At 40.0% G+C, this 124,802-nt stretch overlaps 2 protein-coding genes across 3 annotated transcripts; one reads left to right on the top strand and one right to left on the bottom strand.

Moving 5' to 3' along the window:
- Positions 1–37,526: 37,526 nt before the first annotated feature.
- LOC129350418 (uncharacterized) lies at positions 37,527–104,190 on the bottom strand. Of its 2 annotated transcripts, XR_008603811.1 has the most exons (4): positions 103,661–104,190; positions 102,771–102,859; positions 41,899–42,116; positions 37,527–37,666 (listed from the first exon to the last, which is right to left on the bottom strand). XR_008603811.1 is itself a non-coding variant. In XM_055016897.1 (2 exons), exon 1 carries the CDS (start codon positions 48,877–48,879, stop codon positions 43,012–43,014), a length of 5,868 nt encoding a protein of 1,955 aa, XP_054872872.1. In that variant the 5' UTR covers positions 48,880–50,352; the 3' UTR covers positions 37,527–37,666; positions 41,899–43,011. The 2 variants fall into 2 exon arrangements, 1 of the variants encoding a protein (XP_054872872.1); XM_055016897.1 differs by lacking the exons at positions 102,771–102,859; positions 103,661–104,190 and having other exon boundaries at positions 41,899–50,352.
- LOC111573441 (alpha-1A adrenergic receptor-like) lies at positions 83,478–93,918 on the top strand. Its single transcript, XM_023277605.3, has 2 exons — positions 83,478–84,788; positions 92,687–93,918. Exons 1-2 carry the CDS (start codon positions 83,825–83,827, stop codon positions 93,238–93,240), a joined length of 1,518 nt encoding a protein of 505 aa, XP_023133373.1. The 5' UTR covers positions 83,478–83,824; the 3' UTR covers positions 93,241–93,918.
- Positions 104,191–124,802: the final 20,612 nt, after the last annotated feature.

The following is a 124,802-nucleotide window of genomic DNA, read 5'->3' on the forward strand; positions in this document are numbered from 1 at the left end:
ACAACAAGTAAGCCTGCAGTCTGAGAGCGAAGAGTTCTGCTAGGATAATATGGTACTATCAGGTCTTTAAGATATGATGGAGATTGGTTGTTAAGAGCTTTATATGTCAGAAGAAGGATTTTCAATTATATTCTAGATTTAACAGGAAGCCAATGAAGAGAAACCAGTATAGGAGAAATATGATCTCTCTTGCTAACTCCTGTCAGTACTCTGCCTGCAGCATTTTGGATCAGCTGTAGATGTTTCAGAGAGCTTTTGGGACAACCTGATCATAAGGAATTACAGTAGTCAAGCTTAAAAGTAACAAATGCATGGACTAGTTCTTCTGCATCACTCTGAGACAGGATGTTCCTGATTTTCACAATATTTCTCAGGTGGAAAAAGGAAGTCCTACAGATTTGTTTTATGTGTGAGTTAAAGGACATGTCCTGGTCAAAGATAATGCCGAGGTTCCTCACAGTACTACTGGAGGCCAATGTAATGCCATCCAGAGTAACTATATGCTTTGAAAGCAATTGTCTAAGATGTTTGGGGCCAAATACAATGACTTCAGTCTTGTCTGAATTTAGTAGTAAGAAATTATAGGTCATCCAGGTCTTTATGTCCTCAAGACAATCTTGCAGTCTGTCTAGCTGATTAGTTTCATCTGGCTTCATAGATAAATACAATTCAGTGTCACCAGTTTAACAATGGAAATTAATGCAGTGCTTCTTAATAATATTGCCTAAGGGAGGCATGTATAATGTGAACAATATTGGTCCTAAGACAGAACCCTGAGGAACTCCATGATTAACCCTAGTATGCTCAGAAGAGTCATTGTTGACATGCACAAACTGGAACCTGTCTGATAAGTAGGATTTAAAACAGTCCAGTGGTGTCCCTTTAATGCCAATACAATGTTCTAGTCGCTGTAATAAAAGTTTGTGGTCGATTGTATCGAATGCTGCACTAAGGTCCAACAAAATAAGTATAGAGACCAGTCCATTATCTGACGCTATGAGAAGGTCATTAGTAACTTTCACCAGAGCTGTTTCTGTGCTATGATGCACTCTGAAGCCTGACTGAAACTCTTCAAACAAGCTATTCCTTTGCAAAAGTTCACATAATTGATTTGCAAGTGGTCTTTCCAGAATTTTAGAGAGAAATGGGAGGTTGGAAATTGGTCTATAGTTGGCTAAAACACCTGGATCTAGAGTGGGCTTTTTAAGTAAAGGTTTGATTACAGCAACCTTAAAAGCCTGTGGTACATAATAAAAAATAAAGAAACTATAGAAAGAGCAACAGAGAGGAAAAAAATTGTGGTAATGAAATTAAATATAACTCAAAATAGAGAGAAATTTACAGCTAGAAAGGAATATATAAAGACAGTAGTGCAACAATGATAATTGCTATAAACACAGTTGTGCAAATGACAATCCATGATGCAGTGCAAAAAGCAGAGAATGCTGTTCATGGTGCAAAAAATACTGTGCATGTTCATTGGAATACTGTCTGTTGTACAGGTGTGTAGGAATGGCTCAGGCTGTTTATCAGGGTGATGGCAGTGGGGAAGAAGCTGTTTTTGTGTCTGGTGGGGAGGGGGGAAACAATTTATGTCCGGGGTTTCTGATGATGTTCCCTGCCCTCTTCCTGGTTCTAGCAGAATACAGTTCCTGTTCAATATTAACATAATTTGAATTTCCCTCGGTATTAATAAAGTATCTATCTGTCTATCTATCTATCAATCAAAGTTAGCATTATAGAACCAGTCGCTGTCCAAAACAGACGCAGAAAACAACAGTCCAGTCAGTAGATGCAAGACAGAGAAAAAGAGCTTCTGCTACATTTGTCCAGCCGGTTTTCAATCATTCCGACAAGACTAACAGGAGTAACACCCACTCAGTGAGCTCTGACTGAGTCACTGGTAAAGACAGAGGGTGGGCTAATTTATTAGATCTGTTCAATTCAGACATATGGATAGAAGGCCGCTGCAAATACCTGTCCAAGGCATATATCAACCTGTAAGTTAACAAGTCTACCACTTGTGTGGGAGGTTTGGAAAGAACTACAAGACGCAAAGACACAATTTACAGCCACGACTTGTCAGAGGTTATAGAGGCTCAATTGAAAAGGTATATAAACACAAAGTGATGTTTTTGAAGGTTTTTTTTGAGTAAATGTTAGGATATATGACATCTCGCTATGATTTAAAATGCCTTTCAAACGCTGTCACTGTTTAATGTTATGTCACGTCTCACATCAGAGCCAGTGCTCCTGCTGTGCTGCAGTCAAGGTCACAGAAGGAATGTGTACTTGGACCAGTTTACCTACTCGAGCCATTTCAGGAATTTTTACACACAACACACACACACACATACACATTTCTTCTGACTCCGGCTGTCCAGTCTACAGAGTACATCATCCATCTTCAGCCACTGATCCCTGTTTATTGGATTCATATAGGGAACCTAAACAAAGACGGGAAGGAAACGCACTATCTGCATCAGGAAACACAGCCGGGAGCTGGAGAGAGGGCGCTGGAGAGAGGGCGCAGAGTCAACAAAAAAACTCACCTGAGGGCAGATGTTACATTCCAGCAATCAAAGGACTTTCCCTCGTTTAGTCTAGATGTAAAGACATTTATTTTATTTCCCACAAGCGTGTGATGTCTTTCTTCAAGTTTTTATTACTAGCTGGGTCTTAATTTTCCAAAAAATTTTACAGATTAGTTCTTTTAGAGGGTATTTTGGAGACGCAGCTTTACAATGCGGAGTCAAGAAAAACAGGCAGTCAGATGGTCTGGCATGATAAAATGCTGTTACATAAGTTGCTTTTTTGCAAGTGAAAGAAATGCACAGATCCAAAATGCCTATTACAATGATTAATTTTGTCATAAAACTGAACATTTACGGTGGGATTATAAATGCAACATTTATCTTCTTGAGCAGTAAAACTTTGGGTCTTGACCTTTGAAACAGAAGTTGTCAAAACAAGTCAGTCTGTCCTCGAGCTTTCAATTATAGAATAGAATAGAATAGAATAGAATAGAATAGAATAGAATAGAATAGAATAGAATAGAATAGAATAGAATAGAATAGAATAGAATAGAATAGAATAATTTATTGTCATTGTATAGTCTAAGGCAAAATTAAGCAACAATGCTGTCAGTGCATTCACAAAATCAGACAGCATTAAAAAAAAGTACTTAAAAAGTACTGTGGGAGATGTGCAAATATAAAATCTAAAAATCTAGTAGAAAGTCGTATGTAAAAGTGTATTTATGAACACGGTGATATAGCTTATTCTTGTAAAGATAGCTTATTTGGTGTATGGTGAACTATAAAAACATTAGTGTAACTGATGTTGCCCATTGCTGAACATACACAAAAAGTAATGGTTTAAAGTTGTGCAAAAATGACAAACAAGGTGCAATTGTGTGCAAACATATGTAAAAATGTGTAGGTTGAGTAAATAAATACAAGGTGCATAAAGTAGTAGGCGCAAAGATGTAAATATTTCCAGATTATGCAAATTTAACAATGATTTAATGATGTGAAATGCTAGTGGACCAGACAGTTAGGGTGAGTGTTTGGGGGACTTCAGTTCTCTTCTGGCTCTGGGGTAGAAGCTGTGTTTTGTCTGTGTTGTCTGTGATTTGATGGACCTGAAGCGTCTACCAAAGGCCAGTGGGTCGTACAGATGGTGTCCACATCCCATGATCTTCATAAGATGGACTTTCCCCAGTTGTTATGTGAATGTAAATGTTAAAGAATGGAATTTTCCATGTTGGCGATGTGGACATAGAAATGGACTGTAATGGAAATGTTGAACATCTACATTCCCATGACAACTGAGTAGACTCCATCTGCTCATATCATATGATGACTTTAATTGGACTTTGATCTTGTTGTTGTAAATTCTGTAGATAAAACAGTTAATATGTACATATGTTTCAGTAGTGGGGTTCTCTTAAGAAACAGCGACGCTTCCCTTTACATTCAGTGTTTCTCACTAATAATGCATTCTGTGTGAACTGGATGCTTGACAAACACCATCAATGCATTTCTCTCCTCTTAAACAAGTTAAAGCAGGTTTTTGAAACCTGCATTATTTACATTTATTGTTACTTTTTATGCGGTCTTGCTACTGCTGGAATATTTCTGTTTCTTGGTGTGTTACTGTCACCTGTCAATCAGTGGAAATACTGTGAAACTTTTGACAGGAATGTGCATTTTGTTATATTGTGCGTTTACATCTTCATGCAAACAAACCAAATATGGACCCAGTCATTGAGACTTTGCTCGACGGTGTTACTGATGGTCAGAAACTCCTCCACACACACACACACACACACACACACACACACACACACACACACACACACACACACACACACACACACACACACACACACACACACACACACACACACACACACACACACACACACACACACACATACACACACACAACACTGGCCAGCTGTTGGTGCGGTGTGCTCCACTGGGCTTTGCTTCTGTATTCACAGTGGCCCTGCATAACAAATTAATCTGTCCTGTATGAAAAAGACATTTTTAGCAAACTACTTTATATGGTTATGTGTTCTGTTTACATTAAAAATAGCATGTAAACGCTATTTCAAAATTTGCAGCTACATCTCTGTATCTCTGTACGAGACTTAAAAGAGTTCTGAGATATATTAGTGATACAGAATGATTTAAAACTTGCCTTCCAGCCAAGTGTAATCGCTACTTTGGTGAGGCTTTCCAACAAACCATCTTTGCACAGTGGGTCTCTTTCTTTCTCTCTCTGTCTGTCCTGCTTTCTGCTTCATGAGCTTCTAGTAAAGTCTATCAGACTGGACCAGACGTGAATGACCAACCAGTGAAATTACTCCCAGGTTACGTAATTGACCTCTTGTCTCCGTTGCATTGTGCTGCACCCTGTAGACAGGTTAAAAACATGGAGCCACTTTTTTGTCAGCATGCTGCAATCTCCTTGGAGACACTGTAGCTGCAACTGTGCAGCTCACTTGGCCCTGAGTTTGGTGGGACTGCCCAACTTTCTCACAGATGCCTCTGGCATTTCAATGAGGCAAAGAAAAATGCTTCCACTTATGGCACCCTGGCAGCTCAAACTGATTTTCTTGTTAAGAAAGGAAGCTGAGAGTTCTTTTTTTAAATGGCATAAATGGATATAATATTCTAGAATTGCATGATATTAAACAGAGAGAAAATCACTCCATAGTACAATTTAAATTATGTATCCCCATCATGTGCAGCATCCAGATTTACTCCACCATCTCTGCTTATAGCCTCAGATATTAAAAAGTCATTACAAGAAAGGAGATTTGGACAAATTGCAGGCTGTTCCCCTCAACAACAATTTAATTTATCTTACAAGCACGAAATCCTGGGAGATATGCACATCTTGTGCTCACAATTCTTTACATCTGTCAAAGCTACACTTTGTTCTGTTTTTTCCCTCCTCCTTCCCCAAACACGACTGCCAATAAGAGCAAAGAGAATGATGAGATGATGTTGTACGAGTGTCTATTGTATTGCCGTTTATTTTGGCTGAGGTCTATTTATTCAGGGGAGAAGTGTTTGTACTGAGAGGCTGCAGTAATTTTGGTCTGTAGCTTTCATCAACCGGATCTATAAACATGGACCTCATGGTTATATGCTGTGTTTCTGCTCAGAACATTTTTACTAAACTAAAGGTGGCTTTCAAGAAAACAATCACAAAGCGTTCTGATGCATAACATATTGTGAAAAATACCCTGTTTATCTTGAAATATCTCGCTATTGTGTTGTTGTCAGGTTTGTTACCAGAAGAATTGTCACATAAGGGTAATTACATATCATTTCATCAAGTGGTCCCCACCTGACCCTCTCAGATTTTTCTAAATTTTTACATACTTATAGAACATTATATATGATGGAAAATCCAAAATTGCAAGGCTTAATTGTAAAGAGTTCCAAAGTTATGACCATTTGAAGTAGGTAGGGGGTACCCTAAAATTGCGACCAAAATTAAGACTTGAAATTTTCGGCTATTTTCAGGCTTCTATAACTTCTGAACAAAAAGAGCTCGAGGTCTGAAATTTTCAGGATCATTTCAAAGGAATCCATAGTCCTAAGAAATGTGAAAATATTTACTTAAAATCTATAATTGCATGTTACAGAGAATGAAAATTGAGATTTTATCCATCACAAACTTCTAAAATGCTACTTTTGGCCACCTGTTACACAAAAACTAATCATCCTATTCATTAGAAATTTTATGTGCTGTATCTTGGCCACCTAGGGAATGGATCTCTGTAAAATAAAGGTCCTATGTTATGTATGATATATGAACAGCTAAAAATCCAAAACATCTGTCCGACCTTCGGATTCAAAGGTCAATATCAGCATGTGGGATAGGTAGTATCACAAAATAAAAGACACCATGTGAAAGTACAGGAATTGCCCTAAATTTTGACACCAAGCACAACTTGCTTCTATAAATCCTTCTATGTTAAATGTTCAAATTAAATATGCACGTTTTCACCCCATATTTTAGCGATATATAACAGAAAATTTAGTGATTTTCAAGTGTTCAAATGTATGTATTGCAGAGTGAAGAAGATATTATTAAGTACCAACAAATTTATACATCAACTGTTAGAGTGAATGACCTTGTGTCAGAAGAAACTGTGGCAGATTTGTTGCAGCATGATTTGCATCCTGGCCAGTATGTTGCAGCTGTTTTTGATAATTACTGGTACTTGGGAAATGTTGTGGAAGTGTCAACTGAGCAGGCAGATGTGTTCCTAGACTTCATGAAACCGAAAGGCCCTGCCAGATCATTTTCTTGGCCCAAAAGGAAGGACCAGTGTTGGGTGCCAACAGACCATATCCTTACTCAAATTGCAGACTTGACGACAGCAACGGGTCGTCAGTATAAACTTAGCCAGGATGCAGAAAAGAAGGTTTCTGAACTGTTTAAAAAATTTCTGAAATAACATAACTGAACCAACTTCGCAAATTATTCTTGAAAATTTGTAAGTACTTAATAATATCTTCTTTATTCTGCAATACATACATTTGAACACTTGAAAATCACTAAATTTTGTTTTATATATGGCTAAAATATGGGGTGAAAACATGCATATTTAATTTGAACATTTAACATAGAAGGATTTATAGAAGCAAGTTGTGCTTGGTGTCAAAATTTAGGGCAATTCCTGTAATTTCACATGGTGTCTTTTATTTTGTGATACTACCTATCCCACATGCTGATATTGACCTTTGAATCCAAAGGTCAGACAGATATTTTGGATTTTTAGCTGTTCATATCTCATACATAACATAACATAGGACCTTTATTTTACAGAGATCCAGTCCCTAGGTGGCCAAGATACAGCACATAAAATTTCTAATGGGATTATTAGTTTTTGTGTAACAGGTGGCCAAAAGTAGCATTTTAGAAGTTCGCGATGTATAAAAAATTTCAACTTTGTCATTCTCTGTAACATGCAATTATAAATTTTAAGTAAATATTTTCACATTTCTTAGGACTATGGATTCCTATAAAATGATCCTGAAAATTTCAGACCTCTAGTTCTTTTTGTTCAGAAGTTATAGAAGCCTGAAAATAGCCGAAAATTTCAAGTCTTAATTTTGGTGGCAATTTTAGGGTACCCCCTACCTACTTCAAATGGTCATAACTTTGGAACTCTTTACAATTAAGCCTTGCAATTTTGGATTTTTCCATCATATATAATGTTCTATAAGTATGTAAAAATTTAGAAAAATCTGAGAGGGTCAGGTGGGAAATTTTCTTAAAAACTGTTGATTTCATATGGAATGACCCATAAAACAAGAAAAAGAGGTGGCATATTTGTGGTAGTACCAGTATCAGTAAGCAAAAATGGTCATCTGATTCATAAATCATTCAACCCTTTATCTTAAATGTATTATTAGATGAGGTAAAGCTGATTTTAATGTTTGAAACATATGAAATATCATATACTGTATGAACTTATTGTAAATTGATTACTACTCATCAATTAAAGCAGATAGAATAGCTTAAGCTGTTTAGATGCAGCAAAAAATATTTCAAAAATATATTTATCTGTCACTATAAACAGTCAATAAAAGCTTAAAAAAAAAAAGTATTAAATTATCCCTCTTCATCTGGAAGCACCCCATGTATGTAACACATGGCTCTGGAAACCTTAATGTGAAGCAAGTCTGAGTCTGAGTCAAACTCAATCAGCTTGTGCACAAACATTTAAATACACAACAAAATCATCATTTTAGCTCATCAGGAGATAAACAGAGCTGGAGAACACATTACTCAGAAGGGGACTGAAGGGAACGTCCATGATATTGATGCCCTGCGTTTGACATTCTGTTTTTTGTTTTTTATCACTGAGGGCTTCAAAGCCCTAAAATTTGTTGTGTAATCAAAGCAGTGGGAAACTCAGCTCATAAATTAGACTCCACATGTCACATTGACTGTTTTGTAGCCAATCAATTCTCATTTTCATATACTAAAAAAAACCTTTTATTCATTCCAAAAACATTAAAAAGGAAAGACAATTAAAATAAAATTAGATGCATAAAATTGGTACAGTCATATGAAATGTGTTAGTAATTACACACTGGATTTCTCTTCCTGGGAGCTTGGGGAGCTCTTTCAAACAGCATTTAAACTACAGGTAGACAGATAATATGGGGAATCTCAACATATTAGCTCACTGAAAATATACAATATGAGTATTGACAATGTCCGCCAGTAAAACAATGCTAAATGGCAGTCCCAAAGATACGTTTGAAAGGCCACAGGACACAAAGTAATTTTTCAGACAAAACACTGGATGCACATCAAACTAACAAGACTTTAAGAAAATGAATGTAGGAAATCCTATTCAAAAATTAGATTAAAACAGTTTATCAACCTACATTTTATATGCTTAAATGTTGATCATTATCATTCTTAAAAAAAAACAAAAAAAAAACAGATAGGCTCAAATGTTGACCATCCTGTAAAGGTTTCATCCTAAATTACTCTCTGCGATAACACTGTTTATGACAAATACTTCTGAAAGAATGAGCATATTTGTAAACATATTACCTTAGACAGATTTCATTCTGTCAGATCCCATTTTCTCTAACATATATCTTGACAGTGCACCATACAATTTCCTTTTTCAGTGGGTGTGGGTCCAGTTGGAGGTCAGTCAACAGGCAAACTGCTTCTCTGCCTTTAAACTAGAACTAGAAAATTTACAGTTCTACAAACACCAACCAATAACCTGAACCATTACCATTTGTTAGTTAGGTGTACTAACTTGCTATGTAGCTAAAAAAAAAAAAAAGAAAATGAAAATAAAAAATGTAAAGTTAAACTGCTTCTTCCAGGACTCTTTGGACAGGCCATGGGCAGAAGACTGAACAGTCAATCCTGCAATTAATGGACAAACCAGCCTATAACCTGAGTCACAGCCACCAAGATGCTGATCTACAGAGTGTTTACAATTTATTGTTTTCTCCTCTGGGCCGGCAGGTCTGTTAAACATTTTGGCGTGATATCAAGTTGCAGCATGATACTGGCATCTAAGTCTCCCATAAAACCCCAAAGTCCTTAGTTCAGCTGTCGCACGTCACACTCCTCCTGCTCCTCCTGTTTCCTATTTTCCTCTGCACTGACCAATGAAGGTGAAAAAAATCTTTTAAAAAGTTAGCCAATCAGCTGTTTTCGCACATTTATTCTGCAAAAGCACAACTTTGTAAAAACAAATCCCACATTTCCCTCATTTCACTGTCGATAAAGCCACAAACGTCACCATGAGTGATGCCAGTACAAGTACATGGAAGAACATGCAGCAAGAATGGTCTCTAATGTTTTCTGTGCTGCATTTACTTTCTCAGAGTACACTCACATTTCACTCTGGGAAATGACAAAATGTAAAAATGTTCAACATATTTTTCATGCTGACAAGCTTTCATTTTTAAAGCAGATACAGTCTGACTGTGATAAGGTAATGCTGCAAATCTGTGGCCCTCTTGCTGTCGGGGCACCATGAGGCTGGATATGACTGATGATTCTGTGAGGCGCCTGGGCCTGGGAGCAGCTCTCTGGGTGAAAGACATAAACATGTGAGAACACAACACAAATGCTTGTCTGCACTATTTCCTGTAATGACAGTAATTAAAACAGCGAGAAGATAGCAGCTCTGCTCCCAAATGGCAGCACATTTTAATGTCCATTGTGTGCGAGCTTGTGTGTACTTGTGTGTGCTAACTAATGCACCGATTAAAGTAATAGCTCTGAGGTGTTAAAAGCTTCGGGGTGCAGAGTGAGGACTGTCAGACAAATGGACAGCAGCGGACAAATTTGAAATACAAAATAGTTTCTTTCACACAGTCAAGCTCTGCCACAAAAAAAAAAAGAAAAATCAAGTGAAACACGCAGCATTTTAATGTTTTAAATTTTCAGTGTTATGTGCTTCCCTGTGTGGCGAGTTAACACAGTGCTCAGCTAACTTGTTCTGTGGACATTTTGTCATTATTGGTATTTGTTTGAACTCACAGATTAAACAATAAAAGGAAATTGATATAATTGGGTCCATTGATTCGCTCCAGTCGGGCTCAGTCTCCTTGTGATGAGTGGGCCTTCAGTTATGAGGAAAGTGAAAACAGCACACCTCATTAAATAGCAGTTGCTCCCAGTGGAAGTCTCCTTTCTTGACTTCCTTTGTTGTCTGTGTATGCAGTTTTACTTACATATAAAACTACCGTTCAAAAGTTTGGGGTCACTTAGGAATGTCCTTATTTTTAAAAGAAAAGCTCTTTTTTTTTTTTTTTTTTTTTAAATAATTTTTATTTTTAACATTTTTGAGTTGAACATGTATGGGAGGATTACCTTTACAAAAATATGGTTTCCACACACTTACATATTATTTCCACACATTTACATATTGTTTCTTTACTGAAAGTCCAACCTTATGGGGCTTCACATACTCGGTCCACTTTGACCAGATAGTGTAAAACTCCTAAGTCCTGAGGGTAAAAGAAAGTTTTTCCATGGTATAGATTTCTTGAATTGTGTTAATCCAGTCTTCAATTGTCGGTGGGTCCTGTTTTAACCATTTCCTTGTTACACCTTTTTTACTTGATAATATCCAGAGCAACCTTTGATCCTTCTTTCTCCAATCTATTATTTTCACATTACCCAAATACACATTTTCAAAGTTACAGGGTATTTTACTGCCAAATACGTAATTAATATGCTCACATACCTGTGTCCAATAAAGTGTTATCACTTAACAATCCCAAAAAATGTGGAAATGGTTAGCCCCTGAGGACCCACAGGATCTCCAGCAGAGATCACCACAACCCTGATGTCTCTTTTGAATAGGTGTAGTAAAAAATCTGGTTAGATTCTTCCAACAAAACTCTCGCCAATTGTTAGAACCCGTAGTGACCCATTGCAGTCTACATAAGTTCGCCCAACTTTCATTTGAAATTTCCATATTCCCTTCTATTTCCCATCTTCTCTTAATGTAGTCCGTACTGGCCTGTTTACCTTGTTGAATGGCTTTATATACTTGAGATATTATTTTCTTTTGAGGAAATGTTTTAATTAATGTTAGAAAAGTCTGTAAGAACCCCAAGTTACTTTCATCCCATGATGTTTTGATATTATGATCAAAATAATGTCTAACCTGTAAGTATCTTTAGAAATCACCTCGGCCTAATCCATATTTGTTTTGTAGAAATTCAAAACTCATGAACGCCCCCTTGTGGACAAAAGAGTAATAGCTAGTAAGTCCCTTTGAGACCCAACTTTAAAATCTTTTGTCAAGGGCATTTGGCTTGAAGTCAGAGTCGTACGCACACCACCTGGGGATTCAGAACAGATTTTCCAAGCTACAAATTTGCATAACTCTATTCCACGAATTTAAGAGAGATTCATACTTAGGGTCATTGGTAAAGTTGGTATTAGTTTGCAGTTTTTTGTCAACTAATAATGCCATAATTGGTATGTCCTTTGTAACAGTCCCTTCAACATCTTTCCATCCTGCCGAATAGGTGGGCGAACACAAACAGATTAAAGGTCTAATTTGTGCCGCATAGTAACATTCCCAAAGGCAGGGAAGGCCTAGCCCCCCTTTCTCTTTTATTAATTGCATTGTCTGATATTTTATCCTTGCTCTTTTATTTTGCCAAATATATTTTGCCAGTAGTCTGTCCCACTCATCAAAATGTTTTGAACTATCTGAATTGGAAGACATCAAAAGAGGTGAAGGAAATGAGGGAGGATAGTCATTCTAATTGAATCCACCCGAGAATGTAGACCCAAAAGAGGGACATTATTCTATCTTGTAAATCTGATCTTATTTTTGAAATTAGAGGCCCATAATTGGCCTGAAACATTTCAGATGGATCCTTTGTCAGTACAGTTCCCAAATATTTAATGCTATTGGCATCCCATTTCCATTTGTATGCACTTTTAATTTTTGTAGGTGGATTGTAATTAAGCTTTAATACCTGAGTTTTGGAAATATTGATCTTATAGCCTGAAAAAGAGCCATATTCATCCAACATTTTCATTAATTTGGGAAGCGACTGAGTGGGGTCCGTTAGACTGACCAGAAAAATGCTCTGGGCAGGTGCTATAGCGACCAACTTCATCATCCCACCAGGTATACGAATGGCTTGCCTGCCCCGGACCATCACAGCACCAGTGGAGTCCATCGGTGCTTTGGTGGCAGCCTGATGGCACCTCTGCAAAGCTTCAATAACTGGACTAGGTGCCTGTGAGACACAAGGCAAGTCAAAAAAGAGAGGGGCCAAATGCACCAAAAAGTTCTCTGTAACATCGGCGAATCACGTTCATCCCCAAGATCCCAGGGATAGGGGACACGGCACCAGGGGGTCTTTAACTACAAGGAGTCCACAGCGGGGCATCACCTTGCCACAAAGTTCCACGTCAAGGTCCAAATAGCCGATATATGGAATCGCTAGGCTGTTAGCTGCTCGCTGCTGTAGCCAGTGACAAGAGCGAAGGCGATCATGGCCCCAAGCTGCAAACTGTGCCAGGAAGAAGCTCTTGGTGACTGTGGACACCATGGACCCGGTGTCCACCAAGCATGAAACCGTGACTCCTCTGATGGAGACGTTGATGGTTGGACAAGGAGCAACTATTCTTTTTTTTTTTTTTTTTTGTCTGCATTTGTTCTCATTGTTTAACTCCACAAAAGGGGAGTCAACATTATATGAGATTGATGCATATTTTAGTCTTGCAGCCAAATATTTTAATATTTAGTGCATGTGTGTGACCATCACCGGCCCTCCCTGAAAGCTAAGCAGATATTCTTTATTAGAATTCCCTATTATGAGCCAGGGAGGGCAGTGCTACACCTCAGTGATGTGTGGGGGAAACAAAGACTGGACAGGACGAACAGGACGAACAGGATGAACAGGGATAGAAAATAACAGGCGTTGCTATTGCAATTAAAGATTGTAAAGTGGTGTGTTATGCCCAACTACTAACTGCCCATCAATAAAAAAATAAATAAATAAAAATTTGAAAAAAGAAAAGAAAACCAAACCAACACAAAAGAAAAAGAGATTCAATAATAAATGAACAAATGGTACTGAGCACCATAATTGTGGGTGTCTTGATAGTATAGAATAGAATAGAATAGGCCAGAAAAGGATACTAGTGCGAGAGAGAATGAGTTTAGGGTAGAGACTGGAGAAATTCTCAGCACATTCTGGCGGGACCCATCAATCGCTGAAATGGGACTCGGCAGTAGCTGGCGAGACCTGATCAAATATGCAAGTGTGAAGAACCCCGAAGCCCAGAACAGCAGTCACGGCAAGGCAGGGCCAAGTCAACAGGGCATCCCTCCCCCCGGGCCGTAGGAGCCACAGGGCGGCACCCCCAGAGAGCCTCCGGGGCCACCGTGAACGACGCGAACCCGGAGAACAAGAGGGAGCAGCTACTGACACCCCCTGCGCGCCCAGACCGACCCAGGTGGCCCGGGGCACGAGGACCCACCCGCCACCCAAACCCTAACCCCGCCCACCCCAGTCCCCACCAAACCCCCCACCCCACCACCCGACCCGCCCACCCCCACCCCCTCTCCCTCCCCCGAGGGGGCCAACGGCCCCACACAGCCAGGAAGCCAGACACAGGGGCCGAGCGGCCCACCGAAGGGATGGCAACCAGCCCATCACAAGGCAGGCCACCACCGGGAGCCGGCCAGAGGAAATCGGAGCCGGGACCCGATGTGAGTCCAGAGGGTAAAAATGGACAGTGTGGTGGGGCCCGGCGACGCCGACAGGGAGGCACCCCGCATACCCCCCGCACCAGGCCCCAGGTGAGCGCAGTACACCCAGGGCCCCCACACCCCGCAATGCGCCCTGACAACCCACCAGGACAGAGCCACCACATGCCATCAGCCCGCAGTACAGCCACAGTGCCCACCAGGACGGCCAATCCAGCCCCCGCAGCCCACCAAGAGCCATCGCACCTGCCCTGACCAGTCGGGCACGCAGGAGAACCCCCCCCGACCACAGCCCCCAGGTCCCTGGGACCCCCCAGCCACAGCAACACGGATGATGGTCCACCCCCGCCACACCATAGCTATAAGGGGGCCGGGTCCCACCAGTGAGGCCAAGGAGCAACTATTCAACCGCTGCACCTTCCTTTGAGCCTAAAGACTCCTCAACTGAGCTGTGGCTCGGCAACTCAGCGGTGATATCGCAGACCAGCCCCCCGTCTGCAACATCATCTTTCGCCGATTTACAATCAGGTCCTTTCAAAACTCCCCAAAAGAGCTACTCAGCAGAATGACTCGTGAAGTGGCTCATGCTAATGACCATTAGCATATGAGGGCTCGGTGAAACTCGCATTTCAACGACCCCCATTGTCACTCCCTGGCTCCCAGTGACCATTGTTGAGGAACCAGACGGGTCTTGGCAATGGTCGTCGGAATATGAATAGCACTGACCACACCTCACAGAGGTTATAAGCTGAGGCAACATCAACCACCACCGGAACTGAAGAAGCCTCTTGGATGAGAGGTGAAACGTCTTCAAGGAACTTTCTTAAAGTTCAGTTGGATTGATTTAAACAACTTTGGATAACCATGACCTGGATGAATGACAAACTACACAGACATCAAACAAACAAAAAATTCTAATTCTATTCTAGTTTTTAAAAAGATTTTACATTTTAGAGTTATTTTTTTTACAGATTTTCCCTGTTTTGTTCATATGACATCTACAAGTATTAATTTACATGTTGGCTGTAACAAAAAACAAACAAACAAGCAAAAATAGGCCCAAACTGTACATAATGTCCAGATCAAAGATCTTTTATCAGGTGTTGCCATACAATTGCAGTCTTTATGTATTTAAATCAGCAAAAATGATAATTATTTTACATATATTTAATGTTATTTTCACTGCTTTCACAGTTTTTGAACATTACAGCATCCCACCATTTTGTAATATCTTTTTTTTGCCAACTTTGCTACCAGGTTTTCAGCTTTTTCTCTCAGGATTTGTTTTACAGTGTAGCTTTCTAGATTTATAGAAGCAGGACAAAGGAAGTTGAGGGAACTGTAAATAAAACCTGTAACAAACGAGCTTCCCTATCTTGCTACTTTAACAATAAGTTCATAAAATAAGCTTCTTTGTTACTGTGCTGATATTTACATCAAAACAATGTTCTAACATCATATTGGAAAAAACAGTATCTGTTATCACATGCATCCCCTATCCCATGAAAAAAACATACATAACTGTCTGGTTTAACAATGGTCAACATTTTGACAGCAGAATATCATTTAAAACAAATAGTTTATGGAATACCAAGAAGTTGACCCAAGCAATCCATTCAATCCATCTTCTGTGATTTATTATTTTAGTTTGTCCTTTCCACTTTCTTCCCACAAAGCCATTCACAAACCTGACAGGAAAAGTAACATTTTCATCAGTAGTAGCACATTTTTGCCACAGAAACTTTTCGTCTTTACTACACTTTTATGCACCAAAAATCTCTGTGACTTAATGGTGAAAGGAGCTATCAGGGTGAAGTTTGCACCACTGAAGATCATCCACTCATAAAACACAAACACACACTTGGTGGTTACAGCATGTGTAAAGCATCACTCACACTGTAATGAAGTACTGGGAAAAGGAAAGGATGTTTCTTGTAATGTTTACAGAAGCAAAAAATTCTTGTTTCAGTTCGTTTTCCTTTGAATTATTTGGTAAAAAAGATGCAGCTGAAAAAACCAATGAGTATTTCTCAATCAGTCACAAACAGCTCTGACCCATCGAGGCAAAAATTCCACGGACCTCTGAAAGTGTCCTGTGGTATCAGGCACCAAAACATTAGCAGCAGATCCTCTAAACCAGGGGTGTTAAACATTTTTGTCATTTTGTGTTTTGCTTTATTCATTGTTTTGTGTATCGTTTTTGTTGTTTTGTTTCATATTTTTGTCATTTTTTTTTCTCATTTGTGTTGTTTGTCCATTTTTTGGGTCTTTATAATTTTTTTCATCTTTTTTTTTGCTTTGTTTAATGTAGTTTCCCTCATGTTTTGCCATTTTGGTTCTCGCTTCAATCATTATGTGTATTTGTTATATTTCGTCTTGTTTTTTGCCTTTTTTAAAGTAAAATACTGTATTGTTCAGTTCCAGGTACCTGCAACTAAATGTTTTGTTCCTTTGTAGATACTGTGATCTGGAAGTTGTAACATATAAATGATAAACTGAGGCATAATGTTGTTGAAATTGAATTTGCTTTTCTAAACAAATTTCAGTTTGTTCATAATGTATTGTAAAAAAAAAAAAAAAAAAAAAGGTTCCTTAAAAGTGAACATTTTCAGAATGTACTTATTTGCACTAAAACAAAGGTTGTGGTTATTTATAAGTTATTATGTTTTTATGATTTTACTGGTCCAGCACACTTGAGATCAAATTGGGCTGTATGTGGCCCCTGAACTAAAATGAATTTGACACCCCTGCTCTAAACCATGGAAGGTGTGAGATGAGGCCTCCATGGACTGGGCTTGTGTTTCAGTTATAACCCAGTGCTCAGTGTTTAATATACGATCTGGGAATTTGGAATCAACTCTTTGTCATGTTCCTCAAACCGTTTCTTTAACAATATTTGAAGTGTGGTGGGACGCATTAGTCTGCGGGAATGTCTTGAAGGAATATATGCGATCTGCAGTTATGTTTAGGTTGGTGGTATGTGTCAAAATAGCATCTGCATGAATACCAGAACTCGAGGTTTTCCAGCAGAGCATTGCCAAAACCATCATAATGTCTCTGCTGATTCACTTTCTTCCTGTAGAGAATCCTGCCAACATCTTCCACAGGTAATCGACACACACCTCTCTGTCCAGCATCTCTGTTTAAAGCTTCTCTATGGGACAGACCACGTGAGGCAGCTTTCCCTCACCATTAGCGTCACTGGGCCCTGGACACCCACAAGCCTGTCACCAGTTCACCGGTCCAAACCGCTGCACACTGTAAACCCCTCACAACACCTTGACAAGGGTTGTTGCAACAAGATAGTCAATGTTACTCACTTAACCTGTCAGTGGTTTTAATATTGTGGCTGATTAGTGTATATCATAGCTATTGCTCTCATGAACAGCTGCTGGTGCTTCTGCATTGAGAACAGCAGTGATGAAGAGAAAAGTAAAAGTGCAGCTGCAGCTTCTCAAAAGCAGAAACTGACACACTTGAGATAAAATGCACAATATGCGCCTCTACTCAACAGTACCTCGATGATTCTCTTTACATCACATGCATTCTTTCTTAGCAGGCTGAATGTATTTTTATACTTAGATCTGTTATGTTAACAGACGATCATTTGTCAATTTTAATTTGTGTCTTTTTTCATTATTAGCTTCAGTCAATAACTTGTGCATCATCCACGACCCTGATGGGTTTATGTGGGGTCAGACTTGTAAGAAAAATGAGAAAAGAAGAAAATGTTTTTGTGAGTGGAATTTCCCTTTCACTTACACACATAGATTTCTTCGAGTTTACTCATTATATTATGGATGATCTACAACTGACAAATTTCGCTGCCTGCATGCCAAGTTAAACATAGCCTCTGGTGGTCTTGGATGACCCCCCACTCTCAGCAACCCAAGGAAACTAAAACTTGCATCCTCCTATCATGAGAGCACCCTTCAACCCACTGAGGTTATTGCTTTTAGTGCACTTTTTTTCTAACATGGGAAGCCTTTGATAGTTTGTTTTACAACTTTGAACTGCTTTGTCCTTTCAATTTCTATAGGAAACAAAATAAGATACTGAACTGTTGACATTACAAACACTGTTTATCTAAAAGGGACATTTGGTTATTTGATGCACAGCAAAGCTAATTTCAACATATTCATTCTCTTACTAGAGTCTATTTCACCCTCCAACTTCAACTAGTTGGGAAAACTGCATCACTCTGCAAGAAAATGACAGGATGTTGGTAATACTATCAGCGAATGACTAAAGAGAACAAATACATCCCCTGGGGAACTGCACCTCAGGAAATATGTAAGATTAGGAAACAGGTAATAGTCCTCGCCGCATGTTCACACTTCAGCAACAAGGCACACAGACTCATGTGAAGCCTTAAAGAATAGAGAATGATTCGTGAAAATTAAAGTGACTTATTCTTATAATAACTGAGTGAAGTGGAAGTTGATACTGCTGGGAGACTAAAAGCACAGGTTGGATTGAAGGATGCTGAAATAATTGTACTAGTCTTCTACTAATTAGTGCTTTATTGAAACTGTGCTCTCAGTGAAGTGAGATTAATAAACAAAACAGGATATCTAAACAGGCTGAGGTTGGTGAAAGGGGTTGAAGGCTGTGCTAAAGAATTTCCAGCAATCATTCCTCAAAAACAAAAGTGCAGATAACGTTTAATTACTACACTCACAGCAAACAGATGAACAATTTTCGTGTCCCAGTACCATTAATCACAACAAACAATGAAGGGAGTTCAACTGAGGTGAACAGCTACAATACAACCAAATGAATAAAAGCAACAAAACTATACACAAGATTAAATGACACCAACCGCAAAAAGCAGAGCTGCATGTAAAACAGTCTTGAACTATAGTAAAACAGCTCAAATACTACAACAAAAATTCAATAGAATAAATCAACAAGGAGTAAAACAATAAACTAATGCAAAGCAGCAGCAGAATGGAACCTGTCGACAAAAGCTGGTTTTCTCATCCGCATGCGTAATACACAAAGGTTGTCTGGGACCTTCTCTCCACTATGGTTTGGTTGTTTTTCACAGGCAGGAAGACTCTGAATCACCAGCTCATGAGCTAAAGTCAACAAAGCAGTTGTCTGGCAAGAGGAGCCGAACAAAGCTACATATCATTTCAGGACAAAAGACACAAGCTCAGCTACCACAAAACATGGTAGCAGCAAGAGAGGGATTATAAATGTCGGCAGGTGCTTTAAAAACTCCTGATCTGATTGGCCATGCTGGAGGGAGATACTACTCAACACATACATGTGTATTTTTAAAGCAAGGTTTATAATTTTCCATTCAGATAAAAGGCTCCATTCACATCAAAATGCACAAACACAATTGATGCACTGTCAAGAACTTTATAAACAAACAGGTACTGATGCAACCCTGACACTGAAGCCAAACTGGAAAGTCGGAAACTAAGCTATAAACAATGGTTAATCAAGGAAGGAGGAATCATATGTGTTGACTGATTCTGAAGACACTGTCCCTCAATATAGTGACACAATAATTGTACATTTATCAGTAAACATCTAAAGGGTTGTGTTAGCAAGATTAGCACTGGCACTATTTTGGAATGGCACACATTGACTTTCACAAGCCATAACTCTTGACAAATCTGCTACAAATTCTCAAAAAGGTCCACTTGTAATGACCAAAAACTTTATTTGTGTGTGCACAAAAGGCCAAAATGCATAGAAAAAGCTAAATAAAAAATACTAGTACACATATGGAGAAGAAGTGTTCTCAAGGGTTCCTTGTTACAAGCAAAAGGATATACTGATGAATTACTGACACCCCTTACAAGACAAACAAGTATTAGTATTTGGACCTACTCAAATTAAGCTTCATTTTCACTACAGTCAGAAATGACAGGAAAGAGCAAATGTTTCCTGTAATTTACCATTACTTATTTGATATTATAGTATATTATAGGATATATTATATGTATATTTCAGTATATTACAAAATACTGTCTTAAACAATGCTCATAATCATCATCTTTGGCACACTGAAGTAGAGTCTTTGATCATCTCTATGGTTTCTTTAACTGAGCTAACAAATTGTACAGAGATATCCTTTTGAAAAAATATGCCTATACATATATAGACTAATGCATTAAATCTAATTTCCTGTAACTATGGATTTTGTGCAGGGTGTTGTACTGTCAGTTTTGCTCTACCTTAAACTTTTGTCTTTATATTAGGAATACAACTTTTTCTTCTCCTATTTGTGTTGATATTGTTTGTTTATTCCTCATGTTGATGATCTCATTTCAAATGATGTCTGTGCAGATTCTCAGCCATCCAGCTCATGACAATCTCAGGTTTATTTTGACTAATGCACTTAGGATTATTCATAAGATATTTATTATAAATGCACAGTAGTCTAAAGTAGAGTTAGCAATTACATAATGTTATCTGAATATATGATAAGCATTTAGGTTTGTTTTTGACCTTAAAAACAAAAGTTTTTTCCACCAGGTCTTAAAAGCCAAATTAAATTACATCTGTTGCTCGTTCTGTTGCTGAGTTAAATCGTTTAAAATAAAAAGGCCAAAACATCTTGACTATCCATTTGCAGATTAAAAAAAAATCATGACATTATCTATTAGACATTTGTGTGAAAGTTTGTTATAATTAGCACCATTATATCCTGAATTGTCACCAAAATCTGGTTTCATGTGGTCATCGTCACCTTTGACCACCAAAATGTAATTAGTTCATCACTGAATGTTTGTCAAATATTTGAAGAAATTCCTTCAAGGTGTTTAAGAGCTCTCGCTTTCAAGAGAGACAGGCAACCTTATACTATACATTATACCTCTGGCCATTATAATGCCACTGGGGCAGATTTATAACAAATAAAAAAACACCAAATACATTTAATGAAATATTATTTCAATCAAATAACGTGTTCTATAAACATGAGAGAAGACTATTAATTAATGTACCTGGGAAGTCACAAAGACCTTGATACTGATCACTTACTCGCGTGCATTTTCTTCCACCATTTTTTCTTTTTCTAGTCACTACAGAGTTATTCAGCTTTTAATGCTTTTTGTTTAGTCACTCACAGCTAGACGTTAAGGTTTATAATCTGGTTTAACCTTTAGATGCGTAAGTGAGTCAAAAATTACCCATTGAGGTCATTTTCTTGTAATATTTTGTAATGAAATGTTTTTATCATTTTATTTTCCAGCTATTCCTCAAAAAAACATTTTTTGATATCATTCCATTTAAATTTTTAAGTTGCCTTTTATGCTTTTAAAGAAATGTAATATTTGTTTTACTACCCCAAGCTCTTTATCACTGATAATATCATACAAGAGGTGCACAAACTTGGAGAGACAGAGTAGCAACATTTCAAACAAAAGAGTAGAAAAATGTCAACAAAATGGATGTCGACATTCTTCTATTGCTGTTCTTTGTAATATTCTTTTTTTTCACTTATCAAAACGTTAACAAGAAAAGCACTCAGAGAGCTCAGTACTCCGCTAAGGTTGCTCAGTTGTATGATGTCTGACGGATGAGTCCCGATAAGTCGGCAGTGGTGGATTTGTAGTACACTGCTAAAATCTAATCATTTGGTCCTTGTGTTATTTCTGACCTTCCCTGAAAACTTCATCCAAATCTGTTTTTCTGCTTTTAGTAATGTTGCGAATGGACAGACAGACAGACCAACGCTTATCGTCACATAACCCCACCGCATTCCTTGGCGGAGTAAAAATCTGTCACAGAGTGAAAAATACACATATTTCAAACATGAAATCATTCTTGTGTGGACAAAAATATAATACAAACAATAATACAAATTATTATTCTTAACCCAAATGACGAAAAATGGCATAGAAACACATTGAGTCTTATATGAGTCATTTTTGACGGACTAATGGAAGCGTGTAGGGTCCAATCACTCATGTATCTAAGGGTTAATGTAGAAAAAAAGGGCTTGAGACACTAAGTGTTTAAAAGAACAACCTTTTCTACCCTTAACTAAGATGTATTTCATCAATAATTAAAAAAAAAAAAAAAAAGCTGCATCTGAATGTAATAGAGCAAAAACACTGCATCTTAACATAATAGGTAAAGCACTAGTTGTGGCTCTAAGAACATCATCTCTAGGAGACAGGGATGGCATTTTTCCAAAACTTTCAAACACATGACACAGTAATAATGAGCTGATGGACCTTGTCCGGGAAGTGCGGATGAGTCCCGGAGGAGCTGTGGGTGAAATGAAACAACCACTGAGCTCCCATGTCAATAGATCCATCTCCATGACAACAGTCCAACTCCTTACATGCATGTAGACAGTAGGACATGGTTGAAACCGCCAGAAAACGCTTGCAAGTGGAGCATTTGGAGTTATTTTTTCAAACAAAATAAATTGTATACCTATGCACTAATTCAGTAAGGTAAGTAAAAAGCATCTTCATGTTGTTATATTCCTGTAGGAACCCTCCATACTTCTGCAAATGAATAGTATTCTAGCATGCCAGTGTGGTCTGTTTATATAAATGGTTGCTATGGATCGTGGCAGCCATACAAGAGGGCAGAGACAAATTAACTGAGACAGCTGTGGAAAAAATTTTGTTCACTGATTGCCAAATTCTGGAGGCACATTCTTGCTCAGTATACTTGGGGAGATAACCTCCAAATATAAACCTCTCTTGGGGGTGAGCACATGTTACATATGCACGTACAGTCATCATCCCCTCCTTTTGTTGTGCCACATGACAACCACAACACAAGAACATGCTGCAGCAGGATGAGTAAACGTCTGTTTATAACTGTGCGATTGTGGCAATTTGTTTCAAGGATTACGAGCTGCATTCTAGCATTGCAGGCGAGAAATAAATAGACCAAATTCTTTGTCTGTTAGGAATGTACATTGCTGAGGCAACAACTTCCTGATCAGTGATATTTTGACAAAGAACATTTATTAAAAAAAATACCCAAACCACTAATACACAACAATCTCTTCTGCTCTGTTAGCAAACAAACCAGACAGAGACGTATTTATTCTGAAAGTTTCAATATTGCACACTTGCAGAAGATAAGACAAATGCAAATAATTACCCTGTACTGATCATTTAACTACAGAAATGGTGAAAATTACCATGATAAATGATAGTGACAAGCTTCACTGGGCATAATGGGGAAAATAAATACTGTATGCCAAGTGATAAGAAAAGAAATTAAAGACAAATTAAAGTGGAATGACTGAATTGGACACATAAGGTGGAAAAAAGAAATGTAAGCGCTTATTTGTACTGAGACTGGAAAGAATGAGAAGATCTCATAGAATTTCATCGCCTGCTAAGGTTTCTCTTGATATTCGGTCACCACTGTGCAAACTATTGTGTTTGTTCGCCATGTGAGCTTCTGTATTTGTTTCCTGCCAAAACAGTGTGCAACCCCTTTCAACCTCTAAACTGAAAAAGAACCACTTTATTGGACAAGTGTATTTACATACACCAAGGGACTGATTCCCTGCAAGCACTTCTCACTATTACAAGCAGCATCTGGCCCGTCTTTGGCACCTGAGAACCGGATTGAAGGCCAAACCTCTATCCAAGGATGATGCCTGCTGACTCAACAGTGTTCAAAGCTAATTTAAGAGACCTCCCAGCTATAAGTCACAGAGCTGCCTTTGGACAGCAAGCTTTTAAAAATAAGTGTTTTCTCACTGCTACTGATTTCCAGCCACACAGATATCAAATGTCTGCTCACAGTTCGTTCACAGCACTGAAAATTAGCATTTGGCAAGTCGCCCTGTCACTCTTGTTAATCCACCTTCAATCAAAGCCCTTATGAAAACTGTTGCTTATTTTGAGTAACTCTGACACAGACTCCAGAGTGACATTTTCTGGATAAATTTCAAATGTTATTTTCTTATGCTTGCAATGTCTCGCAATTAAAATCTCCCCAAACGCTAGTGTAAAGCCGTGAAAGTAAAGTATAAGAGATGTGGACAAATACAATGGGCTACAAAGCTTAAAGTGCATGGTTAGAGAGCGCTAAAGGGAAAATATTCAGCAAGTCAGTCCCAAGATAGCCAGTGATTTATTACTCTCTCATTGGAAGGTATGTAAATCAAGCTCTACTGAATTTGGTTTGAGTAGCTTCATCATGTTAAGCTCTATGAACAGACGTGTTAAGATAGATTGCATCAACAGTGGAGTCCTACAGTACCGACTCCATAGCTGCATACATAATTACAGGGATAGTTCTGTTCAATTTGTTCGTCACAGGAGAGAACAGCGACATAGCGGGCTGCCGTTACACCTCAAACTAATGAAATTTAGCTGCAGAGAAACTGTTTGAATCCATCAGAAAACCAGCTGCAGATCCTGCAGTCGCATGTTTTGCAACTCAGTAGAAGGGCTGGCTCTGCAATTACAAAACCTTGGTAAGCTTGACCAAAAAAAGGATGCCTGTCATCATAAGATGCAGCACTGATGTGAAACATTTCCTCAAAGACTCTCAAGAAGTCAGAGTTCGAATTCAAAGTGGTAGCAGCTTGAAACACAAAGCTGTTAACACGAGTTACCATATTTAAGAATCTTTATGGGAGAGTGGGGTCTAATGTGAATTCCATCTCAGCTTTATGGAGGTTCTTATTGTCTCCTCTGGGCAATAAACTGTGAGAAAATGTTTTGGTTTTTTTTTTGTTTTTTTTTTAAAATACAAAGCACTTAAAGAAGTTATTTGCTATTTGCTGTGTCATTCATATTTACTGTTGTGAATCCAAGCAGTTATCATTAAATCCTGTGGTCTTTCATGGCAGGTTCACTGTGAGTTCTGCTGCAACTGCTGATGAAGAACAAATTGTACTGCATGTTCCAAAACAAATCAGTTTTCCTTCCCGTCTGTTGCAACTCAGATCTGGTGGCTCAGTGTTGTGTTCTCTATAGGCAGACTGTTTACACACGCTGCATGTTGCTCTGCTTTAAAGGCCCACATTAATCACTCTTTATGTTCATTCGAGGCCTTGGGTGACCTTACAATACTGGGCTACATGAGGAGAGTGCAGAAATGATAATAAAAAAAAGCCTCCTGCTGTATGTTGTCCTGATTTCACACAGCTAATGTTGATGCTTAGAGGGTAATTCCAGATAGGAGTCAGATACAGTCAACTCTGTGTCCTAGTTTACCTTGGACACCAAATGACACAAAAAGAAGCTTAAAATCTCTGCTGTTTTGCCACCTTTGTTGTTTGGTCTTCAGTCATGAGCGACATGCTGATGACTGATAGTGGTTTGGTGCTACTTTCTGATAAGTCTTTAACAAATACTAATCATTTCTCATGCAGGGGTTAGAATTTACAACTGATGGGTTTGTTTATATTTTTATATATGTAGTTTGTCTATTTCTTAAAAATGCTGACTTAAAGGTAGATTCAGCAATACTTATCCGATATATTGTTAGTCACAGTCAGTGGATATCTGGCTCTGTAAATGGGAAGCAAACAAAGTGGCTCAATCCAATCCACACAATTCTACCATATCCAACATCTCCTGTTTATGGTCATGCTAACTAGATAAATATCAACGATCTTTCTCCAGAAACTAAACTCCACCTTTAAGAAGGCAAGTTCCGGCATACGCCAAGTGTGCTTCAGTAGAACAGAAAGATACATAAGATATATAAAGAAAGGATTCCTACTGCAAGATTTTGTACATTCTCAGACAAATACTTTACACATTCCAGCACAATTTGTACAGTTGTAATATTAAATAACACTGTTCTCATTACGTCATAAAAGCTTTGATTTGACACGTAACAATCAATGTTTGACTTGCAACAATTGCTTTTTTAAAAAACAAACATTTTTTGCGCACTTTAAACATCTCTACTTGTCAGTGTTTATGGCCATGCACCAAAACACGTCAGATTTTTCAGATTCTCGGCAACAGAACAGACTCTGATTCTGATCCTGAAAAATTTTTCACTTCAAAAATATAAAAATGAAACAAAGTCACTGAACATGTTTGAGCATGTTCAGCACAGTCAACAACTAGTGTGCACAACTTCATTCAACAAGACCAGAAAAGTTGAACCAATTACAAGTGATGACTGACTAAGGTTGTTGTTGGCCTTTATGCAAATAGCTAAAATCACTGGTGGCAGACATATACTGACTTTTAGTCCAAAGTATGTGGCAAACTCCAAAAACTCTGGCTGGTGGAGCAGAGCCATGGCCTTTTTGGCAGGCCTGTAGTCAGTTTTCACATGGGAAGCTGGTCACAGCAGCCTGCTGGGACTCATGAGGAAGACAGGGAGAGACAGGAAGCCACAAATGAGAACAGAAGCTGTTTATATGGCCTTGTGCATACCAGACTGTCCATGTACATGCTTGGATTACCATCAGGGCAAGTGGTCAGATGCCCCTGGGTCATGGACCGCTGTTGGAGATGTAAACAAATTCACAAAAAACGTCATATTTGTGTGACTGTCCATACAAACTCACTGCAGGTGAACTCAAATTTTAGAGCCTCACAGGAGATTTGCACCCGGGGCTGTTTGCAGTTTAATCCACCAGAGTAGCGGCAAACAAGAAATTGCTCCTAAGCGACTTTGTTGTCTAAGAAAACCCAAATGTTTGTAGTCTCTGGGTTGCACAGTAGTAGATTTATTTATTTCTTCCAGCATCAACGACATAGTCTAATCTTCCCTCTGTAAGGCAACATATTTACATGTACAGGCTGATTCAGTCAGAGCCAAAGGGCATCTTCACAATATTTTGAAGCTGCAGCAAGCATGACATTATACTGGATGTTTCCTGCAGTTTAAAGTTTGGAGAGAAGAAATTCTAAGCTGGAATATCAGTCATCTCAATCTCCTGTAGTTGTTAAAATTCTGTTTTATGTCATGAACACAGATGCTTAACAAGCATAAGAATTTCTGTACTTTGGGGCCGGATGCTATTTCAGTATCTCTTGCCCCTCGGGGAAACCAAGCTGATTTATCCCGAGGCGGCACTTTTAAAGCAACAGTCAGAAAGGTTTAAACTTTGCTGTAAGATCTATCTGCCAAATGCACTTGCTGGTGTAGAGAACATTGGATGAAACAGCCCAAATCCTACAAGACAGTAGTTGTGATGGCCGCATTACTGTTGAAAGCTGAGTCAGAAAAGCTTCCTCTGAAGGATCAAGGTCAAAAAACATGGCTGATTACGATCAAATTGGCTGAAATTTATCAAACTTCACTAAGACGAGCAGAGCAGGAAAAACCCAAACAACAAGGCTCAGCGCAACAGCTGCCATGGTTCTGGTGAGTTCAGTGAAACCACACAGAGGCTGCGGTCTGGAAACAATTACCGCTGGCTCACCCTCTCTCTGAAATTACAACTATTACTACACTTTGGTCAAGAACAGGAAATCTTGGTAGATTTTAAACTGGAACTAAATTTTCTCCCTCCAATTAATAACAACCAATTGTCAAAAGGTAAGTTTCAAAGTGCATCATGAAGTATGAGTATTTATATTTTGAATAAGTTTATGAGGCCTTGTTCATTCTAAATTACTCAGATTATGTCTATATGGAATCAATTATTCCCCACTGCGTGTAATTTGTCCCATTTCATACCCTGTTTAGACGGCTGACAAATTACAATAGAAAACGACATGAAGTTGAAACAAGAAGCTGCCAAAACAACATCTATGGTCCTTGGCATCAAATACACAACTCTTGGTGCTGAATTGGAGTCTTTCAAAACATATTTTCTCATTCAGCTTTAATATGCTGGGAGACAGTTTGAGTGCATTTTCTTGTTTTTGCATCTGTCACATTTTTATTCATTGTGGGCTCATTTTTCACTGAAATAAAAAATCCTGCATCTCTATGGAGCAGCACGACCATGACTATAAATAGAGAGAACACCAAAATGTCACACAATTATAATGTCACATATCATAAAAAACTTGAAAAAAATGAAAGTTTAATGTCTTTGGCTTTTTTTTTTTTTTTTATAAAAAGAGAAAACCATGAATCAACATATACAGTGTTTTTCAAAGAGCCCACAGCTATAAAAACAAAATAGTGACTCTATGTACTACAGGTATTTTACTAATGATATCTTTTTTTGTTTCCATACTTGCCCCTCTGCTCTGCGCAAACACAGCCTGCAGTTAAATCCAGCTCAATGGAAAAGTCCCTAAATTTTGATGAGCGGAGAATTCTTTTTTTATATTCTTTTAAATTTTTTACAGAATCTGGTTAGAACAAGTGGTTTATTTTTGGAGAGAATAACAAATGAGACACTTAGGATGAAATGATTTTGATGAATCATAATATAGTTTCAAGTTAAGAGTTAGATAATATTTTCCAAGAGTAAGAAAGTTGAAAATCTCTATCTTCCTACAGTTTCTGGCTCTAATAGGTGGTGTTATTTTGGATGTTTTTAAAAGATAACATGAGTGTTAACACCTGAGTCCAAACTCTTCTCAGGTTTTCAATTACTGAAGGTTGGGCTGGGTGTGAAGGCTCCAGCATGTGGCTCTAATAACCATTCAGTGACCTCTTGTGACCTGTATTCTGCATTCTGTTCCTTTGATCATTTATTCAGGTTTCCTCTCATTTTGTGACTTGTCTGCATGTGTGAGTGTGTATCTTGTGGTCTGGAATAACAGTAGTCCTTGAAAGCAGGTGGTCTTTATTGTGTGAAGAAACATTTAAGTAAATGTGGGGTGAGGTTTCTGTTGGTGTGGGCCTTTTTCCACAGCAGACATTTGACTGGTCATCATAGGACAACCCCCCCCCCAAAAAAAAACAAAAAACAAACAGGTGTTAGTAAAATCAATGATGACTGTGTTCTATTCAAGTGTCACAGCCTTGACTCTGTGACAGTGTGAGATGCCAGGCCCCTGAAACTGAAGCAGCTAAATGGAATTCAGCCATCACTTCTGCTAAGAACTGCAAAAATGTGAAAACAGTTGCGAACACTGGGCGCAGTAAAATAATCAGGTAACAGTTTGCTGTGTGGTGAAATGGCCAGAAATGGGGATTGGGAGCAGATGTACAGGTTAATGTTGATTTCAGTCGACTGGGGGTGGCACAAATACGCAAGTGACTAGCCCCGAATGAGAAGCGAAATAAAGTTAGATGATTGACATCAAGCAAAAAAGATGCAGAAATGGACACTAGGAAAGTTTACCTGCAATCACTGTGAAGATATATCTGTTTAAGTAGATATTTTTCTGGTTCCTTTGGTTTGTATCCGGCAGAAGTTGAGAGGTCAGAGGCCAGGATCAGCAAAACAGTGACATTGGAGCTGCAGTGTCCCAGTTGTCATCTGTGCAGTTGTCTTGCTTAAATAACATTTTAAATGAGTTTATTACTTTATAATAGCTTCAGTTTGTGACACTACATTTTACTTGCAACAATTCATGCTTATTTGACTTGCAACACCTGTTTCTTCTGTTGTTTTGTTTTTGTTGTTTTGATCATACTTTAAATGTCTCTACTAGTCAGTCTTTATGACCATGCACCAAAACATCAAGTCAAATTCTTTGTATACATCAGATTCTGGTAATTCTGATCCTTAAAACTTTTCTTTTCAAAAATATAAAAATAAAACAAAATCAATGAACGTGTTTGAGGATAACCAGAAAACTTGAAGCAATTACAAGTGACAACTGACTGAGGTTGTTGTTGGCTGTTATGCAAATAGTTAAAATCCCTGGTGGCAGACACATACTGGTTATCAGTTATAAAAGTGTGTCTTAATCGTCAGCAGGGGTTTTAACCCTGATCCTCATGTCTGCCTCTTTGCCCCATTCTGCCACCAATTATCTGCTTCATTAGACAATTTAATGTATTTGTGTTTATGTGATGAGTCTAATTGAGACAGGTCCAGCCATATTTCAGAAGATATTCATCAGTCCTACAGTCTTACCAATTATAAATGTCAAGAGCTTTTCACAAAGTGTAAAGGAAGCCATATTTGATTGATCTTTTTTTGCTACTCAAAAATTCATGACTGACGTGCCGGTAATGAAAATGAATTCCCAGCTATTCAAGTTCAGACTGCCAGCTCTCCAAAAACCAATGTTCCTTGAAATTAGCTCTTTCTCATTGCTATCATGTGGGGCATTGATCCATTACCTGAGCTCAATTTGAATGGCACCTTTTCACTCTAATTAAGAAAAAGGCTTCATAAGCACACATAGTATGTGCCAAATGGCAGGAACACAGAACAGAAAAGAGATAAAGATGCAACACAAGTTGCAGCGGGAGCAGAATGACAAAGGAGGAGGACAAAAGTAAAAATGAAAGCTCTGTTGCGACTCTTCAATAGTGCTGGTCAAGCAAATAATATTAATTCATTTTTCTGCGTCTGTAGCCCAAAGTGAATTTCAAAGGGACATGGTGTCAGTCAGTGTTCCCAGTATGAAAAGCTTGTATTGACTGAACTCACGGCTGTCTGAATACATCAGTCTTTTGAAAACAAACTTCATTCTGCTCTGAAAAGGTTGGATTAAGAAATTGTCATAAAATTAGGTAATTTTTCTGCTAAAATTGTAGCCATGAAATACACAATGCAGAGTAAAATAGATCATGACGTAGATGTTCATTCATTTAGAGCATAGATTGACATTTAGGAAAGCACACTTCATTTTTCATAAGTTTGTTTTTTGCTTGTTTGCAAAAATGAGAATATTGATATATTTAAGTTGCGCAGGAAATATGAAACTATTAGCTAATCTTAGTATAACGACTGGACCTGGAAAAACAGTTAGTCTGGCTCTGTCCAAAGGTAACAAAATGTGTCTAAAGCTCAGAAATTAACACTTTGTATCTGGTTTGTTTAATGCGCACAAAGACCAACGTAGGAAAAATGACAAATTTCTGCGAGCGGCAGGTCAGGCTCTGGACAATTTCTTGGCTGGATCTTGTAAATTCCTGAAGCCTTAATGTTCAGACAGACACACATGCTGCAGACATGCACACACCACACACATGCAGTAGATGCCCTGGGGCTTAAATCAACAAAACACACATACACAGCACAAACACTATTTGTCACCGCGCATGTCTAATTTCTCTCCCAGCGTGAATGCAACCATGTGTTCCAAACATGGGAGAATCTGAGCTTTTCCTAAACCATTAAGTACTCCAAGCAACTGCGCTCGCACAGTTTCACAACATCCAAAAACCCAGTTGAGATTTGTTTTTATTGGGCTACACTTTCTCAGAGGAAAAAAGCATTGATTTCCATTAGCAGATATTAATGTCGGAGATACTCCTGTAAGTGTATCAGGGCCCAAGTATTTTCTATGACCTTTCACTAATAATTCACCATAGTGATGAATGAGACTAAGCAGAAGTGTTTTTGATGTCTTTGTTTGATCACTGGCAGTGAAAAGCACCTGAAATTAGTTTCCAGTGGGAACTGAGCTTGGAAGCTTAACTGACTGTCTCACAAGTTGGAATTTGCAAATGCTGATAATCCATCTTCCTCTCAGTGGCTTTGAATGGGTCCAAGCCTATTTTTCGATCAGCTACAGAAAGTCCCTGCTTCTCCTTGTCGACCCAGGATCTCATGGTGCACAACAATTCTCAGGATGAAAATATCCCCCTCCTCACAGAGGTTTGGCCATGGTCAATGTCAAGAGAGCTATCTGTTCTGCCCTATTTGGGGACTTATTTACAAACTTCCATGAAACGTTTATTTAGACTACGTTCTTTTTCCCCTTTTGGCAACTCCTCCTGATAGACTCTGAGATTATCACATTGCCTCAGACTATCTTTGTTCCTCTTCACATTCGTGCCATGTGTCAACATGTTTCTTTATATACCAAGTAAATAAACAGCATATTGATATTTCCCAGTTTGCTGCAGCAGCTTGTGATTACTCCCGGCAGCAAATCCACATTATCTGCTGCCAGTTATCGACTCTGCTGTGAGGATGCGCTTGATGTCCACACACTGAAAAGGATCCTGGGAGTTGTAATTTATAATATCTGCAAAAAACATATGACCCTATAAATAAAACATCTACCTTTGGGAATGATAACTCTGTCCAGCAAGGAAAGCATCTCTCTTCTTGATGAGGCCTCTCCAGCTGGCAGTTTGGGAATGTCACAACACGGCACAGCTTCGCTACAGTTCTCCCAGCCACAAACAATATTTCCAAAAGGTGAACCGTTGATGACCTCCGATTCATCTCCAGAGGCTCATCACTCTCTCACACGTTTGGGAATGAATGAGGACTTCTTCTGGATAAAAACCAGGGTCCTCCTCAGAAGGGTCCTGTAAAACCAACCTAACCTGCTTCTAAATTCCAAAATAGACTTTAATGTAAGTGTTTTATGTAAAAATTAAAATTAAAAAATCTACAAAAATGTTTTAATTATGATATCTTATGAGGAGATGGACTCCTTCAGCTTTATGTAATTTTGCTGATTTGTGTTATTGTGGGGAGTCAGTCTATTCCTTGTGTTATTTTTGCTTATTTTCCTGTTTTTTTGTTTGATTGTTTTAGTGCTTGGTTCTTGGGAAAACTCCTGCTCGCATTGCGACTAGATAAATAAGCACATGTCTCCTGAGTGGGCTCAAACGGAGGAAAGTTCTGCAGTCCGATGAAACAAAACCTTCAGCTATTTGGCTGCAATGACTAGAAATATGCTTGGAGGAGAGACGATAAGGTCCTTAACCACAAGAACCGTAAACCTATTGTCAAACACGGTGGTGGTAGTATTATATTGTGGGACTGTTGTGCTACTATTGGAACTGGTGCTTTACACAAAGTAAATGGAATAATGAAGAAGGAGGATTGCCTCCAGATTCTTCTGGAAAACCTCAAATCATCAGGAAGAAGGTTGTACCTTGGATGCAGTTGGGTGTTCCAACAAGATAATGATCCCAAACACCGTAAAGAAATGGCTATATCAGTCTAGAATTTAGGTTTCAGACTGGTCTTTCCACAGTCCTGACTTAGACCTTACAGACTGTGTCAGAAAGCCAACAAATTTAGCTAAATGTACCAATTTTCTCAAAAGGAGCAGTCAAAGAGCTTGTGAATGGCTACCAAAGCACTTAGTTGAGAGTGGCTAAAGTACAACTAACCAAATATTAGAATTTGTTTATGAATATTTTCAACACAGCAGCTTTTGTCATATTTTTAGATAATTATATGAAAGAACCAAAATGTATCATTGTGTTTTTTATGACAAACTAATTCAATGATTCCATCCTAGAAAATTCTGAGTTATAGGAGTTAAATTTGATCCTCTGTGTTCCAAAAAAAAAAAACCTGTCAAATGATGTGGGTTGGCTTTTACACATTTGATCCTGTAATGCATTTCTACATTAAGGCATCCTATAGAAGGTAGCATTTTATGCAACTTAATACTTCTATTCCAGAGAATCTGGTAGGTTTTACGTGTTTTTGGCAGCTTTAGTTACTTCTAAGGTACAGATTTTACACAATTAATAATATTACACAGAGTTTAGGTTCAAATTCAAACTTTTGGACTTCTTACAAAAAGCAGTGTATACTCTGGTGACATTTCAGATGTCTATTAATTGCAAATGGCTCCATCAAATAATGACTTATTATTTTTTCCCCTCAACATTCTCACATGACTTTCATTTCAGTAACTGTTGATCCAATATCGCAATACAAATCATAAATTAGAGAAAAAGTTGAAAAACCAAGAACAGATTTGTGTTAGTTTTTTCTTCTTTCCTTTCACTAATCATGCAATGAGCCTTCAGATTTATCTTATGTCCTTGTATATAAAATAAAATATAAAGTGGCTCAAATTAGCTCCAACTGCAGCAGCTACAATAACTTGCTGCTGACACATTGATGCTTCACTGTTATCTAGTAATCTAGTGATGTCAAGTACATTAATACATCATAAGATCAAACCAGAACTTTTACTTAATACTTAAAATACATATATGAATAAAGGATCTGAATGTTTCTTCCACCTCTGCATAAAATCCATTAAAGCAATATTTCCGTGTTTTTAAACCTGGGTCCCATTCTTGTAATTGTTAATTGTGGTCATTCTACTGTGGGCCAAGTTAACCTTGCAGTCACTACCTCCTTTATAGAGATTAATTTAAATGCAAAATGGGGGGGGGGGGGGGGGGGGGGGGGGGGGAGTATATTGGGGCAATATGAAAGAAAGAATCTCTAACAAATCCACCTAAATTATCATTTAGATGACCAGTTCCATTCCGCCTTACTGGGCTTTTTTTTTTAAGCTAACAGTTATAGATTTCTGGCATGCAACTTTATTGTTTCCTTCACTGTTGCATTTATTCATTGTTTGTGTCCTCTAGTAGCTCCAGTAGAATCATTTCTGGCCACAGTAGAAGACAGATAAAATTCTCAAACACTACCTGCTCCTCACCAAACAGCAGACAGACACCTTGAGGGACTAGCTAGTGGATAAAGTGGATCATTTGACAGCTAAAGAGCCAGTTATTCCTTCAGGGGCTGGTGGAGGGCAACGTGGAGCCAAAGGAGAGTAAGTAATTGACTTATATTCTAAATGTGGTCAAGGACAGTACTCTGTGTGACTGCTGATGTTGCTCTGTTTCTGCTGGATGGTTTCTTTAATTTAGAAGGTGATGATATGACAATGTTGCAATCACAGCTCGTTTCTGCAATTATTGGGGATTATGTGTAAATGATTAACACAGAAAACTTGTCATCCAGTTTATAGAGCAGTCACAATTTAAAGTTTAAGTACACAACCATTTTTTTCAAGAATAAATGGTTGTATTACTCCTTCGGCAGTCACTAATTCAACATCTTGCTGCTAACATGGAACTCATGCACTTTGTTCATGCTTCTTGAGTTGTGATGGAAAACTGCTACAAGGTTAATGACCTTCAACTCAAACACATACCAGCTAAACCACAGCTGTGTTGTAGATATTTTTTAAATACAATAAAGGCAGCAGGGGATTCATTTTTCCTCGTGTTGTCGTGAGGAAAAAAAAACTGTTTTACACACGGACAGCTTTTCTTTCTCAACGGGGGTCCTGCTTTGACCTCAGTGAGTTCTGGTCATGGTCATATCAGCGGAAAGCTCTTGCTGCTCTCAAAGACCCTTTTCAATGTCACATGTCCAGGCTAACCAAACAGATCTAGAAAAAGTGTCTCTTCCTGTACCAAAAAAAAAAAAAAATTATATATATTTTCTTTACAGAGAAGACCCTCTACAGATTCCACAGTTTAATTATAAAGTGCACAGATCAGCCACAGCATTAAAACCACCTGTCGGGCCATGAACTGAGCTGCTCTGGAACTGTCCTGGAGGTTTTTGGCACTGGCACGTTGGCAGCAGGTCCTTTGCATCCTGTGGGTGGCTTGGGTGGGGCCCCTGAGAATCAGACTTGTTCGACCACATCCTGCAGATGCTCGATCAGACTGAGATCTGGGGAATTTGGAAGCCGGGCCAGCAGTTTAGGCTCTTTGCAGTGGTCCTGAGAGGTTTTTGTGGAGTGACAAGGCTCTGTGTGGTCCTGGGGGAGACTACTGGAGCCATGGAGGGACAGTGACATGGATGTGCTTGGTATGTTTCGAAGTAACATCTACATGAATGCTGGACTCAAGGTTTAACAGCAGAACAATGTAATCAGTTGATGGCTTTTAAGGTTGCTGTAATCAAGCCTTTACTTAAAAAGCCCACTCTAGATCCAGATGTTTTAGCCAACTATAGACCAATTTCCAACCTCCCATTTCTCTCTAAAATTCTGGAAAGAACAGTTGCAAATCAATTATGTGAACATTTGCAAAGGAATAGCTTGTTTGAAGAGTTTCAGTCAGGCTTCAGAGTGCATCATAGCACAGAAACAGCTCTGGTGAAAGTTACTAATGACCTTCTCATAGCGTCAGATAATGGACTGGTCTCTATACTTATTTTGCTGGACCTTAGTGCAGCATTCGATAGAATCGACCACAAACTTTTATTACAGTGACTAGAACATTGTATTGGCATTAAAGGGATAGCACTGGACTGGTTTAAATCCTACTTATCAGACAGGTTCCAGTTTGTGCATGTCAACAATGACTCTTCTGAGCATACTAGGGTTAATCATGGAGTTCCTCAGGGCTCTGTCTTAGGACCAATACTGTTCACATTATTCATGCTTCCTGTCAGGAGATTCTCCGCTCCCAACCTGTGGATCAGAATCAAAGAAGTGAGAGACAACACCGGTTCTGCTTTGTACAAAGGGCACCCTGCTCAGACAACGCTGTAGCAGAGACGCGCTGAAGCAGTTCCTTGTCCCTTTATTTATAAAGTTACATCAAGCACGTGTATGAGTGTGTGTGTGTGTTGCTCGTGAGTGTGTGTGCGTTGGAGTGTGTGCGTCATGGTCAATGCATGTATGTCATCGTGAAATAGTTCAGCACGTCATCATGAGATAGTAAGAACATTTTAGATAGTTCAGCACTTCGTGTACAACCTTGAAGAGAAGATAGTTCAGCACATTGTGTAAGAACATTTAGATAGTCACAAGAAAAACAAAATATGGGTCATAAGTCACAGTGGAAAATTGCTGAATAGGAGCTACTGAATAAGAGCCTACAGAGACAGGAAAAACATACTGAGTGTGACAACTATGTACATTATATACAGTTTTCTTCTAACATTCCCTCCTGTTTGTCATACTCTGTATAGTCGGAGTTATCAGAAAATCAGTATCTTATTTCTATTTTCTACTGACTCTTCATTGAGACTAAACAGTGTCTTCTTCTTTTTGATATTCAAAAGAAGGGTCGGGTTCTTGCGTGGACAGGGCTATATAAGTCTGTCGTACTTATATTGAAACCATTCTTGTAATCCCATTTTTACAGTTATAACATAGATAAGGATAGTTGGTTCGCTGTCCTGTTGTATCAGAATCATTGCATGGTTGTCTGAAAGTTCCATCCATTATATTACTACGTCTTATTAGCGCCCCTTGATGTCCTCCTAGTCCTCCGCCTCGTCCTCCAGAGGTGGGTGGCACAAACGCTGCTGTTAGTGCAATCAGGAGTGGGATGAGTCGAGCCATCGTGGGGGATCAGACACCTGCAGGTAGCACTCAGGGTGGAATTAATTCTTTCGAATTTACCACGTTGTTTTCTTCACTAGCCTGCAGTGCCAGGAACCCTCCTGTTACCCCCGATGTAGGGCCCTAGTGACCTCTACAGTCTGGTAGGCTGCCCTGCAGGAAGTTCTAGTCTATACTCACTGAGTGCTCCTTGTCTGCCTCCTTTACCAGTTTACAGTGGCTCAGATGAATCCAAGGTGGCCTCTCGGCGATTTTGGCTGCTGTGGGTGTGGTCAATAGCACCTGGTATGGGCCCTCCCACTTAGGTTGGCTCCACTTGGATCTTTGGATGATTTTCACCAGAATCCAGTCTCCAGGTCTTACTCTGTAATCAGAAGGTACAGATTCATCTGGAACATGATTAGTCTGTTGGATCTCTTTTGTTTGTAACATGTCACTCATCCAATCAGCTAAAGTGAGTTCCCTATCACTTTTTATCAAATCTGTGTTAAATGATGGCATTGGAAATGCCCTTCCATGTATTATCTCAAATGGTGTTAAACCTTTCTGTCCTTTAGTTATCCTCATCCACATTTTTACTAAGGACAAACAGTCTGGCCACGGCCTGCCTGTTTCTTCCATAGTTTTTCTAAGTCTTCGTTTTATTGTGCCGTTAGTTCTTTCTACTAAGCCAGCACTTTGTGGATGGTATGCACAGTGATGTTTTAAGTCGAATCCTAACTGTTGTGCTGCTAAATGGATAGTTTCATTCACAAAATGTGTCCCATTATCAGATCTAATCGTCCTGGGTATGCCATAGGTTGGGAAAAAGTGTGATACTAAGCATTTTGCTACTGTTCTAGCATCATTTCTTTTTGTGGGGTATATCTCAACCCATTTGGAGAATGCATCTATAATTACTAGAGCATATTTTACTCCTTGTGTCTCATTTAGTTCTATGAAGTCCATATGAATAGTGTGAAAAGGGTGTGGCGGTGTTGGAAACTGTCCTCTCTTTGGTCTCACTTGTCCCTGTGCATTATGTTTCTGACATATGATGCATTTCTGGACATGCATTTTTGCTGAAGTTTCAAAATTTATAGTGTAGTATGATCTATTGACTAATGTAACCATCTTTCTTTTGGCGTTACGCTGTTCATTATAGTGTGTGGGTTAGCCACACGTGGTGGTATGTGAGACACTATCTCATTTACTGCACGTAGGTCCTGCACCATAGGCCATTGTCCTGTGCTTGCCTTTTTAACAGGAAATATAGGTGTAACGCATTCCACTTCTTTTGTCTTCTTTTAATATGCCAGCCTCCACCATGCTGGTAACTACTGGCTGTATGCCCTTTTCAGCTTCTTCGGATATTGGATATTGTGATAATCTAGGCCTTCTGGTGGTTGTTGTTTCTACTTTTATTGGTTCAACATTTTTTATTAATCCTACATCTGTGGCACCTTTGGACCATAAAGCTTCTGGTAATGATCTTAATATCTCTTCCCCTACTGATGATAGGGTGCAAAGGTTCTTGGTCTCTCAGTCTGGCGAGTCTAGGTGTGTGGCTGGTTTGATGTGTACTCTCCAGCCGACAGTGTGTCTTTTTATGCCAGAATATTTTCCTATAGACCATCCATCAGGCCCTGCTGGACCAAATGTGTCCTTTTGTGCTCTCATTAGTACTGAGTCTAACTGTCTCCATTCCATATGTGGTGTCTTTGACAGTGACACGTGAGGAATTTTCATCCTGAATCTTTTCATCTGGTCGGGGCTGAGTACAACCCCTGCTACTGAATTTCCTTCCGGTGTCACGTAAATGTGCGTTATCTGCATGCCTGTTTCCTTTATTTTGTGGACCCATCCATCATAGTTGGTGTCTGGGCCTGGGTCTGGTTTGTACCACAATGTACAATGTAGCTCGCTTTTATCTTGGAATTGTATGTCTGATGTATCTGAAAGGCCTGTTTTCAGGACATTTAGGATGTCTTCAGGGCCTTCTTTCCCTATTAGATCCAGAGTCCAATAGTAATGGGGCATGCCAGATCCTTGTGTTACATACACCTCAGGCATCACTTCAGCTGTCATTCCGCCATTTGCGGTAGGAATAATGCCTATGTTAAGTGCTGTTAACACATCTCTTCCCACAAGGTTTACTGGACATGTCCTATCTACCAGAATTGGTAATTTGGCTGTTTTTCCTGATGCTAAATCCCTTATTACAGGTTTAGTCATTCTGTTTTCTCTCACATGTCCTGTAGCTGATTTCACCCAAACTGTTTTATTTGACATTTGTGTTCCTGGAGGCGGGTGTCTGACTACAGTGGTACATGCTCCAGAATCACATAAACATTCATATGTTTTACCATTTAGTTCCATGGTTCTCATTGGAACTTGTTTATCTTGTTGGTGTGAGAGTAGGATTTCTAAGTCCATATGCAAAATTGGTGCATTAGGCTGCACTTGTGGTCTTATCACTTCTCCTGTTTCTACCATGGTTTCTACTTCTGACTCAGAGCTGCTTTCTGAGGGAGTGATAGTTATCTCCCCTGTAGCCTCCTCTGCCTCGCCCCCTCCCTCTCCCTCGGCCTCTGCCTCGGGAGTGAAAACCTCCGCGGGGGTGAGAGTAGGCAACAGTTACTGTTTCTGCAGCGTAAGTTGTCTTTTTCTGTTTCAGAGCCTTTTGTCCATGGTTAGCAAAATTTACTGCTTCTTGGACAGTTCCTGTATCTTGGTGCACCCAATGTTTGTTCACAAAACGCCTTATGGGTTCTTCTAGGCCGGCAATAAACACTCTTTTTTAATTGTTGTTGGTATGCACTGTTGTTATCATTATCTGGTGGAATGCCAGAATTTGCTCTGAAAACCTTTTCCAATCTGTGTCTGTAGTCAGTAGGTTTTTCGTCTGGGTCTTGCATGCATTCAGCTATTTTGGTATAGTCTGCTCTCCCTCTGAATTCTGCACGAGCTCTGACAAATACCTGGTCTAAACCTTGGGTCAAGTCAGCATGGTCTGGTGGTATTGGGTCATTGTCAATCCGTGGATTTTGATCATCACCTCCATATCTATGCCCATATCGTGGATTAGCTACTTCCACCATGGGTAATTGATTTTCTGGAGTCGGTCCACAGCAGTCACATTCACTCTCCTCACCTTCACTATCCTCTGTGGTGTCACTTGGCATATCATCTGCAGCACCTCCTCTAAAATGCTGATCATGTTTTGCTAATGCTTTCTTAGGATATATGCTTTTCCCTTTAGTTTTTCTGTCAGGCTGAACCCTTCGTGAGAGTCTGTCCTGATGTTTTCTCCGTTTGCCAGTTAATAGAGACTCTGGAGGCACGACAATCTGACCTCTTTTAGTCGCCATAGGTGGAGTACCTGCATAATCAGCTTGTTTCCTAGGTTTCTCTTGTGATTTTTTTCTGCCTCTCTAGTTTGGGTTTTGGAGTGACTGGTTTATCTTCTCTTCCCATACTAGTTTCTTCTTCTTCTTCAACTAGGTTCACAGTTTTGTGTGTTTCTATTGCCTTCTGCCTTTCTTCCTGTTTTTTCTTTCTTCTCACATCCCTTAACTTGCTCTGTTTTAACCAACAATCCAATAATTTGTACTCTTCTTTTCTGTTTTTTTTCTTCTCCCTTTTGGTTTGCATAATTTCCAATTTGAATTGTGTCTGTAGATTTAAAATCTGTGGTGTGTTTAGTTTTCCGTCAAATCCGTATTTCTTTCTCCATTTTCCCTCAGCTATCTTTCCTGCGCCTTCTTTGTAGGCTTCCATATGTCTCGCATCGCCTTGATACTTATTTATTTCTTTCTTTCTCTGCTCCTCCGTTTTGCACTTACTTTGGCTCTTTCCCATTTTACCTTCTTAATCTGTCGTTTACTTCTAGGGTGAATATAATTTCGTCAAGGGCGTCCTCGTCAACTATCTGACGAGTTCTATCAATTCTGTTAGGGTATATTGTGGTTAGGAATATTATATTGAGGTTGGGATTCTCTTGTAATTCAGTAATTGGTTCCCAATCTGTATTTTCTACTTTACAGTATTTTATTAAAATTATTCTTTCATCCTCTACCCACTTAGTGATCAACAATATCATTTACTACGTTATTTCTGGAAGAAATTCTCTTGCATGAGGTCTTGAGGGGGACACTATCACATGCTTCTACACCACCTAATATGGTGCGGTGATAGTTTTATGGGCGTAGCCGACCCTTTTCCTCTCGATCACCAGTACATCTTTCTCCTCAGAATAAAATAAAAACCTTAGAGAACTGTTAGGATTTCTGAATCCTTTCAAAGAACTAGTTCTCTCATTCACACACAATCACATTCATGCAATTTGTTAACTAATTTGCCAGACTCCTGGCTGCTAGACTCCTAGCTTTAGAGGATCCACCTCAGACGTCTTTTAGATTTCTCAGGCGGAAATCTTAAGCCCTGCCAGACTCCTGGCTTTTGAGTCACTCGACTCTGCGCGCTAGTATTTGTCCTTACTGGGTGAAAATACTAAAACCACTCGCTAGACCCCTAGCTTTTGCTTAAGCTCTGCCAGACTCCTGGCTTTTGAGTCACTCGACTCAGCGTGCACGCCTTTATGTGTTCTCTACTCACTCTCAATTCGATCCGTTGTTCGGATGGGGATCTGAACTCCGCCGGCGAGTATCAGTTATAACCCTGGCCCAGACACGAATTCACGTCCTGGGACTTTCTCAGTCTCTTACGAGGCTAGCTGTCGACAGGCTTCAGGTCGATCACTCAGTGGCTAGAATCCAGATCTCCCATCCGGCTCGAAGGACCAGGGAAATGTCAGGAGATTCTCCGCTCCCAACCTGTGGATCAGAATCAAAGAAGTGAGAGACAACACCGGTTCTGCTTTGTACAAAGGGCACCCTGCTCAGACAACGCTGTAGCAGAGACGCGCTGAAGCAGTTCCTTGTCCCTTTATTTATAAAGTTACATCAAGCACGTGTATTAGTGTGTGTGTGTGTGTGTTGCTCGTGAGTGTGTGTGCGTTGGAGTGTGTGCGTCATGGTCAATGCATGTATGTCATCGTGAAATAGTTCAGCACGTCATCATGAGATAGTGTCCTGCCCTCGCACTAAGCTAGGCAGGCAGATAACCGTCACCTCAAAAATCACACCGTTGTTCCTTTTGTCGCCTGTTTATTTGCAGGATGCATGGCATGAATTTTGATGAATGAGTGAATGAATGGTAAAACTGTAAACAAGAAACAGAATATTGTGTATAAGCTGATATGTAAAGAATGAATCCCTACTACTATACACAGCAGAGCACATCTAAAACAGGCTAACGGGCTAACAGGCTAGCGCTAGCGAACGGCTAACTAGCGTCGGTGCTAACGTCTCATGAAACACATTTTGTATAAATTACTGGCATGAAATATCTCAAACAAATCGTAGCAGTTAGTACTATGCTTACATTTGCAAAATATATCATTTCAGCAACTTACAGGCTGTGCTGGCTTAAAACCCAGGGTGGCAGGTACAAGAGAATCTTAGCCGTTGAATGTTGTCTATCTGTTAGACAGGAAGTGGTCGGCAGCATCAGTTCCGGTGTCCCACCAAAATAAACGGACAGTGCCGAACCATCACAACGAAACAAATAGTCTCTATGAACAAATTTAACACACACAAAAAAAATATATATAAGTGGCTCTTATGGAGCCAGAACACTCCCCGCCTGACATCAGTAAGATGTCAATAACTAAATCGGTTGCACACCATCTGATACGAGGAGAACAACATCTGTAACTGGTCGGAAGTAAACTTTAGCATTACCATCTTTTACTACTTTGACCTCTACTTTTCTAACAAGTCCGTCTCTGCTAGAATGAACCTTTGCAATCACTCCCATTGGCCATTGGTTTCTCTTCACAAGAGGATCCTTCAGCAGGACCACATCCCCCTGCTGCAGGTTGGGTCTGGTGAAATGCCATTTGTGACGGTATTGCAGCGTTGACAGGTACTCCTTCCGCCAACGATGCCAGAAGGAGTTGGCCAAACTTTGGACTCTTCTCCACTGCTGTCTGTAGAGGTCCTTCTCCTCAAAGTCGCCCTGGGGTGCAGAAGCTGCTCCAATCTTCTGTGTGAGGAGTGTGGCTGGAGTGAGGATGAATGGGAAGTCCAGATCACTCGACACTGGAACCAGTGGTCGTGCGTTGATGATGGCGGCTACCTCTGCCAAGAAGGTGGTCAGGACGTCATGCGTGAGGTGCCTGGAACCAAGTTGAGCTAGCTGGGAGTCTAGGATCCTACGTGCCACCCCTATCATCCGCTCCCAACTACCCCCCATGTGTGACGAGTGCGGAGGATTAAAAACCCAAGTGCATCCACTATCGTTTAGGAATGACTTAACCTTGGGGTCATCAGGAATGTTGTTGTCAAAACCTAGCTCTCTACAGGCCCCTGTAAAATTGGTCCCACAGTCCGATCTCAACTGCTTTGCGGGTCCCCTAACGGAGAAGAACCTGCGGAGTGCATTGATAAAGCTAGACGTGTCCATAGACTCTATGACCTCTAAATGAACCGCCCTTGTACTCATGCAGGTGAACATCACTGCCCATCGTTTGCTGCTAGCAAGCCCACCCCGAGTGCGACGAGAGGTAACAGACCATGGTCCAAACACGTCAGTGCCTACGTAAGAGAATGGTGGTTCAGTACTAAGGCGCTCTGTAGGAAGGTCTGCCATTTTCTGAGACTGTGTGACACCCCTTAGCTTGCGACAAATTACACACAAGTAAATGAGACTGCTGATCTGGCGTTTACCACCTAAGACCCAGTAACCCGCTGCCCTTAAAGCTCCCTCTGTAAGGTGACGCCCTTGGTGTTTAACCTTTTCATGGTAATGGCGGATTAACAGGTTAGTTACATGGTGTTTGTGTGGCATTATCAAAGGGTGTTTCTCTGCAGTGTCAAGGTTAGAGTGAAGGAGGCGTCCACCAACCCTGAGAAGGCCTGACATGTCAATGTAAAGAGAAAGCTTTGCGAGGGGGCTAGTTTTTGAAATGTCGTTTCTTGTCTCAATCTGTTTGAACTCCTCTGAGAAGCTTTCTTGTTGGACTGCTTTTATGATAGTCTCTGTTGCTCGCTCGAAGTCTGAGGTGGTGAGCTTGTGACACATATGCCATCCCTCACATTGTCCACCTGATTGCTTTTGCTTAAAGGTCCAAGCAATGTGTGCCAAACGGGCAACGGCTCTGGTAAGTGACTGCCAGCTGGAGAAAGACTCTAAATTTGCAGCCTTTAAACAGGGGTGTGATGTTTGGACAGCAGCAGTGAGCAATGGACGAACCTCAATGTCAGCATCTGGGTTTTGAAGATGGAACATATCATGTGAGTTGCTCCCTGTGGACTTTAAGAGAAACTCTGGCCCCTTCAACCATGTGCTGGATAACAGTTTTTCAGCGGGTAGAGATCTGGACCCGTGGTCGGCCGGATTGCACTCCGAGGGAACATAGCTCCACTGGGTTGGTTTTGTTGCTCGTCGGATGCGATGTACGCGGTTGTGTACAAAAACATGAAATCTCCTTGACTCATTGTAAATGTAGCCAAGAACGACTCTGCTGTCCGAGAAGAAACGTATGTCACTGATCTGAATGTCCATTTCATCTCTGATTAGCTCTCCAACTTCCACCGCTAACACTGCTGCACACAGCTCAAGCCTGGGAATGGTAAGATCGGGCTTAGGGGCAAGTTTGGCTTTTCCAAATATGAATGCAAGCTCGGTCTCACCATCTTTGTTTGTTGCCTTTAAGTAAGCCACAGCCGCGACTGCTTGGGTTGATGCATCACAGAAGATGCAGATTTCTCTGTGCACTGCATTTACGAAAGAGAAGGAGCAGTACTGTCTTGGGATGTGAGTTTGCTCAAGTTGCTTGAGAGCATTTCTCCATTCTGACCATTCTTTGAACATGCCTTCTGGAAGAGTTTCATCCCACCCACAAGTCTCTTTGGTTAGTTCCCGTAACAGTGCCCTCCCCTGGATGCTTACTGGCACTGCAAACCCCAGCGGGTCAAAAAGACTGTTGATCGTGGACAGAACACCTCTTTTTGTGTAAGGCTTTTCAGTTTGGGAGACTCTGAATGTGAAAGTGTCCCTTTCAATGTCCCAGCTTACGCCTAAACTCCTCTGCATCGGAGGGAATTCGGTGTTAAAATCTATGTCCTTGAGCTCACTTGCTAAGTCTTCAGTGGGAAATGCTTTCATGACGTTTGGGCTGTTTGAGGCTATTTTATGGAGCCTCAAGTTGGATGTAGCAAGCAGTTCCTGTGTCTCTTTGAGGAGTTCAACCGCCTGGGATTCAGTGGGAACAGATTTTAGTCCGTCGTCAACGTAGAAGTGTCTTTGAACAAACTGCTTGGCTTCAGGAGAGTGCTGTGGACCTGACTGGTGTGCTGCATTTCTCAGACCAAAAATTGCAACGGCCGGGGATGGGCTATTGCCAAACACATGCACTTTCATTCTGTACTCAACAATTGGCTCTCTTGGGTCATTGCTGCGGTACCAAAGAAACCGGAGGAAGTTCCTGTGGTCCTCTCGCACATGAAAACAATGGAACATTTGTTGTATGTCCGCTGTAACAGCCACTGCTTCTTCTCTGAAACGGAGAAGCACTCCAACAAGGCTGTTGTTCATGTTTGGGCCTGTGAGCAGCACGTCGTTTAAGGACACCCCCTGAAACTTAGCACTCGAGTCAAACACCACCCTGATGTTGCTTGGCTTTTGCGGGTGATAAACACCAAAGAAGGGAAGGTACCAGCATTCTTCTTCATCCCCAAGAGCAGGTGCTGGCTCTGCATGTTCTTTGTCAAACAACCCCTGCATAAAGTCCATAAAATGTCTCTCCATTTCAGGACGTTTCTTTAGTGTGCGGCGGAGTGACTCTAAGCGGCTGAGTGCTAGACTTCTGTTGTTTGGGAGGCGGGTTCTTGGTGTGCGGAAAGGAAGTGGAGCTATCCAGCTGTTTGCGTTGTCTTGGTAAAAGTCTCTTTCCATAATCTGCAGAAAGGCTTGGTTCTCATAAGAAAGTGCAAGCTTTTCATCCTTCTCACTTTGCTGAAATATGTGTTCCCCTATTTGACATGAACTCTGAGTGTCCCAGAGCTTGTTGTGTGACTGGTTCTGCTGTTTGACATGGAAACTGTTCTGGCAAGGTGGTAGGAGACTTGGACGCCCATTCTCAAGAACACTGGTTCTGTGTGAGCCCACAACAGCTGGCTTATGAGCACCCCTTAGACATACATCCCCTATAATAACCCACCCAAGTGCAAGTCTCTGGGCAAACGGGGCATTAGCTGGGCCATTGACTCCTTTATGCACTTTGTGCACTTGGATTATGTCTCGGCCTAACAGCAACATAATATCAACCTCAGGGTCAAGTGGTTGAATTTGGCCTGCCAGACGTTTGAGGTGCGGATGGGCTAGAGCGACCTCTGGTGTTGGTATTTCGGCCCTGTTATCTGGGAGTGAGTCACACTCAAGCAGGGAGGGAAGAGGAGAGCTAAACTGGCCATCAACTGACTGTATAATGAGGTTCTCAGCTATGCGACCATTTGTCATGGAAACCCCAGTACATGTCTTCAGTGTGTATGGCGCTAGATTGCTCATCGGAATGTCAAACATGTCGAAAAGGCTTGACTTGGCTAATGACCTATTGCTCTGGTCATCTATGATAGCGTAAACCTTGACTTTCCTGTCTGGATGCCCCTGTAGATAGATGTAGGTCTGACATATTTTTGAGCAGGAGCGCCCACCAATTAGGTCCCCACACACTTTAGTGCATGCTGAGCTGGTCTCTAAATTGTCTGGATTACTCTCCTCGCCGTACTCCTCCCCATGCTCCCCGCCGTGGTCTGGAGTAGTATTTTGAGCCCTTGTATTTTGTGTCCATGGAGCAGGCCCTGCATGCAGTGCAGCAATATGTTTGTTGCTGTTGCACTCTGAGCATTTGATTTCTGCTTTACAGTCTTTAGCTTGGTGAGTGGAGGAATCACAGCACCTAAAGCAAATGTTGTGTTCTCTGAGATATGCTTTGCGCTCATCTAATGTCTTTCCTCTAAAACCCCTACACTTTTTTAGTGAGTGCGGTTTCTTATGAATTGGACACTGCTTGTTTGTGAACTCACTTACATTAACTGTGTTTGTTTTGTGAGTCTTGTTTACCTCTGTTTTATGGACAGCAACAGGGGGTCTGGACTTGGATCTTATGTAGTGGTTGTCATGAGTTGCTGGAGTGGACATGGGAGCTGAGGTGGCTGTCTTAAAGCTGGGATCATTTCTCATTCTAGCTTCATCTTGTATGAAGCGACAGAAGAATGAAAATGGAGGGAAACTCACTTTGTGTCTTTGCTTGTATTTTGTTCCCTCTGACATCCACCTGTCTTGAAGATTTATTGACAACTTATCAACAACTGGAGCAATGCCACGTGAGGTATCCAAATGCACTAGCCCGGGTAAAGAGCCATCAGATTTGGCTGCGTCAATTTCAGACAGTAGGTCAGCAAGCTCTCTGAGTTTTGGGGGTTCTTTGTTTGAAACTCTGGGAAAGCGTTCGAGTCTGTCAAGGAGAGACTTCTCAATAACCTCTGGAGTGCCATAACATTCTTGTAGCCGTGTCCAGACTTGTTGAAGGCCCTCCGCTGGATTGTTAAGATGGACGGAGCGTATGCGTTTGGCATGTTTGGATGACTCTTCACCAAGCCACCGAGTGAGCAAATCTAATTCTTCACTAGGCTTTAAGCTTAACCCCTCTATAGCATTATAAAGGGAAGCTCGCCATGCCCAGTAGTCCTCTGCCCTGTCTGTAAACTTTGTTAAACCATTTGCGACTAAATCTCTTTTGGCTAGAAATTTAGCAACACTTGCAAAGTCACTGTTCCCATTGTCATGTTGCATTGGCTGGAAGGGCGGACTGAAAGGGGAAAGGTAGCTCTTACATTGGTGTGGGGAACTCACATACTCACATTGGTGCTGGGTGGTGGCAGCTGGCAATATGGGGCAACCAGACTCATCTTTAATGTTGTGTTGATTTGTTTGTGGGACACAATCTGGTGAAGCAGCTGGATTAGGAACTGGGCTTATGGCACATTGTTTTATGGGTGTGAAGTGTTTAGCGTCTGGTAAGTCTTCACCGTGATGGTCTGGTGAATATCTGAGATAGCTTTGTAGTCCATATGAATGTGTTGAAGCTGGAAGCTGGTTTAGCATATGAGAGGTCAGTTTGGGCTGTATTTTATCTTGACCTTGCCTTGATTCCCCATGTTGTTTTTCTGATGCATGTGTTGACAGCGTTTCCCGGTTCACCTCCTCTGCTATTGCTGCTTCAAACACACTGGCTTCAGCGAAAGCGGCCTCTGCTTCCTTTTCTTCTTTTAGCACTTCTAATGTGGCACTTAGTTCCGCTTGTCTCATTTTAATTTCTATCTCCCGTCGTGCAAACTCAGCTCTGGTGCGTGCTGCTTCAGCTTTTGCTCGTGCTCCAACTGCTGCTTCGGTGAGTGAGCTGCGGGATCTGGATGATGAGCTGGAGCAGGTAGACCGGACCTCGAGGTGCTCCTCCTCCGCTGGCAGCATCGTTGCTTCTGGGTCTGAAGCCTGGAAGGCTGAGCGCTGTACCTCCTGGTGTAGCCGTTTCACTAGCCTTTTTACTGTCCTGCCCTCGCACTAAGCTAGGTAGGCAGATAACCGTCACCTCAAAAATCACACCGTTGTTCCTTTTGTCGCCTGTTTATTTGCAGGATGCATGGCATGAATTTTGATGAATGAGTGAATGAATGGTAAAACTGTAAACAAGAAACAGAATATTGTGTATAAGCTGATATGTAAAGAATGAATCCCTACTACTATACACAGCAGAGCACATCTAAAACAGGCTAACGGGCTAACAGGCTAGCGCTAGCGAACGGCTAACTAGCGTCGGTGCTAACGTCTCATGAAACACATTTTGTATAAATTACTGGCATGAAATATCTCAAACAAATCGTAGCAGTTAGTACTATGCTTACATTTGCAAAATATATCATTTCAGCAACTTACAGGCTGTGCTGGCTTAAAACCCAGGGTGGCAGGTACAAGAGAATCTTAGCCGTTGAATGTTGTCTATCTGTTAGACAGGAAGTGGTCGGCAGCATCAGTTCCGGTGTCCCACCAAAATAAACGGACAGTGCCGAACCATCACAACGAAACAAATAGTCTCTATGAACAAATTTAACACACACAAAAAATATATATATATAAGTGGCTCTTATGGAGCCAGAACAGATAGTAAGAACATTTTAGATAGTTCAGCACTTCGTGTACAACCTTGAAGATAGTTCAGCACATCGTGTAAGAACATTTAGATAGTCACAAGAAAAACAAAATATAGGTCATAAGTCACAGTGGAAAATTGCTGAATAGGAGCTACTGAATAAGAGCCTACAGAGACAGGAAAAACATACTGAGTGTGACAACTATGTACATTATATACAGTTTTCTTCTAACACTTCCTTTAGGCAATATTATTAGGAAGCACAGTATTAATTTCCATTGTTACGCTGACGACACTCAATTGTATTTATCTATGAAGCCAAATGAAACTAATCAGCTAGCCAGACTGCAAGACTGTCTTAAGGACATAAAGACCTGGATGACCTATAATTTCTTACTACTAAATTCAGACAAGACTGAAGTCATTGTATTTGGCCCCAAACATCTTAAAAAATTGCTTTCAAAGCATATGGTTACTCTGGATGGCATTACATTGGCCTCCAGTACTACTGTGAGGAACCTCGGCGTTATCTTTGACCAGGACATGTCCTTTAACTCACACATAAAATAAATCTGTAGGACTTCCTTTTTCCACCTGAGAAATATTGTGAAAATCAGCAGAAAAACTAGTCCATGCATTTGTTACTTCTAGGCTTGACTACTGTAATTCCTTATTATCAGGTTGTCCCAAAAGCTCTCTGAAACATCTACAGCTGATCCAAAATGCTGCAGCCAGAGTACTGACGGGAGTTAGCAAGAGAGATCATATTTCTCCTATACTGGTTTCTCTTCATTGGCTTCCTGTTAAATCTAGAATATAATTGAAAATCCTTCTTCTGACATATAAAGCTCTTAACAACCAATCTCCATCATATCTTAAAGACCTGATAGTACCATATTATCCTAGCAGAACTCTTTGCTCTCAGACTGCAGGCTTACTTGTTGTTCCTAGAATCTCTAAAAGTAGAATGGGAGGCAGAGCCTTCAGTTATCAGGCGCCTCTCCTGTGGAACCAGCTCCCAGTTTGGGTTCGGGAGGCGGACACCCTCTCTATTTTTAAGACCAGGCTTAAAACCTTCCTTTTTGACAAAGCTTATAGTTAGGGCTGATTGGGGGACCCTGACAGGGTGAGCTGGTGTTTTCATTTGCACAACTGACTTCCCCTCTTGATGTCCCTTTAGTCTGCCCCTAGTTATGCTGCTATAGGCCTAGGCTGCTGGGGAACCTCTCTTGATGCACTGAGCCCTTCTCTAACTACCTATGTATTTACTATATATACCATTATTGCATTACACTCACTCTGTTTCTTTCTGTTTCCTTTCTCCAAGTGTCCCTGGTCCCAGAGCTGGATGCTTCAGATGTGTGGTTGTTCTCCCACCTCCAGCTGCCCATTTCCACCGATCTACTCTGCATTGCCCTTACTATACTTGATTTGCTCATCTACATACTTTTGAATTTACCACCAGCTATATATGTATATATATTTAATGCCAGAGCCGTACACCATAGCAGTAAACTATAATTAGTTTCCATGTTAGTTATACTTTGCATGTATCATCTGTCTTATCATGCATGTATTATACTTTGTGTTTTATGGTCCTTGTGTCCCCCCCCCCCCACCTCTCTAGCTCTATCCCTCTACCTCTATCCCTCTACCTCCACCTCTAACCCTCTACCTGTAACCCTCTACCTCTATCCCTCTACCCCTCTACCTGTAACCCTCTACCTCTATCCCTCTACCCCTCCACCTCTCTACCTCTTCTGTCCCTCTCAACCCGCCTGGCCAGCAGGCAGATGGGTCCCCCCACATTAGAGCTGGGTTCTGCTCAAGGTTTTTTTCCCTGTTAAAAGGGTGTTTTCCTTGCCACTGTCGCCTTTTGGCTTGCTCTGGGGGTCAGGCATATGGGTTCTGTAAAGCGTCTCGAGACAATTTGACTGTAATTGGCGCTATATAAATAAAATTGAATTGAATTGAATTGAATCAGTTTTATAGTCTTGACCTGTCAATGGTTTTAATGTTGTACCTGCTTCGTGTGTCTATTCATATTAAATTTCCAAAAAAGTTTCCAATTATCAGACTTTTCACAGCTAAAAAAAATGGTAACAAGAACAGAAAACTGTGCGATGAGCACAGTTCACCTGGACCTCAGAGAGGACAATATGTTCCTTCTATTCCATGAAGAAAATTGAATTGAACAGACAGCTCCAGTAGGTCATTGCCTGTGTCCAGAGAACCAGTAGTTACATTTGTTTGCTGTGGCTGTTTAGTTGCGTATTTACTGGCTTTCACAGGAGATTCTGAAAAACTGCGGCCATTGAAGCTGGTAGGCTCACCATCACTTCACCCAAACTCAACAAGTTTTCTTTAAGGCTTCGGAGCGGAGGTGATGTGATCTCAGCTCTGTGTATCTTTGACTCAACAAACAGAAATGGATCTATTCTCTTGGTTAAAGAAACATGTCACAGCAGCTGACGTGTTGTGTAAAAACTGTCTGCCAGTTTATGACCACTTTTGTGCTTTTTGTGAATGTCACAAAGCTTGGTGGAGCAGAAACTTGGACTATTCCTCCTGGGTAAAATAGTTGTTAATGAAAGGTCAGTATGCAAAACATTGCCAAATTATCTGCATGGATAATTAGGGTCTGAGCACCAACGGTGCGAAGACCCTATTGTAATGCAAGGAATTATTTTTTTTATTACACTTTCTTTTTAGGAGGGGAGAAACGCACTTTTGGCGGCCTTAACGTACTTGAAAATGCGTGCAATTTTGCACACACATCAGGATTAGCAAAAAATTTGATATTTTATGGAACTTGCACGTGTGTTTGCCAAAATGGCTCCATAGTGCCCCCTACAAAATTGCAAACTGTGGCTACTAACCCAAGTCACAAGGCGTTTCATCTACAGCTACAAAATGTTATAGGCATATGCAGCACATCAGGACGCAAAAAAAAGTACATTACGGCCATACTGTAAACCAAACAGGAAGTCGGCCATTTTGAATTAGCTGTGAAATTTGTTGAGATGAACTCCTTCTAGGGGGTAAATCTGAGAGACTCGTCGTCACTTCCGCTTCAGCCCCGGAGTTGGGACATTCCCTTTCCAGTTACATTTGGATTTGTAAAAGTGTTTTCGGACTTGTAAAAGTGTTTTTGGACTTGTAAAAGTGTTTTGTCACTTGTAAATTTGTCTTGGAGGTTGTAAAAGTGTTTTGCATTATGTAAATTTGGAATTTGGATTTGTAAAAGTGTTTTTAGACTTGTAAAAGTGTTTTGTCGCTTGTAAATTTGTCTTGGAGGTTGTAAAAGTGTTTTGCATTATGTAAATTTGGTTTGCACCTCTCGGCCACCGTAACAGAGGGCCCACTTTGCAACCTACCGACCCAAATGATCTACTGCAAACATCCCTATGACAGACACTGCTGGGTCCAGGGTCTAGAACTATTCAGTTTGCAGAACTAAATTCGAAGATCTCTATTCACCCTAGCAACTTTAACAAAAGACTATATGTGCACAGTGCAGTTTTGTAGTTCAGGCAAATGCAGGCCAAGCAGAGCCTGATGGCTTTTAGTATCATTAAGGGCTGCTGACGATGAACAAAGACAGATCAGTCAGTTGGTCGGTAAGTAGGTAGGGACAGACAGACCGATAGATAGGCTGTAAGCAAAAGCATACAATGAAATTAAAAGTGAAACTCCATACGGTACCGCAACAAAACACACACACACAGCACTGATGGAAACATCCTAAACATAAAAACATCATAAGAACATAAAAGCATCCCAAAACAAATGTATCAAAGATGAAAATAGTGCATCTAGGCGGGCTAGCTGACTAAAAACAGATTATTGCACAGTTAATGTGAAAGGGAATTTAAAGGGCAAATTGCTGTGCGGGGAAGAAACTGGTACTAAATCGGGATGTGCATGTTTTTTGGGACATGGAACGTCTGCCTGATGATAACAGTTTAAACAGGGTGTGTGGAGTCTTTGGTGATGTGTAGCTCTGCGGTGATAGTGTGAGCTGGCAATGTCATCTAGGGAGGGCGGGGTGCGGCCAGTGATTTTTTGCACAGTCTTGATGTTGGAGGGTTTTTTGTCTGAGGCTGAGCACCCAGCAAATAACACTGTGATGCCATCGGTCAGGATGTTTTCAATAGCAGCTCAATAAAAGTCCAGCAGCAGTTCACTATTTAAGTTGTTTTTCTGAAGTATCCTCAGGAAGTGCAAATGCTGCTGTGCCTTTTTACCAATGTATGTCAGTATTGTTCAGTTATGATCAGGTATGGTTTACTGATTTAAGATGGCATCCCCTAAATGTGAACATCAGTGGTAAATGGAAAAAAAAGAGTGCAGTGCAAACAAAGCGCCCCGTGGCACTTAAGCAGCCTCTGTGAACAATTCAGACAATAAACACCATAGGGGTTTTATAGCACCATACTCTGCTATCGATTTCACAGGTTTTAAAAACATGTTGAAAGTAACTGAGCCTCGTTAAGAAAGTTCCTTCTTGTCTACATTTCAGAGACTCAGTATCCCAGTACAAGCAAACACAAGCTACAGCTGTTCACAACTTATTAACTTCAACATCTGCTGTCAGATGCAGTACAGTACAGTTCAAGCGTAGTTAATTTTCTAAATGATGCACCTTAATGGATATTTATGTTATTAATTTAATTATTTGGGAGAATACACAGAAAACACAGCCATGGTCTGTTTGGTAAACTAGTGCTTAATCAAAAACTAAAATAAAAGGTAGTTTAATGTTTTCTACATCGTGTTTTGACTGTAACATCAAGCCAACGTATGTATTGAACCGTGACTTCTGTTTACCTTTACACCCTTTCTTACTGTTTGTCTTTGCCTTTCTCTGCGTCTCCCAACCTCAAGTTTAGTCGTACTAACTCATCTAAACATGGCAAGCAGGACAACATAAACTGCTCCTTGAAATATTGTGAGTGCATAATTGTAAATGAGTTGCTTTTACTAACAGTAATTCCTTTCACTCACAGCTCAGAGCCAAATCTAGATTTTGTTTGCAACACAACATTGATTCACATACAGAGATGCACTTATCATTCACAAATCGATTCCCAACAGTTTCACTTCTTGCCCTGTCAATTCCCTTGATTGGCTGAGACACAGGCTGAGGCTGGATTTAAGTCCCAGTGTTGAATTTCACTGTATTAGTCATAGTAAAGATCTAAATTTGTTATAACTTTGATTCTAATCGTATCAGTTAAAGGTTTGGTGTCAGGGAAAGAAGAACAAAGAAAGCTGAAACACTATAATTTGTCTGATTGCTTCTTATTCTCGTGTCACTTTTAGCTTGTCAGCTCCATTTGTTCCACAAAGTACCTCAGACAAAAAAGTGCACTGCACATTCACAGGCTTACATTTACATTCTATACACTCTTTAATCACAACCTGTTCAGAAGTGACAGTCTTTTATTATAATGACGCAAAGATGCACACAAAACATATACATTCTTTCTTTTGAATTTTTTGGCAAGACATCCCCCCTCAAGCATGAAGTGCTAGTCACACACTTATATAGTGCTGGTACTCAAATGCAATGATGATGTTCAACTTGGAGGCTTTTTGTTGAGCAAATTACTACGATATTTATTTTTTAGATGATGGAGAGCCTGAGGTTGCCAGTAACACACAATTTAATAGAGCCAATTACCATGTCTTTGCAGAGCTAATGGCTTGTCAGTGGAGGTGAAATCTCATACTTCCAGACCAGAAACTTCTTTTATGGGGGAATAAGATGCAATTTCATTTACATGCCATAAACCAAACAATCACCTGAAGGCATCTCTCATCTGAGACCACAGCAAAGGATCACTGGAATTCTGTCCAGAAAACATGCAGATGTCAGTTTCATAAGGTCCCAAGGATGTTGTGGTGGATTAAAGACCTCATCATCATGATCGTGAGGAATCTTTGAAGACATAACAAGTCTAACCCTTCTCACAAAACCTCAGAGGCAATCATCTAATGGTTGGGGCTCACCGTGCTGCCTAAGTGTCCACTCAGCAGCACTCTGTATGTATAGTCTGGGCTCCTGCCAGGCCACTTCCAGCCTTAAGCACCATCAGCCAAAAAAAAACCCTCTGATGAATGTACCTTCCAACAACCCAACTACAGTCCGGTCCATCAGCCTCAAACACACAGCCTTTTGCCCTGGTCCTGTTTCTGTCTTTGTCAAACAACTTGTGCTAACACACTGCTTTTGCAGCAATGAGCACTTTTTGTTGGTGTCAGCCAGAAACTATACCAGGGCTTTATCAAATTTAAGTGATTTGTTCCTACCTTCTCCATTCCTGGTTCCACTTTTTTCAAATATAAATAGTGCTTTACAAAGTGCTACTGTTGCAGTTTTCCCACCAAGGGTGGAAATCATCTCTTTGCCAGCTGTTCATTTCCAGCTGGATGGATGTCATATCGATGTGCAGCAATAAATGTTACATTGCATGGTGTATATAAGGTACAGGTGGCCATTGTAACTGAGTGGACAGGTATGATAACTTATCCTGGATGACCGGTAATGCCAAGAGAGAAAGACAGATGCATAGAGAGGTGGGCGCAGACAAAGTGAATGAGAGAGAGGCTGAGCTAAAAGATAGTGTTTCAAGGTGTCGTCTACCAGATAAACTCAATCATGCACTGGCCTCTTTACAAGCAACAGAAAAGCCATTCGTCTGCTCCTTTGTGCAGCCAAAACAGTTTGGTATCCCCTTATATACAGGCAGCTGAAAAGCACTGATGAAATCCATTTTTGCCTCTTTTCATTAATTTTTGCATCCACAAATCAGACGGATCACTCACCACCGACATCTACCGAAGAACATCTACCATCAGACCAAGGAGCTACGAATTATGAAGGAGGCCCGCAAGAGAAAGAAGAGGAACGTTCGCAAGCACAGCAGACCAGGACCTGTCCCTGTGGTGTCCGAGAAGGAGAAGGACGTTGTCACTGTGGTGAAATAGACGGAGCTGGAGAGAACAGAAGACCTAAAGACTGCTGTTAAATGATGAGGTGGAGACTGAGTTCACACCCACATGGGATACGTTGAGACTGCTCTGTTTAAAGCAACAAACTGGTGTCCAGTGTTCCACCTACACTGTGCGTGGCCGACTTTTAGATCATGGCTTAAGGTCCTACAAGGCCATCAAGAAGCCTCTGATCAATGAGAGACAGAGATTAACCCGGCGTCGTTGGGCCAGACACACAAGAACTGGACAGCCAGGAAGAAATGGAAGAAAATTCTGTGGTCAGATGAGTCTAGTTTCCAGCTTTATCTTCCTCCTGCTAATGTGAGGGGACGCAGAAGCCCAGGCGAAGCATGAACTCCAGCATGTACAGTACCCACTGTCAAGCATGGTGGAGGCAGTATCATAGTTTGAGGATGAATGAGTGCTGCTGGTGTTGGTCATCTCACTGTCTGTGATGGCACATTGAACTCTGCCAAGTATTGTGCCATTCTCCAAACCTACATGCTGCCTTCTGCACATGCTCTGTTCCATTGAGGTCAGAACTGGATGTTTCAACAAAATAATGCTCCTTGAACACATCCAGGGCCAGTAGAACTATGCTGCAGGAGCTCAGTATCCAGGTCTTAGGGCGGCCAGCTCGATCCCCAGACATGAGCTCCATTGAAAATCTGTGGTGGATTATCAAAAGGTCTGTTTCAACCCATAAACCAAAGAATTTAGAAGAATTAAAAGCAGTAATTCAAGAAAAATGGGACAAGATTACCCCTCAACAGTGTGAAAGGCTTGCGGGGAACATGCCAGCCAGGATTAGAGCTCTACTGTGTGCTGATGGCAGGACTACTAAATATTAATTTAATGATGTATTGGTTTATTTTTTTGTTCAATTTTGAACACATTCTCTGGTATTTGTTGACTTTGATACCAACAATGTTGAGAACTGACATATTGAAACTGTCAAGGATTTAGTTAATTTTTCTTTTAAACAATAAAAATATAATTTGTATGTGTTTGTGTCTGTCTAATGCAGCCACATCATTTGAAACACAAAAAAAGATTTTTCCACAAATATTTCATGATAATATTTGAGATTGTGTAAAATTTAAAAGGTGTCCGAAAACTTTTTTCCAGTGCTGTAGGTGGGTGGTATATCTCCTAGTAACATCCACATGAACACAAGGATCCAAGGTTTTCAAGCAAGATGATCCATTTCACTCACTTCACCCTCAATGGTTTTAGTTTTGTGGTTGATTGGTGTCTGTTGTGATTCCTGGGAAATGTGCCACCAGGTGTTTCTGCCTGTCACATCTATTAGCTGAGCTCCAAATCCTCTGCTGCTTTGAAGAAAGCCAGACGGGACATCCTTGTTTTTTCTGAAGGAGTCCAGGTGTTAAAAGAGAATATTATTGCTCACTCTGATACATATGAAAAAGTTTTTTTTTCCCTGTAAATGGAAGGTATCAGCTGTGGGACCAAAATAATGAGCTGAAAAATATTCAAAAGCGTCATAAAACAGAGGGGGACTTCAGAGCTAAGTGATTATTGATCACAGTGGGAAACCTTTTTCACAATACATATCATCATTTGCTCCTAAAGTATTGATTAGTGCAAATTCAAGGGTTGTTGGTTTTCATAAAAGCAGCATTTTCACTTCCACGGTCTTATATGTTCATTAGTAGCTGATACTAACCACAACAAAGCCCGTAGACATCCAAATAAGCTATGTCATGTTTCATTAAATGAACCACAGTCATCCAAGTGGGGGATATTTTCTTCAACCAGCAGCTCAGTCTGACAGATCACTTTGGCCCCAGTGATTTAAGGAGACAGACATCAGTATGACGCCTATTCAGCGAGTGTGCTAAATAATCTCCATCCATCCATCCATCCATTATCTATACACCGCTTAATCCTCACTAGGGTCGCGGGGGGGACTGGAGCCTATCCCAGCTGACTCGGGCGAAGGCAGGGGACACCCTAGACAGGTCGCCAGTCTGTCGCAGGGCTACATATATAGACAAACAAGCACTCACACATTCACACCTACGGGCAATTTAGAGTAATCAATTAACCTCAGCATATTTTTGGACTGTGGGAGGAAGCCGGAGTACCCGGAGAAAACCCACGCATGCACAGGGAGAACATGCAAACTCCATGCAGAAAGATCCCGGGAAAGCCGGGACGCGAACCAGGGACCTTCTTGCTGCAAGGCAAAAGTGCTAACCACTACGCCACTGTGCAGCCCTCTAATTAATCTCTTTTGTTGAATCTTTTTCTTTGTGCTTTTCTCATTTTCTCCCCTGCATGCTCTTTCTACTCAGCGCTAGATACAATATAGTATTAAAAACTGCCAGACCTTACTATTACATGACCTTGACAACCAGAAGCTAGACAATGCTCGTGATAAGTGGTACACTTTCACTTTCGAGACTCTCTGGTGTTCAGGATTTTTCTTTTCAAACTGAAGATACACACAGACGGAATTATGATTCTGTATTCTTAGTCATGAAACCTGTGTGACTAAGTATGTATTTTTATTGTATTTTATTAACAGGGATACAGGGAGTGAGCAAAAGCTTATTTTTAACCTTGCTGAAGAAAAATGTGTTCTCTAAAATAACTGCAGGTATACTCATAGAGGGTATTTTTACAGACATGAGTCTAAATGTGTTGAAATAAAACTTCCTCTCAGTATGATACATCATGATGGAAAGCATTCTGTTGATCATTCCTTTGGTGGACAAAAGCTCTCTGAAAGACATTTGCTTGGAGAAAACAGCAACAGATCTGGAAGAGTTAATCACATTCTCTATCTTTGTATCTTGGCTCCTTGAGTCTATTTTTCCAAAATTACATTACTAGTATCAAAAAAAACAAAAAAACAAACTGTTATACAACAAAAAGTACTTTCTGGGTCTCTGCATATTACACAACATCAGCCATATATGGTGTGGGAGAGACGACACGACCAAACCACTGAAGCCCACTCATCCAGGTGGGCTGCTATAAGATTGAGTCTGTGTGGGCTTCACTGCCAGCTGGCATCTATGTATCGACGGGATAAAAACATCCGAAGCAAGTATACAAGGAGTTTTGCCCTAAAATAAAAAAAAACTTTGTTACATAAATGCAGACTTCTGTCTAATAATTTGCCATGTAGCTCAGCAGCTCTCTGTCCTTGCTATTGTTTGTGTTCAGTTCCACAGAAAAGAATGTCAAAAATTAAATTCTCTGCATTCAATCCTATAAAAAGTCACTCTCTGCTTATACAGAAATTAGAGGAACACAACTACTTGTCAAAGCTTTATTAGTGCTGTCAAACACTTCAAATTTTTAACCAGATTAGTCACAGGGTTGCTGTGGATTAATTTGATTAATCATGATTAAAAACAATTCATTATTAATCTGTACTAATCACATTTCATTTTGCATGTGCAAACAGACTCAAGAAATAATGGAATGTATATGTACTTAGGAGTTTATTAAACACCTTTAAAGGTTCATGTTAGAATCCCATACTAACACATGCTTCGTGTTCATGTGGTACTTTAAGCTGGAAGTCCTTCGGTGAAAAGAAAATTCCATCCTGCAGAGTGTGCATATTACTGTATGTCAGCCAAATGTTCCATCTTGGGGTTTTTTTGAATTCAGATTTCCCACCGAGAGGGCCAATGTCCTGTTTAGTAGGGCCTGACCGATATGGATTTTTTGAGGCCAATTCCAATATTTGGCAGAAAAAAATTCTGCTAAACAATTAATCAGCCGATTAATTTAAAAATATATAATGAAGAAAATAACTTTTGTTTGGTCCCTTAACACTACAACAACAAAGATATGAATTACAAGCAGACCATTTTACTGTTTTACAATATTTCGTCCTTAAGTATTTAACTTTACAACAGAGAGGAATTTTCAAGTATAAAAACATGCAACAAAGCATTATACCTCTGGGAAATTATATAACCTCAAAAAAGAGTCCATCGATAAATGAGCTATGAAATACATCTTGTCTTGTACTTCTTGTTGCTGTAAATTAGAGGTACGTTATATATATACAGTTGTGCTCATAAGTTTACATACCCTGGCAGAATTTATGATTTCTTGGCCATTTTTCAGAGAATATGAATGATAACACAAAAACCTTTCTTTCACTCATGGTTAGTGTTGTGCTATAGTTTTTTATTATCAAACAACTGTGTTTATTCTTTTTAAATTATAATGACAATAGAAAGTACCCAAATGGCCTTGATCAAAAGTTTACATACCCTGGAGGTTTGGCCTGATAACAGGCACACAAGTTGACACAAACGGGTTTAAATGGCTACTAAAGGAACCATCCTCACCTGTGATCTATTTGCTTGTAATCAGTGTGTGTGTATAAAAGGTCAGTGAGTTTCTGGGCTCTTGACAGGCCCTTCATCTTTCATCCAGTGCTGCACTGACGTTTCTGCCTTCTAAATCATGGGGAAAGCAAAAGAATTGTCAAAGGATCTGTGGGAAAAGGTAATTGAACTGTATAAAACAGGAAAGACATATAAAAAGATATCCAAGGATCTGAAAATGCCTATCAGCAGTGTTCAAACATTAATTAAGAAGTGGAAACTGAGGGGTTCTGTTGAAACCAAACCACGGTCAGGTAGACCAACAAAAATTTCAGCCACAGCTGCCAGAAAAATTGCTCCGGATGCAAAGAAAAACCCACAAATAACTTCAGCTGAAATACAGGAGTCTCTGAAAAAAACTGGTGTGGCTGTTTCAAGATGCACAATTAGGAGGCACTTGAACAAAAATGGGCTCCATGGTCGAGTCGCCAGAAGAAAGCCGTTACTACGCAAATGCCACAAAGCATCCCGCTTACAATATGCCAAACAGCACAGAGACAAGCCTCAAAACTTCTGGAACAAAGTCATTTGGAGTGATGAGACCAAAATTGAACTTTCTGGCCACAACCATAAACGCTACATTTGGAGAGGAGTAAACAAGGCCTATAATGAGAAGTACACAATCCCTGCTGTGAAACACGGAGGTGGATCGCTGATGTTTTGGGGATGTGTGAGCTACAGAGGCACAGGAAACTTGGTAAAAATTGATGGCAAGATGAATGCAGCATGTTATCAGAAAATACTGGAGGAAAACTTGCACTCATCAGCCCGGAAGCTGTGCATGGGACATACTTGGACGTTCCAACATGACAACGATCCAAAGCACAAGGCCAAGTCTACCTGTCAGTGGCTACAACAGAATAAAGTAAAGGTTCTGGAGTGGCCACTTCAGTCTCTTGACCTCAATATCATTGAGCCACTCTGGGGAGATCTCAAGCATGCAGTTTTATGCAAGGCAGCCCAAGAATTTACAGGAGCTGGAGGCTTTTTGCCAAGAAGAATGGGCAGCTTTACCATCTGACAGAATAACGACCCTCATCTACAACTACCACAAAAGACTTCAAGCTGTCATTGATGTTAAAGGGGGGAATACACGGTATTAAGAACTGGGGTATGTAAACTTTTGATCAGGGTCATTTGAGTAGTTTCTGTTGTCAATATGATTTAAAAAGAGTAAATACAGTTGTTTGATAATAAATGGCTTCACCCAACCACTTACCATGCGCGAAAGAAAAGTTTTTGTGTTATCATTCATATTCTCTGAAAAATGACCAAGAAATCATAAATTCTGCCAGGGTATGTAAACTTATGAGCATAACTGTATATATATATATATATATATATATATATATATATATATATATATATATATATATATATATGTGTATGTGTATATATATATATATATATATATATATATATATATATATATATATATATATATATATATATATATATATATATATATATATATATATGTACATAATGAGTGAAGTTACTGGTAAAACATTAGTTACGCAGTCCTCTGATGCCCTTTAATGTTAAATCATATTTTCTCTACTCCATTATTTTCTTTGCCATGAGGTCAGGACTCACATGAACCGAAATAAAAACCAGAGACTGCTTTCTCAGATGTCAAAACATGTCATCTTTGACAGAGTTGCATTTTCAGTAGATAATGCTCACAAATAGTCCAACACTAATGTTGCTCCAAAACAACACACAGTGAGTTGCGGTTACAGCCTGTGTCACTGTGTTGTAGTATTTTCTGACAAAGTAAAACTGAGAGAGACATCATAACAGTTGCTGAAGACAGACAGTAATGTTCATCATTTGAACTGAATAAACCTCCTCCCCTCGCTCCTCCTTAAACGCGCCTCAACACCCAGCTGATGTAGCGATGAACAGTCATTCTGTACTCTCAAATATTTTGTACGATTATGTTATTTCTGCAGTTACTTACTGGCTTTTAAGCTGCTAGCTAACACTATGCTAGGTTGGTATAACTACAGCGATGCTATTGTTAACATAAACAGACAGGGAGTAACTTAAGCTATAGTTAGCACAACTTTAGCAATGCAACGTAAATGGAAAGCACGAGCAACGCAACAAAGCACGAATCACTCATCATGACTGTAGGTTCCAATTAAAGAAGCTAACAGCTTAACGCTCTGAACATTCCTCTCTCCACGTGCCATGTTCCAGAAAAAATCCACTGGACCATTCATAAACATTGCACTGTTTACTCAAATCTTCAAAAACAACAAAAATACAGTGTACAAAACAATTCTTCTATTTCTTAAATCCAGAAATATTCCATGGCAATGCAAAAAATTAGAAAACAGGGGTTAATACAGAGGTCAAAAAGCTGTGTGGCTCCCCTCTCTGTGCCTGACAACCGACTACCTCATCACACCCACTTTTCCTGTAACTGAAGTTCCTGCACTTTAATTGTTATACATTAACTTAAACACATTTAGGCTCCTACATTACTGGCCCCTAATTGTTATCAATATTAATGAAACAATTACCAAAACTATTTCACAGAAATTCAAAGTGTCTACATGTTACAGTAATCAGGAAACTCAACCATCCAAGAAAAAAAAACCCCGTTCTCCTCCCCACAATACAGTTCTGTCTCAGACCCCAGTCCATAATCATCACCCCTTTTCAGACGAGCCTAACCCTGACCCGGCTGCAGAGAGGTTCATCAACATCCTCAGATTCCCGAAGAAGACATAGCTGTGTTATAAGGTGACAAAGCTCGCTGGTCTTAGTCTTGACCTTCACCTGTCGAACAAAGCCTGCCTTGTCAGGATAAGTGTCTGTAATTTTCCAAAGTGGCCATGAATTCCTGGGTGATGTGTCGTCCACAATGAGCACCACGTCTCCGACGCAGAAGTTTCTTCCAAACGTGGGCCATCGTTGACGTTCTTGTAGCTGTGTAAGGTATTCTTTGCTCCAGCATTTCCAGAAGACATCCGCGAGATACTGGACTTGTCTCCATCTGCGGCTTGCATACTGGTCATCCTTGGTAAAAACACCTGGTGGCAACTCAGGCTGGACCTTGAGTAACAGTAGATGGTTGGGTGTTAAGGCCTCCAAATCACTGAGGTCTGTAGATGCCTTAGTGATTGGTCTGCTGTTCAAGATGGCCTCAGCTTCACACAGCAGCGTGTGAAGACTGTCTTCATCCAAAAGTTGTTCTTTCACTGTGACGTTCAGAATTTTTCTCACTGGGTGAATCAGTGGCTTTCAGCTTCCTCCATGGTGAGCCCCTGCTGGAGGACTGAAATGCCACTGCACACCCTTCTGTTGCAAGGTTTTAGTGATCCTGTTGGCATTCCATTCTTTGATTGATTTCCTCAACTCACTGTCAGCTGACCGGAAGTTGGTTCCATTGTCGGAGTATATCTCCTTGATTTGCCCTCTTCTGGCAAGGAATCTTCTTATTGCATTGAGGCATGCATCAGTGTCAAGTGAAGATGCAACTTCTAGAAGTACAGCTCGTATGGCGAGGCATGTGAAGATTACACTATATCTTTTTGCTTTTGCTCTTCCTCTTTTCACTAAGAATGGGCCAAAATAATCAACACCAACTCTCATGAATGGTGGCTCATTGGGCAGTACTCTACATTTTGGTAGGTCAGCCATAAGTTGTTTTCCAGCAGTTCCATGTAGCTTCTTGCAGGTGATGTATTGTGACAAGAACTTCTGATAGCTCTTACCGCTCCAGGGATCCAGAATCGTTGATGCAATTCAGCCAACATGTGATTCCTTCCAGCGTGAGCTGTAATGCAATGAATGTGTCTCAGCACAAGGTTAGTGATATGGGAATCCTTTGGCAAGATGGCTGGCTGCTTGGACTCAGCCGGTATCGCTGCTCGACACAACCTTCCTCCGACTCTCATGATTCCATCTTGAAACACTGGACTCAGCCTAGAAAGTGAGCTGTCTTTCTTCACCTTTTGATGTTCCCTTGGCATTGCCAAATCTTCTTTGAAATTTTGATTCTGGCAGTACTTCACAATTTCCATTTCTGCTTTGTTCAGATCCTTACAGGTTAACAGTAAGTTTTCTTGAAGTGATTCACGCTGCCTTCTCCATTTGCGAAGTTTGATTCCTTTCTCTTTGCACTCAACTCTTTGAGCAAATCCTTTAATTTCAGGAACCAGGGAACAGCACGCTGAAGTTCAAGTCCAGGATGAGTAGTGGTTCATCCATTGCTCCATCATGTCTTTGGATTCTTGCACTTGAATGACAAGTGCTTGTGCTGTTCTTTTCACCTCAAGGTCACTGATGTCCAGAATTCCAGGATCCAGATTCTTGGGCCACAGGTCTTGTGTACTGAGCAAGAAACTCAGTCCTGAAAGTCAACTTTCATTTTTCAGGAACGCTTCCACAGTCTTTCCTCTTGATACAAGATCTGCTGGATTAACAGCAGTATTGATGTATCACCACTGTGATGCCTGTGAGTGTTCCAGGATTGCTGAGATTCTATTAGCAACAAAAGTCTTGAATATTGTGCTCTCACTGTTCAAATACTTCAGCACAGCTGTGTTATCTGTTCAAAAGACCGATTCATAAAGTTCCAGTTCATGCTCTCTTTTCATAAGCTTGTCCATCTTGATTGCGACTGTAGCTGCAGTCAGTTCCATTCTGGGTATAGCTGGGGACTTTAGGGGTGCAACCCTCACTTTTGCCATCGGTAAAGTGGATTCAGCTTCACCAGTTGCATACTGAAGCAGTAAGTAGCTTGCTGTTCCATAAGCACCTTCACTTGCATCAGCGAAGTGATGCAGCTGTGCAAAGACTAATGTCCCATGCTTCTTTGTTTTGATGCATCTGTCAACTCCAAACTTTTCAAGCACTTGAAGACTTGAGACCCATTTTCTGCTGCTTTTAACGACATTGTCTCGCAGGTCTTCGTCCCAGCCATACTTTAGTTGGCATAAATCCTGCAGGACCTTTTTGGCAGGGAGCATAACTGAAGCGAGGAAACCAAATGAATCAAAGATGGAACTGACAAGTGAAAGCAGGCCTCTCCTAGTGTGTGGTCGGTCTTTGAGATTGATCCTGAATTTAAACTCATCTGATTCAGCAGACCACTGGTCTCCCAATGCTCTCGCCATTGGTAAGGTTGCAGAATCCAAGTCCAGGTCTTGAAATCCTTGTGCTCTTTCCTCTTCAGGAATTGAGTTGAGCAGCTTCCTGCTATTGCTGGACCATTTTGTCAGTCTAAATCCACCCTTTGCCAACATGCTCCTCATGTCGGCACAAAGGGTGACTGCTGTGTCTTCATCAGTAGTTGACTTAAGATCTACATAAAAGTTTTTCTTGACTGTTTTAGCAGCTTCTTGACCAAAGTCATTTTCATAGTCTGTTGCACATTTCTGGAGTGCAAAGGTTGCGACACTTGGCGATGATGCAGCTCCAGAGATATGCACTAACATCTTGTGTTCAACAAGCTCCTGATCATACTTCCCATCAGGCCACCAGAGAAACCTGAGGAGGTCCGTATCTTCATCACTGACTCTGACCTGGTGGAGCATGGCCTCCACGTCAGCCATAACTGCCACATTCTCCAGTCGAAACCTGAAGAGGACTCCTATCAATGACTTTGTTAAAGTCAGGCCCTTGTAGGAGTTGTTGGTTTAGTGAGGTTCCCTGAAAGCTTGCTCCACAGTCAAACACAACACGCAGCTTTTGCTTGACTGGATGTCTGACTCCATGGTGAGGCAAATACCATGTTCGTCCCACCGTCGACTTGCATTCAGCACTGTCCAATGCTACTGCATAGCCTTTCTTTAGGATGTCATTCATGAATGTAACATACTCTGCATAAAACTTTATGTCTTTGGAGAATCTTTTCCTTAAGTTTGATGCACGTTGCTCTGCAACAGCTCTGTTGTTTGGCATGCACAATGACTGATCCTTCACAGGAAGACAAACACTGTAATGACCATCCACAAGTTTTGCAGATTGAGACACCATGTTAATAAACTGGTGGTCATCCTCGGACAATGCGATGTCTTCACTATGTCCAGCTTCAGGAAAGTCCTGTTTGAACTGCAGTTGCCAGAGCTGCTCTAGTCTGGACACTGAGATTCGATTTGCAGTGACTTCTGACAGCTCGTTCTTCTGTGTAGCTTCGCTTCCACCCCTGAGTGGTCGATTTACTGTCCAACCCAATAGAGTTCTCACAGCATAAGGTCCATCATCCACACTGCTAACCACTCGCAGTGGTTCCATCGCTTTAGGAACATCTGCTCCTATTAGTAATCCAACTTCTGCTCGGATAGTCAGAAGTTCCACCTTCTTGAGATGAGACCAACCATTAACATCCTCTCGACAGGGAATATTTCCTGTGGTTACAGGAATAGTCTTTTGTGAATACACCTCTGATAGTTCAATAAACTGGTCTCCTTTCAAGCTACTGATTTCCAGTCCATTCACAATGCATGTGTTTACAACTGACTCTTTTCCCATAGTTCACAACAAGATACTTGTATTGCGTCCATTCAAGTTCAGCTGGTTTATCAGAGACTCTGTAGCAAAGGAAGCTGAGCTACCTGGATCCAAAAAGGCATATGTTGCCACTGTCCTGGTTCCTTTTTGTGCTTTGACTAACACTGGGATGATTGATAGAACGCAATCTTCCTTACCAGCCCCTGTGATACCACAAGTTTCCATTGTGTGCACAAGAGCACTTGATACCACCTGCTGATCACAATTGTCTTTTGATGTGTCTTCATGTGAGTCTTTAGGTGTTATGTGGAGCAGTGTGGGATGCAGTTGTCAGCATTCCTGACACTGAACTTTATCTTTACAACTGCTGCTCATGTGACCGTGCTTCAGACATGCAAAACACAGGCCTTTACTATGCAGGAAATCAATCTTTTCTTCATGTGGCTTGTTCTTCAGTTTCCTACAGGAAGCAAGGCTATGCTGCTCTCCTTTGCAATAGAGGCAAGGCTTGCAATTTGCATCTATTGATAGAGTTTGTACCTTTGATGTTGATTGTCGCTTTCCATCTTGACTCTGTTTCCCACTCTGGCCGAACTCACAGCTGTTGTGAACACTGTCCTTGATTTGAGTGTCTCTGAATGCGGTGGTTTTGGTTTCTGTCGAACGGGATCTTTCGTGCTTGTGGTGGTGTCCTTTGTATTTCCATAGAAAGCATGTATTTATTTATGATGACAGGCCTGCTGATAATTGGCTTGTTCACTGGCCTGAGCTTCTGGAAAATTGGGAAGACCTCATATCCACTGTATATATATATATATATATATATATATATATATATATATATATATATATATACACATATATATACATATATATATACATATATTATATATATATATATATACATATATTATATATATGTATATATATATATATATATATATGTGGTGGGACTCTATTAAAAAATTTATCTAATTAATTACAGGCGTTGTAATTAATTAATCACAATTAATTGCAGTTTTGTCAAATAGCAATATTTGACACAAGTGAAGTTTTTCTATTCAAATAAAATTGTGGTTGACAGTTGAATCAGTGAATAGACATATACTTGTTTAGAATTTAAAATTTATTTTTTTTAAAAAAAGGAAAATGGGACATATAGAAAAAAGTGATGTTGATTTAAAGCCTGGATTTTTTTTTCCCACTGTATGGCACATAACATCAGCATAAGTAGTTCAAGGAGCTTCAGAAAGTTGAAAATCCACAGATTCATTCTGTTTTCATCATTTCTGGGTCTGATAAATGGTGGAATTTTGATGGTTCTTTTTATAGGAATATACATTTTTATGTAATTTTTTTATAAACAAAAAGTTTATAAGTAATTAAAAGACTGGTATTTTTGTTTAAGTTATTACTCCTCCAAGGAGGTGGAGCCTCGACGGTAATAACTTAAACAACAAAAATGTTTGTTTCATTTCTATTTATCTGCATTTTTCATCTGTCTACTACATTCACAGATTACTGTAAAATCAAAGTGCAATTATAGCGATGTTATTCAACATTTTAAGACTTTTGTAAACTCAAGCACTGTCTAGAAAAGTGGTCTATTATGGCATGGCTACACCGTTAGCCGTTAGCCATTAGCAGGACTGTCGTAGCTAACGTTAGCTCTGTGCTAACAGCAACATGTTTAGCATTGAGGTGATCTGAAAACGTTTTGTTGTACAATTTGCACACAACCACGCTTTTATCCAAGTTGCCATCAGGAAGATTTTTACAGGAAAACTTCATGCCCAACAAGCTCAATGCAATCTCATTTTCCTTCACTTTTCACCAGTGCCTGACATTCAGGTGTTTCCTGTGCTGCTTCTTCACAGCTGTGAACAGACTTTAGGTTCATTACCGCCACCTACTGGGCTGGAGTGTTCATCAGCGATACTGGTGTCCCAGAAATTAGGGAATTGAGGAGGGTGCAAGCAATCGCGTTATTTTTTAACGCGTTATTTTTTTTTTTTAAGTGTGGTTAATTAATCGAAATTAATGCGTTAAAGCCCCAGTCCTAATATATATATAGATATATAGATATGTATATATAATATGTGTGTGTGTGTGTGTGTGTGTGTGTGTGTGTGTGTGTGTGTGTGTGTGTGTGTGTGTGTGTGTGTGTGTGTGTGCTCTTTGGTTTTGCTCTTTGGGCTAATTACTTGCCTTAATACTGCAAATAAAACAAGATAATTATTGAGTTATTATCATTTTATCAACAGCAAAAAATGACAGGAGAAAGACATTATATACACCACAGCAAGCAGCTGGCTTGACTGATCATCACTGACATGAGGCCTCTGTCGATGGTAGAAGACGAAGGCTTCACGACAATAATCTTGTTTGCTCTGTCAGTCCAAATCTTCCATTTCTGAATAAAGCAGCAGAAATTAAAAATGTGTTGTTTTTTAATCCGATTAATCGATTAATCCAAAAAAAATCAACCGATTAATCGATTATTAAAATTGTTAGTTGCAGCCCTACATGTTGAGTATCTTGCTACAGTGTTCTGCTTTAAAAACATCCTGGCATTCATGTGGATGTTATTTTGTCACATAACACCCATCTAAACACTGTTTCAGACCTGGGGTCCGTTTCACAAAGCAGGTTTAGTGAAAACTCTGAGTTTGTTAACCCTGAAATGAGGGAAACTCTGAGTTTTCCGTTTCACAAAGGGAGGTAACTCAAACCAGAGAAAGAGGGGTAACTCTAGCCTGTTTCACAAAGAGAGGTAACTTAAGCTCTCGGTCAGTTTACCGAGAAATACATAGAGTCTGTTACCGTAGTAACAGACTCTATGTATCTAACCTGGTCAGGACCAGGTTTTTCTCAGTAAACCTTGAGTTTCTCTCTGTCTCCGCCCTCTTTCAGTCACACACGCTATTTGATTTCCTCAATCATTCAGTCAGCTGGCGAGTTTTGGCGAAGCCTAGTTCTGCCGTCTGTCAAAATGGCATGTCCTTTTATTAACGATCCAGTGGATGAAGGAGCAGCATTACTGCACAGAGAATTAAATATTCCCGTCGGGAGACTGTTATCAGATGTTCTCGCATTTCTGGACAATTATCTTTTCGAGCGGTACCGTTTCACGTCACAGTCCATAATTTACATACACAACCTAATCCGTCCTTATATTTGAACATTGCCAACCGCAGTCATGCTCTCACATCCCATCAGATATTGTGTGTTGCGCTGCGGTTCTTTGCAAATAGAATTTTTTATATAATATCGGAGGTGCAGAGCACTTAAGTAAGGCAAATGTATGCAGGACGGTCAGAAAAGTGTGCCTGGCCCTGAAACAGCTTTTACCCATCTTTGTGGTTTTCCCTGGACATAAACCTGTCAGAGCCATCAAGGAGGAGTTCCACAGGATTGCAGGTGAATGATGTAGAGATCTGTTAAATTAATTTTAAATCATATTCTGTTAATGACGTGCTGCAACCTCAGACTGGGATTAGTAATTTTACTTTCTTTTAGGATTTCCCAGTGTGATAGACTGCATAGATGGCACACACATCCCCATCACAGCTCCCTCACATAATGAAGCCGATTAAGTAAAGGAAGTCCTTTCACAGCATAAATGTGCAGGTAGGCTACGCATCATGGTTCAACATCTGTCATTCTCTGCACTGTCAAGATCATATGTGATGCTGCACACATCATTTCCAATGTGGAGGCCAAGTGGCCTGTGTCTGTTCCTGACTCGAGGGTTTATCATGAGTCTAACATGAGCAACAGACTGCAACGTGGTAAGCAGCCTAAAGATTTTCACAATGCAATTCACTCGTCTCCCTCCTTTAATATACTCTAATGTATCTACTATACATTACAGGAGAGTTTGATGGCCTTCTGCTGGGTGACAGGGGTTACCCATGCCAACCTAAACTGATGACCCCATACCCTGACCCTGAACCAGGCCCCCAACAGAACTTCAACGGGGCTTATTGCAGGACGAGAGCCCGGGTGGAGATGACCATAGGCCTGCTGAAAGCCCGTTTCCAGTGCCTATGTCACCTCAGGGTGACCCTTGAGAGGGCCTGTGATATTATTGTGGCATGTGTTGTTCTTCATAATATTGCCACTATTAGAGGCGAGCAACACCCTGCCCTACAATTTGAAGACCCAGATGATGACCCCATCCACCTGCCAGCTACCCAGGACGGCAGAGCAGTCAGAGACACCATATGCCATAATCAATTTAGAGTTTAAGTCACCATCATCACCACCACAGCAAATAAAGACGTGTGTTACGGCTGTGGCCGTATTTTGGTAATGTTGTGTTTGTAGTTTTGAATTGTTTTGTTGTCTGGGAGTGGGTGTTCTGTGTTTGTCTGTAGATCTTTGTCTCGTCCTTGTTTTCTGCGTAAGTGGTCTGTTCGTCCTGTTGGTTTGTAGTGGGTGTTGTGTTTGTCTGTGGATCTTTGTGTGCAGGAGCTGATTGGTGGCAAGGCGGACCCAGCACTGATTGGCTGTAAACCATTTTAAATCTTGGCGGCCGGCAGTGATGAGGGGAGTCTCTCTGGCAGCAGCAACCCTTTATTTTTCCCAGACTCCACCCTTTTGCCTTGATACCCATGTTTTTTGGTTAGATTAAGATAGTGTGTTTTTTGTTTGTTAGACTTGGGTTTATTTTTGTAGAAGTTGTGGTTTTGTTGGATAGGATCTTTTGTTTGAGTGCTAAAATGCCTCTTTAGTTTATATCCAATTATTTTGTGTTTTTTTTGCTTGAATGAATAGCCCATGTGGTGGCCTCTTTGATTTGTAGAAGATTGTAAATAAACCTTTTATAATTTTTCAACGGAACTGTTCATCATTTTTGGGGACTGGGAAAATATTCCACCTTATTTAAAAAAAAAAAAAAAAACATTATGCTGCGCACCTTCCCCCTAGACGGGTACGTAACATAATTTGGGGGCTCGTCTCGTTTCTTTTTTTCGCATGCGTTCATGGTGAGTATTTCTCCGGTTTGTTTAATAGTGCTTCTGTTTGGTTGGCAGTTTTTCTCTGTGTGTGGGGGTAAGTATGGATCTGGATGCGTTTGCACAAAATCCTACCTTGGATAAATTAAACAGGTCCACCAAAGCAGATTTGGTATTGATTGCCAATTTGTTTGATATTTCGTTGCCCTTTATGGCCAAAAAGTCAGAAATTAAGGCACAGTTGGCACAGCGTTTGGTTGAGGAGGGCATAGTAAAGGCGGAGTCAAAGTATGTCAGTGCTTCTGTGGGTGTGCCAAGTCCGATGGAAGCGGAGGCGACCACGGCCAAGCCGATCCCCAGCGGCCTGGTGGATGTGGGACATTCTGTTTTCATCTTTTGTGGGTCTGATAAATGGTGTAATTTTTATTTTTTTTTTATTAATCTTTTTTTGTGGAAAGCTGATAATGATACAGACAAAATAGGAGGTTATACATATTATACAGTTCCCACTTTTTTTTTTCCCCCAACTAGCAGAACACCAGACCCTCACAAGGGGGGGGTCAACAACCTGAACAATGGAACAGAGTCTCTGTACAGTTCAATAAAATTAAGTAAACTCAAAATGTAACAACTATGCAATGTGCAAAGTAGTTGTGAATATTAATTTTTAAAAAAAGAAAGATAATATAAATAAATAAAATTGAGTAAAAAGAAAAAATGAATAAATTAATAAATAATAATAATAACTTAAAAAAAAACATTTTCTAATTAAAAATAAATAAATCAAAGGGGGGGGGGTAAGGAGGATCAATCCAGCGGTAAGGTTTGCATGGCATTGAAGTAATCTATGAAGGACTGCCATTTATGAACAAATTTAGAGGAAGCACCTCTTACAGAGTGTCTTATCTTTTCCAATTTGAGAAAGAAGATAACATCCCTAAGCCAGAGGGAGATGGATGGAGGTTTGGGAGCTTTCCATGAAAGTAGGATACGACGTCTTGCTAAAAGGGATGTAAAAGCTAGTACGTCTGACTGTATAGGGCTAACATGCAAGGAGTCAACAGAGAGCCCAAATATTGCCATTAATGGGCCCATAACAATATTTTTTCCCAGAATCCTGGACATGATTGTAGAATAATCACCCCAAAATTTCTGTAACCTAGGGCACGAGAAAAACATATGGCTTAGATTACAAGGAGAGGTATGGCACCTGTCACATAGGTCTGCAACATTCGGATAGATTTCAGATAATCTGGATTTCGATAAGTGGGCTCTGTGCAGCACTTTGAATTGAATGAGTTCTAGTCTAGCGCAAGGTGTACTAGACCGTATGATATGGACAGCTTTATCCCACAATTCATCCGTGAGATCCAGACCCAACTCTCGCGACCAACCAACCCGCGCTTTAGCAGCCCCACCGCCATCAGATGTCATTAATTGTGCATATATCTTGGATATAACAGATTTTTGACTAAGTCTTAAAGTTAGAAGAACATCCCATGGCTGGTTAGCAGGAAGGGAAGGGAAGCTCGGAAACAAAGTAGAAGCACAATGTCGGAGTTGGAAATAACGAAACAAGTGGGAAGCAGGTAAAGAGAAGTCTGACCTCAGATCTGAAAATGTGTAAAAGATACCATCCTTATACAGATTCCTGAAGTGCTTAATGCCTCGATGATGCCAAATCATAAAAGTTGAGTCAATTAATGATGGGGGAAACAAGTGATTTTTGGTTATGGGTAAATAGGTGGATGGTGACACAAATTTAAAATGACGCCTGAATTGTACCCAAATCTTAAGGCAGGAAAGCATCACAGGATTACCTGTAAAATTAGAGGGATTCAATGGTAGAGAGGAGAAGAGTAAGGCTGTTAGGGCAGACGAAAGGAGTGACTGAGCCTCTAATTTACACCATAATAACCGCGGAGCCTGAAGCCAATATATGAACTTATGAATGTGTGCTGACCAGTAATATAACAAAAAATTGGGTAATGCGAGACCCCCATTAAATTTAAGCTGTTGCAGAAGTGAATATCGCACCTTGGGAGTCTTACCACCCCACAGAAAGGTGGTGATAATTTGGTCAAGAGATTTGAAAAAAAGTTTGGGTAGAAACAAGGGAATACACTGAAACAGGAAGAGAAATTTAGGCAATACAGACATTTTCAATGCGTTAATTCTACCTATCAGCGAGAGTGGTAAGGAGTTCCACCTCTGCAGGTCTACCTTCACCTGATTGACCAGTGGGGAAAAATTTGCGGCATAAAGGGAGGGTAGAGTGCGGGTCACATTAATCCCTAAATATCTAAACCCTGATAGGCAAAGTTTAAAGGGAATATCAGATTGTTTGAGTAATAAAGCAGAAGAATTTATGGGGTAACATTCACTCTTAAGAAGATTGACTTTGTAGCCAGAGAATGAGCCAAAAGTCTTTAACAGGGATAGTATTGATGTAATGCTGGTTAGTGGATTTGATACATATAAAAGCAGGTCGTCTGCATAGAGTGGCAATTTGAGTTCAATATCAGACCGAGAGACTCCACGAAAGAGGGGAAGAGATTTCAAAGCAATTGACAGTGGCTCAATGGCCAGGGCAAATAGTAAGGGGGAAAGAGGACACCCCTGTCTAGTGCCACGAGATAACGTAAAATAACTAGAGTGAGTGTCATTTGTGTGGACACTAGCTTGGGGGGAGGTGTAAAGAAGTTTAATCCAAGATATAAATCTATCACCAAATCCAAATTTATGAAGTGTAGCAAAGAGATAATTCCACTCAACACGATCGAATGCCTTCTCGGCATCGATCGAAATAACAACTTCAGGGAGGTGAGAAGAATTTTTGGAAAAAATGACATTCAAAAGTGTACGAACGTTGTAAAAGAGGTGGCGTCCTTTGATAAAACCATTTTGTTCTTCTGATATGATCGTGGGAAGAATCTTTTCCAGACGAAGCGCTAGGACTTTGGCTAGAATTTTAACATCCACATTCAGTAAGGACAAAGGTCTGTAAGAGGTACAAGATTCAGGGTCCTTGCCCTTCTTCAAAAGAAGGGTTATGGATGCCTGGGTTAAGGTTGGGGGCAATGAGCCACGATCGAAGGATTCATTATACATTGGAAGGAGAAGTGGTGCTAGTTTGTCTATGAATTTTTTTAAAAATTCAACACCAAATCCATCAGGGCCAGGGGCCTTGCTGCTTTGCATAGATTTAATGGCCGCTGCAATTTCTTGCAAAGTAATAGGAGCATCAAGCCCACTAGCCACATCTGGATCAACAGTGGGAACACTGAGATTCTCAATGAAAGAGGTCATCTCTGCTGGATCGGGTGGAGATTCTGATTCATAGAGAGAGGAATAATAGGATTTAAAAATTGTATTGATGGCAGTTGGGTTGGTGATAAGCGAGCCAGTGGAATCTCTAATGCTATGAATCAGTCTGGAGGATGCTTGTCTTTTTAATTGATGAGCCAATAGTCTGCTTGTTTTATCGCCATATTCATAATAGTTGGCACGAGAACGTAGTAAGAGACGTTCTGCATCTGTTGTTGCTATAAGGTCGAATTCTGACTGGAGATCAAGCCGTTGCTTCAACAAATTTGGAGTTGGGTTAGCTGAGTATAACTGGTCTGTGTGTGAAATTTTTGATGTGAGCTCTTGTAATTTAACCCTGCGGATTTTATTGGAGTATGCTGAGTAAGAAATTATTTGACCACGCAGATATGCTTTGAGTGACTCCCATAATAACGAAAAATTAACAGAGTCGTTTTCATTTAAAGCAACGAAATCATCTATTGAAGAGGATATTAGGACGTTAAATGCATCGTCAGATAGCAACAATGGATTGAACCTCCAGGGCGAAGAAAAGCGGGGCCGTTCAAGAAATTTTATGTTTAGAGTTAGAGGGGCGTGATCTGAGATAACAATTGGATGGTATTTAGAAGAAGTTACTTTAGGGAGGAGAGAGCTGTCGATAAAAAAATAATCAATACGTGAATATGACTGATGTACTTGCGAAAAAAAGGAAAATTCCTTAGCTCGAGGGTTGGAGAACCTCCAAGGATCGACAAGCCCATTCTTAACCATAAAATCCGAAATTGATTTTGACATAGAGGACAGCATCAAAGAGCGAGGATTTGAGCGGTCTAAAGAGGAGTCAATAACACAATTCAGATCACCACCAAATATCAAAAAATGAGTGTTTAAGAAAGGGAGATTCCCAAATAGCCTATCTATGAAGTTACGATCATCATAGTTCGGCGCATATACGTTTACTAGCAATATGGGGTAGCCGTATAATGCACCTGCAACAATCAAAAATCTACCATTTTTATCAGTTATAGTCCTGGAGACAGAAAAATTTACTCTTTTATTAACCAGAATCGCCACCCCTCTGGACTTGGAATCAAAATTTGAATGAAAAATATCCCCCAGCCATGGACGTCTGAGTCTGAAATGATCTCTATTGCGCAAGTGAGTTTCCTGAAGGAAAATTATGTCGGTGTTTAAATGTTTTAAATGTGAGAATACCTTCGATCGCTTAATTGGATTGTTCATGCCTTTAACATTCCAGCTTACAAATCTAGTGCTCGAACCAGTATCAGGGTTGCCCAAATTACTATTGCTCATATACAGTATTGTTTGAGAGAAAATATAACTGCCTTACCCACCCCAAAGGGGAGATATGGAGAAAGGGGAGAAAGGGGAAAACAAAACAACCCAAAGCAAAATACAAACACATATATACATACAGAGACATAACCCAGTAACCAACAACCCACACCACCCACCCACCCGCACATCAGATGTTCTAATCCCCAAATGATAAGAACCGTGCAAGCTCCAAAGGGAGCCATTCTCAAGAAGAGATGCTTTCGACTATGTAGCAAAGTTTAACTAATGAGCAACTGCAGAGAATTAAAATTAGTGTGTAAAATATAAGGCACATTAAACCAACCATCAGAGCTTTGACGAGAACTGTTGTCCAATTAGGACAGCAAGAAGTAGAAAATGAAATAAAGGATAATTGTGTGATATGGTATGTAGAACCACCATAACATAACGTTAAACAATTCAGCAATAAACCGGGACAGAACTGTGTAGATATAAATGAACAAGAGCGCCATGTCCATGAGAAATTACACAACATTTTAACAGTTCTGCGCATATAGATAGCCATTGTCCAGGAAGAAACTACAACATTAGGTTATTTTTGCTGAAGTTACTCACTCACCCCGGGGCTTGGGCCATATTCGTGTAGCGTCTTGGAAAGAGTCAGTCTACGGATTTAGATTGCAGTATCTTTTTATTATTGTCTTGATGAATGTCATGGCTTCTTCTGGTGATATAAAGTCACGTTGTTGGCCTCCGTAGGTTATGCGCAACCGGGCAGGAAACAGCAGACCAAACCGGACTCCCTCAATATCCCGTAGCTGGCGGCGGACGTCGTTGAAGGCAGCGCGGGCCCGCGCCGTCTTAGCGGTGTGGTCCGGGAAGATGGAGATGGTCATATTACGTACTTTAATCCGCTGCAACTCTCTCGCTCTCCTGAGGATGTCGGAGCAGTCTGTGGGATAGTGAAGCTTCGCTACTATAGCGTGGGGACGATCAACAGGTCTGGGCTTTGGCATAAGAGCTCGATGAGCCCTGTCAACAAGCGGTTCCTTGTCAAGTTTAAAGGCTTCCATCAGCAGCTTAGACACACTGGCCGCGGACAGAGCGTCGTCCTCCGGGACACCAATGATGCGTATGTTCTGACGGCGCGCCCTCGACTCGAGATCCTCGCATCTGCTTTCCAGCTTCACACATTCTTTTGACAAATTATCAACTTTGTTCTGAAGAGTAGCGATGTCATCAGAACAGGTGGAAAGAGACTGTTCCATCTCAGTAACTGTGGTTTTGAGTCCCGTGACTTCCGACTTGATGGATGAAATGCTGCTAGATAGATCAGTTTTAAGAGTGAGCAGTTCGGACTTAATAGACGTTAAATTGTCACTCAGTGCTGCTTGAAGCTCTGTCTTGAATATAGCTGCAACATCATTTCGAAGAGCGGAAAGTAGTTCCGATTTGAGTACGGTGAAATCTGCAGTAGAAGGCGGCGTGCTGCAGGTATTTTCTGTGGGAGGAGAATCACCGTGGAGTGGGGGGTCAGCAAGCGCAACAGGCCGCAGGTTAGACTGAGGATTGTTTCCTGCTTTGGCATTCTTCGGAGGCATATTCATGGTAGAAAGCCAATGTTAAAAAGTCAAAGAAAGGTTAGCTCGAGCCCAAGCCGTAGAAGTGATGAAAACTGTGCCGTTAAATGACTAAAATAGATTATCTTTGCAGGAGCTCCCCTACACACGTCTCACCCCATGCTTCGCTAAGCCGGAAAAAAAATGGTGTAATTTTGATGGTTCTTTTTTTATAGGAATATCAATTTTTATTGATGTGATTTTTTTAATAAAAAATTTTATAATTAAGTTATTAAAAGAGATATTTTTTTGTTTAGGTTATTCCTCCTCCAAGGAGGCAGAGCCTCGACGGAGTAAAAACTTAAACCACAAAAATGTTTCATTTCTATTTATCTGCATTTTTCATCTGTCTGCTATATTCACAGATTACCGCAAATCTAAGTGCAATTATAGCGATTTTATTCAACATATTAAGACTTTCTGTAAACTCAAGCACTGTCTAGAAAAATGGTCTATTATGGGATGGCTACACCGTTAGCATGACTCGTAGCTAACGTTAGCTCTGGTGCTAACAGCAACATGTTTTACATCGAGGTGATACCGTCGGCTTGAAGTGACGCAGTGATCAGAAAACTCTTTGTTGTACAATTTGCACACAACCAGGCTTTTATCCAAGCTGCCATCGGGAAGATTTTTAAGAGAAAACTTTTTGCCCAACAACCTCAATCTCGTCTTCCTTCACTGTTCACCAGTGCCTGACTTCACTCAGTGCTTCCTGTGCTTCTTCTTCATGGCTACAAACAGACTTTAGGTTCATTACCACCACCTACTGGGCTGGAGTGTTCATCAGCGTTACCGGTGTGCCAGAAATGAGGGAACTGAGGAGGGTGCAAATAATTGCGTTATTATTTTTAACGCGTTGTTGTAGCTGTAATTAATTAATTAATCGAAATTAACGAGAGAAAATTAATTGAGTCCTAATATATATAGAAAAATAAATAAATAAATATATATACACATACATAAATATGTATATATATATATATATATATATATATATATATATATATATATATATATATATATATATATATATATATAGTGGTGCTGGGCCACCACCCTTTTTACAGGCATCTGCTTTCTTTCTGTTGGCTGAGTAGAAGTCTGTGTTAGTTTAAATAGGCTTAATTGTTTAACAGAACATGATATAGATGCAGACATTTAGGCTATGTGTGGGATAAAACAACTGCACAGTCAAATAGCCACTTAATATTTAGGCTACTTTATAATGTAAAACATGATCAAAACGAGGTAGGTCCATGAGATTATGCCGACATCTTACCTGTTTGAACAAAACAACAAACAAAACTGTTTTTTATATTTCATTTCAAAAGGCTACCATTCAAACAGTTTTCCCCTGTATTATTATTGTGATTGCAAAGGACTACATTTATACTTATGCACTGACCCGGGCAGCAATGTTCTATCACGCCGTCTCCCTCTCTTTTGCAGCTGCAGTGGTGTTGCACTTCTTTCTAAAAACGTGTTCAAATTCACTACATAAGCGCATTAAGATTTCCAATTCAAGTGGGGTGAAAAACGTAGCCCTCCACTTCCCCGTTGCCATGGTGACTCGTCGAATTGGTGCTCCATTGATACTGGCTTTTCAGAGTTGTGGTGCACGCGCTTAACTCCGGGTGAAACTACTCCGAGTTGATTAAACCAACTCAAATCAGCCATTCTGGAACTGAAAACTCAGAGTTTCCTATCTCAGAGTTGATCAACTCAGAGTTCAGGGTTACACTCAGAGTTTGTTGAACCTGCTTTGTGAAACAGACCCCTGACAAGAACTTGATCAGTAAGGTGGGACAGAGAAACCCATCCTACAACCCACAGGACCCAAAGGATCCTCTACCATCCTCGTGATACCACAGGACATTTTCAGAGGTCACTGGTCACGGCACTGCTCCTAAATGTTTCCTGTGTGCTGAGTGTGATGATCAAAAACATTGTTTCACCTACTTAAATGCATAATACAGAACACATGGTGTCAATAGGCTGAGCTTTACTATAATAACTTCCCATCGGTTTGAGCAACACAAGGTCAAAGCCAGACCCTGAGCTTTCACCTGTTAATCCTCCACAGCAGGAAAAGTCTTAAACCAAGATGGATAAAACCTGACACTTTCATCTAGAGCGTCTGGACACTGGCCAGAAGTTAAACGAGCTATTGTTTGATGCCATGACGGGCACATCAGGACACACAAGACTTCTGCTTGACACGCGATCCTTAAAAAAATAACTTACAGAAACAAAATAAGGAAGCATTAATCTTTCACATTACGAAACAAAATACTCTAAACGTGGGAATGTCTTTATCTACAGTCTCGACAAAACCTCTTCTTTAAGTTTGATTAATGTTAAATTGATTAAAATAATGAAAAATTGCTGCACAGAACCAGAAGTCACGTCATTAAAAAGAAATCAAATAGTTTCATGTCTTAAAGGAATGCAGTTCAAGATTGATATATTTTGTTCCTGCCAAGAAGAAATGTTGATCCTCTTGAACTTAAGGCAAATCCCCACCACAGACGCACACGGAAAGATGGAGGATGCTCCTGCTGAAGTTAAATTTCCAGCAAAAGAAAAACTTTCCTCTCACTCTGAGCACTTGGCAGCACACTGAGCAGCAGCAGCAGCTTTTATGTTATTTGAAAGCTCGGCGTATTCAATCAAGTGAAATGGGCAGTGAAATGCACTTTATCCCGGCACTAAAGTTCCAGTCGTAGATATGAAATGAGATAATTCCAGGTGATTCATCTTTTAAAGAAGGATGCTCGTAAATACCTGAGCACTCTGGTGCCTGTTGAAGGATTGAGAGACTGAGTGTCTTAATTCCTGATGCTCTCTGAAGGAATGCTACCCCTCACTGTGAAAAATTAGGAATCCCTTGATTTGAGGGTCTTATTGAGCCTTGGAGAACAGAAAAGGCGCCTGCATGAATCCTATCCTTTCATTTGTTTGGCTTGAGTGATTCACTTCACTAAAATGTTCACTTTTAACGGGCTTTTGCTGACCTTCAAAGATGAGACCAAAGTTGTTTAACTAGTTAGCAAAAAATGTGCTGGAGAATGAAAGTTGTCTTCTGTTAGCAGTTCTATGAGGATGACTGACTTTTCTCACTGTTAATAAATAATAATAATCTTTATGTATAGAGCACTTTTCAAAATCAGTGCTTCACAAAGCAGCATGAAATAATCAGGATTTAAGAGACAGGTAAACACAGTGTGATAAGAAAAGCAACAATGTTAAAATAGTAAATTGAAAGAAAAGAAAGACAGTTGGAAAGAAATAAAATAAGTACGATTCTCCGATTAAAGTGTGCTATAAGAAGCAGTTGAAAAGATGTCACTGACTCAGCCAGCCTGATTTTCTGAAAATGATGCAAGCTCACAGTCATAACAAAAAAGATACAGACACAATGTTCAAATCCTGAGGGAAAAAAAACATTTTAAGAAGTGTACACCAATAGAGACTCTACGCGACAAAAATTAAACAAAAACGAGAAGGAAAAAGGATAGAAGTGTGTTAAAATTAACACTTTCTATCCTTTTTCAGAGAATTTTTTGTCTACCTTATTTCAAACTTTAACCATGACATGAGCCAACCATTTCTCCTTAGAACAGAGAAAATAAATGTCACTGTGACCTTTTTTGACTGAAAAGCAATTTTGCTCTTTGGAATTGTGTCCTATAAACCCATTAAACGCTTCTACTTCCCCCGTTTGCTCTTTGTTTGCTTTTTCTTTGACTTTCTAAGGAGATGGATGCTGTTAAGTCTTCTGAATATGCAAAAAGTGGAAGCTGCAATTTTACAGTTTAGCTGTGAAGAACCTGTTAATGTTCAGTTTTATGATAATGTCGCTTTTATTAGTTACATCATCAATCATAATGAAATGCATCTTCAAAACAACACATTTTTAACATAATTTGTGGAGAATGTGTTTCTCCAGTTCTACATACCAATACAAGACTTCTTTTATGGAAAAGTTTCATATTTTTACGTGAACAGTGGAGAGTTCATCCTGTCAGTAAACACAAAAAATGCTGATTTTAAATAAATCATCCCCACACGTCACCAAGTTTTCACAAATGATAACATGAAGCCAGGAAGCTTCCTTGGAAAAAAGCAAAAACAGTGAGTGTGCATTAAGTTTCCAATAAACAAATGAATCATCTGTTTTAAAGTTTCTGAAGTGCAGAAACCCTCTGCTGAGCATTTGATCCTAAAGGTTGGGACTTGAGTCTCTGTCAGGTTTTCAGAAAACACCTACGAACTCAGTGGTCTTCCATCAGTGTTGCATCAGATGTATTAAAAAGCTCTTAAAGAAGAAGAATCTCAGTTTTAGGAATGTGCTTGTGTCTGAACTGGCCCCATTTAATCAGTCTCTCCTGGCTAACTGAGCTCACATCCAAAATGAGATTACTTTGAGGAACTCCTGCATTTGACCAAAATAGGAATCTGATTCAGGAGAAATGAGAGGATTGTATGTGGTTTATCTACTTTTAATCAAGTTGACCTTTCAGGCTTAACCTTTAAAGCTGACTGCTTGGACATCTTCATGCATAGATCTTATTTCCGGGGTTAATTACGCAGAGACTTGTGGCTCAACAATTCTACATTATGTTTATTCTTATTCTCCAGTGGTTTTAACGCATGCTGCAGACGCGCAAAGAAGGAAAATAACAACTGGAACAAGGTTGCTGTGGCACAGAACTTGTAATTGTCCAGTTACGCGCCCTCCCCCCGCGATGAAAAACAAATACAAGGCGCCAACGAAGTGTTTCTCCCAAAACGCGCAATTCCCCACTGCGTTCTGCAAAGTTGCGTAAAAATGATGCAAAAACATTCCATGCGTTTCCTGGGAAGTCAAAACGCACGCTGTGCGTCATGCGCACTTCATAGACTGGTGTTTAGGTATGGTTGGTCAGAGCATGGCAGAGATGTGCGTGGAGGAGAGGAGGCAGGAGGTGACTGCTGCTCCCCTCACTTCTCCGCTGAGCCTTCAGGAGAGTGGAGGCAGAGGGAGATGCATGAGGACTGAACGGCTGCACGATAAACAGGTTTGTCTGATCAAAAACATCAGCTCTGCTTTGGACACGAACTTGCAAACGCGCAGTTCAACCATGCGGACATAAGGCCGGTTCGACAGTTTGTTTGGGTTTAGTTCAGCGCTTTCTTGGGTTGCGGTTACAAGTGATCTGACGCCTGCTATGGAGGACTTGGTGAGTCAAAATGAGTCTGAGCACTGACAATGTCACAAACTTATGGAAAAATGGTTCCTCGGAACTGGACGCGGCGTCTTCCCAGGTCAACTTCACCAACAGCTCAGGGAGGAACCACACTGAGCCCAGCGAGGTGGACCTCACCAGAGCCATCCCGCTCGGCTTGGTTCTGGGGGCTTTCATCGTGTTTGCCATCGCGGGCAACATCCTCGTCATTCTCTCCGTGGTGTGCAACAGGCACCTGCGGACACCGACCAACTACTTCATCATCAACCTGGCCATCGCCGACCTGCTGCTGGGCACCACGGTGCTGCCGGTGTCCGCCACTCTGGAGATCCTAGACTACTGGGTGTTCGGCAGGATCTTTTGTGACATCTGGGCGGCGGTGGACGTGCTGTGCTGCACCGCGTCCATCATGAGCCTGTGCGTAATATCCATCGACCGCTACATCGGAGTGAGCCACCCGCTGCAGTACCCCGGGATCGTGACGGAGAAGCGGGCTCTGCTGGCCATGCTGGGGGTCTGGGTGCTGTCGGTGGTCATCTCCATCGGACCTCTGTTCGGGTGGAAGCAGCCGCCGTCGCCGGACGACACGGAGTGCCCCATCACCGAGGAGCCCTTTTACGCGCTCTTCTCCTCCCTCGGCTCCTTCTACATCCCGCTCGTTGTTATTCTAGCCATGTACTGCCGCGTGTACATCGTCGCCAAACGGACCACTAAGAACCTGGAGGCAGGTGTGATGCGTGAGAGGATGAACTCCAGCGAGCTGACCCTCAGGATCCACAAGGGGTCTCAGGTCAACGAGGATTCCGGCAGTTCGAGCACAGGCAAGGGCCGAGCGCACCAGGCGAGAAGTTCTCTGACGGTGAAACTTCTGAAATTCTCCCGGGAGAAGAAAGCGGCTAAAACTTTGGGAGTTGTGGTCGGCATGTTTACCCTCTGCTGGCTGCCCTTCTTCCTCGCCTTACCCATAGGTAGGTTCAGTGGGTGACTTCATTCAAACAAAAATACACCACTTCCCCTGTTTCCCTTCATAACCCACTCCAACTTTAAAACTTCATTATATTCAGTCAGTTAATGAGACCTGTAGAAAATATATTGAGGTCGTTTAAATGCCCGTAAAGGCTGTTGGAGAGCTTCTATAGTCTAAATCATATATGTGGCACTGGGGGAGTCCCCTGGGTAGAATTTACTGCCACCTAACCTGTGAGAAAAACTCTGATTTACTGCAGTTGTCATTATACACTGCAGGCATAAAGACTTACACCCATATTTAATTGCAACATCCAATACTGGATGCAGCAGGAGTGGATCTAGTCATATTATGTCTCTGACCTCATCGTCTGTTCATGCAGTTAACTTAGATTATATCACAGTTTGTCATATAGACCTTCATAGGCAGCAAGGATATTATAGTGTCTGAATTCAGGGCCCTTAATAAATGATTTCAAGGAGGAATTCTTCTGTTCAGACATTATTAGTGTTATTTTTACTGTGTTGGTGCACTACAAAATATAACTACACTCCTTCTGTGTGCCAAGTGAAGAATAGGTGGCCTCCCTCTGCTCTGTTATTTTAGGGGCCACTGGAGCCTCCCTGATGAATCTGACACTGCCAAGCATTAAACACCCCGCTATCCTGGATGTGTTAAAGAAAATGTTAGGGAAATTAAGCAATATATTGTGGCAAATTCGTGCTGTGGCAGGATTCAATTTTTATTTAGTTGTTGGTCAAAGACGCTCTCTGAACTTTAAGCAGGGTGAATTGTAGATCATGAGTTGAATGAATCTCTGATCGTGGAGGCCCTTAGGATGCTGTAGGTTTGGACTATACATGCGTGTTTTTGTATCAGCATGTGCATGTGTGTGTATTCTTTTATCAGCGTCATACTGGAGTGTGTTTATGCCCCTGGCTTGGAGCTGCAGCTCATCACATCCTCACAAGGACACACAAACACACATTACAACCTGAGGCTAAAATCACTACTCCGTGTCACACAGGAGGGACTATTTTACCTCAAGGCGTTTTCAGTGAGATACAAGAAGTACATACCGAATGTAATTTCCCATGATTTCTCAGAGGCTTCAAAGAGTGGAATTGTAGTTTGGACTTGAGGAAGGTCCTCTTTACGTAACACTGCAGAACAAACTGCCAAGAAACCCCCCTTTCAAGGCTATGCTTCTCTTTACAGTGTCTGGTGTAGAATACTGATGCATTGTGACAAAGCACCATGCAACTTGATTTCATTTTAACTGGCCTCCAAGATGCAAGCAAGTCCTACCAGCTACGAAACAGCCACTATGTCATAGCAGGGCACTGACACTATGCCACGTCAGCTTTCAAAATGGGACTTGTAGGAGGTGTTGTTTTTCAGTTTAAGTTTGCGCGTGGTGTGAGTTGCATCTGAACTTAAAATACTGGGAGGCTGAGAGGAGAGCGCCCCCTCCTCGTGTTGCTCCCTGAGTGTTCATTAGCTTCCACCCACGGAGCGGGATTTCCTATTTCACACTTGTTATTATCCTGCACCTTCCTCGGCCTTCTGTCACTGATATGTGAAGCATGTGGGGGCTCTGTTTGGATGGTTTATATGTGTTTACGTGCATGTATGTCCATGTGTGTCCTAGTGATTGTGTCTGTGTGGTTGCAGATGCTTCTCTCACTTCAATCACTGCAGATTTTTTAAACAATTACAAGCCCGCAAAGATGAAAGTGAGGCTGGATGCTGCCGGCATCTCAATCTTAGACTGTGTGCAGCTCGAAGAAACTCGAGGGCCCTCACCTTCACAGCTGATCTCACCTATCTGATTCAAAATTCTGAAAATACCTTGTTTTTGTTTTTGCACATAAATGGCAAGCAGGCACCTACCATTCCCACGGTTGGAGTCATTCCTTTTCAGGTTTTAAAAGCATCAAGTCTCCTTTTACGCCTTTGACTTGGAGCAAAGTAAAGTATACAGACCTCAGGGTTATAAACACTACATCAGGATTTTTAAGTTAGTGTTTCTCCAGGCCAGTTCTCTTGGATTAAAAGCAGCACAAAATTTCACACACGCTCACTGGTTTGTCACTCATTGTGCAATATGTGAACTTTAAGTTATTTTACAACACATTCCTGTATCATATTACGAACAAAATGACACAACAATTGAAACTGAAATTGAGTCAAAGTCAAACCTTTCGATCAATTTAAATAGCTCATACATTTTAGCATGTAGTCGTATTTTTAGAATACAAATAATGTCTTTTCAATGACACTAATTTCTCAAACTTCATGTCTCACAAGCAGGTCTGTGTAATATGAAACATTAAAGTTGTCTGTTGTCAGGATTTTTGATACTTTCTATTCCAAAGTAAGTTTTGGCGTGGTGGGTTTATGGTGTTTCTTGGCTTTTGTGCACAAAAATGTTATTTTTTGTGGCACTGTAGTCACAGGTCAACTAGTTGATTAGATGTCAGATATGCACTCATCTGACCGAATTCCTATTCTTTGGACAATCGCTGGTGTTACTTTCATGAGGAGAAAAGTGTTACATCAAGAGCCTTCCAGGATTAAATCATTACTTTTCACACTTGGAGGAACAGCTACCTGTGAGAAACGGCTTTGAACTCACCCAACTTATGAGGACTGCTAGGTTGAACTTAATTAATGTTTGTATTGATTGAACATTCGCTCAGAGTCGACTCCACGTCAAAAAGATACCGTAATTTGTGTGGCTGTATTTTGTTAATGCAGACCTAAACCTAGATTAAAAGTTTGCTTTACTTTGCAAAAAGCAGTTTGCAAATCAAAGCTCAACAACCAACAAGGCAGATCATCTAAAAACAGTAGCTTACTTTCCTGTGTTATATTCCTCAATAGTTCTTGTGTTGGGATCACCAGTAGATAAAGAAGATCATATGAATGTCAGCAAGAGGTCTACTCATTGTTACAAAATAAGCAGGCTGAAACGATTCAATACACAAGAGATTATTGGCTTTTGTATTTATTTCTGATTCATTTGGGCTAATAAGGCTAGCAGGGAGTTTTAGTTTTTCTAGAGATGGCATGTAGTTTATTTTTTCCCCTTTGACCAATCAATTGCTTGAAGATTAGCTACGATTTCAATAAACTAAGATTTTCTTTGGCTGACTACAAAACTAGATTTTTTGCAACATTGTGATGAGGTTTCTTGATTTAATTCACTTGATTACTAGACAAAAACACAAGAAAAAACGTTTATCAACTGATGTTCCAGAAGTTTCCTATAGTAAAGTTTAAAGAAAAATAAAGGTCCATATATTGTTGACTTTGTTCAAATACTCCCACTGAATGCTAAACATACAATATATATTATTGTATATATTACCGGTATATGTATTAAGTTGGATAAGATGAGTATTGATTATATTACATTGCCTAAAAAATGACTAGAAACATTGTGTTACAGAAACGATTGCTAACTAATGTCCTTCCCATCAACTAAACAGTTAATCAACAAGTCCTTTCAGTTCTACATAGAGATAAATTAATATATCAAAATTTGACATTTTCATAACACATCGGAACATGTTTGATTTGATTTTTAAGATGTTTTAGGATGCATTTCAGGGAAACGTGAAGAATCATGTTTGATTCTTCATGTTGTCTTCATGAAAGATTCAACTACGTTTAGATGTTTCACTGAGCTTTTTCTCTTGTCCTCATCTCTCAACTCAGCCAAAGAGAAATTATCCGTCCTCAGTGGGCTTCACACATTCTTTCATTGCACACATTTTCCCACAGCTCTTTAACACGAAGCGCAGGAACTAACGTCCTGTGAAGGCCTCACATTTAGCAGGCAGTGTGCCCAAATGTGAGAGAAACCGACTCTTTGGGGTGCCAACTATTGGTTCCTTGTGCATGTATTTTCAGAAGAACTACTGTTATCTTTGTGTCATGTGTAAAGCTCATACAACTTTCTCTCTTTTTTTTTTTTGCTCCATTGCGCTGGCCAGCCCCTGTGCTCCAGGGGTAATTGAAATGGATTTGAAGAGGAAAAATAATGAGAGTGCTATGTGTCGAAGCGATGAGGAAGAAGGGAGGTGGCAGAGCTGAGCTGGAGGGGAGACAGGGCAGTAGAGGTGAAGCCAAGGGTCTCTGGGATGTCAAGTCAATTTTCTAAAAATAGCTCCATGTTATGGTTTCATTGAAAGCAATGTGAGAGGGCAATAACTCTGCTGTCCTTTCAGATCAAGACATATTAATCACATTTATTGGTGTGTTATAAAACAGGATGTATGAGGTTTGGGAGAGCAGACTGCGTGTGCGCTCTACATGGCATGGAATAGGCACTGCTTCTTCCAGTTAGTAAGAATAACAGGATGCCTTGTTTTGTTAAGATGTTCCTGTGTTTCATAGTGAGACGTGTGCGTGGCTGTCCTCAGGAAGGAGGTGCAAACATTTCTCTTAATAGAAAGGGCGAGAAAACGGACCACAACCCTCCCATGGTTATATACTATTGTCTTGTAGCTGAGCCCCTCGCATCCTCTGCTGTTTAGACTATAAGCTTTCAACACTTCTAAAAGGACAAAAATGGACTGTGTTCACACAGAACTTAAACACACAAACACGAGCCAAATCTGGACACTGGAAGGTCCACTGTCAACTACTGTTTCCGACATTTTTATCCTGAGCTCGTGTAGAAAGAAGACACAGGAACATGAGGGCAGTGTCTCACCTTTAGCTCTTTGTAGGAGCCTCTGGGTGTTTATGGACCCATATGGAAACAACCTCATATCTGTTTTTGCTTGTGCAGACTCCACTGTTAGACCCTATTTGAGATACTTCAAATGCAGATTCAATTGTTGATTTTTTTCTCGAAGCCCTCCAATTCCTGACTGAACCACAAGCCAGTGAGTTCAGCTGTATGCCAAAAAAGACCACCAGCAGTTTTGTATGTGAAGAAAAACCATAATTTGCTACGACTGAAAGTAAAACTGAAAATGCTGGTCAGTTAATTAATCAATCAATCACTCGGGCACTGAAAGTTAAGTTTCATGCAAAAATGCTAAATATTCTCTGATTCCAGCTTTTCTAATTGAGATTCTGCAGCATTTTCACCCTATTTTATATGATTGTAAAAAGAAAAAGAACTTTATGGTGTTGCTCCAACAAACAACTTTCACTATTGGTAAATGATTATTTAAGACAATCACTGTTTCTTTAACAGAAAATGGGGCAAAAGCACTTAGTGTCTTAGAACAGAGCTCAGAAATATTGGTTGCTGCTTTAACAAACTGATAAAAAGTAAGAAATTATCAGGACATTTGGGATATTTATATGCCAGCAACACACAGCCTCTAAATCAAGAACAATTTCTTTTCACTTGGACGTGTTATAGAGTATTTAGAATTAGAAAAAAAAAAAAAAAAACATTTGATATTTAGAGCTGTTGCAATGCAAAACTCAGATTGTTTCTTACTTTCTTTATTCTGACTTGTGATGCAGGTAGTTAAAATGGTCATATAGTTATCATTTGAAAGCAGCTACGATGCAGAAAATCAGACTAATAATGGAGAGAAAAATGAAGGAATGTACAGGTTTTTGTGTCCACCTCACCCTGCTTTGTATTCCAACCACACTCATTACTCACACAGTCATGTAATTACCTTTAAGTGGCAGTCCAGAAGGGAAAATAGCAAGTGAAAATACCAGCCGCTTAGAAGAGACCTATTCATTGGCAGTTCAGGAGGTCAAGGGACATTCACACACACACACAAACACACACACATTCACACACACCAAACCCACACAAATGCACACAGACAGACAAATAGCTTGCAATGCTTGTCTAGTGTGTGTGTGTGTGTGTGTGTGTGTGTGTGTGTGTGTGTGTGTGTGTGTGTGTGTGTGTGTGTGTGTTCTTGAATGCAAAAATAGACCTGCACCATTTCATAGTCCCACATTTTTTGCAGCATTAAACTGAAACAGTGGACTCCACTCTCTTTATTCTGGATAAATTCACCCTTTGAATGTGCAATGTATTATGTGCCTTGTAGTGCTTAAAGTAATTGTTAAAGCTGTTGATCTGATAATGATGAAGACGTAAATTGACATGCCTCTGTCTGCCTGTCATATCCTACCAGAGGTAATTTCACACTTGAAAGCCTGAGATCATAGTGCATCCTCAGCCTCTCCAGGAATGTGATATTAATTTAAGAGCGTGGGTTGGTGTAAAGAAACACAGTTTTACTCACATCTGCCCATATGCAAAAACACACCGTGTCTTTCTTTGTGCTTATTAATTCCCTGTTTTTGTCCTCAGGCTTTCCTCACTCACCTCATTAGCTTGTAAGATATTATCGCACAGCAGGACTAAAAGCACCACAAGAATAGATTAATGCAGATTAATCGAGACCAGACTCACTCATTATCAAACCTACTTTGGAATCTTTTGAATTTTGTCATTTCCATCATTAGGGTTGTCTCTAATTTCAACACACTTTCAGCTATGCACCTGTATAAGTAATCTGCACAAAGAATGCCCCTCAACACAATCTGCATGTATGAAAAAAGAGAAAGCCTGTTGCGGTGTTGTAACCTCTCCTGGAACAAGCCGCCAGGTCTGTTCAGCTAAAATGTCTCCTTTTTTTCCTCTCAAAGCGGCACATTTCTCCCACAGCGTATTGAGCTTAAAGGGGATTCAGGGTCGTCCCACTCTCTCTATGTACTTGTGCGAGAGTTCCAAATGAACTGCAGAATGGCTGCATGTTTTTTTTTACTTTTTTTGAAGGAAGCGCATTATCTGTTTATGGAGGCCTTTCTAAAATACAAGGTCTTTCTTTAATGATAGATACGATTAGAATTGACTATTCTCAAGCGGAGTCTGGACAGCAAACCTTCATGTTGCTCCTGATCAATGCTGCCACCTACTGGGAACAATGGAGCTTGCAATATCACAGAGGATAAATGTGTATCATGAGTAGGGATCTGATATGTTGATATAAACCCGATTAGCTGGGTGTAACTTATGTTCAACAGCATCAATCAGTCGACTATCAGTTATAGTCATCGAGTCACTAAAGGCTAACAATTTACTTTTTACTGTCTCAATAAATCCCAGCCTCATGTTCCACAATACAATCCCTAAATTTTGGGTGGTTTTTGGGTGGTAATTAGCTTGGCTTAGCATAGAAACAGAAAACATGAGGAAGTAGAATCAGGTATCTCTAAAAATTAAAAAAACTGTTAAAGCACAGCCATCCTTAAAACACAAGTTCTCCAATTTAACAAATTCAATTTAGCATGTTTATTAATGGACTTTAGAAGTGCTAGTATGTTTATTTTTACCTTTATTGGACAGACAAACTAATCAGCCCTAAATCTACATGTAGCAGTGGACTTAAAAGTTGATTTTCTTGTCCCGTTTGTGATTAAAAAGTAAACAAGTTTATTTCCCAACGTGACAAATTCCTTAAAAGTATCTTGGTGTCACAATTTTACTGTATTTCTGAAGAGATGAGTGTACATCTTTATTAATTTATAAATAAGCAACCATATAAGTTTGAAAAAAAATTTATAATAATATTATGAAGTATTATTTAGCGTTTAACAAAGACTCTGTGGTTTGATCAGTTTGCATTGACAACTTAAACAACAACCCAACAATTGTCCTCACATTTTGATTTTAAAAAAAAGTTAAATTGGGATCACGGTTTCCATTCTAGCACACATCAAACTAGTTAAAAAGCACAGAGAAAATAGTCAAGACAAAAGTGTTTCATTACAAATAATCTCAAAACCATCACAACCCAGTTTCCGGGGTCTTAAGGAGTAAAGCTAACATTTCTGCACAGATCTATTGGCCACTAGACTGAATGTATTTTTGATGGGTATCTGTTCTGCTGTCTTCAGGGTCTTTTAATGTGAACCTGCGCCCACCAGATCTCCTCTTCAAAGTCATCTTCTGGCTTGGCTACTTCAACAGCTGTCTGAACCCCATCATCTACCCCTGCTACAACCGCGAGTTCAAGGTGGCCTTCATCCGTATCTTACGGTGCCAGTGTCACCAGCGCAAACGTCCCGGCTGGAGAGCCTACAACTACCGGTCCTCTAACTTCAGCTCCTCTGTGAACTCACGCAAAAGCTCCACAGATCACAACTCCAGCTGCATGAATGGAAGCCAGCGTACCCTGCCGTCCTCAGCCAGTCCGAGCCCCAGCTACCTGAGCAAGGGTCTGCCGCCTTGTCCGGAGGGGGAAACGTTATACACCTGGGGAACCACAACTCCGACTCCCTCCACACCAAACCTGCTACCCGGCAGCCCTGCAGACTGCCAGCAGGTAGCTCTGAAAGGAGGGAGATCAGTTGAGGAGGCCACTGGAGGTGTTTTCTCTTTCTCCTTTGGGAGGAACAAAGACAAGGGAGGGTCCAACAAAGACAGCATCGTGCATGATGAGAAGGTGTGACTGTAGTGTCTTAATAAGCTGTGACTTACTGGTTCAGGATTACGGTCACAAACAGAGTGTGGATGCAGGATTCACAGCTCTCATTGTACATGGTCCCATGATCATTTATCAGTCAGTGGACTCTGTCATCAGTGCTCAATGTGAGATGAAGATATGTTGAGTATGCTGCTGTATTACAGATATTGTGTTCTACGTTACTGCATCTGTGACTGACATAAACAGGAAGGTTTTCTTCTAATGGACAGTAATGGGTTCAAGAGAGTTAATCAAAATCGCTGTTTGCTGCCTTCCTTGGAGTGTAAAGAAACCTGTGCATGCGTTTTGATTTATCTAAAGACAAACGTGAAGGAAAAGAGGCCTCATTTCAAACAAGATCCCCTTTCAAAACATTCTTCCCTTCACCCTTTTCAGTTTAGAAACTCCAGGTCTGCCTTGTAAAAAGCCTGAACGTGACAAAGAACCTGACACGTGTAACAAAAAAAAAAAAAAAGTGTGATATGACAAATGATCACCTTTCTGTTGCAGTCACTTGGTGTCTTCATGGTATATTGTGAAAAATAAAGTATAACCTGTTTTATCTGCTGTGCGCACAATCATCAGATATCTTGTTTGTATGTTTGTAGAAATGTGATGGAGAAATAAAATTAGAACGCTGCTCAAATGCTGCTTGAAGGCAAACTCTTAATCTCTGTTTCCGCATTTGAAAAGAATTTGCACTCTTATGTAATATCATGGATCAGTATAGTGATTGAAATATCAGTAATGGATGATGTTTGTGTCCTTAGTGAAGAAATGGGCAGATTTGAGTGTCTGAGGTAAAGAGTAGATGTTTGTTTGGTATTTAGAGGAACATTTCAATTCAATTTTATTTATATAATGCCAATTACAGTCAAACTGTCTCAAGACGCTTTACAGAACCCATATGCCTGAACCCCTAGAGCAAGCCCAAAGGCGACAGTGGCAAGGAAAACACCCATTTAACCGGGAAAAAAACCTTGAGCAGAACCCGGTTCTTTATGTGGGGAGACCCATCTGCCTGCTGGCCGGGTGGGTTGAGAGGGACAGAAGAGGTAGAGAGGTAGAGGTAGAGAGATAACGGTAGAGGGGTAGAGAGGTAGAGGGCGGGGCCGGGGCGGGGGGGGGGCATAAAACACAATTTGATATATGCATGATAAGACAAATGATACATGCCAAGTACAACTGACATGGAAACTGATTATAGTTTATTGCTATGGTGTGCGGCTCTGGCATTAAATAAAATAAAAATTTCCAGTGGGCAGATACAAAAGCACGGTTTATTGATTGTATAGACATGTCCCTTTGATCACAGCTAAGTCATAGCACCTCTACCTGTATATATCTGTTCTACTTCATGGCTCGCGGCCTCCTGGTACATGCCACTAAATCATTTACTCCTGCGGGGCTTTGTTTTGATAATGAATCAATACTGGATATAAGTAGAGACATGGACAAACAGATACAAGAGAGAGTCTGGTGCACATCACAGGACATGTGGTGAACAAACAAACAGGTTTCAGTTAAACAGTGAGACATGATGGCACTCCAGATTCTCTTGCCTTTGTGGTTTGCACTTCTTCCTGGTTGCGCTGCTGGTGATGCCTTTTTGACACTGTACCAATACATTCTAGTCCATCTAAAAAAAAAAATATTTTGAAGAAGTTCTTGTTTTTTGTCATTTAAATTCAAAATTTTGATATGTTCTATATTTTTTAAGTTAAATATTTCAAGCCTTTTCATGTTTTAATCCCATGATTATGGCTTATAGCTCATGAAAGTCAGAAATCCCTTATCTCAAATTATTGGAATGTTTCCTAATATTAATCAGAAAAAGATTTACAACACAGAAATGTCCACCTTTAAAAGGCCTGTTCATTTATACAGTCTTTGTTGTACTTTGTTGTGGCTACTTTATCATAATTATTGCCTCAATACAGCATGGAGATGACCAACCTATGGCACTGCTGAGGAGTTTTTGAAGCCCAGCTTGCCTAGATAGCGACCTTCAGCTCATCTGTATATTTGGATGTTTCTCATTTTTCTCTTGACAATAAACAATATGGGATGCTATGGGGTTCAGGTCAGGTGAGTTGCCCAATCAAGCACAATAATATCATGGTCAACAACCCATTTGTTTTCTTCAAGATGGCGGCGCGCACCGACGCAGCGGCTTGGAGCTCCCAACTACTTTTTTTTTTTTTTTTTTTAAATAGTTTTTATTTGGTAGTAATTATGGTACTGTTAGCAGTTGCTAAGTACTGCTGGAAAAAGAAATCAGTATTTGTATAAAGCTAGTCAGCAAATGAAAGAATGAAGAGCTCCAAGACCTGCCAATAGACCCTGCATTGACCTAGAACTTGATAAAACACAGTGGACCAACACCAGCAAATGACATGACACCAAAAATCATCACATACTGCAGAAACGTCACACTGGACTTCCAACATCTTGGACTGTGTGTCTCTCTACTCCTCCAGATTCTAGGATGTTGATTTCCAAATGAATCGTAAAATTTACTGTCATCTGAGAAGTGGACTCTGGACCACAAAGCAACAGTCCAGTTCTTTTTCTGCTTTGTTCAGGTAAGAAACTTCTGACATTGTTGGGTGTTCAAGACAGACTTTACATTTGGAATGTGACAGTTGCAGCTTCCTCCTGAAGACGTCTGTGCTTGGTGGCTCTTGATGTACCGACACCAGTCACAGTCCTTGTGAAACTCTCGCAAGTTCTTCAACTGACGTTTCTTTGCAATCCTTTCAAGGCTGCGGTCATGCAGCTTTCTATCACACTTTTCCCTTCCAGTGAACTTCTGCCAGCAACCAGCCTTTTCAGCAGTGACCCTCTGTGGCTCCTTGTGGACGGTGTAAATGATAATCTGCTGAACAACGTCCAAGTCAGAAGTCTTCCCTGTAATTGTGGTTCATGTGTTGAACTAGACTACGAGATATTCACCATTTGTACTGCTTCAAAAGTAATTAATTCAAATTCACAATGAAATATCCTAATATTTGGAGATACATTTTATAATAATTAGCTAAATGAAAATAGAAAAGTACTTAAGACATTTTACTTTACATGTAATGACTGCAGTACACTGTCAAAATGTCTCCCAGATGTGTGGCCATGCGGCTGCTGCTCAGCTGTATTCTGTCTCTGGTCATCTCCATTTCCTCGGGATGTACATTCACTTGCATCCTGCTGTGTTGAGCAGCAGCATGCAGCAGGAAACTCAGGCTTATGTTTCATGTGTCCTGTATGCCGCCCCAAGCTTCTTCATTCACACCAGTTTCATGGTGTTTGCCTGTGGGAAAATTTTCATGGCTGCACAGAGGCAAGAGAGATGCATCCATGCAGTGGAGCAGCTCACCAGGAAGCTTCGGATGAATCTGAGCCAAGAAGTCTGACTGTGCTGGGTGAGTCGGGTCCCAAGTGGATGATCCTGTCTGAAGGAAGGCTGGGTTTCATCACAGTGGTCTTCCTGTTTTGCAGGCTTCCTTTCTTCCCTGTGAAAGTAGTGCATCCTCTGAGGGGCTACAGCATCCAGCAGATCTCTGGATATGGTAATGCTTCTCTGAACTCATTCCTCTATTCCTTTAGCAAGGACTTCAGATGCGTATTTGTAACCACATTCGACTGTGGCAGTTAAGGGCAGGCAGGTTTGGATTTGGTCAAATCTTTGGTAGGCAAATGCAAAACATCCATCCATCCATTATCTATACACCGCTTAATCCTCACTAGGGTCACGGGGGGGCTGGAGTCTATCCCAGCTGACTCGGGCGAAGGCAGGGGACACCCTAGACAGGTCGCCAGTCTGTCGCAGGGCTACATACAGAGACAAACAATCACTCTCACATTCACACCTACGGGCAATTTAGAATGATCAATTAACCTCAGCATATTTTTTTTGGACTGTGGGAGGAAGCCGGAGTACCCGGAGAAAACCCATGCATGCACAGGGAGAACATGCAAACTCCATGCAGAAAGATCCCGGGAAAGCCGGGACGCGAACCAGGGATCTTCTCGCTGCAAGGCGAAAGTGCTAACCACTACATCACTGTGCAGCCCCAAACGCAAAACATGTTACCTTAATTTCAAAAATTATTACAGTGCATTAGCCTTTTTACTATTGGAAGGGATGACTTGATTTTTATGTTTTGGCAGCCAATAGCAAATTGCTCCTTTTTTTTTTTTTTCCAAGTGATCAAAATCAATGCAGCAGAGGTCAAGATGCCTTAACTTTTAGTCTCTAATATAAGTTTAACCCTAATAAACCCATTTATAGTCTCATTTCAAAGCAGCAACAACCCTGATGATATGACCAGGGCAATATTTTGACTGTAGTGGAGGCTAAACAAATGTAAACTTCATCTCTAAACCTTTCAAACCTTATATAGCATGTACATAGACCTTACACCTGATAGCACACTAAAACGAAGATTCTTCTTTCATGGTTTCTTCTACAAAATCAAGAATATAGCCTCTTTTTTCCAACTAGAATGTTACATTACAATGTCTGTTGCACCACTGTATCCCATTAACACTGAGCTACATCCAATCACCACTCACTTGTGCTATGCAGGACTTTCTTCTGCAGCCAGGAATCACAGTTCAGTGGACAAAGAACATCCTGATGAAAAAAAAAAATTTTGACTACTTTGTGACTACTTTAAGTGAGTCATTCTGCTTCATTGCTGCTCTTTTTTTTATATATATATATATATATATATATATATATATAGATAGATATATAGATAGATAGATAGATAGATAGATAGATAGATAGATAGATAGATAGATAGATAGATAGATAGATAGATAGATAGATAGATAGATAGATAGATAGATAGATAGATAGATAGATAGATAGATAGATAGATAGATAGATAGATAGATAGATATATTACAGATTGAACATTACAGATTGAATCTCTGGATTTTCAGCTTTCTATGTGCCATACAGTGGAAAAAACAGCTAAATTCAGGCTTTAAGTCATCAAAATCACTTTTTTCTATAGGTCCCATTTTCCTTTTTTTAAATAAATTTTAAATTATAAACACGTATATGTCTATTCATTGATTCAACTGTCAACCACAATTTTATTTGAATTGAAAAACTTCACTTATTGTGTCAAATATTGCTATTTGACAAAACTGCAATTAATTGCAATTAATTAATTACAAAGCCTGTAATTAATTAGATTAAATTTTTTAATCAGGTCCCACCACTAATATATATATATATATATATATATATATATATATATATATATATATATATATATATATATATATATATATATACACATATATATATATATATATATATATATATATATATATATATATATATATATGAGACATATATGCATGAAGCGGGGGTCTGCAATACTCAATGCAGTACCCGGCAGTGTTCTGGGTCACGGTCGGCGAAAAGAGGCACCGCTTTGAGGATGCAGCGAAGAGGTGCGTCGATAACCATCATCCGGCTGAGGAAGCCAAATAGTCTCAATTTTTTAACACAGACAGTACTATCTCATAGGACACTCGTTGCTACTAAGCCTGAATCAGGGACACTATATGTAAGTACAAAGTTCACTGGATGTGGCAATATTTAACATAGTGTGGTATATAAGTTGATATCGGGTCGCTGAGAGCAACCACGCTGAGTATATTTTGTCTCATATGCTCTATTTTCATTTCAATGCTATGTTAGCATATTTACTTATTTTCTTTTATTACTGATACATTCTACCACTGTCTACACATAGACTGCAGCACTTATATCGAACATAGAATGTCAAATTTTATTTTAGGATTCTCTTGGAGCATAATTATGGCGGTTAACATATGCCTAGAATTCAGTTGGAGTGGCCTCACTTGGAAGGCCTCGGTACACGTCATGTGGACCTTAGTTTTGTAGGATAGAGAGCCGGTTAGGGCTCAGGGGAGGGCCGATTATAAGGGTTTTGTTGTTGTGTATAAGGGGAGGGAACGCAAGTCAACTTTTTCTTGTTATGTTCTGCACTGTATAACAGCTGTAAGGTTTCAGGTCAACCTGTTTCGGAGATGCCATACATCCTTAAATCATTATGGGCAGTAATGTAATTAAGATTTCCTCTTGGAATGTAAATGGATTGGCTTCTTATTTGAAAAGGCAAAAGGTGTTGAGCTACCTGAAACAAAAGAACTCTGATGTGGTGATGCTTCAGGAAACACATCTCCTGGAAAAAGATGCCCCCCGACTTAATGATAAATGGATTGGCTGGGCCTATCATAACACTTTTAATCAAAAGAAGCGGGGTGTTTCTATATTATTTTCAAAAAAGCTCAATGTTAAGGTAGAGAGAGAGAGACAAAGATGGGTGAGTTCTTGTACTGTTAATTAAATTATCAGGACAAAATCTAATTTTAGGCAACCTGTACGCACCCAATGTGGAGGATCCAGACTTTTTACCTAAAGAAAATCATCTTGGACTTTGGGGACCTCCCCGTTATTTTGGGGGGCGACTTTAACCAAATACTTGATGTTTTTCTGGACAGATCTGGATCTGGTGTTGTCAGACCATCAAGGACTCTAGACTCTATAAAGGCCTTATGCAAAGATCTGGGGTTATATGATGCTTGGAGACTTTTAAATCCGACCACTCGTGACTACACATTCTTTTCAAACAGACACTCTGTCTATTCTCGTATTGACTATTTTTTGATATCACACTCTCTGATTGAAAGTATTGGAACCTGTAGTATAGGCACAATTGCTCTAACAGATCATGCCCCCATCGATCTAGTTATAGCAGTCAGAGAGGCACAAGAAAGATCTAGAGGATGGCGACTGAATACCGGCATTTTGCAGAATGAGCAGTCCTGTGCAAACCTTCGTATCCACATTAATTTATTCTTCAGAATTAACAATGGCACCGCTGAACAGTCTAATGTATGGGATGCTTTTAAAGCTTATATACGGGGGGTTCTGATAAAACAAACAGCACTGATTAAAAAACAAAAACTAAAAATCTCTGAATATGAAAAAGAACTGAAAAAGCTAGAAAGGGAATATTGGGAAAATCCTACTGATGCAGGCTTAGCCAGGCTGGTCAAGGTTAAGTATGAACTGAACACTGTTTTCACAAAAAAAACTGAATGCTCACTATATAGACTGAAACAAAAATGGTATGAGTCAGGTGATAAAGCTGGTAAGCTACTACCCAGTCAACTGAAAGCCAGGGAAGCATCCCGTCAAATAGGGGGGATCAGAGACAAAAATGGGGATGTGATCACCAATCATAGGGACATCACTAATGTCTTTCGAGAATTTTATGAGGACCTATATAGATCAGAGGGTGAATTGGATGTAAATAAAGCAAGAGACTTTTTTGAACACCTAAACCTTCCTAAACTCTCAGAGGAAAACATGAGAACCTTGGAGCGTCCAATAACCCTTGAGGAGCTGAAAAAAACAATCACACTTCTGCCTAGTGGGAAGACCCCTGGCGTAGATGGAATACCTTACTAATTTTATAAGACATTTGCAGAGGAACTTAGTCCTGAGATTCTAAAGACATTTAATGCTGCTGTGGACACAGAACAACTTCCACCCTCAATGACAGAGTCCATAATCACCCTTGTATTAAAAAAGGGTAAAGACCCTATGGAATGCAGAAGCTATCGACCCATTAGCCTTTTGTGCTGCGATGTAAAGCTGCTAACAAAACTCTTTGCACTGAGAGTAAATAGCATAATAAAGACAATTATACACCCGGACCAGGTGGGGTTTGTAAAGGGCAGGACCTTCTCTGACTCCCTCAGACGCCTCTTGCACTTAATCTGGAAGGCCAAAGATTTGAACATTCCGGTAGCTGCACTGTCTTTGGACGCAGAAAAAGCGTTCGACCGCGTCAGCTGGAGTTACCTTACTTTTACTCTAAACGAATTTGGATTTGGACCCATATTCCTGAATATTATAAAGCTGATATATAATGAGCCTAAATCTAAGGTGGTAGTTAATGGATTAAGGTCGTCTGCTTTTCCTGCAGGATGTGGAACCAAGCAGGGTGACCCTCTTTCACCACTCTTGTTTATTATTGCATTGGAGCCCCTGGCAGAAGCCATTAAGACTTAATCAGTCTATCAGAGGGGTCACAATGGGTGGTCGGGAAAACAAACTCTTGATTTTTGCTGATGATATCCTGATCCTGATGTCAGACCCACTTGTCTCTGTACCCCCATTGCTGGATTTAGTCAAATCTTTTTCAGGAATTTCAGGCTATAAAATCAACTGGACCAAATGTGAGGTGATGCCTTTATCCAAATACTGCTACAGAAGTACCTTTCAAAACTGGAAATTTCAGTGGGTGCCAAAAAATCTGAAATATTTAGGTATTCTTTTAAACCCAGGGCTGGAGAACATGATACCTGACAACTTCGGTCCAATTCTCAACAAGATACAACTCCTTCTCAAAGGCTGGGACAAACTGCAGATCTTGCTATGGGGGAGAGTCCAGTCCATAAAAATGGTTATAGCCCCTAAACTGAATTATCTTCAAAGTATACTCCCTTTGAATGTACCTTCAACCATTTTTCAGTCTATTGACAAAATGTTTAGTCAATATATTTGGGCTGGAAAAAGAGCTAGGATGAAATTAACAAGACTACAGGCAAAAAAAAAACATAATGGGGGGCTGGGACTTCCTAATATGCAGCTCTACCAGGAAGCTTTCACAGGGGCTCAGACAGTCTCTCGTTTCTCAGACAGACGGGACAGACCTTTATGGGTAGATATAGAGGAGGAACTAAATGCCCCGTTCAGACCACCAGACTATTTGAGCCAGTGTCCAAAAATTGATTTCCAGAACCCAATAATATCTCATACTAAAAAAATATGGCATCATATACATAAGAAGGAAGGCTCATCTCCCTTCCTGACAGAATCGGCTTCAATATGGAATAATCCAAATTTAAAAATAGGAGGAAAGGTGTTCTTTTGGAAAGACTGGCATGCTAGGGGGATTCAGTACATTGGATGTCTCTATCAGAACAACACCCTGAGAAGATTTGATGAATTGAGAGAGCTCTACAATTTGCAGAGGAGAGACTTCTGGAGATTCCTGCAGCTTAGAGACTGTCTAAGAAAATCCCAACAGGCAATAGGCTCCCTAGCCAATGCTCTTTATGCTCTAAATTAAAATTGTTGAGTAGTCATCCACACCTAGCAGGTCAAATTTACAAATTTCTTATTGCGCAATTTAGTGGTGCTACCACAGGTCTAAAAACTGTGTGGGAAAAGGATTTAAAGATAACATATGAGGATGAAGAGTGGAATAACTCACTGAAACATTTGCTAAATCCAATGAGAGATGCCAGATCTAAACTAATTCAATTTAAAATATTTAACACATTGTATTGGACACCGGTGAAAATGTATAGGACAGGAATGGGACGATCGGACCTCTGCTGGCAATGCCATACAGAGAGAGGTGATATTATTCACATGTTCTATAGCTGTCCGAGCCTACCTTCCTACTGGCAGAGAGTCATGGCAAAGATCAGTAGCAGTGTGGGTACAGGGGTTGATTTTACTCCTGCTCTTTGTCTCCTGAACAGTCTAAAAGGAAACAAAAGGATGGATGGGAAGAAAGCTCAATGGATAAAAGTTGCTCTTACCACTGTGGAATCCTAAGGCTAGTAACCTCCTAAATCAATCAACTAAATTAATTAACTATCAGAGGATTACTGGACCAGCTCTCCATCTAACGGGTCCGGTTCCTGTAGCCCATATGGGTCAACCCAGATGAGATCTGAGGAACGTTTTTAAGCTGGTAAGCGAGAAAATTCGCCTAGCTTCTAACTGCCTTCATCCAGACGCCTATCCTGCTTCCTCTGATAACTAACTCAACTGAGTAGCCACTTTCGAATGGTCAAATTAATTACCAGTCACGTCTGTTAATGGCAGCTTTTCTCTCATCGGATTCTGCACTTGGTAAGTTGCTAGGTTTAAATTTAGAGGTTAAGGAATGGATAACCCCAAGGATAAGTTTAAAAAAGGCCACCCTCGGCCCCAACAACTAGGTAATCTGACAGAACCAGTTTTAGATGTAATGCACACAGCAACTTGACTTTTTACAAACTAAGAAGATATATGTGATTAATTCATCATCATGATAAAAATAAATAGAATTTCCAATCTGCTAACTTTAATTGCAGGATAAATGCTTTATTATAAAATTTCAGCAGGGGCGTAGCATAAGCTCCTAAATCACAACACTCAATCAAACATTAATATTCTTCCAATTGCTTAACATGACTCATAAGTGGAACTATGCTTTTATCTAAGAAGAGCAATAATCACCCAAACTATGTAATTTGGAGGGGGAGAGCAGACGGGGTGCACAAACCGGCTGCTCACCTGAAGACCGACGCCCCGCTGGGCTCTGCTCCAGGGAGGAGGTGGAGAGAGAGTTCAGTCCCGATTTAGATCTGCTTGTATCCTTTACGTTGTTTGGCCCAATAAAAACTTTGTTATAATCCACTCTGGTGTTAATCCTTTTGGAAATAATAGAGTTCAGTAATATTCCTTCAGTCAGCGTTATTTTTAGATCCCAGTCTTTTGTAATCCTCCAACAGTGCAGAAAGAGCAGTCCTTGAATCCATAATTCCCGTGGAAAAGTTATTCCTTTACAGATCATGTTGAATTCTCTTCCAAGTTACGTGGTAAAATCCCCCATGCTCAGAACATTGCTGCCTGGCTTGCATCCAGCGACTACCTCGTAACTCTCCCAACTCGTGTCTCGATCCAGTGCAATTTATACAACAACTGAACCTTTTGCATATGCAAGAACTGCACCCTTAATTAACATACATGATGACAGCATCCATCCCCCTCCTTACTCGTGCACTGCTTCCATCCACTGACCTCGTGGCCTCTGCGTGCTCTGGAGGAACTAAAACCATCCACTCTGGACTGTTCCACCAGCCCCCCCACAACTCATCCAAAGACCACTCCATGTTTGAGGAACTGAAACTAACTGTTTGGACTGTTTGGACGCTTCCACTCAGTCTCACTTCTCTATTAATGTATTTGTTCCACCTGCAGCTCAGAGCAGGCCTCCGGTCAGGAAACAGATGTCAGACTCACAAAAATCCCCGACGTCTACCTCGAGGTTAATAACCTTTACTGTGAACACTTGACCCCAGTTCACCTTAGGTCTTGACTTCTCACTTCATTACTAAGTTAAAAACCTTAGTTTAACAGTAATCAAAACTCTTTCTAAAACATCTCAGTTTCATAGTAATCAAAACTCTTAAAAGAATTTCTATTTAATAAAGCATTAGTTCCTCATATTGGTCATATCTATCAAAAACATCAGTTTCCCTGGTAACCAAAAACATCACTTTTCACAGTGAGTTGCTGTTCTGACTTAGTTACTTCTTAAACAAAGATTATAAAAATAGGTATTTGTGTTAGCTTTAACACATTTATTAGGTTATCGCATGAATCAGTTATAAATCACAGGTTATAATATCACAATGTTCCCTTATTTAGCTGTTATTCTGCCAGAGTCTCCCCCTTGTGGCTGATTCTGGGATCTCATACCTCCATGTTTCTCAACACCCCCTACTATGAGATCACAGTCAGCCCTTATAAATGACTGATTCTGGGATCCCATATCTCTGTGCTTCACAACACCACAGCTAAGAGGGTCATATTGAAGCATTGGAGGGCAGAATGCAGCCCCGCCTATTCTGAATGGCTCACAGCCCTGGCAGAAACTACCTCTTATGAGAGACTCATATACAAAATAAATGGGAATATAGACACCTATGCAGAAATCTGGGAGCCGTTTCTAACATCAGGGAATCTAACCTAAATGATACTTGACATATACATGAACTGAAACCGAGCTGACAGTGCAGTATGTTTGACTGGCGGGATGGGGATGGGAACTTGGGTAGGGAGAAAATGGTTTCCTTCCAGACATGCTTGATATTATATTATTTTTCATATTGTTTTTTTTCTGCCTTCTCATTTGGCTATCTGTCTTTTATTTATTTAGTTATCTCCTAACTTGTCATGTACTCTTACATATATTTGTTTATACCTATAAATTGTGCATATAATTTTACATTATTATCATTTTTATCTTATGTTCAATGCATTTATGCATCTCTGCTCTTTTGTGTTATATATGTTTCTGGGGGAAATAATAAAAAATATAATTGAAAAAAAAAATAAGAGACAGAGCTTCAACAATGTGATGGTGATGCCCCAGTAAAAACAGAGCCAACCTCTAGCTACAACACTCCACCTTCACATCTCAAACCAGAAGCTAAACCCTTCTTTCCAGATCAGAATAATAATGCTTCCCAACCAAGAGAGAGTAATATAAACCACCTTTTGTCAAATTTTGACAGGTCCCAATCAGAAGCTGCCACGTCACAAAGCCCCGCCCACCACGCCCCTAACGGCTGTTTTTAAACCGGAAGTCCCGCCTTCCCTCGCTCCCCATTGGCTGTTTTTAACAGGAAGTCCCGCCTTTCCACGCCCTCAACTGTTGTTTTTACCGGAAGTCCCGCCTTCCCGTACCCTAATCTGCGTAGCAACCCTAATCTGCGTAGCAACCCTAACCCTAACCAACTGGAAGTCCCTCCCTCTTTAACCGACAGAAGCTTATCTCAACGGAGCAAACGTGCCCCTCCTACCCCAGCCCTTTCCTCCTATGACATAGCGTTTTAAACGGTCTTTGAGAGAAACCCACGTGTCCCCACCCCTCCCTTTCGTCCTATGACAGAGCATTTTAACGGTCTTTGAGACACGCGGGAAATTTGAAGTATAAAAGTAGTGTTTAGCATTATCTGCAGCTTTTTCTCTAGCTTTTTCTCCTTTCTCTCCCCATTTTGCATCCTCTGAACCAAAATGCTACTGTCCAGTATTTCTCCCCACACCTCTCACCGGGACCAGAGGCGTCCGTTTGAACACAAGAACCCTCTCCTCCCACCGGAAGTCCCTCCCTCTTTAACTGACAGAGACTTTATCTAAGCAGAACCAGAGGTGTCCATGTGAACAAAATGATGCTGTCCAGCTTTCCTCCCCTCTCTGCATCCAAAGACAGAGGTTTATCAGTCTAGACGGGAGAGGTGTCTGTCTGAACAAAAATGCTACTGTCTAGAGTGTCTCTCCCCCCATCCCCACACCTCTCATCAGTGCACCCGGGAAATTTGAACAAAAGGTACATTGGACAGCTTTTCTGTTGAGGGACGATATCTAACTGTGGCTGAAACTCTGAGGTGCTTTACAGGCCCTGAAGTAGGCCTCTTGTTTGTTTTTTTTTTATAGCAACTTTATAATTCCTTGGGTGAGGCCCAACTTCAAGTACTCTGCTTCTCTTAAAACCAATGTGACAGAGCAGCTTCAATAAGGACATTTCACTGACTACAAACTCATGTTTTATTACCAGACGTATGTCTCAGTAACGGAAACAGACAATAATGTGACGTTTGGTCTCATCTGACAATTTTCATGAGGAAGATAAGAAGTATGCAAGAATCAGCGAAAATATCCAAGAATTAACTAATGACGAATCTGAGGACAGGACTCAAAATAAAACAAAGCAAAAAAAATTTTAAAAATAAAACAAACAGCACCGGTCTCTTGCTTTAGGATAAAAAACAGTGACTTGAATGCCTCTTGACTCATTATTCTCTAAAACTGGTCACAAATGATTCAATATGCAAGGCTTGAGCTAAACAACACGTTGGAGGAACGACAGAAAATACATGTAGCATCACATCATTGCTAGAAACTGCTGCAGTGGTTTTATATTAGTACATGGCACTTGGCACTGCCACATATAGAGGGAAACAATGAAATGGGGATACTGACAGCAAAGTAGTTTTTTTTTACTATACACAATAAATATTAAAATAAAGAATGCATAAAAACTTTTTGAAAAAATCTGTAATAATTAAAGGAGGAAGGAAAAGAAGGTTGTTGGATGGTACTGAATGATAAGAGTCTCCTCTTTGATGGCATAGAATGACATGAGCTTCCTCTTATAGATAGCATGGAGTGATGTTCACACTCCTGCATGTAAGGACAGAAGAGAATATACGACTGATCAGTGATTCAACTAAAAGATGTTTCACCATCATATTCAACGGAATAAGCCGGGACATTTTGAGATCCTAAGAGCGCTCGTGTTTTTTAACCTTTCTTTTAGTTTGAACTTTTTAATGAACTTGTAAATGCAAGTTGGCTGATCGACTTAAGTCTCAGGTGTTTTTGAGGCAGATCAAAAATGTAAACTTCAACACACTTTTAGATGAGATGGTATATTTGCTTTAGAATCAGTATCTTCAAACATAACTGGATTTCATGTTTTTGTACTAATATACTAAGTTTCAACTTCAGTGCATATTCCAACCATTTTCAAACTTTTATATCTGATTAAACGCTATTTAGGAGCAAATGGAATAAATATTTTTTGAGGAAAAATGCAATAAAAAAAGCACAAAAAAGCATTACATTTTGCTAATGTTTTGTATTCTACCCAGCTCTGCTTATAATAGCAATAATTATCACATAACACCTGCCTAAAATCACAAATATAAAACTGTAAAAAACAAACACACTACAGGATGTTCAGTGAACTCAAGTCAATGCTTATTTAAAGTGAAGCTGAGTCCACATACATTCCTAAACTGAAGGTTTGTCACTGCTTTTGCTGCACTCCTGACAACAGTAATGTTGTTTTTTTCTACATAATAAACCATCAAGACAGTTCATCACATAAAAACACTCGTAAGGTCGCTAAAAGAGTTGAGAGATGTAAGTATTTTTCACAATCTGGTTTGCCAGGGATCTTCATTTCCTTGAGGTATCTCTTAAAATGACAATCAGTGATGACCCTTTCTTTCTTGGGGCAGAACCTTTTGGGTTTCCCTACAAAAAACGAATTAAGATTTTACTCAACTGAAAACACATTTTGTTATGAGACCACAATCGTTTCTTAAAAATAAATGTCGCAATGTTCCATGTCATTAATATTTTTGTACTGTAAATATACGTTTTGGATTGAATGGCAATTTCTTGGTGTCTTCAATTTCAACTTCAACTCTTGAAAGAGTAGCCCTTTCTTCAGAATCCTCTGTGTCCAAGTTTTTTGAAACCGCTTGTGTAGAAACAAACAAAAAAAAGCACTTATTTAAAGCAACTGAATGAATGAAAGCCACAGATATTTTTTTTTCTATTAAAATACTGCATGAAAAACTTACCATCCTCGTCTATGGAGGCAGCCTGGTCTTTAGACTGAATATCTTCTGTTTCTGAATCAGGGAAACCTGTGGTTCTATTTAATGAAATACAGAAAAAAGAGCAAGACAATGAGTGCTAAAAAATATCTCGCAACATTTTTATTGTAGTTTCTGCACATAGTTATAATTATTATTTACTAGCCCTGGCCAAAAAAAACAAAAAAACAAAAAAGAATCCATAATTACCATTTCAATGACAGATATATCATCTTCAGTGTGAGAAGATGATTTTTCCCAGACTCCCTGGCTGATCACTGTCAGCACTGTGTTGATCTTTTTAAAAATAGTTTTTGTGTAGAATAGTTTTTATAAAATGTTTTCTATAAAAATGTTTTGTTTTTTTTTTTTTTACAAAATGTTGTTTTCTAAAAAAATGTTTTTGTGTAGAATAGGTTTTTTAAAATTTTGTTTGATTAGGTTTTACCGCTTGTTGTTTTCAAAAAATTATAAAATATTTTTGTGTAGAATAGTTTGTATAAAATGTTGTTTTCAAGAAAATTGTTTCTGTGTAGAAAAGTTTTTATAAAATGTTGTTAGTACTTGTTATCTAAAAAGAAATTAAAAATAAAAAATGTTTTATTTTAAAACAAATAAATAAAATGTTTTTAGTACTTTTTCCAAAAATATTTTAAAATGTTTTGCACTGAATAGTTTTTAGTACGTTTTCTTAAAAAATAAATAAAAAAAGTTTTTAGTACTTGTTTTATTTTTAAAAAGTAAATAAATAAAACGTATGGTGCAGAATAGTTTTTAGTACTTGTTTATAAAATATTTTACTACTTGTTTTCAAAAAATTATTAAACATTTTGTTTGAATCACAGTTTAAGGTATCGTGTTTCATGAATGGTAACTCTATGAATGTGTTGTTGCCCAATTGCAGGCTGGACTCTCAAGGCAAACTCGACATTTTCCTCCTCTGTTGTTTCAGCTTAATTTATTTGATGGTGAGACACAGCAGGCAAAAGTGTAGATGTTGTGTTGGCAAATTTACAGGCCTAATCACTGGAGGTAAAGCGAAAAACACTCTATTGCCTGTTTTTGGTCAGTACCCAAACCCTCGAGAGTTCATTTGAATCTCTGTGACAATGTGGCATACATTGTTGAACTTTTCTTTTCAGTTCTTGTTTGAAAGTGCATTTTATGTTATGGTTGATTATCTTATGATTCCTCTCCGCACTAGTTCCTCCCTACGACGTCTCCTATGCTGTCACCCTTAAAATGCTTAGATGGAAAGAGACAATCGGACCTCAAAGCTCTGCAGATACAAAAACATGACGACACCCAACCTTCCCCTATTTTTTCTTTCTTTTCTTCTTTTTTTCTGTCAGTGTTCGGCGTGTGTTGTGTAGTGTGACTCCAAAGAGTTGTCCTCCCTCCCCATGTGTAAACTGGCCTGTTGAATCCTGCTCTGCCCAAACAATCCCTGCTGTGAACTCAGCACAGGTTCTGTTCAGTAGCCCTTCTTTCTGCCTTTTCTCACCACAAGTTAGTAGCTCTTTACAAAGTAGAATTTGTTTTTATTCAAGTGAAATTGTTAAAGGGCACAGTGGTGTTTACTCGGACATGATGTCACGAGTGCACATGTCCAGAGCGTGAATGTAAATTGTACATAAATTGTACACCGAGTGTGTAATGTAGCACCGGGTGCATTCGTCTCCTCCATGGGCTGTGTGATTGTGTAAAAATGATCAGTCGTGGCTTTTTCTGAAAGATCAGTGGGAGACATTTGATACTTTTCATCCTGCTCATCTTTATGTGCATGACCTGTTTTGTCGTACGCTGAATGTTGTACAATACATGCAGCTGCATGTTTAAAGAAAATCCTTAAAGGAAAATCTTTTGCATTTTTGATTCAAAAGGCATGTCATATCTACTTTTTAAATGTATTACAAATATCTGTACGTTTGGTTTACCGCCTCGTCACTGAACCGTTAAACTTAGCATGTAGAGAATACAGCTTGCTTTGGGGGAAAAGTCCTGCATTTAATTTGAATCATGACATTTTAAGTGGAACAGATCTTCCCATTTAACTTCAAATAAGAAAGCAAAAAAGGTGTAAGGTAAGTTGCAATACTTTTCTAAAACCTCTACGTAAATGCTAACAATTTATAATGATTTTTTTATATAAATATATATAAATATGTGGCGCTGGCATGGTACACACTGGCGTGATTTCTATTTAGTCAGTTTGTAAAATGATTAGAAAAGTTTCCGTTATACATCTTTTCATAGAAGCACCAATGGAATCATGTAATTTAATAATTTAATGTAAGTTGCTGTATTAATAAACTTAAATATGTTGTGTTTGTTTTGTTCCACTTAACAAAACACATGAGAAACAAACAAAATCCTATATCTATCATGTTAAGCTAAATGGCTGCTGATTTAATATTTGATGTCTAAATGTGTGGTTAGTATTGATGTTCTGATAGAACTCACGGCAAGAAGAAACTGATAAGTTTTGCTGCACTATTATAAAAATGCAGAGACTGTAATTCTTCTGCCTCACAATTAGTGTTACACCTTTTATCTAAATATTTAGAATGACAAGGTTTCAAAGTATTGTTGACAGTGTAACTGCTGAGCTATTTTCTGTTGGGTGTGCCTGGTATGCAGCAACACATGAGCATTTACTAAACTTATAACATACTATTAATTTATTCTTATTTATTATCTGTTAATCAGGTTATGGAGTGAATTTTGCTTGAAGGAAAAAATAAACTTGAAGGATGGTAGGGTAAATGTTCTTCTTGCACAGTATCTCTTCAATATACTTACAACTATTATGTCTTTATATATTGATAGGAAGATTCATAAATAAAATAAATATTCAGGTAGATAAATCTCCAATGAAGGAAAAAGTCGTGGAAATGCTAATCGGTGCAGCCAGACCAGACGTAGACACGCGAAGAGTTACACTTCAGTGGATGTGACTTGGACTAGCAATACAAGGACTTGGCTGAAGAAGAATCTATATACACACACACACACACACACACACACACACACACACACACACACGCTCAATTCATCTAGCAAATTTACAAAGACTGAAGAACATACAAACAGAGCTGTGATAGAAAGGAATCTGTTTAAAGAAGTTCTTGTCCAACAAGTATTGATCCGTTTTGTTTTTTGTAAAGAAATGTCCTGCTCTGCATTTCTGCAGCAAGTAGGAATAAAACTTAAAACAAACAAACAAAAAAACCCACCCACACTTAATTTGTGAAGTAAAGAAAGATGGGACCGTCTGAAGAGAATTTTTGTCATTGCTGTATCTTGTAAAGGGATTTACCTAAAATAGGTGAAAAGTTTAACCTGAGGCTTACAGTAAGTTATCACTCAGCAATTGACTCTAAAGTAAGGGCCAACACAACTCTATCATCAATAGAGGTAAATATATTATGGCACATCATGTTTAATGGTTTTCTACATATTCATACATTTGCTGCTCCTTCATTTTTATAAGGGTAAATGGAGAAAATAATTGAAGTTATAAATTCAGGGGTGATTTAAATATAAAGTTTCTAAAGCTTGTGTTTTCTTCCTTTAAAAGCCTACAGAGAGCCGTCAAATGTAATCGATCCAACGTAAAATCTCATTTTAGAAAACGTAACCGTTATCAGTTGTGGGCTATAGGACAAAAAGAAATAACAAGCTACTCTTTCACAAATTACAAAATACAATGAATTAACATTACACGGCTCCAACTCTAACAGAGAGAATAAGTACTGCGCTTGTACGTCTGCTTTAAATACGACTACAATCACTGAGGTGAATCTATTCCTAGTACACTCCTAACATTTCAGTGTAATTTTACTGTGCCGTTCCTCTGTTCTCTGATTCGTCCCACATCTTCAGCGTCATGTCAGACAGAAAAGAAGAATAAAAAACAAACGAGCATGCAAGACGTTTTTAACTTTGTTTCCAAAATTCAATGTAACTGTCTGTACACTTTACAATAGCATACAGCCTGACACAACAAAAGATGTCTTAAACATTTTAAATATATCTTGGGCACAAATAGCAAGTAAAATGGCTTAACACTGGTTCTACCACGACTGTTGTTTTTCAGCAGAAAAAATGTCATGATTCAAATTAAATGCAGGACTTTTCCCCCAAAGCAAGCTGTATTCTCTACATGCTAAGTTTAACGGTTCAGTGATGAGGCGGTAAACCAAACGTACAGATATTTGTAATACATTTAAAAAGTAGATATGACATGCCTTTTGAATCAAAAATGCAAAAGATTTTCCTTTAAGGATTTTCTTTAAACATGCAGCTGCATGTATTGTACAACATTCAGTGTACGACAAAACAGGTCATGCACATAAAGATGAGCAGGATGAAAAGTATCAAATGTCTCCCACTGATCTTTCAGAAAAAGCCACGACTGATCATTTTTACACAATCACACAGCCCATGGAGGAGACGAATGCACCCGGTGCTACATTACACACTCGGTGTACAATTTATGTACAATTTACATTCACGCTCTGGACATGTGCACTCGTGACATCATGTCCGAGTAAACACCACTGTGCCCTTCAACAATTTCACTTGAATAAAAACAAATTCTACTTTGTAAAGAGCTACTAACTTGTGGTGAGAAAAGGCAGAAAGAAGGGCTACTGAACAGAACCTGTGCTGAGTTCACAGCAGGGATTGTTTGGGCAGAGCAGGATTCAACAGGCCAGTTTACACATGGGGAGGGAGGACAACTCTTTGGAGTCACACTACACAACACACGCCGAACACTGACAGAAAAAAAGAAGAAAAGAAAGAAAAAATAGGGGAAGGTTGGGTGTCGTCATGTTTTTGTATCTGCAGAGCTTTGAGGTCCGATTGTCTCTTTCCATCTAAGCATTTTAAGGGTGACAGCATAGGAGACGTCGTAGGGAGGAACTAGTGCGGAGAGGAATCATAAGATAATCAACCATAACATAAAATGCACTTTCAAACAAGAACTGAAAAAAAAAGTTCAACAATGTATGCCACATTGTCACAGAGATTCAAATGAACTCTCGAGGGTTTGGGTGCTGACCAAAAACAGGCAATAGAGTGTTTTTCGCTTTACCTCCAGTGATTAGGCCTGTAAATTTGCCAACACAACATCTACACTTTTGCCTGCTGTGTCTCACCATCAAATAAATTAAGCTGAAACAACAGAGGAGGAAAATGTCGAGTTTGCCTTGAGAGTCCAGCCTGCAATTGGGCAACAACACATTCATAGAGTTACCATTCATGAAACACGATACCTTAAACTGTGATTCAAACAAAATGTTTAATAATTTTTTGAAAACAAGTAGTAAAATATTTTATAAACAAGTACTAAAAACTATTCTGCACCATACGTTTTATTTATTTACTTTTTAAAAATAAAACAAGTACTAAAAACATTTTTTATTTATTTTTTAAGAAAACGTACTAAAAACTATTCAGTGCAAAACATTTGAAAATTTTTTTGGAAAAAGTACTAAAAACATTTTATTTATTTGTTTTAAAATAAAACATTTTTTATTTTTAATTTCTTTTTAGATAACAAGTACTAACAACATTTTATAAAAACTTTTCTACACAGAAACAATTTTTTTGAAAACAACATTTTATACAAACTATTCTACACAAAAATATTTTATAATTTTTTGAAAACAACAAGCGGTAAAACCTAATCAAACAAAATTTTAAAAAACCTATTCTACACAAAAACATTTTTTTAGAAAACAACATTTTGTAAAAAAAAAAACAAACATTTTTATAGAAAACATTTTATAAAAACTATTCTACACAAAAACTATTTTTAAAAAGATCAACACAGTGCTGACAGTGATCAGCCAGGGAGTCTGGGAAAAATCATCTTCTCACACTGAAGATGATATATCTGTCATTGAAATGGTAATTATGGATTCTTTTTTGTTTTTTTGTTTTTTTTGGCCAGGGCTAGTAAATAATAATTATAACTATGTGCAGAAACTACAATAAAAATGTTGCGAGATATTTTTTAGCACTCATTGTCTTGCTCTTTTTTCTGTATTTCATTAAATAGAACCACAGGTTTCCCTGATTCAGAAACAGAAGATATTCAGTCTAAAGACCAGGCTGCCTCCATAGACGAGGATGGTAAGTTTTTCATGCAGTATTTTAATAGAAAAAAAAATATCTGTGGCTTTCATTCATTCAGTTGCTTTAAATAAGTGCTTTTTTTTGTTTGTTTCTACACAAGCGGTTTCAAAAAACTTGGACACAGAGGATTCTGAAGAAAGGGCTACTCTTTCAAGAGTTGAAGTTGAAATTGAAGACACCAAGAAATTGCCATTCAATCCAAAACGTATATTTACAGTACAAAAATATTAACGACATGGAACATTGCGACATTTATTTTTAAGAAACGATTGTGGTCTCATAACAAAATGTGTTTTCAGTTGAGTAAAATCTTAATTCATTTTTTGTAGGGAAACCCAAAAGGTTCTGCCCCAAGAAAGAAAGGGTCATCACTGATTGTCATTTTAAGAGATACCTCAAGGAAATGAAGATCCCTGGCAAACCAGATTGTGAAAAATACTTACATCTCTCAACTCTTTTAGCGACCTTACGAGTGTTTTTATGTGATGAACTGTCTTGATGGTTTATTATGTAGAAAAAAACAACATTACTGTTGTCAGGAGTGCAGCAAAAGCAGTGACAAACCTTCAGTTTAGGAATGTATGTGGACTCAGCTTCACTTTAAATAAGCATTGACTTGAGTTCACTGAACATCCTGTAGTGTGTTTGTTTTTTACAGTTTTATATTTGTGATTTTAGGCAGGTGTTATGTGATAATTATTGCTATTATAAGCAGAGCTGGGTAGAATACAAAACATTAGCAAAATGTAATGCTTTTTTGTGCTTTTTTTATTGCATTTTTCCTCAAAAAATATTTATTCCATTTGCTCCTAAATAGCGTTTAATCAGATATAAAAGTTTGAAAATGGTTGGAATATGCACTGAAGTTGAAACTTAGTATATTAGTACAAAAACATGAAATCCAGTTATGTTTGAAGATACTGATTCTAAAGCAAATATACCATCTCATCTAAAAGTGTGTTGAAGTTTACATTTTTGATCTGCCTCAAAAACACCTGAGACTTAAGTCGATCAGCCAACTTGCATTTACAAGTTCATTAAAAAGTTCAAACTAAAAGAAAGGTTAAAAAACATGAGCGCTCTTAGGATCTCAAAATGTCCCGGCTTATTCCGTTGAATATGATGGTGAAACATCTTTTAGTTGAATCACTGATCAGTCGTATATTCTCTTCTGTCCTTACATGCAGGAGTGTGAACATCACTCCATGCTATCTATAAGAGGAAGCTCATGTCATTCTATGCCATCAAAGAGGAGACTCTTATCATTCAGTACCATCCAACAACCTTCTTTTCCTTCCTCCTTTAATTATTACAGATTTTTTCAAAAAGTTTTTATGCATTCTTTATTTTAATATTTATTGTGTATAGTAAAAAAAAACTACTTTGCTGTCAGTATCCCCATTTCATTGTTTCCCTCTATATGTGGCAGTGCCAAGTGCCATGTACTAATATAAAACCACTGCAGCAGTTTCTAGCAATGATGTGATGCTACATGTATTTTCTGTCGTTCCTCCAACGTGTTGTTTAGCTCAAGCCTTGCATATTGAATCATTTGTGACCAGTTTTAGAGAATAATGAGTCAAGAGGCATTCAAGTCACTGTTTTTTATCCTAAAGCAAGAGACCGGTGCTGTTTGTTTTATTTTTAAAATTTTTTTTGCTTTGTTTTATTTTGAGTCCTGTCCTCAGATTCGTCATTAGTTAATTCTTGGATATTTTCGCTGATTCTTGCATACTTCTTATCTTCCTCATGAAAATTGTCAGATGAGACCAAACATCACATTATTGTCTGTTTCCGTTACTGAGACATACGTCTGGTAATAAAACATGAGTTTGTAGTCAGTGAAATGTCCTTATTGAAGCTGCTCTGTCACATTGGTTTTAAGAGAAGCAGAGTACTTGAAGTTGGGCCTCACCCAAGGAATTATAAAGTTGCTATAAAAAAAAAAAACCAAACAAGAGGCCTACTTCAGGGCCTGTAAAGCACCTCAGAGTTTCAGCCACAGTTAGATATCGTCCCTCAACAGAAAAGCTGTCCAATGTACCTTTTGTTCAAATTTCCCGGGTGCACTGATGAGAGGTGTGGGGATGGGGGGAGAGACACTCTAGACAGTAGCATTCTTGTTCAGACAGACACCTCTCCCGTCTAGACTGATAAACCTCTGTCTTTGGATGCAGGGAGGGGAGGAAAGCTGGACAGCATCATTTTGTTCACATGGACACCTCTGGTTCTGCTTAGATAAAGTCTCTGTCAGTTAAAGAGGGAGGGACTTCCGGTGGGAGGAGAGGGTTCTTGTGTTCAAACGGACGCCTCTGGTCCCGGTGAGAGGTGTGGGGAGAAATACTGGACAGTAGCATTTTGGTTCAGAGGATGCAAAATGGGGAGAGAAAGGAGAAAAAGCTAGAGAAAAAGCTGCAGATAATGCTAAACACTACTTTTATACTTCAAATTTCCCGCGTCTCAAAGACCGTTAAAATGCTCTGTCATAGGACGAAAGGGAGGGGTGGGGACACGTGGGTTTCTCTCAAAGACCGTTTAAAACGCTATGTCATAGGAGGAAAGGGCTGGGGTAGGAGGGGCACGTTTGCTCCGTTGAGATAAGCTTCTGTCGGTTAAAGAGGGAGGGACTTCCAGTTGGTTAGGGTTAGGGTTGCTACGCAGATTAGGGTTGCTACGCAGATTAGGGTACGGGAAGGCGGGACTTCCGGTAAAAACAACAGTTGAGGGCGTGGAAAGGCGGGACTTCCTGTTAAAAACAGCCAATGGGGAGCGAGGGAAGGCGGGACTTCCGGTTTAAAAACAGCCGTTAGGGGCGTGGTGGGTGGGGCTTTGTGACGTGGCAGCTTCTGATTGGGACAGATGTTCTATTGCTTTCTTGTGGAAGAGGAAGACAGGAACTTCTTGCGTTTTCTTTGGTTTAAAGACAATGATCTCTCCAAGGAAATCATGGAATATCGCATGAGGGTCCATGTGTTTGGTAACAGCCCCTCACCTGCAGTGGCTATTCATGGACTACACCGGTCTGTCGAGGACAAAGGACTCAACACAGATCCTGATGTTCAACGCTTTGTGTTGCGTGACTTCTATGTGGATGACGGCCTGAAGTCCCAGCCTACAGTCAAAGCTGCTGTTGACTTGTTGAAAAAGACTCAGGAAGTCCTTTCCAAATCAAACTTAAGGCTGCACAAGATCACAGCAAACAAAAGAGAAGTTATGGATGCCTTTCCACCTGGAGATCATGCAAGTGACCTTGTGGACTTGGATCTCACGTCAGATGCACTGCCAATACAGCGGAGTCTTGGACTCAAGTGGGACCTCCGAACTGACTGTTTCCTCTTCAGTGTGTCAGACAAGATTAAACCTTTCACCCGAAGGGGTGTCCTCTCAATCATCAATAGCCTCTACGATCCTCTTGGGTTTGTAGGTGCCCATTACAATCCAAGGCAAGGCCATTCTGAGAGAACTCACTACTGAGAATGGTGACTGGGATGCACCCTTACCACAAGAAAGTTTGGATGTCTTGGAGAACTTCTTTGTCTGATCTGGCCAGTCTTTCCATCTCTAGGCCCCATACTGTGAGTTCACCTTCTGCAGCTGTCAGAAGAGAACTGCATCTATTCTGTGATGCATCTACCAAAGCTATTGCTGCAGTAGCATACTTAAGGGTCACAGATGCCACTGGAAATAACAGTGTTGGGTTTGTAATGGGGAAAGCCAAACTGACTCCCCGCCCAGAACACACAGTGCCAAGGTTAGAGCTCTTTGCTACAGTGCTAGCTGTTGAGTTAGCAGACCTGATCTCAACAGAACTGGACTTTTCGCTTTATGCCGTAACCTACTATTCAGACAGCAAAGTGGTACATGGTTACGTCCATAATGAGACAAGACGTTTTTATGTATATGTAAGTAACCGAGTACAACATATCAGACGGTCCTCCCGTCCAGACCAGTGGCACTATGTGTCTACAGACGAGAACCCTGCAGATCATGCAACACGCTCAGTTGCTGCGAGCCAACTGAAAGATACCAATTGGCTAAGTGGCCCCAGATTTCTTTCCATACCAGGAACAACTAACTCAGAAAATTCCTATGAACTTTTTGATCCAAGTTCAGATCCAGACGTATGACCTCTAGTGTCCACCTTAGCCACAGCAACAACTTCCAAGCAGCTTGGTTCACAACGATTCACCAAGTTCTCTTCTTGGAAGTCACTCACTCGTGTGGTCGCTCGTCTCATTCACATAGCCGCCTCTTCAACACAACAATGAAGAACAGTTCTTGTAAGGGCTGGCATTACTGCAAGGCTGACATCACTGTTGAAGAGTCCAAACAAGCTTCAGCTACCATCATCCAAGCAGTTCAAGTGGAAGTCTATGGCCAAGAAATCAAATGCATTCAGCGGTGTGAGAAAGTGCCAAAAAGCAGCCCTCTCTACAATCTGGACCCCTTTATTTATGCACAAGGCCTTCAGAAAGCAGGTGGCCATCTCTGTCATGCGAATCTTGATCAAGATGAAAAAACACCTGTGATTATTCCTGGAAAGCATCATGTTGCGACCTTACTCGTCAGGCAACATCATGAGCAAATCCACCACCAAGGTCGTCACTTTATGGAAGGAGCTGTCCGTTCAGCTGGATTTTGGATAGTAGGAGGAAAGAGAAAAGTGAGTAGTGTCATCCATTGATGTGTAACTTGCAGACGGCTCAGAGCTCCACTCAGCACCCAGAAAATGGCCAGCCTCCCAGCAGATCGTCTTTCAACAGACCCTCCTTTTACAAATGTTGGGTTGGATGTATTTGGCCCATGGAACGTCTCATCACACCGGACGAGAGGGGGCCTCTCACATAGTAAACGGTGGGCTGTTATCTTTACATGCATGAGTATACGAGCTGTGCATATCGAGATCATAGAGTCTCTTGACACATCCAGTTTCATCAATGCGCTAAGGCGTTTTGTTGCTGTGCGGGGACCAGCCAAAAACATTCGTTCAGATCACGGCACTAACTTTGTTGGTGCTTGTAAGGCCCTGAAGTTACCTTCAAGCATTGACAATGCAGCTGTGAAGTCTTACCTGTCAGACCAGGGATGCACTTGGACCTTTAACCCGCCACATGCTTCCCATTGTAGTGGGTCATGGGAAAGAATGATTGGTCTTGCAAGGAAAATTTTAGATTCAATGTTCTTTCAACTGAAGGACAAACTTACCCATGAAGTGCTGGTGACTTTCATGGCAGAAGTAGCAGCCATCATCAATGCAAGGCCGCTTGTTCCTGTGACAAGTTCTGATGATAACTTTATTCTCACACCAGCCGCTCTACTGACAGAAAAGGTGAACATTGTCCCAGCTCCTGCAGGAGAGTTTGGAGTTTCAGACCTCTACAAACATCAGTGGCGGCAAGTTCAGCACCTGTCAAACACCTTCTGGGACAGGTGGCGTAAACAATTTCTCCCAATGCTGCAGGCACGCAAGAAGTGGCAGGACGATCTCCCAAACATCGAGCGTGGAAGCGTTGTTCTCCTCAAGGATGGCCAAGTACCAAGGAATGAATGGCCACTTGGACTGGTAACACAGACTTTTCCTAGTAAAGATGGGAAAGTGCGGCAAGTCGAGGTGAAAGTTATTAGACCAGGGGGGTCTTCAGGCTTTCGTAGGCCCATTACAGAGTTAGTGTGTCTTCTCCCCCTAGATCCTTGAGTGGATGGGGTTTAATGACTGTGTTGGGTGACGTGTAATCACGTCAGGCAGGGAGTGTTCTGTTACAACTAATGTAACATGTTATAAAGTTCTGTGTTTTTCTGATTGCTTATGTTTGTACTGTATTTCGCTGAGGGCACCTTAAGAGTGACAGGAAGTTGTCAGTTTCAGGAAGTAAGTTAGTATGTAATGGAAAACGGCTGTCTGGTTGCATCTGGTCTAATCTAGCAACATCCACATACATCTTACGCCTTTTGCAGCATCATGGGTATGTAGTGATTTATATTGCCTTAACATACGATTGCAAATGTTTATTTTTGGGACAGAGTTACATTTAAGAAGTTTGCTGTTGTAAACGTTCTCTAGCTAATTGGTATTCTGCAATAAGCTCATATGAGTGTAATTACAAATAGATTAAAAAAAAACAAGTAACTTATGTTAAAATATGTTGTCATATGTTTCATGTTTAGGTTGAGGAAAACAGAAACAATTGGATATATATATATATATATATATATATATATATATATATATATATATATATATATATATATATATATATATATATATATATATATCTCAATAAATATATATATTTATTGATTTCATAAATGGAGACCATTTTTCTTTGAAGGAGTCCAATAGTTTTTTTCTGATAGCAGATATTCTCTCGAGTGAAATGTGTTCTGTGAGGAGGTTCAGCCAATGGATGATGTTGAGGGCTTTCTTATCTTTCCAGTTAACTAAAATAGTTTTTTTGGCAATGGCGATAGCTGCAAGTGTGGGTTGGATATGAATGTCTGGTAGGGCTGTTTGCGTTAGATCGCCAATTAGGCAAACGTTCGGGGAATGCTGAATCCCGCAGTCCAAAATATTGGAGAGTTTCTGTGTGATCGTTACCCAGAATTGATAGACGGGTGTACAAAGCCACAGAGCGTGAAAGTAAGTGTTAGTCATGTTTTGGGTGCATTGCGTACATGGGTCTGAGCGCGAGAAGCCCATTTTATACAGTTTATATTGCGTTATATGCGTTCTGTGAAGCACCTTAAATTGGATTAATTGTAAGTTGGTGTTTTTAGTCATTTTAAATGTGTTTTCACAGATCTGGGTCCAAAAATCAGAGTCAAAAGATTTGGATACATCTTTTTCCCATTTTTGAGTTGGTAGGTGTATAGAGTGTGTCTTTGAAAGTAAACTATACATTTTTGAGAGATTCTTCTCATTTCTTGGAGACAGTTTCACAATGTATTTGACAAATTCAGGTGGCTGTAAATCCGTTGGCTGTAAAGTAGTCTGAAGCAATGGAATTCTACTTGTAATCATCTTCTTTACCTGTAGGTACTGGAGAAAATTTCCATTTCTTACTTCAAATGTTTGGAATAAGTTTATATATGTCCTAAATGTGTTAGCATCAAGAAGGTGATGGAGGTGGGCGACTCCTCTCTCTGCCCATGTGCTGAAATAAAGAGCTATTTTGTTGTTTGCAAAATCAGGGTTGTGCCAGATTGGGGAGAGTATACTGGGTTTTAATTGGGCCCCTGTGATTTCCAGTGCTTTCCACCAAGCAGACAAGGTGGAAGCGATCATAGGGTTCTTGAAGCAGGAGTGATGTTTAAGGGCAGAAGTGATAAAGGGAAGGTCAGAGATTTTGATCTGGTTACAATCTAACTGTTCTAGTTCCAGCCAGGAGTTATAGTCTTCATGTTGATGTATCCATTTGGTGAGATATTATATTTGGTTGGCTAAATAATAATACACGAAGTTGGGAGCCTCCAGTCCCCCTTCGGATTTATTCTTCTGGAGGGTAGTCAAACTGATTTTAGCCTTTTTATTCTTTGAGTAGAATTTACCAATAGCAGAGTCTAACAATTGGAACCAATTTGATGTGGGTTTAAATGGAATCATGGAGAAGAGATAGTTGATTTTAGGTAATATTTTCATTTTGACTGTAGCTATTCGTCCCAAAAGGGAGATGGGGAGGTTGTTCCAACGCCTCAGATCATCACAGACTTTGTCCAAACGTGGAGTGAAGTTCAGATGAACTAGTTCTGAGAGTTTCGTGGAAATATTTATGCCCAGATATCTGATGTTGCCAGTAGGAAAAGAATAATGCGAGTTTTGGACTGCGGGATTCCACGAGTTTTCTGTTAAAGGTAATATAATTGATTTTGACCAGTTGACCGAGTAGTCTGAAAGACGTGAGAAGGTTGTGATGAAGTTAAATACTTCCTTTACTGAAGTTTTGGGTTCTTGTAGATAAAGTAAAATGTCATCTGCGTATAGGTTAATTTAATGTTCAGACTCCAGAGCGCAGATACCTTTGATATCGGTGTTCTGACGTATAGCTGTTGCTAATGGTTCGATAAAGATCGCAAACAATAAGGGAGAGAGTGGGCATCCCTGTCTCGTTCCCCTTTGCAGACTGAAGCTTTGTGAAGTGATCCCATTAGTGGTGACTGTAGCCTTTGGTGAGTTGTACAGAGCTGATACCCACTGGATAAACGATTCTCCGAAGCCAAATTTGTGGAGCACAGCGAAGAGAAAGGACCAATTAACTTTGTCAAAGGCTTTTTCTGCATCCAGTGACATAACAATAGCTTCTTTGTTGTGGCGTTGCGTCAAAGAGATTAGATTTAGAAGTCTTCTGATATTGTTGGTGGAGCGTCGGCCATTTATAAATCCTGTTTGATCGCTGTGAATTATTGACGGGATGATTTTCTCCAGCCTAGAGGCAAGAGCTTTTGAGATAATTTTGATGTCGGTGTTGATTAGTGACAGAGGTCGATAGCTAGAGGGAAGCGTAGGATCTTTGTCTGGTTTCAATAATAATTTAATTGCAGCTGTATTCATGTGCAGACTATATAACCATTATTATTAATCTCTGTTACTGTCCTGAAGAAAAGGGGTGCTAACATTGACCAGAAATATTTAAGAAATTCAGCAGGGAAACCATCAGGACCAGGTGCCTTGCCTGCTGGCATACTGTCTAATGCACATTGTAGTTCTTTGATAGTCAGTGGAGCATCTAATATGTCTCTGTAATTTGACGTTAGTTCGGGCATGTTTAAATTGTTGAGAAAATTACGAATATCTTCCATGTTTGGGTTAACTGTTGCTGAGTATAAACTCTGGTAATAATTATAGAAGGTCTGGTTGATTTCCTGAGGTGACTGAGTATATTTTCCTGAGGGATACTGAATTGCTGTTATGAAGGATTTTTCTTTATTGCACTGGAGTTGGTTCGCCAGAAATTTTCCTGATTTATTATTGTGTTCAAAATCATTATATCTTAGTTGTTGTAATAAAAACTCTGTTTTCTTGGATAGGATATTATCGAGGTTTAGTTTTGCATTTTGTAGTTCGGACCATAGTTGATCACTTGGATATATTGCATAATTCTCTGTAAGTCGTTTAATTTTTTCTTCAATTTCTTTCTCTGTTTGTAGATCTTTTTTTTTCTTGTATGAGGAGTACGATATTATTTTACCTCTGATTACGGCCTTTCCAGTTTCCCAAAGCAAAGATGGAGATAAGTCATTAGAGTCATTGTTTTTTAGAAAGTCTGCCCACTCACTCCTTATTACTCGATCAAATTCTGGGTCTTTGAGTAGAGAGGTGTTGAGGTGCCAAGTCTGAGGAGGTTTAGGGATGGAATCTGTTTGCAGGCTGAGAGATATTGGTGCGTGGTCGCTGATAACGATTGGGTGGATTTTAGTGGTAACTTTATGTGCGATAGAGTTATTTGAGAGGAAAAAGTCAATTCTTGAAAATGTTTTGTGTACCGGAGAGAAAAACGTATAGTCCCTCTTTGTTGGGTTTTTGAGTCTCCAGATGTCGTCTAGTCCAAAATCTTTCATATAATCATGTATGACTTTAACTGATTGTGATTGTTTTGCATGTATTGGACTATTAGATCGATCTACTGAAGGGTTTAAAACTATGTTGAAGTCACCACCGATAATAGTTGTTGAGTTAGCAGATACGTCTGCTAAGTGAGAGAAAACAGTGTGAAAGAAGGCTGGATCGTCATTATTCGGAGCATAGAGGTTTACAATAGAATATAATTTATTAAAGATTGTTGCCTGGATAATAATATATCTGCCCTCTGAGTCCGTTACTGTACTTTTTAAAGTGAATGGAATTCTCTTATGGACTAGAATGGAGACCCCTCTTTCTCTGCTGTTATAACAAGATGAAAAGATAATACTATAATTCGAGTCTGATAAAGATTTTTCTTCCGACTGTAGTAAATGCATTTCTTGGAGGAGCAAAATATCTGCTTTTAATTTAGAGACAAATAATAGCACCATATTTTCACAGGTAAGTATTCAATTTCTCTCACACATTCCACCTGAAATGAAAAGGTCGAGGCCTCAGATAATCCAGTTATCTTTTTATCTCACAGCTGTATTCACACATT

This window comes from Amphiprion ocellaris, chromosome 13 (assembly GCF_022539595.1).
Source record: "Amphiprion ocellaris isolate individual 3 ecotype Okinawa chromosome 13, ASM2253959v1, whole genome shotgun sequence".
NCBI classification, from domain to species: domain Eukaryota; kingdom Metazoa; phylum Chordata; class Actinopteri; family Pomacentridae; genus Amphiprion; species Amphiprion ocellaris.

Coding starts and splice junctions, on each gene's coding strand:
- LOC111573441 (XM_023277605.3), top strand. CDS start 83,825: ATGAGTCTGAGCACTGACAATGTCACAAACTTATGGAAAAATGGTTCC. Junction 84,789..92,686: donor CTTCCTCGCCTTACCCATAG/GTAGGTTCAGTG, acceptor TGCTGTCTTCAG/GGTCTTTTAATGTGAACCTG.
- LOC129350418 (XM_055016897.1), bottom strand. CDS start 48,879: ATGCTGCCAGCGGAGGAGGAGCACCTCGAGGTCCGGTCTACCTGCTCC.